Source organism: Hypanus sabinus, chromosome 3 (assembly GCF_030144855.1).
Source record: "Hypanus sabinus isolate sHypSab1 chromosome 3, sHypSab1.hap1, whole genome shotgun sequence".
Classification (NCBI taxonomy): Eukaryota; Metazoa; Chordata; class Chondrichthyes; order Myliobatiformes; family Dasyatidae; genus Hypanus; species Hypanus sabinus.
The window spans coordinates 105,290,478-105,434,656 of NC_082708.1; the positions used below are offsets into that span (position 1 = coordinate 105,290,478).

A 144,179-nucleotide genomic window follows, 5' to 3' on the forward strand; every position below is an offset into this window, starting at 1 on the left:
GAACCCCGTTGCCAAAGCTCAGGCAATGACTAGCAGAAACTCTCAACAAAAAGCAAAAATATCCAGAAAGGTTTCTGGGTGCTATTTCATGGACCCAGCTTAATACAACACATGTAACCTTCAAGCAGTTTGAAATCATGATGAAAAACAATTCCTTTACATCCTTGTAACCTGTATATCAAGAACAACCAAGATGTTAATTGGAGATCAACAGTATCTTCATTCTATTCCTATGTCATTCTATTCAAAAGCAGTTTGAGTAATTGACTTGACTTTTCAATAGAGCTAGGTAGAAAGCTGAGAAGCAGGACCTCCAGGTTAGTAATTTCTAGATTGCTTCCTGTGCCACACGCCAGTGGAGGTAGAAACAGGATGATTTGGCAGATAAGTGCCTGGCTGAGAAGCTGGTGCAGGGGGCAGGGCTTCAGGTTCTTGGATCATTGGGATCTCTTCTGTTCAAAAGTGATGGGTTGAACCTGAACCCAAGGGGGACCAATATCCCCGTGGGCAGGTTTGTTAGAGCTGTTGGGGAGGGTTTAAACTAATTTGGCAAGGGAGAGAGAACTGGAGTGAAGGGACTCAGGAAAGGATGGATGGTAAAAAAATAAACATAGTGCGCATTGAGACTGTTAGGAAGGGCAGGCAGGTGATAGGACTTAGTTGCAGCCAACAGGCTGAGTATTAAAGCATGAGGGATGCAGAATCAGAAAGGTCAGCAAATACGGTACTCAAGGTGTTGTATCTAAATGCACGCAGTACAAGAAATAAAGTGGATGATCTTGTTCCACTATTACAGATTGCCAGGTATGATGTTGTGGCCATCACTGAATCGTGGCTGAAAGATGGTTGTAGTTGGGAGCTGGATGTCCAAGGTTACCTGTTATATCAGAGGATAGGAAGGAAGGCAGAGGGGGTGGTGTGGCTCTACTGGTAAAGAATGGCATCAAATCAGTAGAAAGATGTGACATAAGATCAGAAGGTGTTGAGTCCCTGTGGGTTGAGTTAAGAAACTGCAAGGGTAAAAGGCAGTTATATACAGGCCTCCCAACAGTGGCTGGGAGGTGGACCACAGGTTAAAACTGGAAATAGAAAAGGCAAGACAAAAGGGCAACGTTATGGTAGTTATGGGAGATTTAAACATGCAGGTTGATTGGGAAAAAGGATCTGAAGAGAGTGAATATGTTAGAATGCCTTTGAGATGGCTTTTTTGAGCAGTTTGTCATTGAGCCTACTAGGGGATCAGCTATACTGGATTGTATGTTATGTAATGAACCAAAGGTGATTAGGGAGCTTAAGGTAAAAGAACCAGTGATCACAATATTCAGATTTAGTTTATTGTCATTTAGAAACCACCAATGTAATGCAGTTAAAAAATGAGACAATGTTCCTCCAGAATGATATCACAAAAGCATATGACAAAACAGACTACACCAGAAAATCCACATGATGTTTGGTAATCCCCAATCCAGAGTCCAGAGAAGCTGCTGCGTATTAATATCACCCTACCGTCTTAGCGCATTTCCCGGAAAGGAGCTCCAAATCCACTAGACAAACAAGACCAAGAACTAAAGCTACAAGACCTGCACAAAACCACATAGTTACAACAGTGCAAACAATAGCATAATTGATTAAAAAAAAACAGACCATGGGCAGTAAAAATAGTCCAAAGATGTTAAAGGACTATAAGTTCAAAAGAAATCACCACACAGTTTCCATAAGTCCCCACAATATGATAGTGTTCAACTTGAAATTTGATAGGGAGAAAGCACTATTTCAGTGGAGTAAGGGAATTTAAAGTGGTATGAGAGAGGTGTTGGTCAAAGTAAATTAGAAGGAGCTGCTGGCAGGGATGTTGGTAGAGCAGCAATGGTGTGTGTTTCTGGGAAAAGTGAGGAAGGTGCAGGACATATATATTCCAAAAAAGTAGAAATAATCAACTCGTAAAATAGTACAACCATGCCTGATAAAGGGAAGTCAAAGCTATTATAAAAGCTAAAGAAAGGGCATACAACAAAGCAAAAAATTATGGGAAGTTTTTAAAAACCTACAGAGAGCAACTAAAATAATTATTAGAAGGGATGATGAAAAATATGAAAGCAAGCTAGTAAATAATATCAAATTGGATAGTAAAGTAAAAGTATGTTAAAAATTAAAAAATGAGAGTGGATATAGGACCGGCAGGAGAAATAATAACGGGGGACAAGGAGATGGCTGATGAATTAGATGAGTACCGTACTTTGCATCAGTCTTCACTGTGGAAGACACTAGCAGTATACCTGATGTTGTCATGTGTAAAGGAAGAGAAGTGGGTACAGTTACTATTTACAAGAGAGAAGGTGCTCAAAAAGCTGAAAGACCTAAAGATACAGTGCCTAAGTCACCTGGAACAGATGAACTTCACCCTAGGGTTCTGAAAGAGGTAGCGTTAGATGTTGTGGTGGTATTAGAAATGATCTTTCAAAAATCACTGGACTCTGGCATGATGCCAGAGGACTGGAAAATTACACTCTTTAAGAAGGGAGGGAGGCAACAGAAAAGAAATTATAGACCAATTAGCCTGACCTCAGTGGTTGGGAAGATGTTGGAGTCAGTTGTTAAGGACGACGTGATGGAGTACCTGGTGATGCAGGGCAAGATAGTAGAAAGTCAGCATGGTTACCTTCAGGGAAAATCCTGCCTGATGAACTTCTTGGAATTCTTTGAGGAGGTACAAGTAGGATAGATAAATGGGATGCAGTGGATGTTGTATATTTGAACTTTCAGAAGGCCTTTGACAAGGTGCCACAAATCAGGCTGCTTACCAAGATAAGAGCCCATGGTATTACAGGAAATTACTCACATGGTTAGAGCATTGGCTGATTGGTAGAAAGCAGTGAGTGGGAATAAAAGGATCCTTTTCTGGTTGGCTGCCAGTGACTAGTGGTGTTCCGCAGGGGTGGGTTTTGGGCCCATTTCTTTTTATGATGTACATAAATGATTTTGATTGTGTTGCCTTTAAGGCATTTGTTTAGTTTATTATATTTTCGCTTTAGTAATTCATTTGTAATCGTTTTCTAGTTAAAGTTAAGGTTGTTTAAAGTAAATTCGTTGTCTGTGATATATTGCGGTATGCGATGACATCACACCCGGTTTCGCCGCGTCTTGTGGGAAAATACCAGTTTGGAGAATTGTGTGCAGGATCAGCGTGAGAAAAGTTTTCTTTTTACGCACTAGAAACATCAGTGAAGCAACGCCGTAAGTTCATGAGATAATCGATGTGTTGAATTAAAAATGTTAACGCTGATTCTGTTAAAAGTAATGACGGTTGATAAAGTTTATGTTTTTTGTTATTTAAAGAGTTGCAGATAGTTTGTGTTGAAGTGTATTTAAAGCCAGTCGATGGCTTGGGTAGATTCTGACTGTATGTTGCACTTTAATGTAATATAGTTGTTGTAGTTTTACCTTTGCAAGTATTTATGGTCAAGAAGGAAACAAATACTGTATATATTTTGTATTTTTTATCAATAGTTTTCACCCTACGTTAATGTGGAAGAGTGAACAGTAAACGGTTAATCTTACTGCGATCCTGTCTTCATTGACTGGTTTATGCTTGGTGTTTAGTTCAGAGTTCTTTTACACCTGTGCGAGAACATTACATTGATGATCGAATAGATAGCTTTGCTGCCAAGTTTTCAGATGATACGAAGATTGTGGAGGGGCAGGTAGTGTTGAGGAAACATGTAGGCTGCAGGAGGATTTAGACAGATTAGGAGAATGGATAAGAAAGTGGCAAATGAAATACAATGTTGGAAAATGCATGGTCATGCACTTTGATAGTAGAAATAAATATGCAGACTACTTTCTAAATGGAGAGAAAATCCAAAAATCTGAGATGCAAAGGGATTTGGAATTCCTTGTGCAGAACACCCTAAAGGTTAACTTGCAGGTTGAGTTGGTGGTGAGGAAGGCAAATGCCATGTTAGCATTCATTTCAAGAGGTCCCAAATACAAGAGTAAGGCTGTGATACTGAGGCTTTATAAGGCACTAGTGAGGCCTCACCTTGAGTATTGTGAACAGTTTTGGGCCCCTCATCTTAGAAAAAATGTGCTGGCATTGGAGAGGGTCCAGAAGAGGTTCACAAGGAAGATTCCAGGAATGAAAGAGTTATCATATGAGAAACGTTTGTTAGCTCTGGGTCTGTACACGCTGGAATTTAGAAGGATGGGGGGGGGGGAGGATCTCATTGAAACGTTTCAAATGTTGAAAGGTCTAGTAGAAGTGGAAAGGATGTTTCCTATGGTGGGAGAGTCTAGGACAAGAGGGCATAGCCTCAGGATAGAGAGACGTTCTTTCAAAACAGAGATGTGGAGAAATTTCTTTAGCCAAAGGGTGGTGAATTTGTTGCCACGTGCAGCTGTGGAGGCCAGGTTGTTGGGTGTATTTAAGGCAGAAATTGATAAGTTCTTGATTGGACATGGCAACAAAGGTTACGGGGAGAAGTCCAGGAACTGGGGTTGAGGAGGAGAAAATAAAAGGATCAGCCACGATTAAATGGCAGAACAGGTTTGAAGTGCCAGCTGGCCATATTCTGCTCTAGTGTCTTATGGTCTATAAATTTCTCTCTATTGTAACATTGCAATGTAAAAGGCTTGATTCTTCATTCATTGCCATAAATAGCAGTACAGTAGTGACTGGGATCAAATGAGACTTGTGTCTTAGCTGTCTATACAACCTAGGGCAGTACGATGTGGAGGGCAAGCGGTTAACCATGCAGCAGGCTCCCTCTCTACACTCTGCTGATGAATCCAAAGGAACGGCAGAGACCAAAGCTATTTGGCAGCAGCGGCATCGCAAGAGTTGACAGTCAGCATTGAACAGTGTAGGACTATGTTAGGGACTCCAGCTCTGGACTTTTCCTCAGAGATTACTCCCAAAACCTTCTCCATAAGTGGGTTTGGCTGCAAGACAGTGGGAATTTTCCTTCCCTTGGATGAGCTGCCAGCCACGACTGATGAGCCACATTCGTCTGAACCTACTGGTTTTAAGAAGCCAGTAACCCACCTTTCCCCCTCCTACCTTCTGTAGAAATGATTCCACTGGCTTAGGAGCTCAGCCACATGTGAAGGACAGGAGCTGGGCTTGGTTGTCATAAATACAAGAAAATTTTCAGATGCTGGAAATCCAAGTAACACACAAGATGCTGGAGAAGCTCAGCAGGTCAGGCAGCACCTATGGAAAAGAGTAAACAGTCAACGTTTTGGACCGTGACCCTTCATCGGGACTGGAAAGAAAGATGAGAAGTCAGAGTAAGAACGTGGGGGGAGGGGAAGAAGTAATACAAAATGGTAGGCGATATCTGAAACTGGGAGAGTGCATGTTTTGTGTGTGTTGTCAAAGGCTATTTGAGACACACAACACTGGGAGCATTTAATAGGAGCTTATCCTCACACTTACCCCAGTCCATGACAACCTTAAGGAACTGTTCCAAATATAAGTGTGCTAATATGTCCGCATGGCATATTGAAAAACACAGAATAGCCAAATGCAATGTTGAATTTTATTTTTCTAACAGTCATCACTTTGAAAGCACTTGTTAGTGAGCATTTAAAAGTTAATATGTATAAAACAAATGTAGAATTTACTTTAGTATAAATATAGACTGAAATAATTGCAAGGAGCAGTCAAGATGCATTAGTTGTGAATGTCAGTGGCTGCCGATCATGCCCTTTGGTTGCAGATATCTCACAGTGCAATCTGTGCAATACATGTTTTCCATTCTGACTTGCCTTTTGTTTCATTACCTTCGTCTAATTAGGGGAGACGGAAACTTTTGCGGTTGTCAAAGAAAATCTGAATTAATATGTGGAAGGTTAATATTACTAAACATTTTCTTCTATATTTAGAATTTGGAGCACATGTCATCTGTTATTTACCCGCACTCTCAACAGACAACTGAAGGCTTAATTTGGAATTCTGCTTTGCCTTCGGTGCAACCGAGCATGGATAATACGTATTAGGCGTGCGCTGCCATCTGCTTATTTGGATTTCTGCACTAAGGATCACTTCCAAAGATCCCTCGGATGCCTGAAGACCCTTGGCACTCACTTCTGACAATGATTTGGTCTCGAGCTTCCTTCTAATTTGCTTTAGCTCATGAATATATCAAACTGAGCAGGGAATTAATTCTAGTTATGGTCTCCACTGTTATTTTGCAAATTGATATTCATTGGAACCAATATTAGCTGCGAGTGAGAAGGTTCACAATTTGCATTTTATTTTCCTAACCAACTAGGCATATTAAACAACAAAGCAGATTGAAAGTCTCCTTTCAGTCTTAATCCTCCTTGGTATGTTTCTTTCCTCTTTGCAAGAAACTCGATGGCTACATTTATAATGAAAGTCGGAAAACTGTAAAATTTATATGATTATAAACAGCTTTAAAGGTCTAAAGGAGGAATGTTTTTGCTTCCAATGTAAAAATTTGCAATCTCATCAGATCAACAGAGGACTGTTGGGAAGAAAGGCTGAAACAAAGAGGCTAAGTTTAAAATACTGAGAGAGTCATACCATAAGCTGTGCAAATACATCCGCTACTTAGCAAATGCCAGGAACAGAAATATTTTCATAGATAGAGGGCAGCTGTGGGGAAATTCATATATTCAGGCCAAGTGTGAACAAATTCATTGAAAGTTTTGAAGTTGTAATCTGTGAGGATAAAGGTATTTAACATTATTGTTTTATCTCAGGGTGAAAGCCTAAACTAAGTTTATGGCAAATTCATGACTTTTCTTAATTGAGGCTTTCAGGTGCAGCAATAATGCCATTTAGAGCTTAACTTATAAGTCTGACGAGAAGAAGGCAAACCTTTTGCCAGCAGAACATGATCACGATGAACACTGCTGCAGTGTACGTTCTACCCAATTTTAGCATAAGGAATATGGTCTAACGTCTGTTTTAGTGTTGGCAATTACTATTCTAATTACGTACTCATTTCATGCAGACAAATAGAAGTAACTTTTCTTAACCATATTGGCACCAGGTTGAGTTATTTACTCATACATCAGGTCAAGCTTTACATATTGTCATTTCTAGACCTTGCACAGGAGCTGGGTATACCTGACGCATTGGAATAACGTAACAAACCAGCCTTTGGCACGTAGGGAGAAAATGTTGAAGACATGTGGGTTGGTTGGTTAATTGACCAATAGAAATAGCCCTGAGTGTGGAGGTGAGCGGAGGAACCTGGGGAAGCTGATGAGAATGTGGGAATAATTAGCAAAAAGGAATTAATGCAGGACCAGTTCAAATGGGTAGTTGATGCATGTCACAGATTCCAGCCTATCTCTGTGACAATATGAGGTCAGGCAGCTTCCGTGCAAAGGGGGATCGAGTTAATGTGTCATGTCCTTCATCAGGACGGGGAAAAGAGAAAACAGATTAGCTCACAGTTGCAGAGAGGGCGATTAGGGACATTCAGAACATATAATGTCAGTATTTATTACAACATCATGTTCCTGACACCTTCCCAGATCTTTCAGTAATCAAGTTCTGACAAAAGGTGAACAGGTTGAAATGTTAATCTGATCTCATTAATTTGGACACCTGAATATTTTCATGTTTGCCTTGCTTTATTTCCATAAGACCATTAGACGTAGAAGAAGAATGAGGCCATTTGGCCCATCAAATTCACAGCAGCACCATTCAATCATGGCTGATTCATATTCCTCTCAACCCCATTGCCCCATTAATCATTGATGGATTAATAAAGACCTATCAACCTCCACTTTAAATACTACTAACAACGACTTCTTTTCTTGCATCTTCGGAAACAGTTCTATTTCTATCTTTGATATCGCTTTTTTAAAAATCACCTGGGAGCACTCACGTCAACAGTGATGAAGTGCTTTGAGAGGTTGGTTATGACTGTACTGAACTCCTGCCTCAGCAAGGGCCTGGACCCATTGCGATTTGCCTGTTGCCACAATAGGTCAATGACAGACACAATCTCCATGGCTCTTCACACGGTTTTAGACCACCTAGACAACACAAACACCTAAGAGCTGATTGTGGACTTCAGGAAGGGTAAGACAAAGGAACACATACCAATTCTCATAGAGGGATCAGTAGTGGAGAGCATGAGCAGCTTCAAGTTCCTCGGTGTCAAGATCTCTGGGGATCTATCCTGGTTCTAACACATTGATATAGTTATAAAGAAGGCAAGACAGCAGCTATACTTAATTAGGAATTTGAAGAGATTTGGCATGTCAACAAATACTCTCAAAAACTTCTAGTTGTACTGTGAAAAGCATTTTGACAGGCTGCATCACTGTCTGGTATGGAGGGTCTACTGCACAGGACCGAAAGAAGCTGCAGAAAGTTGTAAATCTAGTCAGCTCCATCTTAGGAACTAGCCTACAACGTACCCAGGACATCTTCAGGGAGCAGTGTCTCAGAAAGGCAGTGTCCATTATTAAGGACCTCCAGCACCCAGAGCATGCCCTTTTCTCACTGTTACCATCAGGGAGGAGGTACAGAAGCCTGAAGACACACACTCAGCGATTCAGGAACAGCTTCTTCCCCTCTGCCATCCGCTTCCTAAATGGACTTTGAAGCTTTGGACACTAACTCACTTTTTTTAATATATAGAATTTTTCTTTTTGCATGTTTTTAATTTATTCAATATATGTAATTGATTTACTTGTTTATTTTTTTTCCCTCTATGAACTGCTGCTGCTAAGTTAACAAATTTCACATCACATGCCGGTGATAATAAACCTGATTCTGATTCTGGTTCTTCTGCCGACCCTGACCTGGAGTTACACACTGACTTTGTTTCTTTGCAGAAATGGGACCTGCTCTCAGGGCCTCACAACCAGCCGCTTTTCGATATGCCAAGGAGGTGGCCTGGAAGAGCAGTGCACGTTCAGGGTGCCAGATTTTCGCGGCTCGGAAGGTGGGCAGTTTCGAGGCCAGATGTGTCGAGGGAGATGGAAGATCATATGCAGTGAACTGGCTGTTTGCTGTGTGCCCAGGGACACAAGTTCTTTGGGCACAGAGCTCCAAAAAAGCAATGCAACAGACTTTTAACACCATAAATCAGCGAGTTGCTTTGTTATATTTCCCCTCTCGCTGTGAAATGGGGACATCACTTTTTCCCTTATTAGGGAGGGAGAGAGAGTGAGCCTGTGGTATGTCAAATACTGGGTGAACAAATATTCTTTGGGGTACTGCAAGTCTGTGTCTTTATTGATGCTTTGCTACATGCTGGAGTGCTTATTGGGGATTGCCAATGCTTTGTCGGTGGTGGAGGAGGGTGATCATTGATTGAGAGGGGGTAGCTGGGGGGGGGGGGGCGTTACTTTGGGGTTCTAACATTTAACTGTCATTCATTCTTTGGGGCATTTCTCTTTTTTTGTGGATGTTTGTGAAGAAAAAGAATTTCAGGATGTATACTGTACATATTTCTCTGACATTAAATGTACCTATTGAAATATACCCAATGACATGGCCTCCTCAGTCGCCTGTAGCAATAAATTCCATGGATTCACCATTGTTGTGTTTTGTGGCTTCCAAACATTAAACTAATTCAAAGGAAGACACAGGAGTCTGAAATGCAGGTTTGAGTTTCCTTTAAGCAAGGTGTGCACTTATGTGGTAAAGTGATGACGTATGCAATTCACATATTTTTACATGTAACTAATGAATTATTTAATGAACAATTCACAACACTCCACCTTGCTTAGCTACAAACTCCAACTCAACAGAAAGCATCTCAACTATATACACAGTATATTATATAATGCAATTACTATATGCAGACAACCACAGCATGATACATTTTAAACTGTCCTATTCAGGCTTAAAGAGTTAATCAGATGGAGCAGATTCGATGGGCCAAACAGCCTAATTCTACTCCTGTGTCTTACGGTCTTAATTCTGGAGCAAAACAGGCCAAGCAAGATCTTCAGAGGGAAGTGAAGTCAAAGTTTCTGAAGAAGTGTCTCCACCCAAAATGTTGACTGCTTATTCATATTATAAGAATAGGCTCTATGCCCGAAAATTTAATGAGACTGGATTTCTTTCCCCAGAAAGATACATCATTCGCACCAAATACCAGCTCTCCTTTACAGCCCAGTACACTGGTCTGCCTAGAAGTTTAACTCCAGCCAGTGGCACAACATGTCTACCTATTGCATGACCAGCTCCATTGTGAAGTTCCATCCAAAGCAATGGTATCAGATTGTGGAAATGGCAGCGAGAGTCCAACATCGACCAGTTGTGGATAAACTTTTCCAGTCAATTTCCCATTTTAAATGAAGAAGTTCAACTCCTGTGTGGTGTGGCCAAACATAACTGATAATTTAATCAATTAATTTCAGGTACTTAGAATTTTGGTTCTTAAGCTGAATTCCACTGTTTGTGCTTATGTATAATTCAGTTGGATAAACATTTTAGTGTAACTCCGAAATGATATGATAGAAATATGAATTGTTATGATAGCATTACATCCAAAGGATTTAAGCGGAACAGGAGATCATAGAGTGTGTTGGAGACTGTTCCTTTTGGACTTTACGTGCCAGTCATTGAAAAGCAAGTGGAGCCGTCAGGACTTGTCTGCAGAGTGGGAGTTCACAGAACGATTCCTTCTTCACAGTCAGGTCCCCAAATGTTCTCAAAAGTCTTCCTCAGCCATCTCTTTCATAATCGTGTCACTTCAACCCCACATAGAACCACAAACATTAAAATTCCCTGACCATTAGCTAACAAACTTCTAACATTGCATGGCAGGATTTGAAAAAGAGAGAAAAAAAAACAAGAAAAAGGAAAAAAATAGAAAACATTAATAATCCTTCTTTGAAGTCTGAAGGTTATTGTAAGGCACAATAAATAGCTTATGGAGTTAAGTCTTTTATCACTATATGATTTTCTACAGCTTTTAACGTAATTTTATTTTTTTCTGTCCTACTTTTAGTTTGTGCTGTACAATTTGCAACATCTTACATGAAAATAAAAAAATTTAGTTTGTCAACAATCAAAAAATCTTTTGTTATAAAATCATGCACTTTACACACTGACTGTATTCTGGGTATTAATGGGTCCCATCGACACAAGTTCTGGCATTGAAAACATCTCAAAGGAGGCAACATATAGACTTGAACCATATAGCATATAGCCCAACTCAACTTGATCTGGCAACTTTTTTTTCCCATCAAATTTAATCGACAGAAAGAAGCTATCTGTTCTCACTCCACCACAGAACCCGTCCAAGTGTTTATTGTCTACAACTTTTCCCCATGACTAGGTTATTTTTGGTCAATGGATATATCTAGAGGTACTCCTGTGATTGCTCCCCAAAGCCACCATCATTCAATGTAATTTTTTTGTGTTAGCACCTTCCTGCTACAGCTTTTAACCCTAAAGCTTTCACACATGGCTTACTATCATTACAAAACACTAAGAGTGCTTCATCTCTTACAGGGCTTGTGCCTACAATAGCTCCTAACACTTTTTTCAGATCAGTTAATCTAATCAGATTGATATCAGAAACAGGTGCAGATTCAAAACTCAGCAACACCTTAAACTCTTCCTTACTTATTTTTTTTAAATCCTATTTACCGCTTTCATCACCAGACGATAAGCCACTGCAATCCTCAATCAGCTGCCTGTTTTTACATTTCCCAGAAACTTGTCATTCACCTTCCTCCACATAGCTGCTATGACCCAATACCATCTCCGGTATGCTGCTTTTGTCATTGTCATCACTTCCTGATATCTATACTCTACAATCCTTCAAGCTCAACACAGTTCCTTGTGGACCTTATGCACCAGGGTTAAAAAGGAGGCAGGGCCTGTCAGAACTTGGTTGCGGTGTGGGAGATTGGGGAGTGAGCTCAAGAAAGTTCCTTTTGGACTTTACACACCTGTTTTAGAAAGTGAGCCAGGCCTGTCAGAACTTGTCTACAGTGTTGGAGATTGCTTGGGTTAATAGGAACCAGGGTTAATTAGAAAGAGCTAATAAAACAGAAGTGGGGTTTGAGCAGATTGTATGAATGGACAGTGTTGGAATGATCAAGCTTTGGCTTGAGTAAGAAAAAGCACAGGCTGGAACTAAAGTTTGGGAAGTCAGAAGCATAACAGGTACAGACAGGTTGGGAGTTCAGTCAGTGGAATGCTCCTCCTGTGGGATGTAGGATTTTGGGGTACCTAACAGTTTCCCTGATGACTACACCTGCAGCAAGTGCACCCACCATCAGCTCCTGACCGATAAGGTCAAGGAACTGGAGCTGGGGCTGGATGCACTCAGGATCATCCGGAAGGTTGAAACGTCACAGATGAGACTTCTACTGAGCTGGTCACACCCAGAGAGCAGGCTTCAGACAGCAGATGAGTTACCCCCAGAGGTAAGGGCAGTAAGCAGCCAATGCAGGGTTCCCAGTGGATGTCCCCCTCAGCTACAAGTATACTCCTTTGGATACCTCTGGGAAGATGACCTATCAAGGACACTGGTCAACTCTGAAGCTCTGCAGGGAGGGTAAAGTCAGGCAGAGTGAACGTGATGGAGACTCACTAGTTAGGGGGACAGACAGCAGATTCTATGGCAGTGAAAGAGAAGCCAGGATGGTGTGTTGCCTCCAGGTGCTGTGGTCCAGGATGTCTCAGAGCCGCAGCAGAATATTCTCAAGAGGGAGGGAGAGATGAATCTCAAAGTTGTATAACATAAACCTACTTTGATAATAAACTTACTTTGAACATTGAGCAGCCAGAGGTCCTGGTACACACTGGCACCAATGAGATAGGGAGAAAGGGGAATGAGGTCCTGCACAGCAGGTATAGGGAGGTTACCAAAAGGCTGAAGAACAGGACCTCCAAGGTAGTAATTACTGATTAACTTCCAGAGGCATGTGCTAGTCAGGACAGGAATAGGTTGATTGTACAGAAGAAAGTGTGGCTGAGAATTGGATCCACAGCAATCTAGAGGGGGAGAGTGAGTAGCCAGAGGTTATTGGTACTAATTACATAGGTAGGAAAAGGGAGGTCGTCCTGAAGAGAGTTAGATAGAAAGCTGAAAAGCAGGACCTCCAGGGTAGTAACGTCTGTGCCACGTGCCAGTGAAGGTATTTTTGGCAGATGAATGTATGGCTGAGGGAGTGGTACAGAGGGCAGGGTTTCAGATTTCTGGATCGTTGGGATCTCATCTGGGGAAGGTACAACCTGCACAAAAAGGATGCGATAACCTGAAACAGCGACGGACCAATATCTTTGAGGGCAGGTTTGCTGGAGCTTTTGGGAAAGTTTAAAATAGGTTTGCATGGGGATGGGAACTGAAGTGATCGAGCCGAGGATGAGGCAGTTGGTATACAAGTTGATGCAGTGTGTAGTGAAATGAGGGTAGACAGGCAGAAAATAGGGCAAAATAGCAGTCAGTGGGATGAGGTGAAGTGTAACATGGGGGTAAAATCAAATAGAGGTAATGAATATAGGATTGAAGATCCCCCCCCCCACACCCCGTGGAAATGTTCATGTTTTATTGTATTCAACATTGATTCACAGTGGATTTAATTTGAATTCTTTTGAAAATGATCGAGAGAAAAAGACTCCTTGGTGTCAAAGTGAACACAGATCTCTACAAAGTGATCTAAATTAATTTCAAGTATAAAACACAAAATAATTTACTGCATAAGTATTCAATCCCCTTGAATATGAGACCAAACCATCACTGGTGCAGCCACTTTGTTTTAGAAGTCAGATAGAAGTCTTTGGGGACCTGCGTACAGTCAAGGTGTTACAACTGATTGTATTCAAAATACACCTGTCTCTGGCAGGTCCAATTGCTGCTGAGTCAGAATCTTGGCAAAAACTACACCATGAAGACGAGAACACTAGCAATATCCAAGTTACTGAATACTCCTTGCTATACAGTTAACTCAATCATTAAGAAAAGCAAAGAATATAGTACAGCTGTAAGCCTGCCCAGAGCAGGCCGTTCTCAAAAATTGAGTGACTGTGCAAGAAGGGGAGTAGTCAGGGAGGCCACCAAGAGACCTATGACAATTCTGAAGGAGTTACAAGCTTCAGTGGCCGAGATGGAAGAGAATGCATGTACAACGATTGTTGCCCGGGTGCTTCACCAGTTGCAACTTTATGGAAGAGCTGCAAAGAGAAAGCCACTGTTGAAAAAACTCACATGAAATCTCAGCTACATTTTGCCAGAAGGCATGAGGGAGACACTGAAGTAGGTTCTATAGGCTCATGAAGGCAAAATTGATCTTTATGGCCATCAGACTAAACGTTATGTTTGGAGTAAGCCAAACATCGCACATCAAAAATAGACTATCCCAACTGTGAAGCACGGTGGTGACTGCATTATGCTGTGGGGATGCTTCACTGCAGCAGGTCCTGGGAGGCTTGTGAAGGTAGAGGGTAAAATTAATGCAGCAAAATACAGGGAAATCCTGGAAGAAAATCTGATGCAGTCTGTATGAGAATTGTAACTTAAGAGAAGATTTGTCTTCTAGCAAGACAATGATCCCAAGCATAAAGCCAAAGCAACACAGCAATGGCTTAAAAACAACAAAGTTAATGTCCTGGAGTGGCCGTCAGAGTCCAGACCTCAATCCAATTGAGAATTTGTGGCAGGACTTAAAAAGGGCTGTTCACTCATAGTCCACATGCAATCTGACAGAGCTGGAGCAGTTTTGTAAAGGATAATGGGGAAATTTGCAGTGTCCAGATGTGCAAAGCTGATAAAGACCTATCCACACAGACTCTAGGCTGTAATTGCTGCCAAAGGTGCATCTACTAAATACTGACTTGAAGAGGGTGAATACCTATGCAATCAATTATTTTGTGTTTTTTTATTTGTAATTAAGTTAGATCACTTTATAGAGATCTGTTTCACTTTGAGTCTTTTTCTGTTGACGCGTCAAAAAAGCCAAGTTAAATCCCCTCTGATTCAATGTTGTAAAACAATAAAACATGAACATGTTCCAAGGACAGTGAAAACTTTTTACAGGCACTGTATTTTGAATGCAGCAAGTATATGGAATAAGGTATATAATCTTGTAGCTCTATTAGAAATTGGTAGATATGACGTGGGCATCACTGAAACATGGATGAAAGAAGATCATAGTTGGGAACTTAACATCCAAGCATACACATTCTATCAAAGGACGGTCAAGTAGGCAGAGGGGGTGGTGTGCCTGTGGTAGTAAAAAAAAATCAAATCCTGAGAATAAAGCAACATAGGATTTATTAACTCTACCTGTGGGTAGAGTTAAGAAATTACAATGTGAAGACCACCCTGTTGGGAGTTACTTACGGGCCTCCAAACAGTAGCCAGGATGTGGGATATAAATGGCAACAGGAAATGGAAAAGGCATGTGAATAAGAGCAATGTTAAGAAAGTCATGGGGGATATCAATATGCAGGTAGATTGGGAAAATCTGGTTGGTGCTGGATCCCAAGGGAGGAAATTTGTAGAATGCCTACAAGTTGGTTTTCTTAGCAGCTTGCATTTGAGCCATAAGGGGAAAGGCAATTCTGGATTGGGTGAATTCTATCTCATCTGTTGTAAAGGGATATCCTTCATTCTGTCATCCAAATCATTGACAATAAACATGAAAAGGGGTTGTCCCAACACCTACCCCTGAGAAATCACCTGCAGCCAACCAGAAAAAAAAACTTATTAGAACATCTGTGGTTGAATCCACAAGGGTAAGGCAATTCTGAATCGGGTTTTGTGCAATGAACCAGATCCGATTAGGGAGCTTAAGGTAAAGGAACACTGAGGAGCCAATAATCATAATATGATTGAATTCACCCTACAATTTACCAGACAGAAAAATTCAGAAGAATCAGCAATATTCTGGAACAAGGGGAATTACAGAGGTGTTAGAGAGAAGTGGCTAAAATTGATTGCAAGGGGACACTAGCAGGGATGATGACAGAGCAGCAATGGCTGAAGTTGCTGGGGGCAATACGTAAGGTGCAGGATATATACTTCCCAATGATGAAGTATTATAAGAGAGAAGGAGGTAGCCATGGGTGACAAGGTAAGCATAAAAGACAGCATAAAAGACAGCATAAAAGCAAAAAAGATGGCATATAGTAGAGCAAACTTTAAAAAACACAACAGAAAGAACCATAAGGTGAGACAAACTGAAATATGGAAGCTAGCCAAAGATGTCAGTAATTACCATTTTTTTCATACACACACACACACACACACACACAAACAAAGAGTAAAAGAGAGGCAAAAGTGGAGATTCAACTCCTGGTAAATGATGCTGGAGTAGTAGTAATAGGGGAGAAAGAAATGGCAGAATGAATTTAATTAGTATTTTGCATCAGTCCTCACAGTAGAAGGCACCATCAGTATGCCAGAAATTTGAGTGTTGGGGGCAGAAGTGAATGTAGTTGCCATTACTAAAGAGAAGGAGATTAGGAAGCTGAAAGGCATGAAGGCAGATAAGGCACCTGGACAAGATGGACTATACCAGAAGGTTCTGAAGGAGGTAGCTGAAGAGGCATTAGTGATGACCTTTCAAGAATCATGAAATTCTGGAATGGTTCCCAAGGAGAAAAACTTGTAAACGTCTCAAATCTTTAAAAAGGGAGGCCGAAGGAAGGAAATTATAGGCTAGTTAGCCTGACTTCAGTGGTTGGGAAGGTGTTGGAGTCTATTATTAAGGATGAAGTTTTAGGGTAATTGGAGGGGCATGCTAAAGAAGACTACAGTCAGCATCATTTCCTTAAGGGAAGTATTGTCTGACAAATCCGTTGGAACTCTCTGGGGAAAATAACAGACAGGATAGACAAAAGAAAAACAATGGAAGTCATTTACTTTTTATCCCAGAAGACCTTTGACAAGGTGCCACACACGTGGCTGCTTAACACGATAAGAACCCATGGTATTACAGGAAAGATACTAGCATGAAATGAAGGTTGGCTGTAGTAGGGAGTAGTAACTGGAATTTAGAAGAATGGGTAAGGAGATAAGGTAAGGTAAGGTAAGGTAAGGAGATCTCATTGAAATCAATCAAATATTGAAAGGTCTCAACAGAGTGAATGTGGAAAGGATGTTTCCCATTGTAGGTAAGTTAGGACCAGAGATGATTCATTCATTTAGAACAGAGATGAGAGGGAATTTCTTCAGCCAGAGAGTTCTGAATTTGTGGAATTCATTGCTATAGAAGGCTGTGGGGGGCAAGATATTGAGTATATTTAAAACAGGGATTGCCAACTTATTGGTTAGTCAAGGTGTCAAAGATTACGGGGAGAAGGTAGGAGAATGGGGTTAAGACGGACAATAATTCAGACATGATGGTACAGCGGAGCAGACTCATTGGGCTGAATGGGCTAATTCCTCACCTAGGTCTTGTGGTTTTATAGAGTCAAGATAAAACTAGAAAAAATTAGGGCAGCATGTCAATATAAAGTGAAGTAGACAGAGGAACAGCACAGTAGCACAATGCCTTATAGCTTGTGATTAAGGTTCAATCATGGCCTCATAGGAATTGGCTCAGTTTAGAGCTTGTAAATTCTTCCTGTGACATTATTTTCCCCTGGGTGTCCCAGTTCTCCTCCATATGCCAAAAATATGTTGGTTGGTAGGTTAATTGGTCACTGCAAGTTGTCCCTAACATGCACCTAATAGGTAGAATCCAGGGTAGCTGTTGGGAGTGCAAAAAGGGTTAGGGTAGGATAAAACTGAGAGCTTGACGGTTGGCATGTATGTAGGGCACAGCCAAGCCAGCTTTCCTGCTGTATCTCTGTACCTTCATTTATCTGGAGTGCAATTACAATTCATTAGGATCATTTTAACAGCCATTGGTAAAGTATTAAATTACAGTAGTGCTAGAAAGTTTGTGAAGCCTCTAGAATTCTGACCACATTTTAGGTCATACTTTTGCAGAAAGTGAAAACCCTACTGGGTTCACAAACTTCCTAGCACCACTGTAAATAGTAACACATTTGATTGGTTAATGAAATTCAAAAATAATTTTTCATTCAAAACTGTCTATTGAAAAGCTGGATACTGCTGAGGCAGTATGGTAGTGTACTGGCTTGCACTACACATTCCATACAGGCAACACAGACCCAGACCTCATGGTAGTGTTAACGGTTCCCACTATGCTTTACAGTACAGGTGACCCAGGCCCAATTCCCACTGTAGTGTAATAGTTCGCACTATGCTTTGTGGTACAGGCGATCCAAGCTCAATCCCTGCTACTGCCTGTAAGGAGTTTGTACATTCTTCTTGTGACTTTCCTCCGGGTACTCCAGTTTCCTTCCAGTTCCAAGATGTACCGGTTAGTACGATAATTGGTCATTGTAAATCGCCCTGCGATTAGGCTAGTATTAAATCGGGGGATTACTGTGTGGCGTGGTTCGAGGGGCCAATTCTGTGCTGTATATCAATAAATAATAAAAAGTCAACTCTCCAACAATCACATTAGTTTCTGCAACATCTGTTTCCACTATATCGTTTCTACCATCCGCCCATGAATGCTATTCCTACTTAACGAAACACAAATATTCACTCCATTTCTATTATCAACAGCGTCGATAAATTCAGTCCGTAGTACCGAGTTTCTATTGTCCCAGGAAGCCAGTGAGAATGCTACAAGTCTTACAGTTTTAGTTAATAGTGTTACTGCAGTTACTGTTACATTTTATTCTGGATTGTTAATGTTTATCTTGTTCTATTTCAATGCATCATGTAATGATTTGATATGTATGAATAACATGCAAGGCAAGCTTTTTTCACTATCTTGTTACATGTGACAATAATACACTAATCCCAAGTACAAGGATTGCAGCACAACAGAATCTCACTGGTGAAGCCGTATGTTGTGGCTTTTTACACAGAACTATGAAAACAACTTCTTAAAGCAACAGAGCACATCTTAAAACACAGCTAACTTCAAAAGGAAATCTCCACATTGCTATTATTAGACTAACATTTAACGAGTCTCCAAGATGAATTATAAACAGTAGGTGCACTGCACAGTAATTTTTTTAATCTTGTATTTTTCAAAGTTATGTTAGATCTTCATGGCTGCACAATTATTGTGAGAAGTTCTGTTCTTATGTTGTCATCTCCACCCTTGTTGGTTGCGCCACAGACACTGAGCAAACAAAAACAGAGGTAATGCCAAAATTCACCCAACAATTTAAATATATTCGTCTTTGTGTGATCCTTTAATCAGAATGAAACAACTCTAAATTAGAAGATTAATTTGTTGACATTGATGATTAAAGGTCAGGGAATTAATGAATAAGAGCAAATCCAAAGACACAGAAATGCAAAGCTAGTAAGATCACTCACTCTTCTCTGTTGCTGTTTACAATCTTGTTTTCCATTACCAAATGTATTAATCCAATTATTAGGCAATTAAATGACTAAAGGAAATGAGTGCTCAACAGGTTTTGACCTGCAAAATCTTAAAACTGATGACGTTTACTAAAGCAAAACGCAAGTGATGCCAGATTTGTTTGGATCTAGCAAAGTTTTCAATTGTCCCAGAGGGTTTCTTCTATCTAGTAATGTTTTCATTTGAACAGGATATTCCATCAGTTATTTTAGTATATAACAAAATTCCCCCTTTATCCTTGAGATAAAAGTTCATTACTCGCTTTTGCTCCAGTTTATTAAGTGCAGTCACTTTTCTCAAGTAGCACTGCAAGTAAATTCTTGTAGGAAGCCACCCTTGATTTTCCACCTGCAGCTATAACTGCCTATTACAAGACCTTTTCAAAATATTACCTGCCAAATTTGTTTAATATCAGATAAATTGTTTTGCTAAGTATCTGCAGATTCTTCCGGAATTAAAGTGTTAAACCGCCTTCAACAGGTTTGGAGATGGCAAGAGAAGCAATTGGTTCAGTTCGTTTTAATTGAGTTTCATATGTGCTACATTCTAAACATTCACTTAACTTGCTATTAGTTCTCACCTTCAAGATGACAAATATTGCAGCAGCAGTGGTGACAACCAATAAAGTACAGCCAAGAGAGGTGGAGGAATGCTGAGTTGGTGGGCTGACAATATTCAGCGATTATCTTTGAATCTGAATGGATACGATGCAGTTCATTCCAAGGCTGAGTGGAGAGGCAATGAGATGGCATCACTATTGTGGCAATAGGCAAATTGCATCTGGAGGTATGGCCACCTTTGGGGTCTGCCCCTCATTCCCACGTATCAGACTGTTGGCCACTGATGCAAAATTACACATTTTGCCGCATGTTTTGGTGCACATTTGACAAATAAAGCTAACCTAATCTTTATCTTTAAATCTTACGTAGTTCAACGTTAAATATTAATGCATTCAATCACCACTCATGCATATGATGCCGGAGTTCGCGAAGCTGCAATGCATGAACCATAAAATTGTAGTAAAACTAAACTATCCGTCTCAGTAAGGATCCATTTTTAGTTTGGAAATGGTCAAAATTTGTAAAGATATCAGACATTTTGTGCACGAAAATATACTTTGAAGAGACCTGACAATGACGATTGGATGATACTCATCGGAGTTATCTGGACACAGCCGAGGGCCAGTTAAAAAGGTAGGTGCATTTTTGGCTAAGCTTGCTGTGCAAGAATAGGATATTTAGACACCTGGCACACAAGTGCACAACTTGTACAAAGGTTTTGCCACATTATCGGTCTATACCCAGGTTTGTGCAGCACCAAAAGTGCAAATTCAGAGAAAATTCAAGGCACTCACGCAAATCCTGGAATTCGATAAATAACTGGTAGAGAAAATTGTTGGGTAATTTTCTATGATCAATTCCAGAGGTTAAAAAAAAACTGAGGGTAAATTATACTATCTGGACCCTAGGAATTATCCATACATTTATGGTTCAATAACCTATTGGTTAAAATCTGACTTCAGACAAAACAAAGTAATTCCTGGACAGCAATGTAAAAATGTTCCAAATTAACTGGCAACAATAGTATTTTTCTACTGAGAGGGATTATTATTAATATATATATAAAAAAATGAAGCAACAGATTCAAAAGTACAATTTACTTTATAATATCCTTGAAGGAATATTTAATTAACCTTCTAATTAAAAGAAGAGAACTACTACACACCCATTTAAAAATATTTATTGTTTGTTTCAGCAACAGCAGTTCACACATTGTAATTTAGGAAACAACCAACGAGTTCTAGTTGAGAGGATGCTTTGTCTGTGCTTAACATACTTGGATATACAGTGTTAAATAACTGGAGCAGCAAGTTACATCATTTTAGCTGTTTCAATTACTTCTTCCAAAATCATCACAGCATAAAATAGGAATTTTTTTTTCTGTAAGTAACATGTTTAGGAGCGAGTTTCTTAATCTGAAAATAACAGGAATGGCAAATAATTTTTAAGTCACCATCTCCTGTAGTTAGCAGGTTAAATGTTAAATATCGTTTCTCAAAGCTGCCGTGCCTTTATTTATTTACAATGAACGATTTATCAATAAGACCACAGTATCAAAAAATACAAGTAAAAATATCTGTAAAATTACCCCATAACAGGTTTATATAAATATTCTTGTGGAACCCAAATTCTGCTGTGTGCATATGACACCCCACAAACTGCTTTAATTTTTAAATTACAACTGTTCAAACTGCTTAGCTTAATTTGCTCTAACACAAATAACCATCGCTCTCATATTTCAGGTGTTTCAACTTTAGCAAGAATGAGGAGGGAATGGAATATCATTAACGCGGTACAGAGATCAATCTGACAGGCAACAATGGTTGGAAAGAGAGCCACACAAGCAAATGAGCTTGGCAGAACACCCATCTAATCCTACTGTGGTTTGAGAAAGAATCAACAGTCCACAAAATTTTCAGTGACTTAAAATAGAAAAGAAGCATGAAAACTAAAAGTTAAAGAAAGAAGTCTAAAACGTTCCTAGATGCCAAGTGACAAATAGTGGTAGATGTTCCAGATTGACACATTTGGTATACTCAATTACAAAGTGCAAAGAAAATGCACTTTGAAATATCAGTACTTTTGCACAAATGAAATAGCTGAATCTGTGGATGCATTTTGTACGAAATTTCTCTGCCCTTTACTTTAGATATTTTTTCAGCAATATAAAAAGGCAAAATAATTTCATACAGGTATTACACACAGCCCAATATTAATTTTCAGGATGGAAATCTATATGAGAAATTACATTGAAAGAAGTGTTTTAATCTTTTAGGAATATCTGATCACCTCTAAAATGCAATACCTTATTGTCCTTCGACAAATCACCATTTCTCTTAAGTAGAACTATGCTGTTCAAATGGTAGTTCTTAAGAGGCCATACAATATATAACCAATACCCTTAAAAAATACATGTGTTTCAAAGTGGGTATTTCTAAAGGCAGAATATTACATTTTAGTGGGCAGAGACTCTATGGTCTAGAATTTGCTAGCAATTTTCAGTGCAGAACCATTTGATTCCGATTAATACATAAAATTAAGATTTTAAAATCATTAATCTTTCCTTGAAGCTTTTGGTTGTTCTAGCTGGCCTTCAGAAAACCTTCTGATTCAAGACTAATTGAGTTAACCCTTTAAGCTCCTTTCATACCTCAGTTGTCAGTTTTAAAAAAATCAGATCGCAAAGCACCAATACTGAAATCTAACAGTTCAATATGCAACCTCTCACACAATACCACTTTCTCATTTGCTCGGTGGCATTTAAAACTTCCAAAGATGATCTCAATGAGGTATTGGAAGCTCAATGGGTTAACCCAACCTAATGAGTACAGGCTGTCATTTTGAAGCACTCGAAACATGTCACCGTGCCACATGACTCATCCCCTGAGCTGTAAGTTTACGCCACTCGGTTCTAGGCGGCCTTCAGTGTTTTCCTGGTGCTGCTGCTCAGGTAAGCCCCATGGAAAAATTGGCAGAAAAGCACGAAGTAGCTGAGGTACATGAGGGAGGACCAGACAATGTTGTGCATGTGAGATGGGCACTGGCCCTGCTGCATCCACTCGTACACCAAATAGTTAACAATGCAGCCCAACAGCATCTGGGTAATCTGTGTCATTGTGATGAACATGGCAAATTTGCGCGAGACTCGGAAACCTGCAGCTCGTAAAGCGTAGTAGGAGTACATGACAGCATGCACGCCGTAATTCATGGTCATAAACCACCCTCCTCCGGCCACCATGTCTTTGTAGGAGTACCAGGAGTAAAGGAGGACTGTGATGTGATGGTACCAGTGCAGGAAGATGAGCTTCTGTTTCCGTAGTATAATAAAAATCGTGTCTCCTATAAAGATAAAGAGAAATACTTCAGTAATAAAAGATATAGGTTACTTCATTGTGCAAAATTTTAAAATACTTAAATAACATCAGATCTAATTTTTAAATAACACAAGTTCTTACATGAGATCTCCATTCACTCTGAATAGATTGCAGCCTCTGATCAACCACGACTAGTCAATCAAGAGTTGAAGTATGAGGCAAGTTTATGAACTGATCTCTAAATGTATATCATGCAGTTATGACCCAAAGCCATCAGACACGGGAGAAGAACCAGACCATTCAGTCTATTGAGTCTGCTCCACCATCTTATCATGGCTGATTTAGTGACCCTCACAACCCCATTCTCCTGCCTTTTCTAAACAATCTTTGATGCCCTTATTAATCAAGAAGGTATCAACCTTTGCTTTAAATATAACCAGGCTTTAAAACCTTTGCTTTAAATATGAGGCTGACAAGTCAAAGATGGCATAAAAGCAAGAGAGGGCATATGATATAGCAAAAAATACAGGGAAGTTAAGAGCGTTGAGAAGCTCTTAAAAGCCAGAGGGCAAGTAAAGGAGAGAAAAGATGAAATATGAAGGTAAGCTAGCCAATAATATATTAAAAAAGGACACCAAAAGCCTTCTTTTTCCTCCAGATGTATAAAGAATCTGAAAGGCAAGAGTAGATATCAGATTGCTGGAAAATGATGCTGGACAGATAGTAATGGGGTCGAAGAAATGGAGGACGAACTTACTAAGTATTTTGTTAGTCTTCATGGTGGAAGACAATAGCAGCATGCCAGAAATTCGAAAGTGTCAAGAGGCAGAATTGAGTGTAGTTGTTATTACTCAGGAGAAGATGGTGCTTTGGAAGCTGAAAGGTCTGAAGGTAGACAAGTCACCTGGACCAGAGGAGCATCCCAGGGTTCTAAACGAGGTAGTCAAAGAGATTGTGGAGGCATTAGTAATTATCTTTCAAGATTCACTAGATCTTGGAATGATCTTGAGGACTGGAAAATTACTCATGTCACTCCACTCTTTAAGAAAGGAGGGAGGCAAAATAAAGGAAATTTCAGGCCACTTAGCCTGACTTCAGTGTTTGGGAAGATGTTGGAGTCCAGCATTAAGGATGAGATTTCAAGGGTACTTTGAAGCATGTGATAAAACAGGCCAAAGTCAGCATGGTCTCTTAAAGGGAAATCTTGCCTGACAAAACTGCTGGAAATTATTACGGAAATAACAGGCAGGATAGACAAAGGAGAGTCAGTGGATGTTGTTTACTTCAGTTTTCAGCAGGCCTTTGACAAGGAGCTGCACATGTAGCTTAATAAGGTTTTACAAAAAGGTGCTAACATGGATAGAAGGTGGGCAGGCTGGCTGGCAGGACACAAAGCGTGAGGATGAAGGGACCTGTTCTGGTGACAAGCAGTGCTCTGCTGGGATTAGTATTGCTTCTTTTCACGCTATATATCAATAATTTGGATGAGGAAATGGCTTTCTGGCCTTGTTTGCAGACCATATGAAGATAGGTGAAGGGGAAGATGGTGTTGACAAACCAGGGAGGCTGCAGAAGGACTTGGGTAGATTGGATGAATGGGCAAAGAAGAGGCAGATGGAATATTGTGTAGAGAAGTGTATGGTCCATGCACTTTGGTAGAAGGAATAAAGGTGTGGACTATTTTCTAAATGGGGAGAAAATTTAAAAAAATCAGAGGTGTAAAGGGACTTTGGAGTCCTTGTGCAGGATTCCCTAGAGCAGGGGTCAGCAACCTTTACCACTGAAAGAGCCACTTGGACCCGTTTCCCACAGAAAAGAAAACACTGGGAGCCGCAAAACCCGTTTGACATTTAAAATGAAATAACACAGCATACAACATTTTTTTGCCTTTATGCTATGTATAAACAAACTATAATGTGTTGCATTTATGAAATTGATGAACTCCTGCAGAGAAAACGAAATTACATTTCTGCATGCAACAAAAACATTTTGAACTCCGAAAAAAAGACGTTGGGTTGAAGGTTACTTTTAAGTAAAATACTCAACGTCTATTTGAGTCCTTCTTGTATTTATGAAAAACGCCAAACTTAAATTTGCCGCCAGCAGCAAACCAAAAATAACATCAGCCAGCTGTCAGCCTGAAAAATAAAAGGACTATTTCACTGAACAATGAAAAAATATGAATATACATAAAATAATAGGCAATTAAAATATTTATCACACTTGGTTAATGGGATTTCTGCTCCTGGACCTCAGCGCACAGCGTCTGCACATCAGGGCTGTATGACGTCACCTTCATCTTTACACAGGATCGCAAGCTGTCATCTGTGAGGCGTGCGCGATGTTTGTTTTTAATAAAGTTCATGTTGGAGAACACCTGCTCACATACATATGTGGATCCAAAGATCGACAGGACTCCAAGCGCATACTTTTTCATATTTACATAAATGTCGGGCATAGCATTCCATGTTTCGAACACAAGTTTGTCCGGTTTTAGAAGGTTTTCAATATCACTCCATTTGTGATTCTGAGCAAGAACGGCCTTCTGACGGGCAACATCTTCAAGGTCTGCTGTCAAGCGTCTAAACTTGGACACCCATATGTCTTTGTCGGCTATGTCGGCCAGTTCCATCTCAAGATCAGGTTGACTCACACCTGCCAATGCAGTCGTATTCAGTAGGGAAGGATCGATGCTTAAGGGAGTGACCGGGAAGGATAATGTGTTTTTTTCCTCTCTGAACTCACAGAAGCGTTTCCCAAACGATGTTTGCATTGCGATGATTGCAGAATGTAAATACTCCGAAATTATCATGTCGTGACCTTGTTTGAACTCTCTCAAATTGGGGAAGTGAGACAAAGTGCCTTTCTGTAAATCTCTGGCAAGCACTGTCAACTTGCGCTCGAATGCCAAAACATCCTCCAACATGTGCAGGGCTGTGCGTCCTTTCCCCTGAAGAGCTGTGTTCAGCGTGTTCAGGTGCGCTGTCATGTCTACCATGAAGTGTAGCTTTTCCAGCCACTCTGGCTGTTCCAGCTCAGGAAAGGTGAGCCCTTTGCTGCCCAGGAAAGTTTTCACTTCTTCCAGACACGCGACAAAGCGTTTCAGCACCTCCCCTTTGGACAGCCACCGGACTTTGTTGTGCAGCAGGAGATCAGAATATGCGCTTTCCATCTCGTCCAGTAACAAACGGAATTGACAGTGATTTAAACTTTTTGCCATTATTTTATTGACAATCTGAATGACAACATCCATTACTTCTGTGCATTCCGGAGGAAATGTTTGAGCGCACAGTGCCTCTTGGTGCAAGATGCAGTGAAAAGTCAGCAGCTTTCTGTCCAGCGACTTCTGCAGTAAAGCCACAAATCCCTTGTGCGTTCCCGTCATATTCGGAGCCCCATCAGTAGCTACTGACACCAGATGGGTGGTCTTTATTCCTTTGGCTCTTAAACAATTCAAGACAGCCTCACAGATGTCCTCCCCCCGTGTTTGGTCTTTTAGAGGTATCAACTCAATCAGTTCTTCCTGTGGCCCGGCAGAGTTTACATACCGGCAGAACAACGCTATTTGTTCAATATCACCTTTGTCTTTAGACTCGTCACAGGCAATCGAGTAGGCCACAGCTGAATTGATGTATTTAATTTGCTGTCTTGTGATGTCTTCTGCCATTTTTATGGTTCTGTCTTTGACAGTCTTTGCAGAGAGGGGCATATCCCTGATTTTCTGCACAATTTCACTCTTGTTTTTAAAGTCCGTGAATAGATGTTCTGAAATCTTAATGAAAGATTCTTTTATATATTCACCATCTGTAAACTGCTTCCCGTGCCTGACTATTTCCTGAGCGGCAATATAACTGGCGTATGTCGTTGATTTTCCAGACTTCATCCATTTCTGGAAATGATTTTTGCTCAGATCAACCTTCCGCATCAGTTCCGAAACGGCTTTTTTTCTCTCATCTCCATCCGGATATTTTTGAGCAAAGGCTGCGTGTTTACTCTGGAAATGCCTTGCGACATTTGACTTTTTGTTGTTTGCTAGTTTCTCATTGCATATTAAGCATACCGGTAAACCAGTCTCGTCAACAGTGAAAGCAAACGAATCTGTCCACGTATCATTAAACGTTCTGTTTTCTTCAGTCACTTTTCTTTTTTTAGAATTCTCCATAGTTGGCTTACTTTGGATCGAAAAATTAAAGAAATCGCGCACTGGCGGGTGTCAGGTATTGGCAGTGGTGACGTATATTAATAGCGATAAAAACACGTTGTAGCGGTGTGCTCACGCAGTCAGTAAACTGCAGTCGAATAACTTTATTCGAACTAAACAGCCTTGCTTTTAAGCCTCCCTCAACCCAGCCCCCATGGACGCAGATGCTGCAAAAGACGCGTACTCACAAACCCCCGTAGGCTATCTCCCTTAGCCGGAATGCTGGCTAATTGTGAGGAAATGTGTCGCCACACTTAGATTGTACAAGATCACCATAATCTTCAAATTTAGAATTACATTTCAAAAGCTAACAAACTAACATAAAATACATTTTAATTAAATACTGGCCAATTATTTCCCAAAGCCACAGGGAGCCGCAGCACAGAGGTGAAAGAGCCACAAATGGCTCGGGAGCCGCAGGTTGCCGACCCCCGCCCTAGAGGTTAACATGCAATTGAGTCGCAGTAAGGAAGGCAAATGCAATGTTGATATTTGTGTTGAGAGGAGTAGAATATAAGAGCAAAGATGTAATGCACTGGTCAGACTGCACATGGGAGTATTGCGAGATGTCTGGGCCCCTTATCTAAGAAAAAATGAGCTGTTAATGGGGAGGGTCCGGAGAAGGTGCAAGAGAATAATTCTGAGAAAGAAAGGGTTAATGTTTGAGGAGTGATTGATGGCTCTGGGCCTGTACCCGCTGGCGTTTAGAAGAATTAGTGGGAAATCTCATTGGACTGTTTTGAATATTGCAAGGCCTAGACTGATTGATTGCGGGGAGAGGATGTTTCCTAAAGGGTAGGAGTAGAGAACCAGAGGGCATAGCCTCAGAATAGAGGGATGTCCATTTACAACAGGGAACAGGAGGAATTTCTTTACCAGAGGGTAGTGAATCTGTGGAATTCATTGTCAAAGTCAGCTGAGGAGCTGAAGTCTTTGCATATATTTAAAGCTGAGGTTGATAGGTTCATGATTAGTCAAGTGTCAAAGACTACAGGGAGAAGGCAGGGTATGGTGTTGAAAGGGATAATAAATCAGCTACAACTGAATGGTGGAGAAAACTCGATGGGCTGAGGGGCCTGACGATGCTACGATGTCTTATATCTTCTATCTAAAGATGCTCCCTTTGCCTCCTGCCAGTCAGCCAATCTTCTATCTATGCTCGTGTCTTTGCTGTAGTACCATGGTTTCTTATCTTGTTTAGCAGCCTCCTGTGCGGCATCTTGTCAAAAGCCTTCTGGAAATCCAAGTACACAACATCCACTGACTCTCCTTTGTCTATCATGCCTGTTATTTCTTCAAAAGAATTTTAACAGATTTTTCAGGCAAGACTTCCCCTTAAGGAAATCATGCTGACTTTGGCCTACTATATCATGTGCCTCCACTTAATAATTCCCAACCACTGAAGTCAGGCTAAGTGGCCTACAATTTCCTGTCTTCTGCCTTCCTCCCTTAGAGAGTGCAGTGATATTGCAATTTTTCAATCCTCAGGAAGTTTAAAACTTTCTGTTCAGGTTTGCAATCGCGAGAATATCTCCCTGAAAGGAGCAGTATACCTATATTCAATTTACAGTAATTAAAATACAACTAAATTTAAGTAGAATTTTAAACTGATATGATGGTTTCCATCAGGAACATCCCATCACATAAAAGTGTGAGAAAAGTAATTGAAGGGAAAAGTTATCAGGAGTGAAATGATGATAGAAATATTTAAACATACTTATTAAAAAATACTACATTCAATTATTGAATTGTTGCACACCACGTAATATTATACAACATCTTGATTCCTCTCTGTTGACGAGACCTGACGTAGACTGGGAGACCATTTTACTGAGCATCTTCGCTCTGTCCACCACAAGCAGCAGCCCAGTGGTCACCCATTTCAATTCTATTTCCCATTCCGACATGTCAGTCCATGGCCTCCTCTACTGTCACGATGAGGCCACACTCAGGTTGGAGGAACAACACCTTATATTCTGTCTGGGTAGCCTCCAACCTGATGGCATCAATATCGATTTCTCCAACTTCCGGTAATTGCCCACTCACTTCCTCCTTCACAGTTCCCGTTTCCCTCTCTCACCTCATCTCCTTACCTGCCCATCATCTCCCTCTGGTGCTCCTCCCCCTTTTCTTCCATGGTATTCTACTCTGTCCTATCAGATTCCCCCTTCATTCACTATCTCTTTCACCAACTTCCCAGCTCTTTACTTCACACCATCCCTCTCTCCTGGTTTCACCAATAACCTACAACTTTGTACTTCTTCCTCCCCTCTTCCTATCTTCTTATTCTGACTTCTCCCCTTCCTTTCCAATCCTGAAGAGTCTCAGTCCGAAACATCGACTGTTTACTCTTTTCCTAGACGCTGCCTGACTTGCTGAGTTCCTCCAGCAATTTTTGTGAATTTCCAGCAGCGACAGAGTTTCTCATGTTCAAATGGTTCGACCCCATTCTATTCTTTCTCTGTGACTTTGTAAATTACCCTCTATTGACTATCCAATTTTCTTTTGAACATGTTGAATGACACCTCTTCCATCCCCCTCTTACCATCAGTGTTACAGAGCACCACAACCCTATGTAATGAGGACTTCTCTTGCATCCTGTGCCTTCTTCCCTTCAAATCTTTTTTCCATCCTTGAAACATATATTAGTAAGAACAAGTTCTCCAAATTTACCAGTCTCATCACGACCTTGTGCAGCTCCATAAAATCAGCTATCAAACTTCTTTTCTACAATGAGCACAGGCCTTGTTTATCCGGTTCAGCTTACAGCTGAAACTCCTCGGGCCTGGTGCTATCCTGATAAAACTGACGTATCCTCTGACACAGTACAACTTCTTATTGAGTACACAGAGTGGTGGAAGGCTGGTGTGCAGGCTTGGGGGTGGTGGTAGAGGCAGATATACTTGAGAAAGGTGTGGACTGGCACATGAATGTGAGGAAAATGGAAGGATATGGATATTGTGTTGGCCGAGATGATCAGTCGGCCATTTGATTACTAATTTAGGGCCTGTTCCTGCGCTGTACTGTTCTATGTGCACTCAACATCTGCCATTCCAATGATGGATGCACATACGGCTTTGAGCCCCTTGCCCCTGAGCACCCTTTACAACTGTGCCTCTAAACCTATGTGGCTTCTCTTTTGCCCCTCCACTCTGCCAAAATGTAACTTTTTCCTGTGTTAACTTTCAAGAGGCACGGGGTCTGAGATGCGAAGTGAGTGCAGACATTGCTGGTAACTGGCACCAGCTTCTCCATGTGCTCACTAACTGCCTCATACTTACCATCTTCCCCCACCTCCCTCTGAGGGAAGATTAAGTGTGCTGGGGGAGTCAATGTACAGGAAGAAAGCATCTCCCATCACATCCAGCAGGAGAGAGCGACAGGTACCGTAGGATCGGGGTGGTTGGTGAAAGCACACAGCAGATGCCAGTAATGATACTGCCACCATGCTCAGCACAAATCTCTCTGAGCAGAAAGAAACTTCCCAGTCTGGAAAGACAGTGAAACTAAAAGAGGAGTGACTAGCCCAAGCTATACGGCAGGTTTTAGATTGTTCTATTAAATGACATGCTAGAATTATATTGTGCCTTAAAATAGGCTTAAAGCAGAATCTGGAATAGAGTCAAATTTTACCGAAGGTATACACCCTTTTGTTTCTATTGTTCTATCAGAAACACACATCCATTTCAAACATTTAGAATAAAGGAACGTCAGTGGCAGAGCCTCATTATTTTCACAAACTAGAATTTTCACTATTACTAGCTCGTAGCATTCAGCAAAAAGTCAATCATCTTCCTCACTTACCCAGCTCAGGCGCTTTGCTCAACACAAATGCGTAGGCCCAGAATTTGCTGATGGGCCCATTGTAGAAACCTTGATCACACACCGACTGCTTCAGGCCGCTAGTTGTCAGGATATACACCATGTAAGCTCCAGTACGCACAGCTCCGATAATACTTCAAGGAGAAAAAGAAAGACACCGAAATAATGAGGTACAGTGTAACCAGAACAGAAATGAAGCTATTCTGAGTAATGATCTTATTTTCTGAATGCTTTGCAATGCAGGAAAACAAAGAGACCAAAATCCACTGCATAGAAATTGGAGCCATGAACACTTCCTTTCATGCTTAACGTGCATATAGACCACAAACATAGGAGCAAAATTAGGCCATTTGGCCCATCAAGTCTGCCCCATTTCATCATGGCTGATCCATTTCCCTCTCAGTTCCAATCGCCTCCCTTCTCCCTGTATCCCTTCTTGCCCTGACTAATCAAGAATTAGGGTTGCCAACTTCCTCACTCCCAAATAAGGGACAAAAGTAGCAGTCAAATACGGGACACTTGTGTTTACCCCGAGAAAGACTACCATGACCATGAAGCCTTGCGCGGGCACCTGTGTGCGCGTGCGTGCCGATTTTTTATCCTACAAATTGGCTTTGGCTTAACATTCCCAATTCTGGTAAGTGAAACTACACTGTACATACACTATTTCTACTTTATACAGGCTATTTATCATATAATTCCTGATAATGTTATTTTAGTTTTATGTGTTATTTGGTATGATTTGGTAGGTTATTTTTGGGTCTGGGAACACTCAAAAATTTTTTCCATATAAATTAATGGTAACTGCTTCTTCGCTTTACATCATTTCGGCTTACAAACGGTTTCACAGGAACGCTCGACCTTAGCTGGGGAAATACGGGACAAGGACGGTCCCATATGGGACAAACCAATTTAGCCCAATATACGGGATGTCCCGGCTAATACGGAACAATTGGCAACCCTACCAAAAATATACAAAAGGCTTTTGCACCCATTTTTACCAACCTAATGCTAAAAGCCTGTCACAATAATTAGGACTCGTCACTTATTATAGTGATACACTTTAAAATAAGTTTCCCTCCCCGACTCTAGGAAAAATACTGTGACCTCTACACCAATTTTAAGACTTTGATTAACTTCATGCTTTAATTACTTTCATAGATTAATAGAGTCATGCAGAACAGAGAACAGGCCTAACTCATCTATGCTGACTATGATGCCTATTTCAGCTAACCCATTTACTTTCACTTGGTATATATCCTATGCATGGACTGTACCTTCCAAATGTCCTTTGAACAATGCCACTGTTTCCATCTTTATCCCCTCCACTGGCAATTTAAAGAGTCATATCTTAGGCATTGTACAAATTTCCTCTCTTGGGATCCAGCACCAACCAGATTTCCCCAATGTACCCACATTTTGAAATCCTCCATGACTATTGTGACATTGCTTTTTCTATCTCCTGTTGTAATTTGTTGACCCCATTCTGGTCGTCTTCTGGAGGGCTGTACATAACACCCATCAGGGTCTTTTTACCCCTGCAGTTTCTTAGGTTTGCCCATAAAGATTCTACACCTTCCAATCCTTTGTCATCTCTTTGTAAGGACTGAACAAATTCTTCTTACCATCAGAGCCACCCCTCCCCTCTGCTTAGCTGTCTTGTCTTCCGACACAACGTGTATCCTTCGACCTTAAGCTCCCAACTATGAGCGCCTTTCTGCTATGACTCCAAGATGCCCACAACATCATATCTGCCAATCTCCAATTCTGCACACTGTGTGTATTCAAATACAACACCTTTAGTCCGGTATCAGTCACCTTTTCTGATTTTGGCCACCTATATACTTTAACTCTTCCCACTAACTGCTTTTTGCCTTTTCATCTGCACGTCCTTCCTCACAGTCTCACTGCATCTGGTTGTAAACCAACTGCCCACCCTCAGCTCTATCAGTCTGGTTCCCATGCCCTTGCCAAATTAGTTTAAATCCTCCCAAAGCTCTAGCAAACCTGCCCACAACACAATTGCATCTTTCCCCCGTAACCTCCCCTTTTTGTACAGGTCACACATTCCCCAGAAGACGAGGGCAATGATCCCGAAATCTGAAACCCCACCCCCAGAACCAGCTCGTGAACCACGCATTCCCCTGCCAAATCATCCTATTCTTACCCTCACTGCCACACAGCACAGGCAGCGATCCAGAGATTACTACCCAGGAGGTCCTGCTTTTCAGCTTTCTGCCTAACTCCTTATATTCTCTCTTCAAGACCACCTCCCTTTTCCAACCCATGTCACTAACTCCAATATGTACCATGACCTCCGGCTGGTCTCCCTTTAGAATGCTGTGCACTCAATCTGAGACACCCCTGACCCTGGCACCTGGGATGCAACAAACCATCTGGGTGTATCTTTCACACCCACAGAATCTGTTTTCCATCACTCCAGTCATGGAATCCCCTATCACTGCCCGGAGACTGACAGAATCTAACTTCGGCAAGTGCACAGTTAAGATGCACACAATGAACTGGGAAGTGTTGCTGAACACTGAGACCTTGGGGTACAGTTGCATAAAAGTGATAATGGGGGTAGACGGAGGGAGTGGTGAAGAAGAAGGGCAAAGATAAGCTTGCCCTCACCAGCCGAGGCACTGGGTACAGGAGTTGGGACTTAACGTTACAGAATGCAAACGGTTAAGCCGCACTTGGAATAGCGTGTAGTCCCGGTCGCAGGTTAGACCAGAGAAGGTGCAGAAAAGGTTGCTGCCTGGACCGGAGGGTTTAGGTTAAAAGGAAAAATTTGATAGGATTACAATTTATGAGGAGTTTAAATAGGGCAGATTGTCAGTATCCAGAGTAGGGGAGTCTAAAACTAGAGGGCGTAGGTTAAACGTGAGAGGAACAATTATAGTGGAATCTGAGGGGGCAGGGTTTTTTAAAATTTCTTTAGCCAGAGAATGGTGAATCCGTGGAATTCATTGCCACACAGACGGCTGCACATGTCACTGGGTACGCTTAAGTCAGAGGTTTGATAGGTTCTTGATTAATCAGGGTGTCAAAGGTTATAGGGAGAAGGCTGGAAAATAAGATGACGGATGATACATCAGCCATGATGAAATGGCAGAGCAGACTCGAAGGGCCAAATTTCCCTAGTTCTGCTCCTATATCCTACGGTCTTTATCCCAGGCAGTTTGCCCACCTTCGCTTCTCAGATTGTAAAACTGTTGGAGTGGAGCAAACCCCATCTCTGATGCAACCTCAGGGACGGCACAATTTCACACTCTATTTCCAAACTTTAGATTCAGTCCTAGTGTAATGTGCCACACAAGTGAGTGTGCAAAGTACACTTGAAGTTCTATTTTTAGACATTTTTTAAGCAGGTGAAAAATATACATGAAACTAACATCAATGCATGTGGTCTGTCTGGCTTGCCTGTTGGGACGATCAGACTATTACAGTGGTGCTGGAGAGTTTGTGAACCCTGTAAAAGTTTCTGTTTCTGCATAAATACGACCTTAAATGTGAGTAGATCTTCATGCAAGTCCTAACAATAGATAAAGAGAACCCAATTAAAATCAATAATAAAAAATATTATACTTGTTCAGTTACTTATTGAGAAAAATTATCTAGTATAACATGTATTTGTTAGAAAAAGTATGTGAACCTTTGCTTTCAGGTAGGAATCTTTGGAGGTTACCTGGTCGGCACAACTTCATGGGCTATCGGGCCTGAAGTGTGCTGTAGATTTCTATGTTCAGTAACTGGTCTGACCTCCTTGTACAGCATTAACTTCAACTGAACGTTTCCGGTAACTATTGATCAGTCCTGCAAAACAGCTTGGAGGAATTTTAGCCCATTCCTCCTTACAAAGCAGGTTCAACTCTGGGATGTTGGCAGACTTCCTTGCATGAACCAATTGCTTCAGGTCCTTCTACAACATTTCTATAGGATTGAAGTTAGGACTTTGACTCAGCCATTCCAAAACACAGTAACCTGACTTTGTGTGTGTGTTTTTTTATTATTATATATAGGGCAGGGCACCTCTACAACCCACACCTCCAATCTCATCTCATTGATTAGGACACCTGACTCCAAATAGCTTTTGTAGGAGGCATCACCACAGAGGTTCACATACATCTTCCAACAAAAACATGCAATATTGCATCATTTTTCTCAATAAATAAATGGACAAGTATAATGTTTTTGTGGTTTATTATTTGGTTTATCTTCATCTAGTTTTAGGACTCACATGAAGATCTGATCACATTTTAGATCATATTTATGCAGAAATTGAGAAAATTCTACAGGTTTCACAAACTTTCTAGCACCACTGTATATTTTCTCCCCTATTTTTTTCTTGAAAATGTACAGACTCAAGACCTGCTTGAGCCACAAGGAATGAACTGCTTACATGTCAACCATATGCTTGGGTTTCCCATCTCGGGAAAGAAAGATTTTGCTGCCTTATATCCTAGATTGCTGAAATTAATTTTAGCAGAAGCCTGACATTACAAAGTTCCCTGTAACATTCCAAATCACGCTGATTTTCAGAGTGCTGAATCGAGTGCAAATCTGCAATTAGGAGTGCAGTTTTGTTTCACCATTGGGAAATGCACAAAATCCATCAACAGTGTTAAACTGAATGCTAACAGTGAGTAAACACAAGAAAGAGGTTTAGCAGATGCTGGAAATCTTGAACAACACACACAATATGCTGGAGGAACTCAGCAAGTCAGGTAGCACGAACAGTTGCGTTTCAGCCTGAAGGGTCTCAGTCTGAAATGTTGACTATTCCCCTCTGAAGATGCTGCCTGAGTTGCTGAGTTCCTCCAATAATTTTTGTGTGTTCCTGACACTGAGTAAATCCTTTGTCTTCCATATGCACACAGTTAAGCATGAAAGCTTGGAAATTTCTGCCATCAATTCAACTGCTCCAATCCTCAACAGTAGATTTGACATTACAAAGAGTGCTCTGCTACTTAGTGTAACTGCTCACTAGTACTGTACTTCTGAAAAAGTTAGGAGAGATTAATTCCAAATTAGCACTGAGAGCTTAAATAACTTAGTAATGCCATAAGCATTGGGAATTCAGAAGGAATAATTTTACCTGTGTCAAGCCTCGTCTCCTACAGCAATTAGCATTTACATTTTAGAAATATTTAAAAATAAATAGAATTAACAGCTGAGAAGCAAACAGGTTAATACTAAGAACAGCTTAGTTCTCAGCACATGCAACATCATCAACAAATCCAGAGGCAGTGAAATCCAATGATGCCTAAGTCACTTTGGCAAACTCTGAACAAAATCTGTGTTCTTAAGCCACAGGAAACTTCACTACTCGCATCCAAAAGTGGAATAATGCAGATTCTCCAAGCCTGAACTGAAGCAGGAAAAAAAACAACCCTGGGAAGACTCAGCAAGTCAGGCAGCGTCTGTGGAGAGCGAATGACAAATTAGAGCCTAATGAAAGAGTTACCTTATGCACTAACTTGGCTTCTCTCTCCCTACGATGCTGGGTTACTGAGCAACTGATATCTCCAAGTCTGACCTTCCCCTGTTAAACCATAGACTCATCATTTACTTCCATCTTTACAGTGCATTGCCTCCGAAAGACTAGCAGTATCATCAAGGATGCCTGCCCCTTTAGCCATTTCCTTTTCTCTCTTCTACCCCCAGGTGAAGATATAGGAGTTTGAAGCAGTCCAGACCTGTGGACAACATCCTCCCCACTGCTATCAGACCCCTGAACCCACGATGTCTTTCACACTCCCCTCCTGGTGGGGCTGCCACATCCTCTCATTTCTGACAGCTCTTGTACCCTCTTACAACTCCACCTCTCTTTGGTTATTTCATTTTTGTCATTTCAACATTCCTGTTGTGCACTACAACCTTTACACCATTCTGCTGCTTTGTCGATTCACAGTTATAAACTGCATTCATCATACACTGTTTTCTCTGTGAGCTTCATGCAAACTAGAATTCCCTGCACTCCAGTGTATGTGATAACAAACTAGTGCAAGTGACAATTTAAAAAAAACTAGAATGCAGCCATACATGGGAGAAGATACATACACTGAAACCAGAGTTAAACTTCAGGGGACAAAGCATGCGCCAGTGAGATACTGTTCCGTAGAGCTCCCCAACACTGATAAGCCAATGCAATCAGCACCCACAGAGTACCTCCTTTCATTTTGCTTTGGTAGCCTTGCTAGGAAGTATCTTCTTATTAAGAAAGATTTAATGCAGTTCAATAATAGGCAACGCTGGTTATCCAAGCATTGTGAGCACCGTGAGTAAAGAGTGTATAGGCAGCCAATTAATTATAAAACTAGATGCACAATTCATATTCTTGACTTGGACTTTATTCCTATTGCATCTAGAAATTTAGTATCCAGACCCGGTGGGAGAAATCTGGTCCAAGAAGCAGCTAGAAGAGAACCAAACTATTGCTTAAGGCTCCATAGTAATGAAAACATATATAGAGGTTAGGAAGTTTTAAACTCTGTCAAAAATTGGCCATCTATGGCAATTGAAGCGGAGGTCAGGCTGATGCATCAGGTGGTCCCTTCTCGATTGCTTCTGCACATTTGTCATAAAAGATGTGTTCTCAGTTAATAGGTATCCAAGAAAGACAGAAAACATACTGCCATACTAGACACTGCACACTCAGAAGATGCGGAGATATTACTTGGAGCTTCTTCAGCAGTGCTACCTACAGTTTCACACACTACTAGAGAGAAGCAAGTACTATTACTATGCCAAGGAAAAGCTACTATAGGAGCCAAGGCAATAACCTACAATTAGTGAAAAAGTATCAAATCATATTTTTTATTTTCAGATAATTACTTCTACCTCTAGGCTACTAAAACAAAGTTTAAGGGAGATAATGGTAAGCTCAAAACATGCATTAAGTGGTAACTACGATTTACTTTTTAGCTAAAGTATTTATAACATCAAAATGAACTGCTTACCCCAGCAGTCTGTTTTGTGAAGTACATCAAACTGGGACTCTAGGAGCAAGGCAACAGTATATTACTGCACAGTGATTTCCCTGCAATACAACTAACTTATATCCAAAATTCTTGGCAAAATTGGACTGGAAATATCACAATGTTGTTATCCACCATGCCGATAAAACACTGTTATCCAGGTAATTGACAAATGCATTACAACAAAAATAAATTGTACCTGCTAGAAAATTCAGATCAACTTCAGTCATTTCATGCGTAGTTCGTTTCATTTCAGAAGGGCTATGAATTGTAAAGTTAAGGCTTGACAGAGGACGCAAAAGATGTATGAAAAAAAAAGCCAAGTTCTACAGATGTACAATGGAGAGCCTTCTGACTGGCTACATCACAGGCTGGCATTGTGGTGGGGGGGGGGGGGGGGCGGGTGCTACTACACACAACTGAAGTAAGCTGTAGAGAGTGGTAAAATACGTCAATTCCAGCATGGCTACTGGCCTCTGTAGTATCCCAGGTATCTTCAAGGAGCAGTGTCTCAGAAAGGCAGTGTCCATTATTAAGAACCTCCAACACCCAGGGCATGCCCTTTTCTCACTGTTACCATCAGGTAGGAGGTACAGAAGCCTGAAGGCACACACTCAGTGATTCAGGAACAGCTGCTTCCCCTCTGCCATCCAATTCTTAAATGGACAATGAAGGCGTGAACTAATTTTTGTGTTTTTTTTCCACTACTTATCTTAACTTCATATACATAAATATACTTACTGAAATTCAGATACTTTATCATTGTACTTGTGCCACAATGTTAACAAATTTCATGACTTATGTCGATTAAACCTGATACTGAAGTATACCCAAACAAGGGAAACAGCTAGATCTTGATAAATCATCATGCAATTCCTATATTTCTATGGGCAAATGTGATTTCACTGTCGTGCAGGTTGAAACAAAGTGTGTCATGTTTATTGTAACTGTCGGCCCTGGCAATTACGTCAGTGCTGCATGATTGAGAACGGATCCACCCTTCAATTAAAATGCAAAATCTGATCAGTCACTTCTTGGCACAAGTTGCTCTTGTGTGTCTAATGCAATTTCTGTGTCATATTACATCACTCCCAGGCCACACCTGGGATGGAATGCCAGTGAGGAAATCAAACAGCACGTTCCGAGGAGCGATCACCATGGTAACAAGCACTACTCAGGATTGGGACACTACTGAATATCGTGAGTTACTTTTAAGTTCCCATGTCTCTGAACTTTTCCCACTCCCACACCGCCCCCCCACTCCCCCCACCCCCCCAAGGAGTGTACTGTCACCACTTCAATTGCCACTGGCCCTGGTCCCAGGCTGCATATTTCTGCTGACACTCTCTTACCCCACCCATCAAATTATGACTTCTCACAGCTCACCATTCCACCCCACCTCGGCTTGCGTGGATGTTTTTTTTAGTTAATCAGGCCTATATACAAGCAACTTCTCCCGTGCTGTATATGACAAATAAGGCACTATGGTCACCTTTCCTTCTGCAGTTGATTAACTGGGTTTCAAACCATTTAATATCTCTGCTACAAAACACACAGTAAAGATGACAATCATTTACTTTCATGGAGCTCTTAGCCTGAATTCTAAAGCACATCTTTACCTCATTTGTTAAAGGAGCAAACACGACTTATAAGCAATTAACACTAGTTGCAAAGTAACAAATACACGTACAACACAGTTCAAATGATGAATTTGAAGATTTAGTTGTGATGTTCTAAGTTTAAAGTATTCAAGCTAATAAACAGACTCTCATTTAATACTTAAATGAAAATAGATGCACAAAATCAGAGCATCAGGAACACAAATAAAGATACAAAGGGATTATTTGCTAAAATATCCCAGAGAAGAATCAAGTTAATTCTAATAAGGTTGAAAGCTTTCTTACACTAAAAAATCATGAGGGTTATCGATAGGGTAAATGCAAGCAGGCTTTTTCCACTGAGATTCAGACAACAGAGGTCATGGGTTAAGGGCGAAAGGTGAAAAATTTATGGGGAACATGAGGGGTAACTTTTTCACTCAGAGGGTTGTGGGAGTGTGGAATGAGCTGTCAGCACAAGTGACAAATGAGCTGCATGCGAGCTCGAAAGAAGTTTGGATGGGTACATGGTTGGTAGGGGTGTGGAGGGCTATGGTCCTGGTGCAGGTCGATGGAAGCAGGTAGTTTAAATGGTTCAGCACTGACTAGATGGGCCGAAGGGCCTGTTTCTATTCTGTACTTCTCTATGACTCCTATGATTTCCTTCAGTGGGATTAAGTATGTTGGTTAAGATCTAAAGCAGATGTGTTATTGAAAAAAAAAGTGCTTAATTAATGGAGAATGCCCACAAATTCCTTCTCTATAGAAAACAAGAAATTGAAATCACCAAACAACCACCTTTCATCTGGCAATCAAACAGAATACTTTATGCTTGGCTACCTCTCAAACGGGTATAGCAGAAAGACAACAATACATATCGTCATACAAATGATTCAGGCAAAACCTGATTTAAACAAGCAACTGCACAGGTTCCAGATTTATGCAGTTTCACTGGTAAAGTGCCAACAATTACTTCTAATTACGCATACAATTTCATTAACTATGCAGGCACAATTACTGATCATTTAATGGTTTTTAGCTTTAAGGACTAGGTAAGAAGGGAATTACTGACAGACTCAAACACTGCAGGAGGATGTTAGTCTTCTTGATGTTCGATTAGTTTTGTACTTAATTCATACAAAGCGATTTGGTTTAGAAGGCATTGACTAAATGCAGGGATAAGCTGCTTAGCCCAAACATTCTATGCTGAGGCTTACTTCACAAGACCGGTCGCTCTAAAGCGTACATGTCTGCTCTACCTCCACACTTAACCTCTTCTAAAATGCTAGTATGGCATCTCCTTCAATTATTAACTCCAGTAATCCACTGCACAGCCTTAAAAGCGTCTGGAAAAAAAAAACTCTGGTGCTTCTACATTCCAAATCATTCACACTTAAACCTTGGCTTGGAGCTGAATCAGAAAGTCACATCAAGAGACCCAGGCACATAATCTGCATCTAGAGGTGTGAAGTGCTGAACTTGCTTGCACAATGATGAATGCCTCAGCCATTCATCAGTAAAATCTGATTACTTGATGGTGTCTTGGCAGTTTCACACATTATAACACTTCCTTTTCCTCTCTAGGGTCCCACATTACATGTAACATTAATAGGAGCATGACTCAATGTGATCAATCCACTGCCTGTTAATTGCTTTAAGAGTTCCCCCAAAAATTGGTGTTGACACCATATCTGAAGATCCAGGCCCAAATCCCCTCAGTTGCACCAACTTGCTGTCACGATCCTGCCCGATCTGCAATCCCATCTCATCCTTCTCGACACTTAGCATTTTTACAAAGTAAAACTCTTTTTCCTCTTGGGTATCGACAGTGTCAAACTCAACAGTTCTTGGATACCAGCATTCCCCAGATACTGTGCAGCCATCACTTCCCCTCTGAGCCTTTTCTTTTCCCGACTCCACCTCTTGCGTGATTCCCAACAGCTTTCGGAGCTCCTCCTTTCTGTCCTCAGCAGAGGATACAGCTCATGTCCTGAATTAAGATTAATTTTTCCACCAGAGAATGGACCCCCTGGTCCTGTCGTCAGAAACCATGATCCACCTGCGCTGCTCCATTCGGCCTCCTTCCATCACCAGATCTGCTTGGCATAACCCGTTAGTTATGAAAATCACCTCAATGTTTTCATTCCGCCAACCCACACTTTGAAAAGCTGCTCACTCAGGACCAATGCCAGTGTTGTCAAGCTGCTGGCAGAGGTAGCCCTGCTGCCATAAAAGTAGAATATACCTCTGTGGAAAGAGAAACAGGATTATCATTTCAGGCCAAAGACATGCTCAGGCTTGGAAACAAGTGATGCACTTCAGTGATTACTATTTAGCAGTCCATTAGAATCCCTGTCATTACAGCCCACAAACCAAGCCAGAAACCTTGGCGTTGTGATGGACTCCAACTTTACTTGCCACATTAAGACAATTACAAAGTCAGCCTATTAACATCTAAAAAAAATATAGCGGGAGTTAAAGGATTCATGTCTCAGCAAGACCTTGAAAAACTGGTCCATGCGTTTATTTTTTAGTATGCTTGACTACTGTAACGGCGTTTTCGCAGGTCTCTGTAAAAAAATCCCTCAGACAGCTGCAGCTCATTCAGAACTCTGCTGCTGGAGTCCTCACTGAGACCAAGAAAGTAGAACACATCACTCCAGTTCTCCCATCACTACACTGGCTTCCTGTCCATCAGGGACTTTACAATATTACTACTGGTTATAAAGTACTGAAAGTAGAACACATCACTCCAGTTCTCACATCACTACGCTGGCTTCCTGTCTATCAGAGGATTGGCATTAAAATATTACTACTGGTTTATAAAGCACTGAATTGTCTAGGGACCAAATACATCTCCGATCTCTTGCTGCATTATAAACCTCACACCATCTGGGGTGGATCTGCTTATTGTCTCCAGGGTCAAAACTAAACTTGGTGAAGCAGCTTTTAGTTACTCTGCTCCACAGATCTGGAATAACCTTCCAGAGGACCTGAATTCTGCCCCAAATTTTAAGCTCTTTTAAATCAAGGCTTAAAACTTTTCACTGTAGCTTTTAATTAGAATCTGCTGCTCTGTAACTTCTATTTAACACATCTATTTTTGTGTGATTTTATTCTCATATATTGTCTGAAATTTGACATTTGATTTTTTATACCTTTTTTGTAATGCACTTTGAACTGCCTTGTGTTTGAAAAGTGCTAACATAGAAACCAGGCAGCACAATACAGGCCCTTCAGCCCACTAAGCTGTGCCAAACATGTCCTTACCTTAGAAATTACCTAAAGTTACCCATAGCCCTCTTTTTCTGAGCTCCATGTACTCATCCAAGAGTCTTTGAAAAGACCCTACCGTATCTGCCTCCACCACTGTTGCCGGCAGCCCATTCCATGCACTCACCACTCTCTGCATAAAAAAACTTACCCGTGACATCTCCTCTGTACCTACTCCCAAGCAACTTAAAACTGCCCTCTAATGCTAGCCATTTCAGCCCCAGGAAAATGCCTCTGACTATCCACACAATCAATGCCTCTCATCATCTTATTTTATTGCTACACAAATGAACTTACTTGCTTTGAGCATTTGTCATTATTTAAAAATACTTTATTTTCTAATATTTTTGTTCCTAAATCTTTCCCTTCCCAACAACTCAATGCACCACAAACATCTCAATCTAAAAGTTGTTTAATAGACAGAAGCTGTTTTGGAAGGCACAGGAAGTATTAATTTTGTTTGGCACACTCATCTCTGCTGAGAATCAGTTCTCCGATGTCATGGTGTACCTCCCTTCAGACCATGTACTGACAACCAAACATCAGATGTCCCCACTTTCCTCCAACCTCATGAAGTTCAAACTAAATTTTATTATCAAATTACATGTGTGTCACCTATACGTCCCTACAATTCATTTTCTTGTGGGTACACTCAACAAACCCATAGAATATTAATGATAACAGGATCGATGTAAGATGGCCTAACTGGAATGCAGAAGATGACAAACTGTGCAAATGTAAATATAAATAAATAGCAATAAATAATGAGAACATGAGACAAAAGAGTCATTTGAAGGGAGTCCATTAGTTGTAGGAACACTTCGATGATGAGACAAGTGATGCTCAGTGAAGTTATCCCCTTTTGCTCAAGAGCCTGCTAGTTGAGGGGTAGCAATTGTTCTTGAACACACACTCAGTGATACGGGAACAGCTTCTTCTCCTCATAATGCAACTTTTTTCTCTATATTTATCATGTATTTTATTGTACTGCTGCCATCAAATTAATTTCATGACATATGCTGGTGATATTAAATTTGATTCTGATTTTACCCTGGTGGCTCAAGTCCTGAGGCTCTTGTACCTCCTACCTGATGGCAGCAGTGAGAAGAGAGCATGGCCTGGGTGGTGAGGATCCCTGATGGTGGATGCTGCTATGACAGCATTTCATATAGATGTTCTCAAAGGTTGGGAGGCCTTTACTTGTGATGTACTGCGCAAAATCTACTACTTTTTGTTGGATGTTCCATTCAAGGACATTGGTGTTTCCATGCCAGGCTGTCATGTAGCAGGTCAGTATACTCTCCAGTACACATCTGCAGAACTTTGTCAAAGTTTCAGATGTCATACTGAATCTCCACAAACTCCCAAGGAAGTAAAGGGTTTGCCGTGCTTTCTCCATCATTGCACTTGTGGGCTGAGCCAGTACAGGCCCTCAGAGATAACAATACCCAGGAATTTAAAGTTGCCAACCCTCTCTACCCCTGATCCTCCGATGAGGACTGGCTCATGGACTTCTGGTTTCCCTTTCCTGATACCACCTAGAGAACATAAATAAAATTCAAACCGTCTTCCTGGATTGATATCCAAGGTCCCTAGATACCACTCCAGGGACTTAACCATCATATTCACCAATATGGCAGTCCTTCCTGAGAGCTGATCAGCTCCTAAATCTGGGTTCTGTTCAACGAATCAATGTTATTCAACAATAAGACCATTGGCCTGCCATTTTCCAGTACCCTACACTGCTGGCCAACCTGGACAGTTACAGCCCCTCAGATAATGGGTGCTGTTGCCTGTCAGAGGAGTTTGACTCCAAAAGTAGAACCATGGTGGGTTGTACATGATTTGCTTTAAAAAATATTTTGTATTATAGATATGGATTACATCATGTATTTCACAGAAAAAAAATCCTCAAAACACCAACACTATTTCAGTGAGACTACAAGGGAATCATTGCATACCGTAGTACAGAATTCATGGATGCCAAACAAAACACACATGAACTTTTTGCCACTTTAAACTTCAGGGGAGGGATATAAAAATAATTTACGCCAAAATACAAATTCTCCATGTACAAATCAAATAACTATTGAGATTTGTGCTTTGCCGTAGAGGCATCGCTGGAAGCTGAAATGCTGTGGAGTTTAACCTTCTCACAGCATTTAATGACATCCAGATACGACTGGAAGGAAAATAATGGAATCCTGAATGCAATTACATTATAGAAATAGGAAGAAACACCATAAATCTCAAGAGCACAGCTGAAGCTCCTCACAACTGCATAACTGAAATCACCAGGAGAATCCAGTAATTTTATAACCTATTTGTTGAAAATATAGGCATAGTATTTGAAAATTAAATTTAAAAAGTGACAAAATCTTCATAATAATATTTATAGTAAATTCAGAAAGTTATCTCCATAAATATTTGATCATGTTGAATTATTCAACCATGGATGATGACATTATTGACAATGCCAGCATTTAATGCCAATTCACAGTACCCCAGGGGAGCAAGTTCAAAGATTAGACCAAATGTGCATGACGGAACAATGATATTTTTTTTTAGAAGTCAGGGCAGTGTACGATTCGAAGGAAACTGTGGGTGGTGTTGTCCGTAACCTGTCCTGCTTTGCCCTTAGTGTTAAAGGTCACAGGTTATATCTTTAATAAGGATGAATGTACAATCTGTGACCGTAGTGCAATGGCAGAGGAAGAATTGACATTTAATGTAGTGAAGTCTGGTCAGTGGCGACCTCTTGACCTCTAGATGTTCCTGTTGCTGGTGATGTAATGCCTTTGAAAACTAAGGGCAAGAAGTCATCGTTGGTTGATGCTATTGTTGTGCAGATGATGCTCACCACGTTAGCCCATGTCTGAAAGTTGCCTAGGGTTGAGCTGGTCTTCAGGAGTTTAGAGCTAGGGAAATATGGGTAGTTGCAACTGGAGCCTTCTGCGGCATCAGTGGTGGAGGCAGGCAGGGGCAGCCACTTCTGTTGCATCTCATTTTGACCCTGATTGAGCAATAATCGACATCCCTGGACATTCAGGTCTAATCTCCCTTGGACACTGATGGATTAGTTAGTGGTCATTTCAATTTCTCCCTGCTCCGTAACCCACCCGCCCCACGGCTAGCAGTTGAGCAGCATACAGTGACGAGCAATTGTGGCCACGCACAGCCGACGGTTCCTACAGCCTGCGGTCTCTGAATAGCTATGCATACCTTTGGATCGATGCTGCTGGTCACCTACTATCCAAAAGACATACAAGCCATGACTGCAGAAGCTCAGCTCCTGAAACAACCTCTGCCCACAGGTTACAGCTGTCAAAGCTGGGGAGGGGGCAGATCACCTGGAGTCTTGTCAGCTTTGAAAGCTAGAAATCATTTCAATAAACTAAATTGTCTGAGATTTATTAAGTAACAAGGTGATCAGAATCAGACTGTCAGGTTTAATATCACCGGCATATGTTGAGAAATTTGTTGTTTTGCAGCAGCAATACAAAGCATTACATAATAATAAAAAATGAATCACAAAATATATAGAAAATATATTTAAAATTAAATTAAATAAGCAGTTTAAAATAAAAATTAAAAAGTATTGATTTGTGTTCCTGGGTTCAATGTCCATTCAGAAATCTGATGGCAGAGGGGAAGAAACTGTTCCTGAATCACTGAGTGTGTGCCTTCAGGCTTCTGTATCTCCTACCTGATGGTAACAGTGAGAGGAGGGCAAACCCTGGGTGATGTGGGTCCTAAATGATGGATGTCTCCTTTTTGAGGGATCGCTCCTTGTTCTTAATATAAATAGAAACAAGTAAATACAAAACTAAAACCCAATAGCTAAAATAAACTATCATTTCCCCTTTTGGTGAAGCTGAGTTAATGACATCTCAGGAGCTGCTGCAATGCCATGATTTGAAACAATCACAGGAATAGACATATTGCAAATACGGAAACATTAATGTTCTATATTGAAATTTTATTTATTTATTTAGAGATACAATAGGCCCTTCGAACCACACCACCCAACAATTTCAATTCTAGCCTAATCACAGGACAATTTACAACAGCCAATTAATCTACCAACCGATACACCTTTGGACCGTGGGGGGAAACTGGAGCACCCGGAGGAAACCCATGCAGTTACGGGGTGAACGTACAAATTCCTGTCAGGCAGCGGCAGGAATTGAACCTGGGTTGCTGGTACTGTAAAGTGTTGTGCCAACCACAACACTACCCTGAGTAACACTTGAGTTTTGTTGTATATACATTGCTTAAGCATTATTGTTTGTTTAAATAATTATGGGTTATGTATAAAAATTGTGTTGGGACGTGGCCAAATGGTTAAGGCGTTGGGTCTAGTGATCTGAAGGTCGCTACTCGAGCCTCAGCTGAGGCAGCGTGTGTCCTTGAGCAAGGCACTCGACCACACATTGCTCTGCGATGACACCAGTGCCAAGCTGTATCGGCCCTTGCCTTTCCCCTGGACAACATCGGTGGTGTGGAGAGGGGAGACTTGCAGCTTGGGCAACTGCCGGTCTCCCATAGAACCCTGCCCAGGCCTGCTCCCTGGAAACTTTCCAACGTGCAAATCCATGGTCTCTTGAGACTAACGGATGCCTATTATGTATAAAAATACATTAATTGCTTATGTTATCACGCTATCACATGATATGTGCACGCCTCACTTAAAGTAAACCCATAGTTAGAATCACATTTCAGACTCCTGTGTCTACATTTTAATTAGTTTATCGTTATCACGTTACAAAACATTAAAATAATATTTTGGTACAAATTGTTACCTTGAACATTTTTGACTGTATTTAATGGATGCCAAGCTACACACAAATCTAGCAGGAAGGAGAAATTTCCTTGATAATCACAAAGATACCAAAAGTGAATCCATCAGGCAAGGCCACCCACTCTCACTTGATGTGGTGTCGAGCTCTTGTGCCCATGTCATTCCTAATGGATTTGGCAAGAGAGGGGTGACACTGCCTCTGTGGAACTGCACCAAGGTACACAGACACCAAGTGTCAGTATGTGTTGAGGTTCTATCCGTCACCAGTGGTGTGAAAGACGTCCTTGGCCACGGAACCACACAATCTTCCACTCACTTGGACCTTGCTTCCTTATACTTCCTGCACAGAGAATCACCTTACTAATCCACTTGCCAGAGTGTCTCAACCGCCAGAACTCGCCAACGAGCTGGCTAGTGGTGACTGATCCCTCCCCTCCCATCCCGCATCTCATCCTTCCCTCAAAGCCAGAGTCTCACTCCTACCACACGGCAACCTTGAGATAGCTGTGGGAAGAACAAAATAATTATGTGCCTCTTAATTGCCAAGGTGCAGAAAAGTGTACAATGGTCTTTGCCTCTGAACAGTTGTGTAACAGAAAAACCTGTTTTACAGGCTGGTCCGGGAACTCATACTGAGACAAACATCAACTACTGGAAGATCAATTCCGAGACAGACACAGTTTGGTCTGCTCCAAACTTGTTAGCATTCTGCAAGAAAATGAAAAGTCGCAAGGTGCAGGAATTGCAGGGAAGGAGTCCCTTCCACCACTGGACATTAAGCAATGAGGCCCTGTGTAATTGCCTCTCAAACACTTCACAGGTGCATTTTTTCAATGAGAATACCCGAATAGTATTAGTGAGTTGTAAAACCATGATTAGTCAAGTCACTTTTATTGTCATTTCGACCATAACTGCTGGTACATTACATAGTAAAAATGAGATATTTTCAGGACCACGGCGTTACATGACAGTACAAAAACTAGACTGAATTACGTAAAAAACAACACAGTAAAAAAACTACACCAGATTACAGACCTACCCAGGACTGTATAAAGTGCACAAAACAGTGCAGGCATTACAATAAATAATAAACAACAGGGCAGTAAGGTGTCAGTCCAGGCTCTGGGTATTGAAGAGTCTGATAGCTTGGGGGAAGAAACTATTATATAGTCTGGTCGTGAGAACCCAAATGCTTTGGTGCCTTTTCCCAGACGGCAGGAGGGAGAAGAGTTTGTATGAGGGGCGTGTGGGGTCCTTCATAATGCTGTTTCCTTTGCAGATGCAGCGTGTAGTGTAAATGTCTGTGATGGCGGGAAGAGAGACCCCGATGATCTTCTCAGCTGACCTCACTATCCCTTGCAGGGTCTTGAGATCCCAGATGGTGCAATTTCCAAACCAGGCAGTGGTGCAGCTGCTCAGGATGCTCTCAATACAACCCCTGTAGAGTGTGATAAGGGGGTGGGAAATGGACTTTCTTCAGCCTTCACAGGAAGTAGAGACGCTGCTGGGCTTTCTTTGCTATGGAGCTGGTGTTGATGGAACAGGAGAGATTCTCCGTCAGGTGAACACCAAGAAATTTGGTGCTCTTAACAATCTCTATCGAGGAGTCGTCGATGTTCAGCGGGGAGTGGTCACTCCGTGCCCTCCTGATGTCAACAACCATCTCTTCTGTTTAGTTCACATTCAGACAGGTTGTTGGCACCTCCTCTATGTAAGCTGACTCATCGTTCTTGCTGATGAGACCCACCATGGTCGTGTCATCGGTGAACTTGGTGATGTGGTTCAAGCTGTGTGTTGCAGCACAGTCGTGGGTCAGCAGAGTGAACAGCAGTGGAATGAGCACACAGTCCTGGGGGTGGGGGGGGGGGCCATGCTCGGTGTGATGGTGTTGGAGATGCTGCTTCTGATCCGGACTGAAGGCGAACAACCAAAGAAGGAATTCAACTAAATACTTCATTAATAAGACTTCTTCTGTAAAAAAAAATTACAGTAAATGATCACTGCACACAATGAAGAGGTGAGGCTGAGTCGAGGGTCGAAGTGTGAGGGAGCGAGGGGAGGTCGAGGCAAAGCCAGGGTGGGTGGAGCCAGATGAAGTCAGAGCACATGAGACGCAGATTGGCAGCCCGCCCAGCGAAACTCAGGCTTGATCGATCTCACACCGGGCCGATTTGGAAATGTGGCAGCCAAACGCTGGCCCAGAGAGTATCGACGTGACAGGGCTCGAGTCCTACAGCAAGGCACAATCTGATGTCTGATGGATTGGGTCAGATGGATTGAAGAGACGGGGTGCCAGGACCAGAGGTGAGGGTTGGTCCGGTTCCACTCACAGCTCTGTGATGTTTAATCCGCTCTGTGAGGCCAAGGCCTCTGGCTGCTCTGAGCTTCATGCCTGTAGACTCACTTTCATTCTAAATGCTACTTGCTTACTTTAATTGTTTGCATGATTTGGTTTTTCTTTCGTACATTGGGTGTTTTGTCAATTTTCCTTAATGAGTTCTTATGGGTTTCTTTGTTTTGTGGCTGCCTGTAAGGAGATGAATCTCAAGGTTGTATAACTTACACATACTTTGATAATTAATGTATTTTGTAGTTATGAACAAAAGCATAATTTGGAAATGAAAAATGGATTTACATGGAAGCATACAGTAGAAAGCTGTGGAACCAGTAGTAGTGTTATCACTTAGTGCCTGCATAGAACCAATGGGACCGTTACGATACTTCCCTCGTACAAAGACCTAGAATCTCCACTGACATCCATGGGATCTCAGATTCTCTGATGCACTGCTCAGCAACAGATGCAGGGCTGTTATTCTGCAAGTCCAAAATCCACTCATAATCCATGGGCATGTAACTCTATACTTACAGTCATCCTCTGCAGCTAGTTCTGACCGGCCCGTTGTATTCTCATTGCAAAACAATGGGATTTAATTTCAATTTAGTGGTTTTACACTTTACTAACTCCAAGGCAGCACCCGCTTCCTTGGGTATGGAGACCTGGACTAATGTGGTCTCAAAGGCCCTGTACGTTCCCAGAAATGCATCCCTACTTGGGCACTGCAAGGTGAAGATGCCATTTTCCTACAAATAACTTGCTGTAACAGAATATTTCCTCTTTTGCACTGCCTGAACTAGTAGATCCCAATCCTTCTGAATAATAGCTAGCAGGGCAGTATGACAGTGTAGAGCTTGGTACGATCACTTTACAGTGCCCAGTAATCACACCAGAAGCATGGCACACTTGTCAGCTGTTCCCCGCACATTCCTCAGACTGTGTTGGCCATTAACACAAAATGACACATCTCACTCTATGTTTTTATGTTTTGATACAAATGTGACAAAGAAAGCTAATCGCTGTTCTTCACCATTTAAAATAATCTTTTTCTATTCTCTCTATCCAAGTACATTACCTCCCATCCTTCCATATTGCTTTTTAAACTTGCATGCCAAAGCAGATTTTCTCAAAAACCACAACAGAACAATAACATTTATGTGATCTGATAGAACATCCACATCAGCATGACTGCTCTAAGTGCATATTAATCTAGGGATGTTTTGTTAGTCAGACTATTGCTATTACCAGCTATAACAATTACAAGTATCCTGTCCCACTAAACTTACGTTCAACTACTGTCAAAGTAGTTCTGTTGCTAATAATAAGACAACTAAGATAACTGGGCCAGAACACACGCACTCTTATGCCTCATGCATTCCTTTTATTTTACTTATGCACAAGGAGAACAGTATGGGCCCGTCACCCACAGTACTCTGGTCTGAACCGAAAACTATTTTTTTAATATTCAAAATTGGCTTATCAGTTGCAGATACTGTTCAGTAAAAATCATATTTGCTTGAATTCCTTCCTCGCAAGATCAATCGCTATTCATGATAGAGGTGTTAAAGTCAATCGAAACTTCAAGCAGACAGCTGATGACATCTTGAAGTTAGTAAGGACAGTAGAGTCTAAATTCTGTGGTATATTACACAACCTTCTGTTAACTCGTCTGTCTCCGGCACCCCCTAGTGTGTAAAGGCCACTAGTTTTGGGAAGGCCTTTCTGGAAAAAGTCTCACTACAGAGGCTTCAGTTGCTTCGCTTGAGTATACAGTACACTGCCTCAATCAACCCGGCCCATCCCATCTGTAGTAAGCAGAAGCATCTCCAGCAGTCTCACTTGGACTACAACGGCCCCAGGCTATCCTCACTTTACTTCCACATTGAGTTTTCAAAAGAAAAGTAACAGCACAGTGAGGTTCAAGGGCAGGATTATAACTCTGGTGTCAACTCTAAAACTCCAAACTTTGAAACTCATATTTAACCAGTAACACAGCCCGTTCTTACCTTAAGTATCACCGTGCTTCAGCTAAACAGGCAAAATCCAACATCACCTCGACTCCAGGTGTCCCTGAACTGAAGTAAAATACACCAATGTTCCTCCTCTACGCTTGTAGCGCGTTGCAAACCACTGAAAATCTAATTTCTTGGATCAGGGGCAAGGGCATGATCTAAAAGCAGAGCCTTTCAAACTTGATTTTCCCTCATTTTTGTTCAGTTAAACTAGAGGATTCAATCCTCGAATGATGTTCTATTTCAAATATAGGATAATAATATAGATCATTAGAAAATGATACCCGAATAATGAAGAGCTGCTTTGTAACCAGAGTAAAGAGAGTAAATTGAAATGCCAATGTCAAATTGATATCTTTATAATTATACTATGCTTTCAAACAAGTATAGCTCAAGTTTCAACTTTTGAACATCAGAATCTCTGCGGTAAACACAGCTCTGTTTTTCCTAAGAGATGGAAATTATATGCCAGAGGCTTGCACAGCCTGTCCTTATATTCAGTAACTAACTTCCTTTTTGCCCCCAAAACTTAGAATGCTCATTTACAAATATACTTCAACATCAAAAATGTGGAAAAATGATGCATTTTGCCTAGTGCATAAATACAGAAAATTACCTTAACTGGTAATAATGATTACTGTGTTACAGTGCAAGTTCTTAGCATTTATTGTGCTTGTAGTCTATTTAACAACATCAACATGGGAAGTGTCATTATTGTGCTATTATGTTGTATGTTTTAACAGCAATGTTTGGGAGCTGCCACAACCTTTCAAATCACTTTGGGTGCTCTGGTATAGAAATTTAGATCACATAGGTTCTATTATATGAAGGGAGAATTTACTGAAAGACTCTAATGTCATTTCATATTAACTTTCTAGCATTAGATAACATTAGACTATTGACATTAACATTTAGTGTTTCCAAAGTCTTATGTCACAGTAGGCTAGAACTTGCTCCTTGACTGCTGACTCAATGCTGACCCAGCGCTGTTGCTGCTGAACTTTCCCTCTGCTTCCTAAAACTTTGCTCCACTGAAGTTACAGCAGTTAAAGCTTGATTCAGACAGGAGGACTAAATGCTAGGTTGTGAAATTACCAGAAGCAACTAAGGAAGCGATTTATCCCAAGTACCTGTGAAATCTATAAAAGCCATTGACGACACATTGAAATAATCCAAAACAGTTTTTTTCTCTATCCCTCATATTCTGCCAGCTAGCCATCCAGAAATAAATGATAATCACAATGCTGAAGTAGGAATAGCTAGGTAAAATCATTAAAGACAGCTTAGAAAGTTAACCAAGTTAACCCTGTAAGCACTAATAATATAAAGCAAATATATTTTTTATTAACTCAAGGCTAAACAAATTTAGGAGAGCAGAGGATTATTGAACTGCACAAAATTACCATGCAAATCAAACCCGATTAATATTCACCTGTCAATGTACACCACGGAAACAAATGGCCTGTTTATTATGTTGTTATTTGTGGAACTTTGTCCTGCAAATGTTGGCTGCCGTGTTCCACTTTACCATGGAGGCCACATTTCAAAAGTACTAAGTTAACGGTTACATGGTTTGTGACATCTTGAAAGCGATGTGAAAGGTACAACACATTTAAATTAAAGCAGATGTTTTAATGATACTAATGGCAAGATAAATAATGATCACTTTTTCAGTCACTCATTTGAGTTCAAGGATGTTGCCTGGATTGGGGAGCATGCCTTGTGAGAATAGGTTGAGTGAACTCAGCCTTTTCTCCTTATAGAGGTAGAGGATGAGTGGTGACCTGATAGAGGTGTATAAGATAATGAGAGACATTGATCGTGTGGATAGTCAGAGGCTTTTTCCCAGGGTTGAAATGGTTGCCACAAGAGGACACAGGTTTAAGGTGCTTGGAAGTAGGTACAGAGGAGATGTTGGGTAAGTTCTTTTACAGAGAGTGGTGAGTGCGCGGAATGGGCTTCCAGTGGAGGCGGAAACAATAAGGTCTTTTACGAGACTCCTGGACAAGGTACATGGAGTAAAATTAGAGGGCTATGGATAACCCTAGGTAATTTCTAAGGTAAGGACATGTTCGGCTCAGCTTTGTGGACTGAAGGGCCTGTATTGTGCTGTAGGTTTTCTATGTTTCTGAAGTTTTATTTAGTATTATAATTTAAAGATTCAAAATGGTTTTTCTCTCAAGTTGCTGCTTTCCATGCCTTGTGGTGCATCAGGTGGAAACCTTGGCATTTCTTTAACATTTTTTGCAAGGCCAAGTTGCCTGCTCATTGTTCAACCTAGCAGAGATAGAAAGTGTATAAGGAGATGGCCAGATTCAAATCCCTGACCACTCGCCTCGAAATCTGCTGCAGACGCCACTACACCACCGGCTGGCTAATTTCTCCTCTCCCAAGTAGATATATTACATTTGTGGAAAACTTCCTTGACTTTGGTTACAGGTAGAGAATTTAATGTGACTAAAATCAATTTCATGATTTAAAAAATTCATATCTTGTAAAGACACTTCCGATTAAGATCTATCTGGAGCATTACAATGCAAAGTTTGACTGCAATTTTTAACACAGAACTTTAAAATGAGGCATTTGCAGCTACTGACATATTTCACCATTTTTAACCTCGATAAGGTGGTAACAACTGACAATCCTACAGTTCATGAACTGAAAGATTGGTTTAATTGTCTGCAGTGTTTATAAGTATCACCATACAGGGGGAGAATAATACTCACCTAAAGAGAGCAAGGCTCAATGACCAGAGAACCAAGGGCTTCCGCAGCTCAAACTTTGCTCGTTGTTTCATCATGTGCCGACCACCAAATATCAAGGCAGCATAAAGGGCAGAATACAAGAAAGACTTCTTCCTGAAAATAAGTGGGAAGAAAGAACTGCTCCATTAATGCAACAAAGGTCTGAGATGCAACAGCAGCATTTATTTATGTCTGCAAATACTGATATTTTTGTCAATCCAAAGCAAATAAACTATACACTCCAGATAATTCAACACCTTTTTGTGTTAAATTTATCCAATAATCCGATCTCAAACTGTCCTGAGCAGAGTGCAATTCCAATGCTTGGGGAATACTAAACTGAAAAGCTGAATGGATAATTAACCCATCTACACTTCCAAGGTATCACACACACACAAAGTGCTGGAAGAACTCAGCAGGTCAGGCAGCTTCTATGGTAAAGAATCCACATTTTGAGCTGAGATCCTTCTTCAGAAATCTACCACTGTTTTTCTCCCCCCTCTCATTTTTGCACTACTTATTCAATTTAATTTTCTTTTTTATATAAACTTCTTATTGTAATTTCTACTTCACAGGACAACTTACAATGACCAATCAACCTACTGTGGGAGGAAACCGGAGCATCTGAAGAAAACCCACGCTGCCACTGGGAGAACATACAAACTCCTTACAGGCAGTGGCGGTAATTGAACCTAGGTTGCCTGTACAGTAAAGTGTTGTGCTAACCACTACACTACCATGCCACCCAAATTATTATGTATTACAATATACTGCAGCCTAGTATAAACTTCACGACTAGTAAACCCGATTCTGAAAACACAGCCGATCACAATGAGCTGAATGAAGAGCATGTTCAGACAATGCAATTGCTTTTTTAAAAAAAATGGTTGACATTTGAAAACTATGAAACTTAAGTAATCCAATGAAAAATAAGATTATTGAAATGCTTAAAGTTTTAAATTAAGGAAATAATCAAGGAGTAAAGCATTATAATTTGGACAGCACGACAGCGTAACACTGCAGGATTCGGTGAAATGAAGGGGTGGCAAGGTGAATCTGCAACGTTGCAAAGCACGCTCGTGGAAGTTTGGCCTGTACTTCAATTTGAATTAAACCCTTGTTGGCTCCATACAGAACTGACAAACACACATTGTTTGTTACGCTGAGTGTGTGCACTTTAATGTCTTCCCCCGGTATATTCTTACAATGGGTCGGTGTTCCCACCATACACAACAGAGTATTCCATCCTTTAGTAAATGCTATCTGCATACAGTATTTAAGGTAGATCTGATTATTTTGTAATATGATTTAACTACATCGTGGAGTGCATCACAGTCTAATTCATGTGTAGTTTTAAGTTGATTTTGTAGGTTATTAGAGATGGTATCTCTTGGTGCATAATAATTAAGGCAGCTCACTCTCAGTGAGGGTGGGGGGGTTGGAGGGGAGAGGGGGAGAGACAGATAGAAAGAGGTTGCCTGTTCATGCTGGACAAAATTAGTATGGAGCTGTTACTGTGTTTTCTGGTAGATATCGTTTTGTAAATATTGGCAGTTTTCTTTTTGCTAGTTTTTGTAAGTTTGACTTTAAATAAACACCCTTGCACTAAAATACTAAGCGATTCCAACAATTTCTTTCCCTTCGGTCATAACCAATGTATCTAACAAATGCGTATTAAAAGGTGTTGTAAATCAGGATTAATTCATGGCACAGCAGTGAAGTAATCATCAAACAAACAGGGAAAATATGGTGGCTTGAAGTAACAGATCATCTACCACATTAATTCCATGGGATGCCAAAGCATGCACACATTGCATTCAATAAAATCACTAATCAATTCAGTTAATAAGGTAATGTCTGCTAGGCAGCATGCTACACAAGCTTGAAGAATAGCAGTAAATTTGCATTGGAAATCTGTTCATGAGTCTTTGCCATAAAACCAAGAGATTTTGTAATTCCAGAAAAAAGGTGGATGTAGAGCTTACTATTAAAATTTTTGTCAGAAAATAAATTGTTTTTTTCTCCCAGTTAACTAAAAAAAACAGAAAACACACTTAAACTGGCATCTGTCCACAAGGACTAAAGCCCTATGATTAATTCATTATTAAAGCTTCCAAAATCAAAACATTTTTAACTTTTATCATTTATGCTGTGTTGTAGCCTGATCTTCCTTTGCATGCTGTACTCACTGATATCAATTGAATTTGAGATAGCAGTAATAAACGTGGTCAATAAAATCCAAGCTAGGGGCAGTAATCGCTCAACATCTTCCAGTTACAGAATCAGAGTTTACTGTAAGAACTACTTCTCCAAATAGGATAGTGGAAGAATGAAAGGCAAGTAATCAATAATGTAATTGAAACAATATATCATTACAAAACAGGAAAATTATGTCATAACTCAAGAACTTTCAAGCAATCTATTATCTTTTTATTAACAACAAATTTAACGTGGGAAGGGAGAAGACATATGAATGGTACATTAGGCTGGTGATAAATGCAAGATTGCTTTCTGACCCACATTATGTTACAATATTTGTGAAGTGTATAAAAAAAATCTTTCCTACCAAATACAATAAGCATATACAACAGTTCATCTCTGTGCGACAGGAGAACACACATCACAGTACAATAGTTTCTGCTTTACTTCGTACATTATTGCACATTGGTAAATTATAACTGTATATTATTCTGTATTTTATTACTTATTATATTTATTATTATTGCTAAGCATGTTTTTAAATGTTGATGCTGTAACAAAATTTCCCACTCAGGATCAATTAAGTAGTTACTATAATACAAAACGTTTTGATTACCATCTGTCACCTGTCTGAGGCTGTATAGAGAGTATCTGAAGAATTTACAAGTTTCTGTGTGCTGCATTCCAGTACAAATCTTTCATAACTATGGAAGCAAATTCTTGCAGAGATTAAATTTATGTGCAGAATTATGAACACTGCAGGTAATGTGGCTTACTTCACATATCTGTAGTATTCAAATTTTAAAAGAAAATTCAGTTCTGCCCTGCACAGGATGATATATTTTACATTGGACAACGTGCAATAAGTTACTGGTCATCGTGCTTCAAGAACAGTACATTTTGCTTTAAAACTTCACGCGTTAGGAAATGATATGATTATAATACATTCATTATATGCACAAGCTATATGCATACATTATGGAAGTTTGGGATTCTTGTGTCTGGGAGACGAAGGGAAATAGGAGGAGAAAATACAAAAGGTCAATTAATGGTACATGAGCTCACTGCATGCAGAAGGGTCCGAACAACAGCAGAGAAGCTTGCCACACTAATAGCTTTCCTAGATTAATTACAAGGGGCAGCTATAGTTCGGCAGATCCGGGGGTCTGGGATGGAGGGCAAGAGACAGAAGAAAGAGAGCTGTGAGGTGAAGGATTTCACCAAAATTCCCAAAGTTCATAAGATCAAAGTTACAGAGAAATGGACATTTTAATATTTCAGTGCCACTTCACTTTTCCGAGTGACTTTTCAATGCCTAGATGTGGATGTGATTACTGATGGAGAAGTGTGCGTACCGCACATCTCAGTGTCTAATCCCATCCTCTACCGCACCAGTAATGTGGTTTTGAAGAATTATTTCAGACACCTGGCTGACTGACTCATTCCAGCTCTCGTTTCAAGCTATGACTTGAAATGCTAGCGTAAAGATGCCTGCCGGTTTCACAGGTAGGAAGGTAGCAAAAGGTGAGGGCAAGAAGAGGCCAACAATAATGAAAAAGGAACTTTCGATGAAAGCTGGGCTGGGAAGATATGGAAGAAGGGAGCTAAAAGTCAGCGTGAGAGGGGAGTAGAGGGAACAAATTCTGGGAGAAACCATTTTCAGAGGCTTCAGAACAATGTCACAGTGAGAAAGGGAGCATTTATCTTGTTCTAGCATAGTCTGGATAAATGAGGCAGTATTTACTGTAGCAAAGAGTGGAAATAGCAAAATGGAAAAAGTATGGATTGAAAGTATTACAAGATTAACTGCCATTCACAATAGAGGTGTTAAAGTCAATCGAAACTTCAAGCAGACAGCCAATGATATTCTGAAGTTAGTAATGACAATTGTACCTTAATAGTTCGGTAGGTTTCACATCCTTCTGTTAACTCGCCTGTCTCTGGCACCCCTATTGTGTACAGGGACGCTGTGTTTTCAGTACAGCTTTCTCAGAAAGTCTCACTACAGAGGATTCACTCATCCGGCTTGAGTACACAGTCACCCCAACCTACCTCGTCTGTAGTGGGCACAGGTATCCGCAGTGGTCTCACTTGACTACAACCTACCTCGTCTGCAGTGGGCACAGGTATCCGCAGTGGTCTCACTTGACTACAACCTACCTCGTCTGTAGTGGGCACAGGTATCCGCAGTGGTCTCACTTGACTACAACCTACCTCGTCTGTAGTGGGCACAGATATCCGCAGTGGTCTCACTTGACTACAACCTACCTCGTCTGTAGTGGGCACAGGTATCCGCAGTGGTCTCACTTGACTACAACCTACCTCGTCTGTAGTGGGCACAGGTATCCGCAGTGGTCTCACTTGACTACAACTGCATCAGGCCATCCTTGTGAACGTTGCCTTTAACCCTTGCCTTACTGCAACTTCCACAGTATCCTTGATGGCATGTTTTAAAACCTTTTGCATCTTTTTGGTTGGGTACAATTAAGATGCAATACTTTCCTAGTGTTGGGGAGGTGCTGACATATCTTCACTAGCTCCCCACCATCCACAATACTGAACTCTGACTGCCCAGATATAAAGAATTAGTAAAGTCCAAAGAATATACTGTATAAATCAGCCTCACAGTAATCCATTAACATCTTACATTAAATATCCAGGCCAAGCTTGAAACATCAAACAAATGGGCTCAAGATGATGGAAATGTGGCTCGAGGATACACCCCTGAAGCTGCTATCTAGTTAGATGGTTCTCTCCCTTTTCAGACCAACAGAAATCCTGTGACCTCTGGTAAGATCCGGGGAAGGTGTGTGTGCACTTACATTAGTGAGAACTGGTGTGTGAATGCTTCAATAGTGACGGCCCACTGTTCACCTCTAGTAGATTCTTATCGGTGAAGTGCAGGCCATTTTCCGAGGGAGTTCTCTGCCATAGTGATCATGGCTCTATATATTAACCACCTCCCCCCTGTGCTGTTGTATGAGGTCTATGGTGTCCATAGTAACCTTCAAGCCAAACAATGACAGTTATCGTTGCTGGCAACTTCAACCATGCTAACTTAAAAACAGTCCTGACTAAATTCTACCAGCATGTTGACTTTGCTACCAGAAAAGGGAACATATAAGACCTGGTTTATACCAACATCACTGCCGCATATCAACCAAGCTGCTCTTCACCGCATACTTACCTGCTATGCTAATTCCTGCATACAGATCACTGACTGAGTCAGATGTTCAGTTCTGACACCTCGATACTATAGAGAGAGTGCGGAGGAGATTTACAAGGATGTTGCCTGGATTGGGAGCATGCCTAATGAGAATAGGTCGAGTGATCTTGGCCTTTTCTCCTTGGAGCGACGGAGGATGAGAGGTGACCTGATAGAGGTGTATAAGATGATGAGAAACATTGATCGTGTGGATAGCCAGAGGCTTTTACCCGGGGCTGAAATGGCTAACACGAGGAGGCATGGTTTTAAGGTGCTTGGAAGTAGATACAAGAGGACTATCAGAGGGAAGTTTTTACACAGAGAGTGGTGGGTGTGTGGAATGCACTGCCAGCGAAGATGGTAAAGGTGGATACAATAGGGTCTTTTAAGCGACTCTTAAGATAGGTACATGGAGCTCAGAAAAATAGAGGGCTATGCGGTAGGGAAATTCTAGGCAGTTTCTATAGTAGGTTACACGGTCAGCACAACATTGTGGGCCGAAGGGCCTGTAAAGTGCTAAAGATGTCTATGTTTCTATGAGTCAAACCTGTTGAAAAAGAGATTACAACCTGGCCAGAAGCAGCTCAGCTCAGCATTGTGGATCTGTTTTGGAAACACAGGGAGATGGCTACCTACAACTATCACATTAACATCAATGCATCTGCGGGATCTGTGGCTGGCTTCATAGACAAGGCAGTTATTAAACACATCTCTGTGAGGGCAAACCAGAAGCCATGTTGACAGCACAGGTCCAAGCACTGCTGAGAGATCAGGATGTTATCTTCAAATAAGATGGGTCTCCTGCCAGCAAGAGCTGCACTCTCCTGTCTCATCAAGGTGGCAAAACAGGATTACTCGCAGAGAATATACAGCCGTTCCTGTGACACTGGAGACATATTCAGACCTTAGTGGATCATGGGTCCAACCTGCACATCAATGACAGCGACGCCTTACTTCCAGATAGGCTGAATGTCTTCTACGCATGTTTGATGCGCAAAACAATGCGCCATTGAGGAAGGACCACCCGAGGAACAGTGGGTGTGAGGAAGACCCTAGCCAGGGTCAAACCATGTCAAACTGCAGGGCTTGATAACACACTTGGTCAGGCCAATAAATATTTCAACGTTTCTCTGGAGGAGTGCACTTTCCCAAGCAGGATCCAAGGCAGCCAGCATCATCCCAGTGCCCAAGGTGGTGACAGTCACCTTCTGTCCAGTGGCACTGACCTCAACAATGAAGTGCTTTGAGCTCTGGTTATGGATCAAATTAAATCCCATCTTCCTGCTGCTTTGGACCCTTTCCAGTTTCTTCATCTTTCAAATCGCTCTGCTAATGATGGCAAAACCTCTGCACTCCTCTCTGTCCCATCCCACCTGGAAAATGGTGCCTCATAAGCAGGATGCTGTTTATTGACTTCAACTTCAGTGTTTTAACACAATCATCCCTCGGAAGCTGGAGGGTAAACTGTCCTCACTGTGTTTCAAATCCCCTCTCTGCAACTAGATGTTGGACTTCTTGACAGAAAGGCCAGTCAGTCTGCGTTGGCAGGAACATCTCTAGCTCCATCACACTGAGTACCGGTGACCCCTTCCCCCTCACCCCTGGACTGAGTTCTCAGCCCACAACAATGCTGCTCGACTGTACTGCTAGATCCAGTTCAAACCTAATCACCAGGTTCGCCGATGACACAACAGTGGCTGTCCTCCAACAATGACAATGAGACGCCATACAGAAAAGAGGTGGAGCAGTTGGTAGAATAGCACAACAACTTGAATCTCAATGTGGACATGACTAAAGAGATGATCGTGGATTTTAGGATGGTGCACTCCTCACTGCACACACACGGTTCCTCCACAGAGAGTTAGGAGCACCAGGTTTCGGGGAGTGCACTTAACAGAAGAACTCAACTCGTCCCTCAAAACCACCTGTTTAGTCACAAAAGCTCAGCAGAGTCTCCACTTGCTGAGGAAAGTGAGACTTCCCATTCTAACTGGGATCACCAGTGAGAGTGCCCTGACCAACTGGTAGGAGAACTGCAAGGTCCTACAAACAATTCTAAGGACTGCCAACAGGATCATCAGGGTCTCTCCTCCACCCATTGAAGAGATTTATCAGGAATACTGCATACACAAAGCCCTTGGCATTGCCAATGATTCCCCCCCCCCCCCCCCCAATTATTAGACAGGAGGTACTGTAGCATTATGACAGGACTGGTAGGAAGTGAAATAACTTTCTCCCTCCGGGACATGAGACTATGAGCTCCTTCCACCTGCCAGGTCTCATCATGTACTGCATTGTGCACCTTGGTCTGAACGTCACCCGTCTCGTCACCCGTCTTCACTACCCTGAAGAAGGCAATGGCAAACCACTTCTGTAGAAAAAATCTGCCAAGAACAATCATGCTTATGAGAGCATAATCGCCCACGTCATATGACTTGGCACGTAATGATGTCATACAACGCAGCAGATGATGATATCCACTTAATCTCATGTTCAGTTTGATTTGTGTACTTGATATGAGCAACTAATGCAAAACATCTTGCTCTGATCTGAAATACAAACTTGCTGAATCGGGATCTTATGTTTCCTTAAAATGTAGAAGTGTTGTTGATTCTCTGACAATGCTCAGTGGTTTCCATTCTCTCACCTGTTTCCCTCTAGTCTATTTTCTGTCAGAAATCAGAATTTCTTTTAAAATCACTGACCTGTGACGTGAAATTTTTTTGTTTTGTGGCAGCAATGTAGTGGAAAGGTATATTAAAAAAAGTCTATAAATTACAAAAGTAAGTAATACAAAGAAAAGGAGTAATGAGGTACTGACATGGGCTCCTGCACCATTCAGAAATCTGACGGCAGAGGAGAAGAGGCTGTTCCTAAAACATTGAGTGTGGCTCTTCAGGTGGTGAGGGTCCATAATAATGGATGCTGCCCTGTCGAGGGACTGCCTCGTGAGGATGGAGAGGGTTGTGGAACTGGCTGAGTCCTCAACCCTCCTGTGATCTTGTGCATTTGGGGGGGGGGGGGGGGGGTGGCGCTTACTAGGCTGTGATGCACCGTCAGAATGCACTCCACTGTACATTTATAGGAATTCGTAAGGGTCATAGGTGACAAACCAAATCTCCTATAACTCCTAATGAAGTAGAGCCGCTGGTGTGCTTTCATCACTATTACATCAGCCTGTTGAGCCCGGGATAGATCCTCTGAGATGTCCACACCCAGGGACTTGAAGCTGCTCACTCTTTCTACCACTGACCCCCAGCTACCCCTTTCTGAAGTCCTCATCAGTTCCTTGGTTTTGCTGCCATTGAGTGCGAGTTTGTTGTGACACCACTCCTCCAGCTGGTCTGTCTCACTCTTATACGCCCCATAACCATGATTGTTCTTGGCAAATATTTTCTGCAGAAGTGATTTGCCATTGCCTTCATCAGGCCAGTGTCTTTACAAGATGGGTGACCAAGCCATTATCAATAGACTTCAGTGATTTTCTGCCTGGTGTCTGAGGCACACAACAAGGACTTATGATATGAACCAGCTTCTCATACAACCATCCACCACCTGCTCCCACGGCTTCACATGACCCTGATCGGGGGGCTGAGCAGGTGCTACACCTTGCCGAAGGGCTACTTGCAGTCTAGCGGAGAGAAGGAGTGCCTTACACCTCCTTTGATAGGGACTTGCTCCCCCCCCACCCCCCTTAAGTGGATTTTAGTTACCTTACTAAAAGGTTTTATTTTTGTATGTGAGTACGATTCTGAAGCTGGTTTCATGCCCTATTTTTGGATGTAACTCCAATTCAAACTACACTAATTTTAAAACTTGCAACAAATTTGTTTCAACACCTGACCATGTACCAAACCACTCAGGCTACCCTGGTCAGTATGACAGAAGCTAATGTCTGAATGTACATGTCTATGATGAGACTTAACCTTTAAAACATGGAACAAACAATATTAGAGTTTACTCAATTCCATTACACATTCCAGTATATAGTACTTTACACTTCAATAATGTTTCACTCTCTGCCTGCACTTTCTGTAAAACCTCGTTTGGCACTGTTACTGTTTTCACAATGCACTGCTGTACAGAAATGATCTTTATGGATGGCATGCAAAACAAAAACTGAACATGTGATCATTTACTCATTAAGTTGAAACTGTTCCAAAACAACCAACTAATCATTAAAGTGTAACAAAATTCTTAATTCCAATCATTTCATTACCAAGCTTGAGTATTAATTTCTTACTTTAATTCTGCTCTCTCTTCTATCATCTATCACCTTCTAGTTACCCTCTTTCCCCTGCCCTGTCTTTTTATTCTGGTATCTTCCCCCTTCTTTTTCAGTCCCCCTCCTGTTAGATTGTTTGAGAAAACCCATTTCTTTTTAAAAATTTTTTTAACTTCTCTTCTAATATTTGTAATGCTACTGTGACACTATCTTCCTTTGGGATCAATAAAGTATCTATCTATCTGGATGTCATGCTGAATCTCCACACACTCCCAACGGAGTAAATGCGTTGCCGTCAACACACACAAAATGCTGGAGGAACTCAGCAGGCCTGGCAAGCGTCTGTGGAAAAAGAGTACTATCGAGGTTTCAGGGCGAAACCCCTCGGTGCGACTGGAGAAACAAACAGGTGAAGAATATATTTAAAAGGTGGGGGGAGGTGAGAGAGAAACACAAGGTAATAGATGAAACTGGGAAGAGGAGGGATGAAGTGAAGAGATTGGAAGTTGACAGGTGAAAGAGATACAGGGCAGGCGAAGGGAGAGTGATAGAAAAGTGCAGAAGGCCATGGACGAAAGAAAAAGGTGGGAGGAGCACTAGGAGGGTGAAAGGCAGGCAAAAAGATAATGGTGAGTGGGGGAAAAGTGGATTAGGGATGTTCTTACCCATAGGTGATGGACTGGTCAACAAAAACAAGTGCCTGACTTGAATAAATCATCTTTTTTTAAGAGCTTTATGATAATCAAAACTTAAGATTTCTATTATTTGTTAATTACAGTTCAAAATACTTTTGTTGTCATAAAGAATAATAAGATTATGAAAGTGTTATATAAAGGATATGAGTTTACTTTTCTTCAGACACCACCTTAAACTATTTTGGATGGCAGTGATCTATTGTGGTGGATTAAAATCAAGATGCCTAACATTCCAAGAATAACTAGCGGTGTGGATCATTTCAAATAACCAAAATAATGATTAAAAATTAGAAACACATTTAGAGACAACAGGATAACATATCCCCCGCATCTATGAATCACTGATTAAAAATACTTGAAGTATAAACTTGAGAATCAAATAAATTGGTTTAAAGGCAAAAAAAAAAATCAGGCTCCTGAACCAGAGTAACTTCATTCACCACCACTCTACAACTTACAAACTCACTTTAAAGGTTCTTTACAACTCATGCTCTCAGTATCATTTTATTTACACTGTTTTCCCATTTTGTTGTCAGTCTTTATGTACTGTACAGTTTTTCTGTAAAATTATATTGTATTTCTTACTTCTGTAAATGCTGCAAGATAGTGATTGCCAGGGTAGTGTACGGTTGTGTATACATACAATTGATAATAAATTTACAATGAACATTTAAATTTGGGAAGTTGTGGGGATGGGACAAGACAAAGTGCTACACACTAACACCAGATTTGGGCAAAGACTTGAAGAGTTTGTGTAACACTCACAGATACAGTGATCTACCCGAATTCTGTATAATTGCTGACATCGTTCTTTAACTTACTACTTCTTACATTGCTTGAAGGAAGACCAGAGTTGTTAAACAGCCGGAGCCCCTCATGCTTATCCTGGGTATCACCTTCATACCCTACATCTGGGCATGGTGTAACCTGTGGCACTCAACACTGAATTCAGAAACATCAAGCACCAATGCAGGAATTCCGCAGGCCAGGCAGCATCACCAGAAAAGAGTAAGTGGGAGTACAGTCCTGAGGAAAGGTCTCAGCCTGAAACGTCGACTGCTTATTGATTTCCATAGATGCTGCCTGGCCTGCTGAGTTCCTCCAGCAGTTTGTGTGCGTTGCATTATAATTCCAGCATCTACAGAATCTCGTGTTTGCATTACGCATGAATGCTGTTTACCCTCTCTATGAGGATGTAACTATACATTTGTTTCCATTTGCACATTTTCTTATTTGCCTCAATTATTTTTTTAAAGTAACTGTCACCTTGACAACATTGGTCTCCCCACCTATGGCAAAGGTTCCCTGTTTTCCCTACCTCTCCTGTCTGCATTGTAAAACTAATGTTTTTCTAACATTAGCCCAAGAAAATCTGCAGATACTGGAAATCTAAAGCAACACTCACACACAAAATGCTGGAGGGACTCCTCAGGAGTGACAGCATCCATATAAATGAGTCAATGTTTTCAGCTGAGACCCTTCATCAGGACTGAAATGTTCTCTAACACTTCCAGTTTACCAATGAAGTACTGAAGTATTATTTTAGATTATATGGAAGTACCCATCAGGGTTGTCTCCTCAGTCCTTTATTATTTAATTTGGCTTTAGAACCACTTGCTATTGCTCTTAGGGATTCTAATTCTGTGCAGGGTATTAGGAGTGGGGATAAGTTACAGAATTAGGTTTATTATCACCGGCATGTGATGTGAAATTTGTTAACTTAGCAGCAGCAGTTCAATGCAATACATAACCTAACAGAAAAAAAATAAACAAGTAAATCAATTACATATATTGAATAGATTAAAAACATGCAAAAACAGAAATACTGTAATTTAAAAAAAGTGAGGTAATGTTCAAAGATTCAATGTCCATTCAGGAATTGGATGGCAGAGGGGAAGAAGCTGTTCCTGAATCTGAGTGTGTGTTCCTTCAGTCTTCTGTACCTCCTACCTGATGGTAACAGTGAGAAATGGGCATGCCCTGGGTGCTGGAGGTTCGTAATAATGGACACTGCCTTTCTGAGACACCGCTCCCTGAAGATGTCCCGAGTACTTTGTAGGCTAGTACCCATGATGGAGCCAACTAAATTTACAACCTTCTGCAGCTTCTTTTGGTCCTGTGCAGTAGCCCCTCCATACCATACAGTGATGCAGCCTGTCAGAATGCTCTCCACGGTACATCTATAGAACTATAGTAATTGCAGATTTGCAAGATCTCGGACAGTGTGGAATAATTTGATTGCTTTGGTTTGTGCATACATTAGCACAATGGGGTTGTGTGTGAAACATCAATCTGGATGAAGAATGTAGGGTGTGCACCATTATAAACATCGATATAATCTGTGGCTACATGTTCAGATATGGCTCCACTGCAAAGTCAAGGCAGAATTTGCTGAGTCTGCTCTGAGTGTCACCGTAACAAGAGGTTTAGGTGAGGACGACAAGGACCCACGTGCTGGAGTATACAAGACTAGAATTGAGACACCATTTCGAGACTGAGGCAAGAACAGGGTTCTTAACTAGATGAGAACTTGATGAGATGAGAATCACAATGAGAGAGCAACCACATACTGAACCAAAGCTCAGCTGATAATTGAGCCCCCAACGCAAGCACTTTAAATATCCAAATCTGGGTGGCAAAACATGGCAACCAATTAGCAGAGCAGGCCAGAATCATTAGAGGGACAGTGCCAGCTATCCGTACTCTAGAGAATCGGAGCATCTAAACCCCGGAAGCTGGCACAGTCTCAACAATCACAAAGTTGTGTCATTTGGTTCCAACAAATTTGCATCCAAATACCACATCAGAGCCGAAAGCAGTTAAGGTCACCAGAATGCACTTTAATTACTTCCAAAGAAAAGCGTTAGTAGCAAACCTAGAAGCAAACCTATTTGTGCCTGTCCATTTTGTGCAAAGCATTTTGAGGATGCTTTGAAAGTGTCTGCACCCATTCCCTGTTGAAATTCTGCTCTTCAGGAAACTGGATTGGCTATATCCTCGTGTTATTTGTTTCAACACAGGCAGTCTTTCCCTGTGCAATTTCCCCACACATGGCAGTGACATCAAATTCTGGCCATTAATTAACCGAGGAATTTCTCCAGCCAGAGGATCTACGGAACCTGTTGCCACAGATGAGTGTGGAGGCCAAGCCACTGTGTTTATGTGCGTAATGATACAGTGTAGGCCCCTTGGCCCTTCAAGCCATGGTACCCCAAAATCCCCTGACAACCCTGATTAACTCTAATCTAATGAGGGGTCAATTTACAATAACCAATTAATCTACCCATTACGTTTTTGGACTGTGGGAGGAAACCAGAGCACCAGGGAAAACCTGCTCATTCCACTGGCGGGTTGCACAGAGGATCCTTACAAATGACACTGGAATTGAACTCTGAACTCCCATGCCCCTGGCTGCAACAGCATTGTGCTAACCGCTACACAAGCGGGGTGCCCGATGCAGCTGTCACCAGCTACACAATTAGTAAGGATGTCAAAGGTCATGCAGAGAAGACAGGACAACAGGGTTGAGAGGGAAAAATAAATCAGCCATGATTCCATGGCGGACTCCAGCCGGAGTTATCTCACAGTACGCTGGAGGAACTCGGTGGTACAGGCAGCGTCTGTTGGAGGGAAATGGATAGCAATCGCTTCAGATCGGGACCCTTCGTGCAGACTGAGAGATAGAGGGGAGATAGCCCATTTCAACAGCATAAAATGGTGGAGCACAGAGGTAGAGCAAGAACTCGGAAGCAATAAGCAGGCGCAGGTAAGATGGGGGGGTGGGGGTGGTGATAGGCAGATGACTGAGGGGAGAATGGGAATGGTATCAGAAGCTGGGCGATAAAAGTGACAGGGAATAACGGAATCTGATAGGAGAGGAAGGTGGAACATGAAGTAAGGGGGGAGACAGTGGTGGGGGCCAAACTGATCAAGATGAGAGTTTAAAGAGCAAAGGGTCAGGGCGGGGGTGGAGCAGTTAATGGGAGCTGGAAACTTCAATGTTCATTCTGCCAGATTGTGGGCTACCCCGGTGGAAGGTGAGGTGCTGCCCCTCCAGTTGGTGTTTAACCTCTACTTGGTAGTGGAGGCTGCCAAGTGCCAACAGCAAGGGGATGTGACTAGTCTGCCCCACGTGTCTCGGGTGGGATTAGTCTCCCACACTCCCCGTCCCGCCACCTTGATTTTAGAGCACAATGCTCTGTCATCTTCCACACTGCCAGCCTGCCAAACCCACCCTCTCCACTAGGCCCCATCTGTAACCGTCTGGCAGAGGAAGAAGAAGAAAAGGGAAAGAGTAGAAGGTCAAGGTCTAAAGTGTATGGCAATTAATGGGAATAAATTTAAACTCATGTTCGGACTCCATAATGATCAGTATGCGACAAAGAAAAGAAAATGCACGAGCAGTCCAGGTTCATGCCCATCAAAAGGACTTTCATTCCATCAGCATGGATTTGTTGGAAACTAATGTGTAAATATTCTGCCACCTTGTGTTTTCTAGGAATTGCCATCCACACTTTGGCCACCTCAAATTTCGTCTATTCCACTCAGTTCCACATTCTCCTACCTCCATGAACAAAGTTCCAAGGGCATTTATTATCAAAGTATGCACATGTTATACAACCTTGAGATTTGTCTCCTTACAAGCAGCCACAAATCAAAGAAACCAAAAAAAAACACCCACTTAAAAACTGTCAAATTCCCAATGTAAAATTGTGCAAGCAATGAAAGTAAGCAAATAGCATTCAGAACAATAGTGAGTCCATAGACACAAAGCCCAGAGCAGCCGGAGCAGGCCACGCCCTCAGCCTCAACTCAGTGCAGAGCAGAGCGGCAAGCAGAACTGCCCGACAGTATTCTAACACATTGTGTATGCCCTTTTATCCGACATCTCACTCTGCTGTCCTGCAAATGCTCTTTCAATCCAACATCAGGTCAATTTTAAATGTTGCTGCATTTACACATCCTTTAGGTTTACAACTTAACCCTCGACAGATTTAGGTTCACCTTCCTAATGTCTCAGTTCTTGGATTGGTGCCAGTTTTTGGCTGGTTATTTGCCTGTGAGCCTCGAGGTCTTCAATTTAATTTTAAATCCACTCCTGGGAAGTGTCACAATGCTTCCACAGTCCAGTTCTACTGTCATTTAAGGACAAATCACCTTCTTTTCATCATAAGCAATAATAGTCAGTACAGGACTAGCTAGTCATGGTTACGCATGCCTGAACTAATCTGTTGCTCAGAGCATTCCCATGAGTTTAGACTGGACTGTATATCTTGGCAAACTTGTTCTGGTGTTTTGTATGAAAAGTAAACTACCTGGCTGACTGCCACATTTCAATGCAAATTGCTTGAAACTGGGGTAAAAGTGAACTAGTTTCCCAGATGGCCCGGCAATAAATTCTACACAATCCTTTGCTAAAGGGCCAGGCTTAATACTTGGGGCGTACTCGGCCCACTCAATACCTGGCGCATTTGCTGTAAGAGTGCACATGTTGAATATCTTGTTGGGCAGCTGTCTTTTCTCAACGCCTGCTCTACCCAAGACACCAGTAACTCAGTTTGCACACCAATCCACTTCACAAACATTTACAATAAAGATGGCATAGAGCAGAGCCCTTGACTATTGATCAAGTCAGTAACCCCAGAATTTGGTGCTAGGGAGACCAACGTACCTCTGGAAAATCCTCTTCAAACTGCCCCACAGTCCATTAACCCATTTTTCTGCTACAACACACCTGTCTTGTGTTACGTACTCGTGACACATGACAGTGGTACCCTTGTCACATGACTGGGGTTGAAGCTATACTGGACTTGAGGTAATGGTCTTGTGATGGTGGAGTGACGTCATTTTCCCGCCAGTAGAGATCATGTGACAGTTTTTTTTTAAACAGGTTATAAAAGGAAGGGGCAGTTCGTGGCTGGATTTGCCAAGTTGACTTCATGCCACTGTGTGATTTAATGTGATGACGCAGTTTAGTTGAAAGATGAAGTTTTATCTAATGCCTAAAGTTTAAAAGGTCATTGCCAGCAGGTTCTTTACAATACTGCTAGTTTGAGAATCAGTGGAGAGTGAAGATCGGAGTTCGGGAGCTAAAGATCGAGGAGGATCGATTTACGACGGTGAAACAGGTTCGACCTTATTTAATCCTTATTTGGAAAGGAATTCGTGGACTGTTCTCGTGTTAATCTCTGCGGGATAGCAGAATATTGAGGACAGTGTGATAAAGGAAAGGTCAGTGCCTTTAAGCCGTTTCATTACGTTTCGTAAATTCTTCGTGGGAAGTTCAACGCCAGGGATCGAAGCAAAACGAAGTGAAAGAGAATTTAAATCGTCTTATAAAGTCTTTCCTTTTAAATGGACCGTGAGCATTTCTGAACTTTTGGCAATACTACTTTACAGAACTGTTTTTGCAACATCGCTTTAAGAACTGTTTAAGCTGCCGCACAGCAGCTGGTTTCCGGTTTACGTTAGTGTCTGTACTTTTGGGGGGTTTGTTTTCAGTGTTTAATAAAAGTGTTATTTGTTATATGAACCCTTGCCTAACTCATATATTCATTGTTGCCTGAATACGTAACACTTAGCACAGCTTCACACCCATTCAACAACTACTTTAATAAGCATGTTCTCAGGTGGGCAAGATACCTAAATTTTGCTCCTAGGAAAAGGCATGTTGCCACTGTGGTTAAAAACTTCCTCCCACCGATAAGCAACTACCATTATTTCCAGAATTATACAATTATGCTCACAATTCCTCAAGTTCCCTAACCAACTCTTGCAGAGCCCTAAATTGTTTGCCTTGATCTTTCAGGTCTTCTTTGGCATTTTGCTTTGGTTGGGCAAAGTTCTTTAAGTCTACTCTTTTCCCAAGGGCAATTTCCTTCCAGCTGATCAGTGAGGTCTTGTGTAGTGCAAGGACTTTCAATCACATCTGAATTGCTTTTGAACCTGGTCAACCACAGCCCATGCTAACCAACTGTCAAAACTGCATTAGACTGTCAAAGTCACGCCAAAAAATTAAAAATACAATTAAAATTTCAAAGTTTCTTTAGAAGTATTTAAAAGCAGATTTAAATAACTTTAATAACTAATATACCTGATTAACATAAAAAGTTTCTCTCTCCAGCTGATTTTCGCCATTAAAATGATTGAACTGACTGGACTTGGTATTGATTAAGCTCAGTTAGAATCTTCCTCGCCTATATGCTAGAGAACTGTACAGGTTTGCATCACCCTGTTAGACTCCTACTAAGAGTTTAAGAGGGTACTGCAGTTTTTCTATCAGCACTAACTGGCTGGGTAGGTTTCAAGATCTATTCAACCTTTCCCTGTAACTCAAGTCCTTAAGTTCCAGCAACATCATCATAAATATTCTCCATACTCTTTCAATCTTATTGATATTTCACATTGGTAGGTGACCTCAGAACTGCATACAATACTCCAAATTAGGCCTCAGCAACATCTTGTACAACTTCAACATAACATCTCATCTCCTGTACTCAGTATTCTGTTTAACGAAGGCTAACGTGCTAAAGGACATCTACATGTGATGCCATTTCAAGGTATTCCTAACATCCTTTGTTTTGCTGCACATCTCAGAACACAGCCATTCACTGTGTCTTACCCGAGTTTACCCCCTCACAATGCAACACCTCTCACCTGTCTGCTTTAAACTCCATCTGCCATTGTCCAGCTCATCTCCCCGGCTGGTACAGAGCATGCTGCGAGCTTTGATGGTCTCCTCAACGCACATTACGCCCCCAAACAAATTTCAAAATGCATTATCGAAGTATGCATACCAAATGCAATTGTGAGATTCTTTCCCCCTGCAGGTAGTCAAAGAAATACCAAGGAACGCACTCAAAGAAAACATCAAACTCCCAAAGTGCAAGAAAAAGAACAAATTGCAAACACCGACCGAACAACACGCAGAATATCAAACATCAAGAGTCCAGGGGTATTCAGTTTGGTTCCATTCAACGACATGCTGCTGGCTGACTGTAGGCCTCAGTGCCTGTCTTTGCCAAAGCACCTCAGTCTGCATTGGTCAAACCGCTCAAAAGAATAGCAAAAAAGAGACGAAGGGTCTTGGACCAAAACGTCAACCGTTTACTCTTTTCCATAGATGCCGAGTTCTTCCAGAGTTTTGAGGGTGTTACTTGGATTTCCAGCATCTCTGGTTTGGGAAAAATAATGTAACCAGAATCCAGAAACACCTGCAACATGAACCTCAAAGGCCCCCTGAAATGGGTCTACAGCCATGAGCCTCACTAGACAGTCCTTGCAACATGGATTCCAAGAGTCCTGCACTTTCCTCCAACAGGGGCTAACAAGAGGGAGGAAGTATGGTCAAACACAGGCAGACAGCGTCAAACACCCTCCCCCATCCTCCACTCACATCTTCGTTGACTTCAACCTTGCTAGATGCCTCAATCGGATGGAAGCAATGGAGTCGATCACGGGCACATGCCCCATGTCCAGCCCTCTAGCCCTCCAGGCTGCACACTACATTCCCAACCTCTTCTGCCTCGGAAGCAGTGAAGCCCAAATATCGCTCAATTGGCCTAAAACCATCGAGATGTAAATCACAGATTCCAATCGTGCACAGCATCGTAGTAGAAGTGTACCTGAAAGAAGAAGTAGGAGTAAACGTAGCTCCGTGAACTGTCGGCAGGGCGTTGCCGTTGGCCACCTTGTTTGCTGGTGCCGTCTTGAACTTCGATCGTACCTTGGCGTCACCTGCACCTATATATTGCAGATAATACAAATGCACAGGCAAGGTGCTGTGATCCAAGTACAGCTTCTATTCTGTTGGTCTGTTCCATCTCTTCACCAGGGACAGAGTTCTATGTGTACATTTCTTTGATTGTACAATGAAAATTTAAGTTTTAAATGGCAGTCTTTCCAGCAACAGAACTCAAAACCCTCATTCCCACTGCGCAAGTTTTCAGCCTGATCAATTGTACCAGATAATGGACACCACATTCAGACCAGGTTTCCCCACCCCCCACGAAGAGAGTGAAGCACTTGATTCTTATTATAGGAAGACAAAACAGTGTAGGTGTAGGCAGGAATGCAAGCAGACATAAAATGCCTTCTTTTTACAAGTCGATCACAATAGGGTAACTGAAAATAAAGAAACTTAATGCAAAGCACATCCTCACAAGTAAACACAAAGTTAGCCAGAGGCCAAAGAGGCCAATTTATCACCAGATTATATCACCTGCCCAAAAATTAAACATTCAACTCAAATGAGCTAGCAAATTGCCTCAAAGTAAATACAGGAGCAGCCTGTTTGTCGGGTGTAATTTCTATTTAACAATGCAAAATTAAATTCAATTAAATCCTGGGTGCATCTCAACTACTTTCTTCCCATGCTTTCTACAAGACATTGGACATGCACCAGCTTCACAGGTGAGCGATGGCTTGCATTAATCTTTGGGTTGGACATCTGCCTAACCTAGGGGTGGGCAAACTTTTTGACTTGTGGGCCACAAAGGGTTCTAAAATTTGACAGGGGGGCCGGACCAGGAGCAGATGGACAGAGTGTTTAGGTAATATACCTCATAAGAGAAAATAAAATATCATGGGATATGCAGAAAACATGTGCTTTAATTTCAATTGAAAATGAACACATGCATTACAACAAAATATCTGTCTTTGAAGTCCCATGGTATTTAGCTATTTATTGAAATGACTTTTAAAACACTGAAAATTAAATGAATAAAATACAGCTTTTTTTAATAGTAACAGTTATTATTTTAAAGCACTGAAAATTCTGTTATCCTTCAAGATATTATCATCATCACTCTCCTCCTGACTGTCTTTATTTCAAAAACGGTAGGAGATGCAGGTCTACTTGTCCTGCTCCTTCTTGTTCAATTGTCCCCTGTGCCAAAACTCAATAACGACCAGCACAAAGACAGAACAGTGACAGCGCGCCAGTATGCAGAGTGCGTTATTTGATCTGGAGCGCATTTTTTATTTTGAGAACGTATGTGCACCTGCGCACTACTCATGTCCATCACTTAACAGAAATGACATGTAACATGTAAGGCTTATTGAAAAAAATATTTTCAAATGCATTTTTTACATAACACAACGAAGAAACTTATTTTTAATTTCAGTGGGAACAGTGTTGTTGGTCTCCCTTTTTAGCCAGCGCATCAAAGTCTGGATTTAGTTTTGTTGTGGTGATTCTCAGGACGGATCTGAGGTGTTGGTCAGTTAACTTGGATCTGTGGCTGGCTTTGTTGATGTTCATGACGCTGAACGCCTGTTCACACAAATAGGTCGAGCTGAACAAAGAGTAAAGTGCAACTGTGGAGTAATACGCTGCACCTCAACAAAGGTCAATGTATATAGAGTGCGTCATCTATTGGGAAAATGCCAGAATTGCGGGGAAAAAATGTTAACAAGGTTTATCAATATAATTTCATCAAGTTCTGCGGGCCGGATTAAAAAGCTTAACGGGCCGCATATGGGCCGTAGTTTGCCCATGCCTGGCCTAACCCCATGCTCTAACATAAAGAACATTCTTAAGGGCAAGACCATGTATTCCACACAGGGACAAGGGCTGGCCCTTTGCAGGGCTCCCTCAAAGTTTCAGAAGCATTACATGGAAGCAAAACCACTGACAGAAGGGTAGCCTGAAACGTCAACAGTGCTTCTCCTTATAGATGCTGCCTGGCCTGCTGTGTTCCACCAGCATTTTGTGTGTGTTGACAGAAGCAGTACCTCAGTTTCCAGCTGAGCTGATGAACAGACCAAAGCATCAAAAGGTAAACATCAGAGTAACGTCAAAATGATGCAAGAACCCCAGTCACTAGCCATTCTCAATTAAAGAGCTTGACTGGTAGGAAGGAACTTGTAAAACAAAATCATGGCAGGCAAGGACAGAATCCCGACATCAATTTACAAGCAGAACAGAGGAAATGTTTTAATCTCCCAATTTGAAACTTCCAATCTCAGAATCAAGTTTAATATCACCAACGTATGTTGTGAAACTTGTTGACTTTGCGGCCACAGTACAATACACAACAAATAAAGAAAACTGTCTGTGCCACCGAGGCTCCATGAAACGCCCGAGTTGTCTCAAGGATGCTTCACCATCTTGCTGGTCACGTTGCAGCCTTCAGGAATTGATTCAATAATCTAACATGTTAGTAACATGTTTTCTTTCTATCCATAACCATTTCTGCCTTTCATCAATTTTAGCTTTTTTAAAAAAAAATCAGCATTGTTTGATATTCTAGGCTTGCCCCACAGCCTCATAATTAACAAAGGGATACTGCAACTACCCCCCCCCCCCCCCCACCGTCTCGGATATTCTTTATTCTAATCAACTTCCTTCTCCTTCATCTCTCCTGCACACTAACTTGCTATCCTCTTTCCGAGATCACATGAAGGGTGTCGGGTCTGAAACAACTCTTTCCGCAGATGCTGCCCAGCCTGCTGAGTACTTTCATTTCAGATTTCCAGCTTCCACATTTCACTTATTTATTCAACTTCCATTTGCTTCATTGCCCACCATGTGCAATACAATGATGTTCTTTCCAAATGATGACTAAGTGATCTTAAATACAGCAGGCATCGTCGATATTTAAAACTAAATGTAAATTGCGCATTTTATTAAAAAAGTATTCACTCCCATTGCAAATCTTCTAATCAATAATGTTGCATAATATTTTGAGTCATTTTTTGACTGTATCGACCACAAAGGCACACCCCATCATCAACACTGAACTGAAGAAATGACAAAGCACATTTTACATTACAAAAGTACTAAGGTAAAGGATAAAATTCAATGGAAATTCCTGAGTAACTTTTCACAACATCAGGCTGATTTTACCTTTCAAATACACTCTCCATTTGTGGAAAAAAAAAGTAAAACACAAATTAGGGTAAAAACAGATGAAACTACCAGAGAAAAGCTTTTAAGAATAGTGTAAATAAAAGCATAAAATACTTTAAGAATCGCTCAGCAGATCATGCATCAACAGTGGAATGGGAAACTAAGCTCACCTTTCAGGCCAAGCTTCACTACCATCGGGAAGAAGGTACAGAAGCCTGAAGGCACACACTCAACGAATCAGGAAAATCTTCATCCCCTCTGCCATGAGATTTCTAAATGGACATTGACACTACAGCACTACTTTTGTATTTCAGTTTTTTGCACCGATTTAACTATTTAATATATATGCGTATCTCTCTCTCTCTACAGGCAGTCCCCGGGTTATGCACGAGTTACACTCCTGAGTTCATTTTTAAGTCAGATTTGTACGCAAATCGGAACAAGTACATCTGGTATTATTTAGCGTCAGTTAGTCAAACGTTTGTCTTAGTATGTAGTATATATTTTACCTTTCTATACATATAAAACAATTAAGAAATGTATGTATTCCAATAATTAAACAATTGCCTTGCTTAGTAATAATTGTAGCTTTCATCGGGGCAGGGCCTTTCATGTGCTCCATTATTCTCACTTTACCCTTTAAAATTGTTCCGATCTTTGACCAACTGTAGCCTAATGCTTTTCCAATGACTGAAGGCATTTCACATCGTTCCAAGCGCTTTATTATTTCCACTTTATTTTCAACCGTGATCACTTCCCGTCAATGGAACCAAAACACTGCAGGCGGTGGGTCCCGAGCTCTGCCGGCTCCCGAGGTCCGCTGGGTCCTAAGGACCACCGCACTGAGAAAGGCTACATGGGACAAGTGGGGGCTGTGCTGGGTTTGGGTATTTGATCATCCATAATATTCTGAGTGGGAATTTAAACTGTGTTGGCAGTGTTTTTTTTTTACAATGTCAAGTTGCAAACTCCACATCAACCCGGCATGGGAGTGATCTGACACTGGATCGAACTCGGAAACCTCCATTCTCAAACCCGACACTGACCTCACTGCGCCACCAGCCGACCGGAACTGGTGGGGGCGGGATCAGGGTGAATCTTACAAAGAAAAATTTAAGTCAAATATAAAGTTAAACACTCAACACTGTGTCAATGGCAACGACTTAAAATGGCAGACGGCACTCTCCTTCCTCAGTTTGTAAGTACGAGTTGTCTGTAAGTCGGATGTTCGTAACTTGGAGACTACCTGTACTGTAATTCTCTGTATTGCACTCTACTGTTTATACAGTTATTCAGCGTGTCTCCTAGTGGTTGCACTTTTATCATTCTGGAAAGCCTGGAACAGAATGTTTCTTATCTATAAACCGAGCTCACCACAAAGCAGCAACACCTTTCTTTCTGTTTCTCTCACCCCTCACTGTACCATTGTCCATTTGTCTATTCCCTTTCTTCCACTAGCACATAATAAAATGATCATGACACAAGAAATTTTGTGCCTCTTGCCTGACTGCTCAAGGAATCTTGGGAATTATTAAGGACCATTATTAAGCGTCCATTATTGAGGACCTCCAGCACCCTGGGCATGCCCTTTTCTCACTGTTACCTCAGGTAGGAGGTACAGAAGCCTGAAGGCACACACTCAGTGATTCAGGAACAGCTTCTTCCCCTCTGCCATCCGATTCCTGAATGGACATTGAACCCTTGGACCCTCACTTATTTTTTTTTAAATATAAAGTATTTGTTTTCTTTGCACATTTTTTAGTACTCAGATTACTTGTTTATTATTTTTAAAAATTTTATTTTTTTCACTATGCATTGCATTGAACTGCTGCTGCTGCCAAGTTAAATTTCACATCACATGCCGGTGATAATAAACCTGATTCTGATTAAAGGCATCAGAAACCAACAACCCCAATCCAGCTCAGATGGCTAGCCACATCCCTACTGGTTACTGCTGACAGGGTCATCCCTGGGAGACCCAAGGAATGGATAACATTGGGAAAAAAATAAGCACATTGTGGACTTTGGAAGGTAGCCAAACACCTCCGAGTCAGTTCCAGACAGATTTCCTTGCACGAGCATTACATCCCAGAGTGAGTCAAGACGCAAACCAGCACAACGTGCTCCTTGCTCTTTTGTCTGTTAAGATGGGGAGCTTTCAGCTCTAACTTTCAAGTTCTGTGGTTGGAAATGGACTTTATGCAAATATTGACATCAGGTACATGCCTAATGCCAGAACAAAAGTCAAGAATACCAACAAAGATCATAGATGGAAAAACCTAGTCTTTGCGGCACCAGAAAAGCTCACGGGTGCCATCTACTCCGTGCAAAATCAAATGCTGCACTTTCAGTGACTAATTAATATCCATTATGCAATTGCGCTTCAAGGCTTTGTCCCTTTCGTTGGTGTGTAAGAGGACAGCCAGTGGTTGATAATGCTGATTTATTCTACTAAAGGGCCCTTTCGATGCTCTGCATTACCAGGACCAGATCGGATGAACGGAGTGTTTCCCAGTATACCGGAGAGGAAGGTTAATTATACAGTTATTATGATGGGAAATTCAATACAAGAGTAGTGATGTCATGTTGCAGGGAAATTCAATAATTTTGATACAGAGTACTTGCTTAGTGTCAGTTCACATTAATAACCATTGTATACCATTGATCAGTTGCTGGTGTACTACATAGTCTGGGGCTTATGATGCTGTAGCAGTTGTGATGTCAACATGTGTTTAACCTGAAGCTTTTCACTTCTTAGCAACACTTTGTACTGCAGTGGAGCTCCCCCCAAGTGTCATACAGCACAAAAACAGGCCGTGACACAAATAGTCCAGGCCATCCATCGTGCCGTCCTCAGCTGGTCCTATGTGCCTGCAATTGGCCCACATCCCACCCTTCCTGTCCAGGAGCCTATCTAAACTGTACATAATATTCCTGATGCAGTCTTACCAATATCCGACAGTTGTATCATGACGTCATCGCTCTTGTATTCAGAGCCCTTTACAATGAGGCAACACCAGGGAACTAGATACTTGTACCCTGGGGTTTCTCTATTCTACAACAATCCACGATGCCCTCTCAATTACTGCGCAAATCCCATCCTGGCTTAGCGTTCCAAAATGGATCAACAGGAGGGAGATGTTGACCAGAAAAATCAGTGAACAGGAATAGAGGAAGCTATTTTGCGAAACTGTCCTTGCAGACCCTCTCCGCACCCCCACCCCCCATTTTGTGAACTGTTTGATGAACTGATTCTTGCTCTGGCATAACAATCAGAGAAATTGAATGTGGACACAAGGAGGGTCAGCTAATGACCTGCTAAACCTGAGACCATTCTCAGCCAAGTATCTACTAATTATGTAAAGCGGCATGATCTCAGGAGAAGCAATCTGTGATTTCATTAAGACTCAGTGTCTGGGTCTCCTGGTTTGAACCAGTCAGTTGAAAAGAACAAAGGCACAAGGGCAGAGACCAGGGTTGTAGCCTTGGTCCAGAGCCAGTAAGGTGACCTCGAACCAACAGGATAGAAATGCATCATTTGAACTGATGAGAATTAGGTGCTATGAATTCAAAGTAGGGTCAACTCTCCAGAGACCAACCATTACAGGTGTGGAGGAGCCCACGGACACATGGAGATCAGAGCAGAACAACGAGCACCTCTTCTCTTCATTGACCATTCGTGGAAGATCAGGGAATCCCAGTGGGCGTGCACAGACAGTTAGTTTGCAAACCCACGAACTTTTCTGTAGAAACATTAAAGGTTACTTGTTGGTAAATACAGAGTCTCTCTCATCATTATTATTAAGGGGTAATAAGGGGTAAATTTTGACTCCAACCTGCTGTTGCCTTAGAAAATATTCTTCACTATCCACCACACCAATAATTTTGGTGCCATCTTCAAATTACAACCATACAACCTTCACTCACAGCCAAAATAGATAAAATACATGTCAATTCCAGATCTAATGCTCTTCAGCAATGATCACAACACACTTTGGTTTCACACCGATAATTATTTTTCTGAAGTAAATGTCCTAACCTCAGGTTCCCTATTCCAAAAATTTCCAAAGGGAAACCAGTGAGTTTCTAGTACCAGGATTGTGCTGTCAGAAAATTGCAGTGTGTTAATAAATGAGTTTGGATTGGTGTAGGAGACCAACAAACATCTGGGCAATATTTTTGAACCAGCAATCATTAATCTAATTGTTGCAAGCACTGCTATATTCCATCATTTAATTGCTTAGATGGATTCTAAAAGACCTCCAACAGTAGAATTAGGCACTCGATTAGAAGATTTAAATAGGTTCATCTGGGATACAAATGAATTCCGACTGTCACATCTTCAGCTGGAAGTGCCGAGTTCATGATTCATCTCCTCTGAGGTCCCTGGTATCACAGCAGCCAGTCTTAAGTCAATTCATTTACTCTGCGCGACTCTGAAGCAACAGTCAGAGGCACTTCCTGGAGCAAACATCATGGGATCAAACACCACCCCAATTGTGAAGATGGCTGGCATGTCAAAGCTTGCTCTGACTTTAGACAACCTGTTCCAGTCTAATCGCTGTGCTGGGATAAGACACAGGATTACTGAAGGCTTATGATACAAATACCGTGACCCTGTCTATTCTTTCATCATGAGTTGTAGTATGTAGTCAAGAGTCCTATGAGCTCAACAACTTACTCATCAGTGCTCAGTCGAGTCTGTGCCCTAATCACTTGCTTGAGGACCTCATTACAGACTTGATCTAGACATAGGTAACAGAACAAATTTGGTGAAGGAAGAATTAGCATCATTGACATCAAGGGTAATGAGCCTGGTAATAAATTCCCTAGTAACATCAAAACCAATCGATACAAAGGGAAAGCTCTCTACAAAGCAAAATGATTATGATTTATCAGAATCATAACCACTGATGTTAGGTGGGACTATAACCAGAGGTCATGGATTAAGGGTAAAAGGCGAAAAATTTAAGGGGAACATGAGGGGAAACATCTTCGCTCAGAGGGCCGCTAGAGTGTGGAATAAGCTGTCAGCGCAAGCAAGGCATGCAAGCTCGATTTCAACACTGAAGAGAAGTTTGGATAGGTACATGGATAGTGAGGCTATGGAGGACTTATGGTCCTGGTGCAGGTCCATAGGTGGGCAGTTTAAATGGGTAGCATGGATTAGATGAGCTGAAGGACCTGTTTCTGTGCTGTACTTCTCTATGACTATGAAGTCAACCATTTTAATCTCAGGATACTAATGCACATATTCTTCAAAGTAGTAAGCTACTCTCCAACTGAAGGACAGAAATGGGAATGTTTACTGACAAATGTGGGTAGTCCAGTAGAGATGCAGCCTTACGGCTACAATAACCTCTTACTGTTGTCTGTGTGGAGTTTGTACATTTGCCCTGTGATGACATGGGGTTAAACACAGAATACAGCACAGGAACAGGCCCTCTGAAGCACAATAACCAAGTTCCCTTCTGTTCTGGGTCTCCTGTAAACAGCCCTCAGTACTTAGGCACATGGTAGCATCTGAGTGGAGCTGATGGAAATGTGGTCAAAATAGATTACAGTGAAAATTACCAAGGAAATGAGATTGCTCCGATTACTGACACAGACTCGATGGGTCAAAATGGCCTCCTATATTGTAAAGCAAAGAAATTACACAATGATCAGTTCCATTTGAAGCTCCTCAAAAAATAAAAAGTGAAGCAAACTCTCAAGCAGATAGAGAATCAGTTCATGAAATACAATTACATATGGATGATTAAAGGCCGGTTTCCCTATGCTCCATAACGAACAGAACCACAAACTCAAAGCGCACCTATTGAAGAGATTAGCTGTACCAGTTGCTGAGAATTTTTCATACAGATCAGTTAATAAAGAGCTTTCCTGACAGCTTGAATGGCTAACTAAACTGTTTCAAAGGTAACACCTGTACGGCCATTGGAGCCCCACTAACACAGGCAAAAAAACCTCCACAGCTAGCAATGGCCCTGTGCCCAATAACATCAGGGCCACTGCTGCCAGAGAAGCCACTACTAGAATTTACAACACGCACTCTGTGGGTAAATTAAAGGAAACCACTTACGGTTTCAGAAAATTATTTCAGTACAACTGCATAAACAAGACTTCTATTTTTCATGTGGTACTTCCTCTCAGAAGATAGGTTTTAATCATCCAGAACAAAAAAGGAGTGGAATACTTCTCAAATGCTTTTCAAGTTATGACTGAGCTTGCTGGTAGTCATTTTGAGATTTAAAAAAAAAATCAAAAATTATGTGGCTCACGAGTATAGAATCCACTTCAGGAACTAATAGTTTTAAGTAATAGCATAGATTAAGAGCACCACTTATAAATTAAATATTTAATAACATGTCCAATCTGTCTTTCTAATTTCATGCTGCCACATGAGTAGACTTGGTCTTTTGAAAAACAGCGCCCAGCCATCAAGTCCTTCAACATATTCAACTAATGTTCTTAATTTTTCTCCTAGACTTTCAAGTCCTGCTTTGTGGTGGGGTAGAGTTCTTTGATCATTTAGTAACCTCCAGTACAAACAGCAACACACACAAAATGCTGGTGGAACACAGCAGGCCTGGCAGCATCTATAGGAAGAGGCACAGTTGACGTTTTGAGCCGAGACCCTTCGACAGGACCAACTGAAAGAAAAGATAGTAAGAGATTTGAAAGCATTCTGTCGAAGGCTTGGAATGGAGTGAATCAGGAAACAGTCTTTTTTAGATCATTATCTGCCCATTTTTGAGCGTGAGGCAGGATTTCTTCGTGTTGCCGTCTTCCCCATAACAAGTTGAAGGAGAGAAGGATTCTTATACTTATCAGTCCTTGCCATCAAGGTAGGGCTACAATGCCCTTGAATTCCTGGATCTAGGACAGTAATGATAAAGGCACAGAGAAACATTTCCGGACCTGAATGTTATACAACTTGGAAGGCAGCCTACACATGGTGACATTTCCATGCGGCTGCTGAACTCGTCCTTCTTGGTGGTAAAGGTCAGATGCTGAGAGTCACCAATGCAAGTGCAGGGTATTTAGCAGACGTTGCACATTGCAGCCACTGTATGTCAGTACTAAGTGATTAGAGTGGTGAACAGGTTGCCAACCAAGCAGGCTACTGGTAATCTTCTTGAGTTTTCTGTGGTACAGGCTGCATCACGTCCTGGTATGGAAGCACCAATGCCCAGCAACGGAAAAGGCTGCAGAAAGTGGTGGACACAGCCCCGTCCATCACAGGCAAAGTCCTCCCCACCACTGTGCATATCTACAACAAACGCTGCCACAACAAAGCAACATCTGTCGTCAAGGACCACCATCATCCAGGCCACGATCTCTTCTCACTGCTACTATCAGCTCAGGAGCTTTGGATCCCACACCACCAGGATCACGAACAGTTACAACCTTTAACCCATTAGGCTCCTGAACTTCACTCAGCTCAACTCTGAACTGAACTGACACCACAACCCATGCAATCCCTTTCAACGACTCTGCCACTCACGTTCTCAACATTATTGTTCTATCTTTGCAGAGATGACCTTTTTTGCATATTGTGTAACTTTTTAATTGATTCTACTGTATTTATTTGTTCCACTGTAAATGCCTGCAAGATAATGAATATGGTGACATTACAATAATGAATTTACTTTGAACTTTAAAGCAGACGTCATCAAAGCGCATGAGGAGCATTCCATAAACCCTCCTTACTTACCAGTGCTTATGGATGGTGTGAAGTCATTGGGGTCTCAGGATGTGATTTTTCTACCACAGAAAATCCAGCCTTTCACCTGCTGTTGTAGCCATGCCTTTATGAGGTTCATTCAGCTCAGCATCTGGTCAGTGGTTAAGGATGTCAGTAGGGGAATTGACAATGGTAATGGTATTGAACATCCAGGTCAGTTGCTTGGACTTTGTTGAAGGCCTTTTCTGGTGCCAATGTTACTTGTTTGCTACTTATCAGCCTATGTCTGTGTGCTGTCTCGATCTTGTTGTACGCAGGCATGAACTGCTTCATTTGTTAAACATCTGAATGGAATTGAACACCATAAGACAAAGGAGCAGAATTAGGCCATTCAGCCCATCAAGCCTGCTGCACCATTCCATCATGGCTGATTTATAATCCCTTTCAATCCCATTTTCCTGCCCTCACCTTGTAACTTTTGACATTGTTTTAAATGTACCCAATGATTTGGCCTCCATAGCCGTCTGTGGCAAGCAATACCACAGATTCACCACCCTCTGCTTAAAGAAGTTTCTCCTCATCTCTGTTCCAAATGGGTGTCTCTCTATTCGGAGGCTGTGCCTCTGATGATCAACCAAGGCAGGTCTGGGCTGATGGGTGACATTTGTGTGACACCAATGCCAGGCAATAATGATCTCACACTTATTCTGGTTAACGATCATCACAGACAATAACCCACAACTTCCCTTGGGACACAGAGGCAGAATCGAGGCAAGGCAGTAAGCCTGTTGCCCAGAGTGAGGAAGTCCCGAGGTTTGATCTATTTAAGCACAGGGCCGAACCGGAAGGTCAGGTACAGGCTGAACTGAGGCAGCGGGGTCCAGGCCAGAGCGTATCGTGGCGACTGCACGCGATGTCTGGTCGATGATTTAGGCACCGGGCCAGCCTGAAAAGATCCAGGTGTCAGGACCCAAGGCAAGAGTTGGGCCGGTTCAGTTCACTGATCCTCTCCGCGCTGAACTGAGGGTCTGTGGAATTCAGTTCAAAATGCGGTTTACTTGCATTTTATTGTTTTTTCACCTGGACTTTGAGTGTCTGACGTTCTTTTTATTAAACATTTCTTTTCCTTTTGTTTCATGGCTGATTGTTAGAAGACGAGTCTCAAGATTGTATAACGTATACACAGTTAGATAATAAATGTACTTTGCACCTCTGATCAAACAAAGGAAATTGCAGCCATCTCCTCCTGACATAGTATCACTTTCACAGAATCACTACCAATACTCTCGGAGGGGAGGGGGGTGTTGCACTACTAGAATTACAATTGAATTGGAGTAGCCTCATATACAAATGTGACTACCAAGTACAGGTAAGAGGTTAGGACTCCTGCAGCAAGTATTTCAGTTCTTAGCTCTCCAAAGCCTGTTCACCATCTGCAAGGCTCAGGTCTGAACCTAACGGAATTCCCTCCAACTTCATCAACATTTAAGCAGCTTAACACCATTCACGGCGTGGCAGCCCACGACATCCACTCACTCAGCCTACCACCGATGCTCAATAGCCGTAGAGTGTACCATCGACAGGGTGCCCCTGCAACAGCTCACCGTCCAAACCCACTACCTCTACTAGCTCAAAAGGCTAGGCAGGAAAAGCAGGGGAAAGCACCACCATCAGACAGTTGTCCTCCTAGCCACATGGTCTTTCCTCGCCAGCCCGCTCCAGCAACTCCAGCCCGTCCAGCCCCAGCTAGGCTCGAGTCAGACCGCGAGAAAACTCCCGATCGTACAGGTGACTCAGCTCAATTGCAACAGGAAAGCTACAGGCTACTGCTTGTAGTGATTGCTCATTGGGGGGGGGGGGGGGGGGAGAGAAGTGTCGCTTTCTTTGTTTCACTGACTACCAGCAAGCGGTCATAAACCAGTAAATAACGCCACCTTAAACTGGAAGTTTACAATTATTGGTGAAGGAGCTGAAGTTGAAGGGGACAAAGACACAGCCCTCAGAAACTCATTCCTCACCAACAATCAAAACATCTTCCTTCGTGTAAGATTTGACTCCCCATGCACCTGAGTGTTTGCCCTAGGTCAGCCAAATCAGGTCCTATGCTGCCCTCACATCATGGGTGCCAACTCACCCCTGGAAATCAGCTTTCTTGCTCATGTTTGAATCACTGCTATGATTGGATTTGAAGCAGATACCCCAAATGGGCATTAATTAGCAATTTTTTTTGGAGAGTAAATGGTTGCCTGACAGCACTGTCAAGGACCATAATCCCCTCACTTTTCAGCTGACTGAGAATCAGCTCATGGGATGATGAATAATGGGATTGAATTTGTCCTGCTTTTAGTGAACAGAACACAACTGGGCAGCATTTCCACATTATCAACCAGTACCATTATAACCAGTGCCACAGCTTGGGTACAAGCACAGACATTACTGAGCACAAGTGTTTTGTGCCATAACTGTGGGTCCTCCTGGAGGGTTTCAACCTGAAACATCGACCGTTTACTCTTTTCCATAGATGCTGCTTGACCTGCTGAGTTCCTCCAGCATTTTGTGGGTGTTGCTTGCATTTCCAGCATCTGCAGATTTTCTCTTGTGGGCCCCAGAGACTTTGATACTCTCAGCCAGTTCTGCACCACCCCCCCCCACCCCCTGACTTTATATAGGATATATTAAACTGGCTTAAGATTGATTTCTGTGATCAAGGGAATCTCAAAGACAGTGCTCAGGTCGACCATCCACATTTCTGATTGAAAGTGGATGCATTAGGCACCATGACTAACTCTAATCCTGACCTCATCCTGTATCCCCACCCTTATAATTTCCAACAGGATCACAGACACCCCACTGTGTAGAATGCCACAGGCGAATCGGGTGCCCCTACTAAGTTTGGCAAATCACACAGGCTTCACGTGGAAGCTGGAAGTCTACTCAATTGGCTTGGAACCAATTTCAACAGCAAAGTTATAATAGTAAATTTACCCCTTGTAAATCAGAAACTGCCTGTAAAACATACGATGAGTCAGGCAGCATCTATTACAAGACCTTTAAAAATTAACTTTAATTGAAGCTCTTTAGTAGAACTAAACACTGAAAGAAGAATAAGACTATTCTTTCAAATTTGCCCTCGAGGATATTGAAAGGGAGCAGCATACCAAAACAACTCCTCTCTCCAGATCAGGTGGATTGAAAAGGCCGGGTGTTAGGGACCAGAGTCGAGGATTGGAATGATTCAGCTCTGCTCTTTGCTGCACCATGGTCGAGCCTGAGGCCTGCTCTGGGCTCTGTGTTTTACTCCACTATGTGATGAACTGAGGTGAGGCCTGCTCTGGGCTCTGTGTCTGATTTACTCATTATGTGATGAACTGAGGCCAAGCCTGAGGCCTGCTCTGAGCTTTGTGTCTGTTTTACCCATTATGTGATGAGCTGAGGCCTGTTCTGGGCTCTGTGTCTGGTTTACTCATTATGTGATGAACTGAGGTGAGGCCTGCTCTGGGCTCTGTGTCTGTTTCACTCATTATGCGATGAACTGAGGCCAAGCCTGAGGCCTGCTCTGAGCTTTGTGTCTGTTTTACCCATTATGTGATGAACTGAGGCCTGTTCTGGGCTCTGTGTCTGGTTTACTCATTATGTGATGAACTGAGGTGAGGCCTGCTCTGGGCTCTGTGTCTGTTTCACTCATTATGCGATGAACTGAGGCTGAGCCTGAGGCCTGCTCTGGGCTCTGTGTCTGGTTCACTCATTATGTGATGAACTGAGGTGAGGCCTGCTCTGGGCTCTGTGTCTGTTTTACCCATTATGTGATGAACTGAGGCTGAAGGCCTGCTCTAGCTGCTGTGAGCTCTGTGTCTGAGGACTCACTTTCGTTCTAAATGCTATTTGCTTACTTTTATCGTTTGCAAGACCTCGCTCTCTCTTCCCCCCCCCCCCCCCCCCCCCCCAACATTGGGTGTTAAGTCATTTATTTTTTTAAAAGGGGTTCTTCTGTGTTTCTTGTTTGGTGGCTGCCTGTAAGGGGATAAATCCCAAGGTTGTGTAACGTATACATACTTTGATAATAAATATACTTTTAATCACTTTGGCAGAGGTGGGTTGGGCAAGGCAAAAGGGCACAGGAACTGAGGATTGGAGCAATAAGTTTACATCTGAGTGCAATGCTAGAGTTTTATGAGGGTCTTTGATCTTCTCTGCTTTTCACCATATTGGTAGAAGTTTTTCCACCCTCACTCCATCGTTGTAAACTGGCAACAATGCTAACTGTATGCTGTGTGCAAATGATAAACTGGGCTGAGACAGCCAGCCACACTGTATGCCATATGGGTATTAAATCCGTCAATTATTTGTAACAGGCAAAGAGTGAGTGGCCTCAATAACAGACAGACATGACGAAGATGTACTTTGTAATAAGTTACTGTATACACATTGCTGCACCCCACCTGCCCCAATCACCAAGGTCAAGGTTAGTGTCAAACTGAACAGAGTCTATTGTACTTGATCACAAATGTAACACAAGGTAATCATACTGGAGACAAGAAGCAATGCAACAGAGAAGTTACAAAGCTTTCAAGATAACGTGTGACGCAAATCCATAGAAGCAGCTGCAGTTCCTTTTGCTGGTGCTCATTCTGAAGAGATGGAGAGAAGGAACATGAATGAGAAAATGTGTGAAACAGAGAAGAAATGCGAGAAAGAAAAGGGATCGAAGTAGATCCAGAGAGAGAGAAAAGGAGAAAGCTGTCCAGCGCTGTCAGAATGACTTTCTATAGTCTCAGAGCCAACTCCCACAACCACCATAGACGAGGCCTCAGGTTCCTAGAATCACCAAAGCTAGCACGTGGGCCCAGACTGGTTTTGGTCTGGTAAATGCATTCATCAACAGTGCTCGTCAGCATGTATTAGCTTCAGAATTACAATTATCCAAGTAACAAAGTTCATGATTACTCCATGCTTTTCAACGCAGGTGGCAAGTATTAAATTAAATACAGCAGGAACTCTCTGGATGGCTTGATCTCTCAACAATGTTGTAAGGTCTTAAAACAGGCATCATCTTGCGGCTTTGCAAGTTGAAGGGCAACTCAAAGACTATAAAGTCATAAAATGAAATAATCTACCCACACCCATTCCAGTCATGGTGTATCGAAGTCACGACATGGCATGACCAACCTTGCAGGAGCACAAGGCTTTTTTTCCTCAAAAAGATACCATACAAAACAAATATTGCAACTGATATCAAGGAGTAAGTTAAAGGCTGTAATCTGTTCTCTAGATCCAATCACCTTATACAAACAAACCCTATGGAACAGTAAAGTGCTGCAGGAAATGACTCCTCCCCAAGGATCACAGTTTGACCTACTTCAATTGATTTTACACACCTGTTTTTCCACTAAACCCAATAAATCTGTGCACAACAACATGACTCAAGCCTAAGAAAGTGCTGTTCACCCACCCTGCCTATTCTAACCAAGGTTAATTTCTGCTTCACCTCGTATACACCCACTAATGGTTAACAGAAAGTAATGTGGACAAGCGTTGGGTTACTGCTTCTGCAGTTTCTTCTGCTAGCTTGCCATGCAGCCATTCTTCCTTGGATATACAGAAAAGTCACTAGTCTGAAGAACAGAGAGAAGTCCAGTTAGGAACTCATCTCGCCAAAAAATCCATGAAGGTGCTTTTGCAGGGGTGCCGACATGCAGCATTGGGGCCTGTCACATGTTTTCGTCTTAAGGCTTTATAAAGCACTGGTGAGGCCTCACTTGAGTACTGAGAGTAGTTTTGGACCCCTTGTCTAAGAAAGGATGTGCTGACATTGCAGAGGGTTCAAAGGAGCTTCGTGAAAACGATTCCGGGATTGAACAGCTTGTCATATGAGGACCACTTGATGGCTCTGGGCGTACACTCACTGGAATTCAGAAGAATGAGGGGTGACCCCATTGAAACCAATCAAATGTTGAAAGGTCACAATCGAGTGGATGTGGTGGGGGGAGTCCAAGTCCAGAGGGATGTCCTTTTAGAACGGAGATGAGAAGGAGTTTTTTTTAAGCTAGAGTGGTGAATCTGTCTCAGACAGATGTGGGAGCTAAGTCATTGAGTACATTTAAAGCAGAGGTTCATAGATTCTTGATATGCACTCTCATATGTTTTTCAAATCAGTTACTTTGTTCCTAAAATCAGATATTAAGTGGAAGAATCTAGTGGGAAACAATGCCCAACAGATGCCATTGCAGCCAATTTTCCAAACGAGGCAAAACTATAAACCGAGCAGAAGATGAGTTTTGCACAGATTGACAGTCTGCAAACACTGCCTGCTAATAAAGGACAGGAAAGAAAGGAGACCAATTCTTAATGACTGGGAATTGCGAAATACAAAACTACACTGAAAACTATAAACTATTTTGATCAAATGTCAGTATCCTCCAAAGCACAAAGTTATCAACTTAACTGCCTCTTGTTGCAAACACACTCTACCCATTCCATTTTTTCCCCAAGCTGGGTGATGACATAGATATTAAAATCTCAAATTTGTGATCCAGTTATTTTAATTAACACAGACAATTATACAAGGAATGGGAGGCAGCTGCCTTTATGTTGCTCACCAGCGAACAGCATAGGGATGCCTTAATAAATTTGAGTGCCATTTTCTGATCATTTATATAAACTAAGGGTCACATCAGGCCTACCAGGGCAACAACTCTCCAAATCACAGAGTGACTATATTACAGGCAGTCATGTCAGGCCTGTCTGAGAGCATTTCGGATTGTGCCTCACCTTCATCCTTCCCCATAACACTGCAATATTTCTCCAAGTTCCATATATACTGCTGAGCAGTTACACTGCCCACTGTCACTCGATCTTTGAAAGAGAACACACACCTCAATTATACGTCCTCTCAGATTTACATTCACCACCCTTTAAGGTAGTGCAGTTTGGCACACCTACATAAAAGTTATCCAGTCCTTCTCCCCTCTAAATATCTTTAGGTCCCTCCAACCTCCAAGGATACCCCTCACAGTGAAAGGAATGGAGGGATGTTCCTTTATTTATTGAGGTACAGCGTGGAATAAGGCCTTGCAGGCCTTTGAACCGCACCTGCCAGAAATCCCAATTCATCCCTAGCCTAATTATGGAACAATTTACAAGGACAAGTTGCTGTGGGAGGAAACTGGAGCACCCGGAGGAAACCCACACGGTCACAGGGAGAATGTACAAACTCCTTACAGGCAGTGGTGGGAATTGAACCCAGGTTACCTGCACTGTAAAGTGTTGTGCAAACCACTAAGCTACCGTGCCCATAGATCAGAGATGAGAAGGAATTTCTTTACTAGAGGGCGAGACAGCTGTGGAGGCCAAATCATTGGATACGATTAAAGCGGAGGTCAACAGGTTCTCGATTAGTGAGGGCGTCAAGGAAGAAGGCAGGAGAATGGGGGTTGAAAGAGAAAATTATATCAGCCATGACAGATTGTCGGGGCAGACTCGATGGGCCAAATGGCCCAATTTTGCTCCTATGTCTTATGGTTTAAAATCTGTCCTTGCTGCTCAGAGACTCACTTCCACCCCCCCCCCCCACTCCATATTGTCCTCATCACCCCATTCCCAATGGAAGTTAATGGCATCTGCTCTGGAAAAGGCCACATCACTGAAAGTACTAGAAAGCTTCTAGATTATGTTGAGATGGCAGGAGGCATTCCTAGCAATCATTGGGTGTAACTGCTTCTTGCTGCTTACCAGTCCAAGCCTCCTGCAGTCAGGTCGGAGTGCTCCATCACATCATTGCATTGAGTGCACCAAACACAAGTTGGCAGAGAATATCCCAACTGTTCACCTGATGACAATCACTCAGGGGGCAGGTAAAGATAGGGACACGTGAAGCTAGACAGTGGAATGTGATGTTAAAAAAAAAGGAACTGCTAGAACTAAAAGGGGTGCTTGACCTCGAGTCGGGATCCTACATCTGGACTGCAAAGTATAGTGTAGAAGGAATGATAGACAGCACATAGAAGAGGAAGGGGTGAGACAGGGATTGGTAGGTGATACACAGAAGTGAATCTAGATGAGGAAAGCACGATGGACAGATGAAACCAAGTAGGTGTGAGGATGTGAACGGTAAACCAGGGGGAAAAAATCCCAGTCAGCTGAAGATTAGTAGGCTCCTCTGTGATGACAGAAGCCACTGAACAGTGCAAATGACTTTCCTTTTGTCCTAATGCTCTTTTTGCCATTTGCACAGTTTTTCTTTTGTGCGTGGGGGAGGGAGGTTGAGGTTCTTGTTGCTGTTTGACAATTTTTTTTTGCAATTTAATGTTTTTCTTTGAATGGCTTCCATGGTTTTCTTTGCTTCGTGACTGTCTGGGGAAGACGAATTTCAGGGTTGTATACTGTATACGCACTTTGATAATAAATGTACCTTGAACCGATTCCCAATGACATTCAATTGCACTAGAATTCCTAATATCACACTCATGCTGAATGCTGCCTTGGTGCCCCGGGTAGCTGATGAATCCTCTGGAAATTAACACTTACATTGTTTGAATTACACCACGACGTGCAGCCCCGCAAAAACTGAACATTAGTTAAACAGGTTACTGATCAGAAGCCATACTGAGAGCCAAATTTATTTTCTAATTGAAGCAATTATGCAGGATATCACAAGTTCAGAGTTTAGTCAATTTTGTGATAACTAAACATAGACAGCCTTTCTGCCCACGATGCTGTACCGAACTAAATTAGCAATCACATGCTCATTTAAACTAATCCCTTCTGCCTACCCAACCTCCATATCCTTCTCTTCCTACACGTTAATATGCTTATCTAAGAGCCTCTACCATCACCCTGACAGTACATTCCGGGCACCCACCACTCTGTGTGAAAGGCTTTCCCCTTTGTTACCCCTCTCACGTTAAATGCATATAGTCCGTCTATTCGCTCTCTAACCCTCTCATAACCATATAAAGGCTCATCAGGTCTTCCCTCAGCCTCCAGCAAAAGCAACCCCAGTGTGTCTAACCTCTCTTCACTAATGATCACTGATCTCGACAGCACCCTGGTAAACCTCATCTGCACCAGCTCCAAAGCCTCCACGCCCTTCCTACAATGGGGCGACAGGAAATTAATGCAATACCCCAGAGTTTCATAAAGCAGGAAGTCATGCTGCAGCTTTATGAACTTACTGCCTCCACTAATAAAGGCAAGCCAGTCATAAGCTTTCATATCACCCTAAAAAAATGCACAGCCATTTTCAGGGGGCTGTGAACTTGGACCCCATAAGGGTCTTGCCATTGACAGTGTGTATGCGTTTATGCGTTTATGTGTTTATGTATCTATCTATATATATATATATCCCAAAGTGCAAAACTTCACATTTGGCTAGGTTAGACGCCATCTGCCATTTTTCCACTCATAAATGCAAGTGATTATATCCCATTGCATCCTCCGACAGTCGTCGACACTACCACTCTTTGTATTGTCTGCAAACCTACTAACCCACTTATGTACGTGTTCATCCAGATCATTTATATACCGTATAGGTCCCTGTAGAACAACACTAATCACGGGCCCCCACCTTAGCAACTCTCATTAACCGCTACCGTCTCCTATAGACTAGCCAATTCCGATTGCAAATGACCAGTTCAGTATGGATCCCCTGCCAAGTTCACTGTGAAGCAACCCAGGGGCGGATCCAAACAAAAAGCAGCCTGAGCAGCCAGTGAAAAGTTGCCTTTATTCACTTCCCAAATTTGCTCTATCTTTAAAATGCCACTACTCACAAGATTTCTAAAAAAAAAGTTTTGCTAATCACATTCCTTGCTTGTAGATGAAGGAAATGGTGCTGTATGTCTTCACCTTCAAAATATCAAAGCTTGTAAGGTAGTCTGCAAAACTACTTGCTCTAGCTCACCAAGTACCAGTCATAACACTATGTGGAAGTTGCATAAGGCATTGGTGAGGGCTAATTTGGAATACTGTGTGCAGTTTTCGTGTCACTTACCTACAGTAAAGTTGTGAATAAGGTTGAAAGAGTACAGAGAAAAGTTTCATAGATGTTGTTGGGTCTGGAAGACCTGCATTATAAGGAAACATATTCTTGCATTATCAGGACTTTATTGCTTGGAATATAGAAGACTGTGAGAAGATTTGATAGAGGTATACAAAATTATGAGGGGTATAGAGAGGGTAAATCAGGCATGAGCAAACTACGGCCCGCGGGCCATATGCAGCCCGTTAAGCTTTTTAATCCGGCCCGCAGAACTTGATGAAATTATATTAATAAACCTTGTTAACGTTTTTTCCCCGCAATTCTGGAGTTTTCCCAACAGATGACGCACTCTATATACATTGACCTTTGTTGAGGTGCAGCGTATTACTCCACATTTGCGCTTTACTTTGTGACCTTGTGGCAACCCATTTCCTGGCACATCCGAACCGGCTCACAATTAGCCAGCGTTCCGGCTAAGAGAGATCGCCTGCGGGGATTTGCGAGCACAGAGCTCCGCATACCGGCGCGCTCTCCCTGCTTTGTCATTGTGCGGGTCGTTGTTGAGTTTTGGCACAGGGGACAATTGAATAAGAAGGAGCAGGACAAGTAGACCTGCATCTCCTACCGTTTTTGAAATAAAGACAGTCAGGAGGAGAGTGATGATGATAATATCTTGAAGGATAACAGAATTTTCAGTGCTTTAAAATAATAACTGTTACTATTAAAAAAAGCTGTATTTTATTCATTTAATTTTCAGTGTTTTAAAAGTCATTTCAATAAATAGCTAAATACCATGGGACTTCAAAGACAGATATTTTGTTGTAATGCATTTGTTCATTTTCAATTGAAATTAAAGCACATGTTTTCTACATATCCCATGATATTTTATTTTCTCTTATGAGGTGTATTACCAAAACACTCCGTCCATCTGCTCCTGGTCCGGCCCCCCTGTCAAATTTTAGAACCCTTTGTGGCCCTCAAGTCAAAAAGTTTGCCCACCCCTGGGGTAAATGCAAGGAGGCTTTTTCCACTGAGGGTGGTAGGGCTACAACTAGAGGATAAGAGTGAAAGGTGAAAAGTTTAAGGCAACACGAGGTGAAACCCCTACATGAAAGTGCAGAACTAGCTGCCAGCATAAGCGGTGCATGTGAGCTTGATTTCAATGTTTAAGAGAAATTTAGATAAGTACACGGATGGTAGGGGTATGGAGAGCTATGGTCTCTGTGAAGGTCAACGGAAGTAGGCAGCTTACATGGTTTGGCACAGACTAGATGGGCCGAAGGGCTCGATTCTATGCTGTACTCATCTATGATTCTATAAATTAAACTTTGAAGTGGTTGCTTCCACATCTTGCAGACACCTTGGAAACCGGACCAGGTACTTCCTGATGCATTTGCCTTAGCGACAGAGATTAGACTAAAACATTGCTTTTCTACTCAGGGAACAAAAGGCAACAAACTACAAAAGAAACTGAAAGCACAGTATGTGGTGAACTACATATACCTGTCTGGACACACCCCTGCTGACTGCTCCTGTGGCTCCTCCCACAGACCCCAATATAAAGGCGATTGAGGTCTCTGTCTCCAGGATGTAGTATGGCGGTCTACCACTGCTCGTTCCTTCTTCCAGTCAATAAAAGCCGATATCTCGCCTTTACGTCTCAGAGAGAGTTATTGATGGTGCATCACAGTACGATTTACTGACCCTCCTCACGTATTGTTGTCATAAGAATACAGTTGCCTCCACCTCCATTCATTTATAACTGTTGTCCCTTTTGCTACACCCTAAATGAACTATAGACAGTCCCCGAGTTTCAAACTTCCAACTTACGAACTCATACTTATGAGTGAAGGGAGGAGAACGCCGTCCGCCATTTTAAGTCAGATCACAACAATGTCCGCCATTTTAAGTTGGATCACGATGCCGTCCACCATTTTAAGTCAAGATTCACCCTGACCCCCACTTTTCCAGTCAGCACCACCCCTACCTGTCCCATTTAACATGGCTCAGTGCAAGTGGAGCTTAGGACCCAGGGGAGCAGAGGACCTGCTGCCCACGGCTGCTGCTGAATCTGCAGTTTTCTGTTCCCTTGACAGAAAACGATCTTGATTGAAAATAAAGTGGAAATAATAAAGCGATCAGAAAGGGGTGAAACACCATCAGTCATTGGAAAATCGTTAGGCTACAGGTGATCAACAATCGGAACAATTTTAAAGGATACAGGTAAAGGATAAAGTGAGAATACTGGAGCATGTGAAAGGCCCTGCCCCGATTAAAGCTATAATTATTAATAAGCAACACAGTGGTTTAATTATTAAAATGCATTTGTTTCATAAGTGTTTTATATGCATAGAAAGGTAAAATATATACTAAGACAAACGTTTGACTAATTGACGCTAAATAATACCAGATGTACCTTTTCCGACTTGCATACAAATCCGACTTAAAGATGGACTCAGGAACGGAACTCGTCCGTAACCAGGGGACTGCCTGTACTCCAGACCACAGATTGGTTTAGCCCTCCCTCCCCATCTCTACAACAACCTGCACCACAAAGGGATCACACAGCCGAGTCGCCTCATGGGATGGCAGCTGTAAACTCGGCAAAGCAGATGAACACAATTTAGTTTCCGTCACTTTCAGTAAAAGCCTTTAATACTGATTTTGAAAACCAGCATTGCCCCAATTTTGCTTCCTCTGGCAAACCTCAACCTGGTTGTGCTGTCTTTACGACAGTTATTTAGTTTATAATATTTTCGCTTAGTAATTCATTCAATAGTATTTTCTAGTTAGAATTAGAAGTGTTTAAAGTATATTCATTGCATGTAAAATATATCGGCATGCGATGACGTCACATCCGGTTTCGCCGCGTCTTGTGGGAAAACACCGGTTTGAAATTAGCGCGAGGGTGGGGGCTTTCCACGAGGCTCACCTGAGCAGAAGTAGTTTGCAGGCATGAGAAATCACAGTGAGAGCAACGCTGTAAGTTAATAGATAATCGATATATTGAACTAAGATGTTAATGCCGATCCTGTTAGAAGTAACGACGGTAGATAATGTTTATGCTTTCGTTAGTTAAAGAGTCGCGGATAGTTTGCATGGAAGTGTATTTAAAGTAGTCAATGGAGCAGGTAAACTCTCCCTGTATACTGCACCTTAGTGTAATGTAGTTATAGTCACCTTTGCAAGTATTTACACTTGAAATGTGATATTAAGGAAGGAACAAATACTGTATCAATCTTGTATTGTTTTATCAACAGTTTTCACCATATGTTAATGTGAAGAGTGAACAGTAAATGGTTAATCTTACTGCGACCTGGTTCTTATTAACTGTGGTTTATCCGGACGTTAAATTCGGCGTTCGTTACACCCGAAGGAGAACGTTACACTGGTATTTAAGGCATAAAACAGCACCTTCAGCACAGCAAAAATGGGGAAAGCCCATGTCTAGGGCACTGCTATTGTTAAACACTCCAGAATTAGCAGAGCAGAGCAAAGACAAAAACAATGAGAAGTTTCCCCTAACCAAATGCTCTAACACTTGAACCACAGACATTTTCACTTCCCGAATCCTTATTGCTGAATTGGGAAGGGAATCACCTGCAGTTCTTGCACATGGACATTAAATGAATGTCTTGGCTACCTACCGTACACTTGAGGAACCACACCTTCAGTAAGGCACACTGAGTGGCCACTTTATTAGGTACACCTGTACTCCTGCTCATTAATGCAGATATCTAATCAGCCAATTATATGACAGCAACTCAATGCATACAGACAGACATGGTCGAGGTGCAGTTGTTGTTCAAACCGAACCTCAGAATGGGGGAAGAAAGATGACCTGAGTGACTCTGACTGCAGAATGATTGTTGGTGCCAGACAGGGTGATCAGAAACGGTTGATCTCCTGGGAATTTCAGGCACAACAGTCCAAGTTTTCAGTGAACGGTGCAAAAAACAAAGAAAACACATCCAGTGAGCGGTAGTTGTGTGGGTGAAAATGTCTTGTTAATGAGAGGGCTCAAAGGAAAACGGCCAGACTGGTTCAAGCTGACAGGAAGGCGACAGTAGCTTAAATAACCACTTGTTACACAGTGGTGTGCAGAACAGCATCTCTGAACACACAGTATGTTGAACCTTGAAGCTGATGTGCTACGGCAGCAGCAGACCACGAACAGACATCCAGTGGCCACTTCATTAGGTACAGAAGGTACCAAATAAAAGTGCTACTGAGTGCACATTACAGAACACAAAACATATTGCCCCATCTGTCATGTCATGGAGTTTGAGATCTTGCCAACAAAAGGGTTCCAGTGAAATATCGCAGTACGTTGCATGGCACTGCTCAAGGATAACTGGCATGGAGAATCATTGCTTCTCTTAAACATTACTTGCCCAACAGCATTACTTCGTTGTTTTTTTTAAAAAAGTCTTACAGCTACCTCTTTAACAGGCCAGGTAATGAGAAAAAATGAAGAACTATTCATCCCATCAGTGCAAACAATGACTGGACAAAGAACATATTAAAAAAAGAGGACAGACAATTTCAGGGCTTAGAATCACCTCAACAGAAGAATGATTGCCAATGAAGAAAATAAGAGCACTCGAAAGGGGAAAAAAAAAGAGGAGGCTGTAGCGTTAATGTGACTTGACACCGCAGTATTAAACACACACATTTATTCACCAGACTTCCATTTTACAAAAACCCCGCGTTCTGATGTCATACGCACTCTGACCTACGAATACTCACATACCAATACATTACATAGGCCAGATATCTTAGGAGGCAGTAAAAAATTAAAAAGGGAGCCCATGGAAGGATTTTTAAAAAAAAAAAAGATTTTAGCAATTAAGATACTGCTGAAAACTAATGTCGATCAGACGTGGCCTCAGGAAGAATGTGATTATTGCACAGAATGCTGACTGCATCTGCCACAGCAGCAGGAACCAAGTTCATCTCCTCTGCACTCTTCAATTTGAATTACTGAACCCAAATTCAAGCTTGCAGCAAAGTTTAATTCATTAACATCTGTAGTAATAAACATGGTTCATGGTATGCCAGATAACAGCTGATTTCCTGTAATTTAAGAATCCACGGAGCTTGAGATGTTAACACTGCCATGAGACTGCTCAAGGATATGGATTGAGACTGTTCTTAAACATTAATTACCTGCACCAGGCAGATAACCGTTTATTAAGGTCTTTTTACCTCCCAAGGACTGTACTTTCTCCATCATGACAGCAATGTCGCCAGACTTATAACTGAGTGCCTGCTAGATAATTACATTTTTAGTGCTGGGGGTGGGGGTTGGGGTCCTGTTAAGATCTAACATGCAGAGACCATCATACATGTCTCTTAACTTCCTTCCTCGGCTACAGCACCAGTCTCTCTTCCTCCCTCTTTCTTTCATATTGTTCTTCCCCCTCACCCATTTACTCTGCGTGTCTAACCTGAGGAGTTCCAGTTATTGTGTCCCCCAACCCTCAGTGCTTTTTCCTTAACTTCACTTTCTGACGTTGAGGAATAGGCATTCAGCATCAGTTGTGGGCAACACAGTACCGTAGTGGTAACGTAATGTGCTGCTCACCAATCAGGCTGCCTGTGAGCAGTCTGTACGTTCTCCCCACACCCATGTGGGTTTCCTCTGGATTCTCCGGTTTCCCCCCCAATTCCAAAAACCTACAATTAGGGTTTGTGAGTTGCGGGTTTACTGTCTAAGCTCCGGAAGTGTGGGCGGCCCAGCGCAATTCTCACTGATTTCATTTGAGGCAAACGACGCACTTCACCGTCAGCTTCAGTGACAAATAAAGTACATCTCTTTTTCTTTTCAAATCTTTTTATTATTATTATTCAAAAATAGTACAAGTACAAAGTAACAACACTTACAATGCCTCAAAAAAGAAATTATCTTAAGGATTGAAAATTTTTGTGAATAAAAAACCCTACTAAGCAAGAAAAATGAGGGGAAAAAAAAACCCATTGGAGGTACAACCCCGGAGCCATGCGGCATACAAAAAGCTTCTAAAAATAAACATCAAACCGCACATCTCTTTCTTGTCACAGCCACGGACTCTACTGTGGCGGGGTCCGGGCGCCCTCGCAAGCAGGCTGCAGAACAGGGTCAGCAATCACCTCGTGACTATGTTCCAACCATTGTTTCATTAGGGAGATATTTAACTCTCTTCTCATTTCAGTCACAGCACATCGACGCTCCCAGCTTACCTTGGTCCTGGTTTAAACTAACTTGGCGGCTGGGTGAGAACCGGAGTGAAGGAACTCAGGAAAGGGCAGATGGTAAAAAGATAGCGTGCAGTCAGACTGTCAGGAAAGGCAGGCAGGTTATGGGACTTAGATGCAGCCAACAGGCCGAGTATCAAAACATTACGGATGCAGAGTCAGAAAGGACAGCAAATACAGTACTCAAGGTGTTGTATCTAAATGCACGCAGTACAAGAAATAACTTGTTGCAATATTACAGATTGCCAGGTATGACGTTGTGGCCATCAGTGAATCGTGGCTGAAGGATGGTTGTAGTTGGGAGCCGAATGTCCACAGTTAAGAGTCAGAGGATAGGAAGGTAGGCAGAGGGGGTGGTGTGGCTCTACTGGTAAAGAATGGCATCAAATCAGTAGAAAGGTGTAACATTGGATCAGAAGATGTTGAGTTCCTGTGGGTTGAGTTAAGAAACTGCAAGGGTAAAAGGACGTTGATGACAGTTATATACAGGCCTCCCAACAGTAGCTGGGAGGTGGACCACAGGTTACAACAGGAAATAGAAAAGGCGAGTCAAATGGGCAATGGGAGATTTAGACATGCAGGTCAATCTGGAAAAATCAGGTTGGTAATGGATCTCAAGAGAGTGAGTTTGTTGAATGCCTTTGAGATGGCTTTTTGGAGCAGTTTGTCATTGAGCCTACTAGGGGATAAGCTATACTGGATTAGGTGTTATGTAATGAACCAGAGGTGATTAGGGAGCTTAAGATAAAAGAGCCAGTGATCACATTATGATTGAGTTCAACTTGAAATTTGATAGAGGGAAAGTAAGGTCTGATGTAGCAGTATTTCAGTGGAGTAAAGGAAATTACAGTGGTATGAGAGAGGAGTTGGCCAAAGTAAACTGGAAGGAACTGCTGGCAGGGGTGTAGGCAGACAGCAATGGCATGCGCTTCTGGGAAAAATGAGGAAGATGCAGGTCATATGTACTCCAAAAAAAAACTCAAATGGTAAAATAGTACAACTGTGGCCGACAAGGGAAATCAAAGCTACTGTAAAAGCAAAGACATACAACAAAGCAAAAATTAGTGGGAAATTAGGGGATTGGGAAGTTTTTAAAAACCAGAGTAACTAAAAACCAACAGAAAGGAAAAGATGAAAAATATGAAAGCAAGTTAGCAAATAATATCAAAGTGGATAGTAGAAGTTTTTTCAAATATGTTAAAAATAAAAGAAGTGAGAGTGGATATAGGACCACTAGAAGACGAGGCAGGAGAAATAATAACGGACAAAGAGATGGTTAATGAACTAAATGAGTATTTTGCATCAGTCTTCACTGTGGAAGACACCAGCAGTATACCTGATGTTGTAATACGTGAAGAAAGAGAAGTGGGTGCAGTTATGGTTACAAGGGAGAAGGTGCACAAAAAGCTAAAAGCCCTAAAGGTACATAAGTCACCTGGACCAAATGAACTGCATCCTGAGGTTCTGAAAGAGGTAGTGTTAAAAATTGTGGTGGCACTAGAAATGCTCTTTCAAAAATTATTGGACTCCGGCATGGTGCCAGAGGACTGGAAAATTGCAAATGTTACTCCACACTTTAAGAAAGGAGGGGGGCAGCAGAAAGGAAAATATAGACCAGTTAGCCTGATCTCAGCAGTTGGGAAGATGTTGGAATCAATTGTCAAGGATCAGGTGATGGAGTACTTGGTGACACAGGACAAGATAGTAAAAAGCCAGCATGGTTTCCTATAGGGAAAATCCTGCCTGACAAACCTGTTGGAATTTTTTGAGAATACAGGTAGGATAGATAGCAGATGCAGAGGATGTTATATATCTGAACTTTCAGAAGGCCTTTGACAAGGTGCCACACGAGGCTGCACACCAAGTTAAGAACCCATGGTATTAAAGGACAGTTACTAACATGGTTAGAGCATTGGCTGATTGGTAGGAGACAGTGAGTGGGAATAAAAGGATCCTTTTCTGGTTGGCCGCCAGTGACTAGTGGTGTTCCACAGGGGTCAGTGTTGGGACCATTTCTTTTTATGATGTATATAAATGATTTAGATGATCGAATAGATGGCTTTGTTGCCAAGTTTGCAGATGATACAAAGATTGGTGGAGGGGCAGGTAGTGTTAAGGAAACAGGCAGGATGCAGAAGGACTTAGACAGATTAGGAGAATGGGCAAGAAAGTGGCAAATGAATTACAATGTTGGAAAATGCATGATTATGCACTTTGGAATTAGAAATACCTATGCAGACTATTTTCTAAACGGACAGAAAAATCCAAAAATCTGAGATGCAAAGGGACTTGAGCGTCCTTATGCAGAACCCCTGAAGGTTAACTTGCAGGTTGAGTTGGTGGTGAGGAAGGCAAATGCCATGTTAGCATTCATTTCAAGTCATCTAAAATACAACAGCAGGGATGTGATGTTGAGGCTTTATAAGACACTGGTGAGGCCTCAGCTTGAGTATTGTGAACAGTTTTGGGTCCCTCATCTTAGAAAAGATGTGCTGGCATTGGAGAGGGTTGGAAGGAGGTTCACAAGGATGATTCCAGGAATGAAAGGGTTATCATATGAGGAATATTTGGTGACTCTGGGTCTGTACTCCTGGAATTCAGAAGGATGAGGAAGAATTTCATTGAAACCTTTCAAAAGTTGAAAGGCCAAGACAGAGTAGATGTGGAAAGGATGTTTCCCATGGTGGGAGAGTCTGGGACAAGAAGGCACAGCCTCAGGATAGAGGGGTGCCCTTTCAAAACAGAGATGCGGAGAAATTTCTTTAGCCAGAGTGGTGAATTTGTTGCCATACGCAGCTGCAGAGGCCAGGTCGTTGGGCGTATTTAAGGCAGAGATTGATAGATTCTCAATTGGACATGGCACCAAAGGTTACGGGGAGAAGGCTGGGAGCTGGGGTTGAGGAGGAGATAGAAAAGGATTAGCCATGATTGAATGGTGGAGCAGACTTGCTGAGCCAGATGGACTAATTCTGCTCCCATGTCTCATGGACTTGTTCAGAAAGAAGGAAGACTACTATTTAGATTTATGTCCTGAGTGGTAGCAATCCCTGATGATCGATGCTGCTTCCCTGCGACAATGCTTCGCGTAGATGTGCTCAACAGTGAGGAGGGCTTTACCTGTGATGCACTGAGCTGTGTCCACTACTTTCTGTAGGATTTTCCATCTAAGGAAAATGATGTTTCTATACCAGGCTGTAATGCAGACAGTCAATATACTCTCCATTTCAGGCCAAATCTTTGCAAACTCCTAAGGAAGTAGTCGCATTGCCTTGTTTTTTTCCCCATAATGCACATACACGCTGGGCCCAGGTCCTCCAAAATAACAACACAGAGGAATTTAAAGTTGCTAACCCTATCCACCTCTGATCTTCCAATGAGAACTGGCTTACAGACATGCTTAAGTCAATAATCAAGATCCTTGGTCTTGCTGGTATTGAGTGACAGGTTGCTGTTTATGACACCACTCAGGCACATTTTTAATCCCCTTCCTATATACGCTGATTCATCGCATGACAGTGGTGTCATCAGCAAACCTGAATATGGCACTGGAGCTGTGCTTAGCCTCACAGCCATATGTGTAAATCGAGTAGAGCAGGGGTCTATACACACCGAGCCCTGTGCTGATGGGAGAGTGTGGAAGAGTTGTTGCCACCAATCTGAACTGACTGGGGTCTGCAAGTGAGAAAATTGAGGATCTAATTGCACAAGGAGTTATTGAATGCCGAGCTGCAGCCAATAATCAGCATTCTGATGTTTGCACCTCTGCTGTCCAGAATTTCAAGGATTGAGTGAAGAGCCAATGAGATGGCATCTGCTCTGGACCTGTTGCTCCAGTAGGCAGATTGGAGCAGAACCAAGTTGCTTCGCAGACAAGTGTTGATACGTTCCATCACGAACCTCCCAACGCATTTCATCACTATGAATCCAAGTGTCACCAGACAACAGTCCTCAAGGCAGGTTACCACATCCTTAGTTACCGGTATAATTGAAGCCTGCTGGACGCAGGTGGAACCTCAGACTGCCAAAGTACGAGGTTAAAGATCTCAGCGAGCACTCCAGTCATTTCCTTCTTGTAAAAGTCAGAGATCAGGCGATATTGGACCCAGATTTCAGAACAATATCCTACCAACTGCGATACAAACTCACTAACCATTGAAGCAGGAGAGGTTTATACCACTGGGAGGGAAGAAAAAGCACCACGAGAAAAGGCAGCAAAGTTAATGATGAGAAACTTCTGTGGCTTTGAGGAAGAGATTTAGGATGCAAGTTTATTTGCAACTGGTAAGGACATCGTGACAAACATAAGTAACCACATGTAGTTGTTGCAGCAGAGGAAGATTGATAACAATACTGAAAGATTTGTCAGAATGACGTACCCAAGCCCACAAGGCATGTGATAAGCAGTTGACCAATCAGTACAAAAAAAGTTTCATTTTAAAATCCTGAAACCAAATACTGTGCACGTCAAAAATTGAAATTGAGACTGAATACTGAAATAACTCATCTAGCACCGTCTGTAGACAGGAAAACAAAAATGTATGTTTTAGATAATTGAACTTACAGAACTGGGAAAGGTTAAGAAATATAAATTGGAGCAGGCGAATGGAGACAAAGAAATAGTAGCAATGCTGGTAGATGGAGGGTGGTAAACTACACCCAGAAAAGATACAAGTACTTCGAGCGAATGAAGCTGGTAACATCCGAGAGAGATAAAAGGAATGCAAACGCTGGAATTGCAGAATTAGAAAAGCTGATGATCTGAAACTAGTAAACTCAAAGCTGGTGGATTCTATGTGCTGAACAAGTTGATGATGCTCTACAAGGGCCAAATCAGAACGTGAGAATCTACAGCTCAATCTTACAGTGAGCTTTGGAGACACAGGAGAGCGCACATGATGGTATCTGAGCAAAAGTGACAACTAATAGAGAAACTCAGGAGGTCAAGCAGCACCTTGTGGAGGCAAATGAACGGTTAACATTTCAGGAGACCCCACATCAGGGCCAAGTCTTGATTATTTCAGCCTTGAAGCAGGATTAAGCTTAAGTGCCAGCCATATCTTTGCCTCCACAGATGCTGCTTGAGATGCTAAGATCCTTCAGCAGTTTGCTTATTGTTCTTAAGTTGTGCTTTGTTGGAACAGTCTAGGAGGCCAAAGGCAGAGATCATAGTGGGAGAAAACAGGAAAATATTCAAACTGACAAGCAACAGGGCACTCTGCACCATTCTTGCAAGCTGAAGTGTTGTGCACGTAAAAGGGAGTGAGACGCAAGAACAGACCAGAGCATGATGAAGAAAACATTCTGTGATTTGAAAAGGAATGAGGGGGGGACAATGCATATGGACACAACAACATCAAGTTGGATTTACAAACTCCTTAACAGAGACTGTGATACAATTAGTTAATTCAATGCTCTGAAAACATTCCTCTGAAACAACAGGAAATGGAGGCTAGGCCGGCACTTATGACACATCTCTAATTACATTTAGGATGGTAGAGGTGGTGAAGAAATTCTCCTTTAAATATCTGCTCTCCAAACAGTGCCGGAATTTCCACAATCCTATTTGGCAGGGACTTCAAGAACTTTAAATCCTGCGGTAATAAAGAAATGGCAGTGGTGTTTTCACTTCAGGATCGTGTAGGCCTCTGAAAACTATGAAAACAAAGATGACTTTTTTTGAACTAAAAAAACTTTTTAAAAATTTGTCACAAACAGTGAATGCTTCAACAGCAACACAGTCCAAGGATTGTGCTGGGAACAGCCCACATGATACCGATGCCAAACAACTTACCAACTCCAATCTTACAGCTTTGGGAAGTGGGAAGAAACCTGAGCACATGGAGGGAACTGCATCTTAGGGAGAACATACAAATTTCTTATAGACACCTCAGGACTCAAAACCCAGTCAGAAATGGTGTTGTAAAGTAATTGTACTAACTGCTACGCTACCCTGCAACCACGGACTCTGCTGCAGGGTTTACGTGTCCCCACAGGTGGGCTGCGCAGCAGACTCGGCAATTGCACTCATGAATGTGCACGTGTCAGCTAATTATTATTTCATTGTGCTGGTACTTAACTGCCCTCTTTTTTGTTGCAGTGCTTGCCGAGACTTCAGCAAAGTGCAGCAATATTACGCTGCCTGCTTGCCTGAGAAAGCGGACTACCGAGTTAACCAGCGCTGGAGACAAGCGGTATTCATTTTATGTTTAGGTATTCTTTCAGCCACGGTGACGGCATTTAGTTTTCCGTTTGAGAGTTTTAGTCAACAGCCCCGTTTGTCTGACTCTCTCTCCCCCTGCCCCAGACTTGGGCCATACCCGAATAGCTTGCCACACAGGCCTGCTGCTCTTGCCCTTGAGCTTTGGGTATGCTGTCAAAGAGGACCTGGCAAACTGTGTGTAGCACGCAGACATCAGTCAGAATGCATCAGAGATGGAGAAAATTAATGCCCCGACTACCTTTGTCCTCACAATATTAAGTTGAATAAATATCACAATGTTAGATGCCCTTTCAAAATTCTTCTCAAAATAGTAACAAATAAAAATTTTTAACTCTTGATAGTTCTCAATCTAAATTACAGTGAAGTTTGTCAACCAACATCCAAAATACATAGTTTTCACCATTAGAAGACAGAAATCTTCAGTGTAGTAGAACAAAGGGATCTGGGATACAAGTCCCTAATTCAATGGAAGTGATGTCTCAGGGAGATAGATTTTTAAAGAGCGAAAGGATCGTAAGAGTGCGGAATGAGCTGACAACACAACTGGTGCATGCGAGCTCAATTTCAACCTGTAAGAGAAGTTTAGTTAGGTAAATGCTTGGCAGGGATATGGAGGGCTATGGACGATGCAAGTTGATGGGAATAGGCAGTTTAAATGGTTCAGCACAGACTAGATGGGATGAAGGGCTGTTTCTGTGCTGTACTTTTCTATGACTCAATGTGCCCATTCTAATCTCTGTCAACACGATTTTCCAGGCAGTTCTTTGTGCCATTCCGTGTACAAGCTCTTATAATGATGGAAATACTGACTGATACTGTGCTTGCATCATGTTGCTTAGTACAGCCGTAAGGATTGTGATGTGAGACCAGGTACTGCTTTGAATGTACAGTGTCAGTACAGCAGCTTCCGGAAAGTCTGGTCGTCTCTTCACAAAGGCTATTCTACAGAATCTTACTTCTCAGAGTTCAACGCCTTTCACATACTTCTGCTAGGTTATGAAACTGGAGGGGAGTTATAAATTTATGAAGTGAATGTTACATTTTTCCAAGGAGCCTCTGAAACAAGTACAACATCCCCAAAGATTGAGTCTAGTTAACATGCAGAAGGGGCCCTCTAGATAGCACAGAGAATGAGAATCAGGTTTAATATCACCAGCGTATGTGGTGAAATTTGCTGTTACGTAGCAACAGTGCAATGCAGAGCATAATCAAACTGTGTGACCTGCTAGAAGACCTCAGACAGCAGGCAGGAGAGGTGGGTGAAGCAGAGCCAGGGGATCAGACCCCTCCTATTATGATACCATGTGAATCTGGGCCAAGGATTCCATACTGTGTGCTTTAATTGACACAGTAGTCATGAAACAAATAAACATTTGAGTTAAGAAGATTATGTAAGGAAAAAGTTTACTCACTGCTTTCAGCTAACTATAAAATAAGCTAGAATCAGACAATAGAACAGGATATGCACTAAGAATATTATAAACACATTCCAACAAGCCTAGAAATGAAACTTTACTAATTCTTCACCTCCTACCAAGAAGAGAAAGCCAGTCCGAAGTGCACAAGATAGATTGTGTTCCGGATCAGACCCTGACTGTCCCTGCACTAAGTATGGGCTGAAGGTCAATTCTACAGAAGGAGACTTGTTAAAGTGAAGGCACCAGAGAAATCTTATCTCAGGATTAACTTGCATTGTGCTCCTAAAGCAAGTCGTTCTGGCACCATTGCTACTAAGCGGCATTGAGTTACATGCCGAGATACAAAATCGCACTGAAGCCAAGTGGGAGGAAACCAATAAAGGTCAAGATTCACCATGTGAATTTTGTAGAATAAAGTCACTTTTACTAAAGTGGTACACTACAGGAGAAGGAACTGTACGAGGTAACAGAATCATAACAACAGCTTCAATGCAAGCCACTTCAGCTGTCGAACTCAATAAAGAAATGTAGATGCTGTTCAGAAGTGGAAAGAGATACAGAAGATGTTAGGAAGTGACTGAAAACGAAAACATACTCAGATATGCTTAAGCTTGTCAACTTTGAGGTGTTGGAGATACTGATGCCAGATGTGGTTATTGTTTGAACACTCCACACCCTATCCCACCCTGTCTCATGTCAAGAACAGCTTGCTCACCCAAGTATTTGGCAGAACTTACAGCACAGTACATCACACTGAGATGATAGAGTTATTCCATATTCTTTTTCCCCTCTTATTACAGGGGCATTTAACAAATATTAGTAACATTTCAAAAAATTTATGTGAAACTCTTTCTCCATGGTGTAACATGTTTCAGTGTAGAAGCTTCAAAAATGTCTCCATATACAAGACAGCTATAAGAAAATCTAATGAAATTCTAATTGTAATTGCTACCCATCCTGAGTGGCAAATACTGAGACAGATACAACCAGAACATTAACTTTTTTTAAAAAAACCTTTAAATATGCTGCCCCACAGTGAGAAGCTCAAGTGGTCAACAAATAATTCCAAATAAAATGACTGGAACCTCGGTCTGCAGGGAACAACTGGGCAATATATGAAGTGCAACAGACATCATACTGGAATGTAAAGGTACCCCCACTATAAAAATCATTAAACAGCTACAGTTCCTTTAAGCTCAAAATAAAACTTACAGAATGTAGCCGCTCAGGAATGTGACCTTCACCCCCTCTCTTCCCCAACCCCCTACCGCCCCGCAACCCCCAGATGTGCCTTCATACTAAATGTATATCCTGCCTCTTCATGCGTTGGTCTAAATGTCTCTTACACATTGCTATCATATCTACGTCCTCCACCTTCCCTGGTGGCATTGTTGTTATTTCTGTAACACTTACTATAAGTTTACAATAAGTTAACTTATAATAAATTATGTGGTAAAGTTTGCACTGTGGCAATTTCTTTGGACCATTTACCCGAGTGAGGAACAAGATTCAAAGTGAACACTCTGATCGCCTCTTTATAAGCCTATATCAAAATGGCTTCAATCTACCATCAAGGAAGGCCTTCCCATAATTTTCAACAGCTGGCAGCAAGGAGAGAAGCTCCTACCTACCTCTGCCAAACAGGTATCCTTCACTGCCCTTCCACCACAAGGATATGTTAACCATTGCAATAATGACAGCTAATAATTACTCACAAACGAGAGAAAATCTGCAGATGCTGGAAATCTGAGCAGCACACACAAAATGCCGGAGGAACTCAGCAGGCCAGGCAGCATCTATGGAAAAGAGGACAGTCGACGTTTTGGGCCGAGACCCTTCATCAGGATTTCCAGCCAAGCTGGAATTTGCTCAGCTTGAACCCTACTACAGGAACTCACAGTAGTTGATAATGCTCAAGTTTTGTGCAAGTGGGGTGTTTAAACAATTAATTTTAGATTCACACTCAACCAGCAAATTCCCTAAATGCAGGACTTAAGAAAAAATCCCTCATTTCTACTTTACACCACAAGATTGCACTGTAGATATATTACTTCATTTGTATTCAGAAATTTGTCTTCAGTTGATTTGGTAGTCAAAGAGTTAATTTAGAGACAGTAAAACTGGGGCGAGAGTATGCAAAGTTTACTGAACACAGACTGATGACATTTATATATATATATAAAAATCAGACTAGCCTCCAGTGATGTAACCACATGCAGATGAGCTGAAGCAGGCAGAGCAGGCCTCCTGTCTTTTGATTGGCCAGTTTTCTGTCAGAAGACATCATAAGATGATCAGTATTGGTCAGTCGATCTATATTAAACAGGGCAACACCAATTTCCTAAGCACATGGCTCTGACAGCTTAAAGCCAACCAGCAGCAAAACTCAGTAACCAAAAGCTTTACTTTCATGTCGATTTTTTTTCCATCTATCTAGCTGCATTTATTTTTAATTCAGATAGTTTATATAGTACTCATATTTCACCACAAAACCCAGGCTAAAAATACACAAATAAATATATTCAAGAATTAAAATTTATTTTAGTCCTTCAAGTTATTTAAAATACTGCATTACATTTACTGAATTAAGTTTATAGGTGTTTTAAGCTTTAGCAGCTCTATGCTGTAGGTGTGAATAACCATCCTGTAGCTGGTCTTTTAAAATTATTATACCTTTTATTACAAATCTTCACTAAATTCCAATAATAGAATATGTGAAAGCACAAAAAGTATTCTTTGCTATACGACACCCAGTCAAGTGTTCACTATACATGGTAAGTGGAAAACAATAGTTTAAAGGAAAAAAGCTTACTTCAATTATGATAACCTACATTTTAAAAAACTTTCGACACAGTAAAATACTCCAAATATGACAAATGCAATATTTGACACAGAGCCAAAGTTAAAAACAATAGGGAGGGTGACAAAAGTGTGCCAGTCAAATATAGTTATCAAGAAGTATCTGAAAACAATGATGTGAAAGTCATTGATGCTTTCACCTAACCGCAGTTGTCACAGGTGGGGCAAAATAAGACAGGGACATATGAGGGCTCTTGGACAACTGCACAGCAGAACGAGTTGAAAGATGGTGAGGGGCAAGTCATGGAGACATTAACAAGGTTGAGGATTTCAGCTCCTACAAGCTAACATGGACCAGTGAGTGGCATTTGCACGGCCTCAAGTGTGATTGCTAATCTCACAAGAACACTCAGATATCAATATTTTTTTAAGTTGAAGATATTAATTTCTTCCAAAAGACGAAGCCTACTTCTACAGCACTCCAGCAATGGTAACTGGCTCACAACTCAAATGCAGCCTGTGTGCAAAGGCAAGGTACTTACCCAAAAGAATTTCCTAAAATTCATCCCAGCTCATTTTAAGCACAACAGGTTTGGATCACACAATCCAATAGCCTAGGAAGTGGTGTATACTTCATTCAGGAAACTTGATAGCTTCATTATCTTTTAGGGTAACACTACATCACACACACACAAATAACTTCAACAGTTCTACTTAGCAGTAACAATGGTCACAGAATAGCATCTGGCTGCAAAGCAAAAATCAGAGGTTTCTGTTTGGACTTAGTTTATAATTCTGATTCGACATCTCGGTTTGAGCTGAACCTATTGTCACAGGGTCCAAGCAGAGTAATCCCGCAGGTCAATTCCCCTTCGTATTTCTATGCATCCCCAAAACATTGTCTTACATGCTTATAAACTCCCCTATGAATGTGTTTACTTCATTACCCACATGGAGGGATTACTTTTACAGTGGCCAGTTGGTCTTACAGCCATCTGTGGAGATGGGAGGAAACCCAAGCACAGGGAAGGAATGCAGAGGGAAAGGGAGAAGGTACAAACACCACGCAGGTCCCTGAAGCGAGGAGGCAGCAGCAAATGTTATCATTGGTATGTCAGTTAGTTCTCTCCCATGACTTCATATCAAATCCCTTTAAGAAATGGAACCACAGACTCTGTGGACAGAATAGAGTTGAACAGTACAACACACAGGCCCTTCAGCCCATCCAGTCCATGCCAAACCACTTACACTGCCTACTCCCTTTCAGCTGCACCAGGACCATAGTCCTCTATACCCTTACCATCCAGCGACATAACTAAACTTCCCTGGAACAGTGAAATCCAGCTTGCATGCACCAATTGCACTAGCAGCTGATTCCACACTCTCAGGACCCTCTGAGTGAAGAAGACCCCCTCATGTTCCCCTTAAACTTTCACCTTTCACCCTTAACCTCAGTGGAAGTGTTTGCATTTACCCTATCTATAGCCCTCATAATATTGAGCCCCTCTTTCAAATCTCCTCTCAATCTTTTACACTCCAAGGAATAATGTCCCAACCTATTTAATCTTTCCTTGTAGCTCAGGTCCTCCAGACCCAGCAGCATCTTCCGAGCTCCACCCTACCTTATATTAATACAATTTAAATCCTTTCTCTGCTTTGGCAACAACAGGCTCTTACATGCACCAGAAACACTGGAAAGTACAACGTAATAAAATGTTATTTGCAAATCAAATTACTTCTTGCCGTGAGTTCTGATTTTTGCATTTGTTCAACTACAAGGTGGCACAATGCAAATGATTGATGTAGATTATTATATAGTTTTGTACAACTATAACACTAACGGAGCAGTTGCACAGAATTCCAGAGCTATTTTATATTTTTTAAAAACAAATCGGTATCTGGGCGTGGTGCGTGCATCTCTCTAAATGCTTCCTCTTTATTCTCATCTCAGCAAGCACTACCCCTTTAAACTATGCCGCTTAAAACACTTCTGCACCTGTAAGATGTTGGAGCATACAAGAGTCCTCGAATTCTGGTGAAAAGGTGCAGTAATAGTTTAGTTTGAAAGGTAAATGTTGTCAATCATATTTATATCCACTTACACAAAATGTAGTGTAATAGTCACTTCAGTGGAAACAGGGTGAATGAAGCGGCAGCTTTTCTGAAACTAGAATTCAAAGGGAAGGGGGGGGGGTTACCCAAAGCCTCAAACACGGCAACTCTCATGGAGCAACGTGAAATTTTGCATCGGCATAACTGCCTCGGCTTGTGCAGCGTTCGCGGAGGGTCGGAGCCGGTCTAAATCGCGGCGAGGAAACGGGGATGAGGAGGAAGAACCCACACGTCATCGGTGGCTGGGCTGCCTGCCATCCCCTCACACAGACACAGTCCGGGAACTCCTTCCTTCGCAGACACACTTAGAGCGAGCACGCGTTTGCTCAGAAAATGGGCAGGTAGCGGCGGGCTGTCCGCACGTGTTCCAGTCTCCCCAAAATAATCGCACTGTAAGAGAACTGGGCTGGAGCACACAATAAACGCTCATATTCAACCCGAGATCGCCTCTATTACCGCCCGGCGTACGACCGACAGCGCGGTCGGATGTTGTTTGGTGGAGCTGGGCACGGAAAATGAGAAGCGATCCAGAAGGGAATTAAACTGATGAAAGCCGGAGGGGGAAGTGGCCTCCAGCAGCCTCCAGAAGTAGGTGGGCCCTTTTATAACACAAAGATAGAGGGAACTTTAAATTTGCAGTAGCTGAACCATTGTTAAAACCTACCAGTTTACACAAAGTAAAAAAACACACACACAAATGGGATGTTATCTGAAAATACCATAGTGGGGGGGGGGGGTTGTTGGAGCCGGGTGGGATGCCAGCCCATCTGTCTGCAAGCAAGACTTGTACAAAACATCGCTCACCAGTTTTCCTGCATCCATTGAATGGCTTCTCGCTCGTTGAACTGCCTCTCGAATTCATATGCCTGCAGCGCCAGCACTGACATGCTTGAGGCTCGGTCGCGTTTCTGGTTCTGGCTGTGAGCAACTTATCCCCGGGTCTCCTGCTCCCGCTGCCGCCGTGATTGATTGACAGCGCTAGAGCGGCGCCGCGCCTCGCCGCCCCGCACTCACTTCCTCCTCTTCCCACTCCACTCACTCACTCACTCACTAGGAGCGCCCGCCCACCGCGGCGTGAGCTTTTCCCCACTCCCTCCCTCCGCTGCATTTCTCTCTTTTTTTTAATTTCTCCAGCCAATTACGAACATAAACCCGACTCTGTTCTGTTGTCAATGTTTGAATTACTATTGAATTATTTAAACCTGAGCTTATAGATGGAAGTTAAAGATCCAAGGTGTTGATATTGCCCCCAAATATCAGTTCAAAACACTACCTCCTTCCAAATGTCTGAGCCTAGCAATACTAATATGTTTGCTACCTCTTTGTCAATGAGAAGCTCTTAGATTTATGAACACCTCTCACAGCATCAGAGAAGTTCCAAAGTGCTGTACAGTGAAATATTTTGAAAATATAAACATCATAACGAAAGATTCAAAACACCTAACTTGAGCACATGGTGACTGGAATGCACATCCCTTCTCTTCATTGAACATAGAACAGTACAAAACAGGAACAGGCCCTGCGGCCTACAATGTTGTGCTGAACCAGTTAAAAAGTAAATCAAAAACTAATCCCTGCTCCTCACAGATCCCTTAATCTTCCTCACATTCATGTTCCCATCTAAACTCTCTTAAACGTCTCTAACATATTTGCCTCTATCACCTTACCAGGCATCTGCCACTCTGAGTAAAAAAACTTACCCCTCACATCCCATTTCAACTTACTCCCTCTCCCCTTCAATGCATGCCCTCCGGTATTAGGCATTTCTACCCAAGAAAAAAGATACTGTCTGACTACGCCTCTCATAAATCTCCCCTCAACCTTGGCTGCTCTAAAGAAAACTAAACGAGTTTTTCCAGCCTCTCGTGACCCTTCTACATTTTCATCTGGGTTATTTGTAGGCAATATGAATGTAAACAGACTCAGTTCTGTTATCAATGTTTAAATTACAATTGAAATATTTAAACCAGAATTATAGATTGAAGTTAAAGATTCAGGGTGTTGATATTGCCCCCAAATATAACAGTTCAAAACACTACCTGCTTCCAACTGTCTGCAGCTAGCAATACTAATCAATATTTTTGTTACCTCTTTGTCAATGAGAAGCTTTTGCACTGTCAGAGAGGTTCCAAAGGTCCTTACAGTCAGTGAAATATTTTGAAAGTATGATCATTATAACGAAAGAATCACAACACTTAGCTTGGGTACAATATGACCGGAATGCACAGCCCTTCTCTTTCTAGAAATAATCGCCCAAAAATTAAAGGCAGAATCTCAACTTAACATTTTATCTGCAGTGCTACACCTCTTACAGCACAGGAGTCTAGGACTGGAAGATTGGCAGGTGATTTTCATGCATCGTGTTTCCTTTCCAATACACCATTTTACCCAGACAGCCTTCATTGTAAAAAAAATTCAGCCAATCAAATGGCCTACTGTCTCAAACAACTTTCTCATCCACTCAAGTGAATTGCCTTCATGCTCTATGGCATTTTGGAAATTCCGGATGATTTTTCTACAAAGGCACATGTGTGATTTACCTTTCCCGTCCCCCATTTTCCGCAGGGATCACTCCCTCCGTGATTCTCTTCCCCACTGATCTCCCTCCTGGCACTTACCCCTGCAAGCAGAAGGTGTGCCACACCTTCCCATCCACCTCCATTCAAGGCCCCCAACAGTGCTTCCAAGTCAGGCAACCCTTCACCTTTGAATCTTTTGGGGTGTTGAATATATCTGAGGCGGCCTCCTCTACCTTGGTGAGACCTGATGTAGATAGGGGATTTACTTTTTTGAAGACATTCATTCCATCCACAATTTCCTGGTGGTCAACCGTTTCAATTCTAATCCCCATTCCCATCCCAACATGACACAATACAATGATGTAGCCACTCCCAGGGTGAAGGAACAGCACCCCATATTCCAAAATGCTGGAAGAACTCTGCAGGGCAGGTAGCATCTACGGAAAGGGTAAACAGTCAAAATTTCGGGCCGAGGCTCTCCTTCAGAATTTGATTAAGGGTCTCAGCCTGAAACAACGATTGTTTATTCATTTTTGTAGATGCTGCCTGACCTACTGAGTTCCTCCAGCATTGCGTGTGTGTTGCTCTGGATTTCCAGCATCTGCAGAAACTCAAGATTAGATGCTGGTTTATTTTTCACACAACATCAGAATATTCTGAGAAGTACATCACTTACAAAAACAACCAACACTGCCAGGGATGTGCTGAGGCAGCCCACAAGTGTTGTCACACATTCTGTTGCCAACATTGCATACCCACTACGTTCAGCAGGACATCCTAGACAGCTGTACAGGACCCTGGTCAGACCCCACTTGGAGGACTGTGCTCAGTTCTGGTCACCTCCCTACAGGAAGGATGTGGAAACCATAGAAAGGGTGCAGAGGAGATTTTCGAGGATGTTGCCTGGATTGGGGAGCATGCCTTATGAGAATAGGTTGAGTGAACTTGGCCTTGGAGTGATGGAGGATGAGAGGTAACCTGATAGAGGTGTACAAGATGATGAGAGGCATTGATCGTGTGGATAGTCAGAGGCTTTATTCCCGGGGCTGAAATGGCTAACATGAGAGGGTGCAGTTTTAAGGTGCTTGGAAGTAGGTACAGACGAGATGTCGGGTAATTTTTTTTATTTTTAAATTTTTTTTATTAAACGCAGAGCATGGTGAGAGCATGGAACGGGTTGCCGGCGATGGTGGTGGAGGCGGGTACAATAAGGTCTTTTAAGAGATTCCTGGGTAGGTACATGGAGCTTAGAGAAACAGAGGGCGATGGATAACCCTAGGTAATTCTAAAGTAAGTACATGTTTGGCACAGCATCACGGGCCAAAGGGCCTGTATTGTGCTGTAGGTTTTCTATGTTCTTTGTTTTAACAACGTCAGCAAAAACATACAAGACAGGACAACAACAGCAAAACAAGCTTCTCTCACATACACAGACAGGCCTCATACCTAGGACAGACCACCCCTGGGCTCCAGTTCTTGGCCCCTTATTCTTATATTTCCAGAGATCGGGCCTGCAAACTCCAGTCCCTGGATTGGACTTGTAAACTCACGGACATCAGCCCTCCAACCAAGCCAGCTGAGGGACTTTGACATTTGAGCCTGTACCTCTGGACTTGCCGACTTTGGTTTTCGATCCTCAGGCCTCACCAAACCGACTTTGCCCTCTAGTCTTCGCCAACGTCCGGGTATCAACCTCAGGACCCACCGATCATGGGTTTGACCCACTTTTAATTGCAAAAAACCATAGAAAGAAATCATAGAATGATAAAAATCAACTGAGTCTTTGCTAGTGATTGAATGTATACTTTCAAGTTCAATCAAAGCAGGGTTCTTTTAAAAAGAAATTAGGAAATCAGAAACAGGGCAGAAATTATCCTTGATTGGTACTGAAGTTTGAGGCAAATCTTAAAAGCATTTTATAATATTATTCAGGGCAAGTAGATGAGCAGAGTAAGGGTAGGACTCATTAGGAGCACAAATGGCAATCTCTCCATGGTACCAGACTTAAATAACAGCTTCTCATCAGTATTCACTAATAAAGACACAATAATTGGAAGTTTCAGTGGGTGGGGCAGTGAAATTGAAGAACCTGGCATCATTGAAAAAGAAAATACTAGATATTGAAATTTGGGAAGCCTGATGAGATGCACTCAAGGCTGCTATGGGAGAAAAATTGCTGAGAATCAGAATCAGGTTGAACATCATTGGCATACTCTGTGAAATTTGTTGTTTTGCAGAAGCAGTGCATTGCAATACATAATAATAAAAATACTATTAAAACAGTAAGAAAAATATAAATATTAAATAAGGCAAAAAGACAGGAAGATAGGGGAAAAAACAGGTAGTGTTCATGGGTTTATTGATCATTCAGAAATCTGATGGTGAAGGGGAAGAGATGGTTCCTGAAATGTTGAGTGTCTCCAGGTTCCTGCACGTCCTCCTTGATGGTAGCAATGAGAAGAGGGCAGACTCTGGGTGATGGGGATCTTTACTAGCCAAAGGTGAAGAGTAGATGACTGGAGGACAACCAATATGGTACCCTTTATGGAAGGGCAACAGAGACAAGCCTGGCAATTACAGATTTGAGAGTCTATTGCCAATAAATAGGAAGTTATTAGCAAACATAATGAGTGACAGGAATATCCTGCATTTGGAAAGGCTGGGGTTTTTTAAAGATAGCATGGTTTTGTTAGTGGAAGTTGAAGAGGTAACAAAATGTTTTTGATGAAGTCAATGTGATTAATGTAGTTGCATGATATTCTGTGAGGATTTAGAAGAGGTCCAACAGGAAAGAGTGGTCCAAAAGGTTTGGTCCATGGGCAAGTTGGGCAAAATGGATCCAAAGTTATCTTGGCTATAGATGGCAGAGAGCAATGGTAGAAAGTTGCTTTTGTAATTGGAAAATTGAAACCAGCAGAGTATCACAGGGACCAGTACTGGGATCTTTATTGTTATATACAGTAGCGGTTTGGATAATTTTTATGTTTATTTAGAGATACAACACAGAACAGGCTTTTCTGGCTCAACAAGCCATGCTGCCCAGCATCCCATCTAATCCTAGTTTAATCATCATAGGACTATTTACGATGACCAATTAACCTTCTACCTGGTGCATATTTGCACTGTGGGAGGAAACTGGAGCACCCGGAGGAAACCCATGAGGCCATGGGGAGAACACGCAGATGGAACTGGATTGGTCCCTGAGTCCTGAGCTGTAATGCACCACCATGGTTCCCAGTTTTTTTACATAATGTAAAAGGTACACTTAATAAGTTTGCAAATGATATGGAAATCATAATATTTTTGATACTAAGCAGGATAGTTAGAGACTACAGGATGATATTGATCATTTAGTATTGCATTTTACTGCTGCCACAAAGTTAACAAATTTCACGACATCTGCCAGCGATATTAAACCTGATTCTGATGGGCAGAGCAATGGCAGTTAAAATTTAATTTTCATAAAAACAAGATGATGCTGTTTGGGATGATTACTAAATGTAGGAAATACACAGTACAGGGGTCTGAAGGCACACACTCAATGATTCAGGAACTGCTTCTCCCCCTCTGCCATCCAATTTCTGAACAGACATTGAACCCATGAACACTACCTCAATAACAAGAGAAAACCTGCAGATGCTGGAAGTAATTCTGAGCAAGACACACAAAATGCTGGAGGAACTCAGCAGGCCAGGCAGCATCTATGGAAAAAAGTACAGTTGGCATTTTGGCCAAGACCCTTCAGCAGGACTCTACCTCACTAATTTTTTATTTCTATTTTTGCACTACTTGTTTAATCTAACTATATATTTACTGTAATTCACAGTTTTTTTCTCTATTAATATATATGGCTTTGTACTGCCACCACAAAGTTAACAAATTTCATGACATCTGCCAGTGATATTAAACCTGATTCTGATGGGCAGAGCAAAGTCAGAAGAAAAATAATTCTTACAAGCACAAGGTGATGCAGTTTAGGAGGATTGCTAAAGGTAGAATGTAGACAGTGTATGATTTGGCCTTCGGAGTCATTGAGGAAGAGAGGAACCTGTGTGTACAAGTCCACAGATCCCTCAAGGTGGCAGCATCGGTAGAAAAGTTGGTGACGTTGGCATGGGGTGGACACACTCAAAATGCTGAAGAAACTCAGCAAATCAGGAAGCATCTATGCAGGGAAACAAACCATCTGGTTTTGGGACTCTTCATCTGGACTGCAAAGGAAAAGGGCAAAAGCCAGAATAAAAAGGAGTGGGGAGGGGATGGAGTACAAGCTCACAGGTGATAGGTGAGGCCAGGTGAGGGAAGGTCCCACCACCTACTACCCCCACCTGATCTCATCCATCACAGCCACCTCCCCCTTCTCTGCCTTCTTCTGCCCTTCTTACTCCATCGCCCATCCCCACCCACCCGCCTTCCCCTTCATCTGGACACTGATAAAGTATTCTGACAGCTTTGATTGGTACACGAGACTGGAGTGACGAGAGGAAGGATGTAACTTAGGAGAGATTCTCCTGGGATGTTATGTGGAAAGACTAGCAAAGCAGGGGTTGTTTTTGTTGGGATGGTGGAGGCTGAGAGGAATGTAGGGAGGGTGGAAAACTACTAGATTTATGTAAAGAAGTACAAGTACGGTAGATGGTAGGAAACCTTTCTCCCTAGTAGAGTTTTCTAGAACTGATTTAGAAGTAAGAGGTTTGACAGGGGTCTGAGGAGAACTCTGTTTCACAAGAAGGTGATTGCAATCTGGACCAGTCTGGTCCAGTGGCTGAGGAAGCTCTTACAACTTCAGTTTCTTGTCAGATACCTGCTTTGCAAGAGAAGAGAATGCTGTCTAAGGACAGGTCCAAATGCACAGAGCTCCACTACTCATCAAATGCACAGAAAAGGGTGGCACCCTTGTCTTCTGACAGACTAACTTCTGCCCAGCAGGCAGCTTTCAGATACCTTTTCTTACTCAAACATAACCCCATCAACAAACACTAGGCCATTGCCTTCTGCACATTCACAGATCTCCTCGTTGGGAGATAACCCCATGGCCTCTACTTCCAACTTCTAGTTGTGACCCAGGAGTCACAATAGGACTATCCTGATTGGCCCATTGTTTCTGCCTGCTCTTGCCACATTGAACTCATTTCCTCATGCCGTCCACCATCGGGACAAATTCCAGTTTCTTGGCCTTAATATTCACTATGAGCGCCCAGCCTTCATCCTCTTCCACACCACATGAAGGGAGTCTTAAGGCCAGGAGGGAGATCAGTGGGGAGGGATGGATGGACAAGGGAGTCACTTAGGGAGCAATCCCTATGGAAAGCAGGAAGTGGGAGGGAAAGGTGTTCTTGGTGGTGGATCCCGTTGGAGATGGTGGAAGTTATGGAGAATTATGTGCTGGACACAGAGGCTGGGGTAGGGGAGGACAAGAGGAATCCTAGCTCTGGTAGGGTGGTGCGATGATTGGGTAAGAGCAGACGCGAATCAAATGGAAGAGATGCGGGTGAGAGCAGCATTGATGGTGGAGGAAGGGAAGCCCCTTTCTTGAAAAATAAAAGGACATCTCTTTCATTCTGGAATGAAAAGCCTCATCCTGAAAGCAGATGTGGCAGAGACGGAGGAATTGAGAGAAGAGGGTGGCGTTTTTACAAGTAAAATGGTGGGAAGAGGAAAAGTCCAGGGAGCTGTGAGAGTCCATGTGTTTACAATAGACATCAGTAGATAAGCTGTCTCCAGAGACAGTGATATCAAGAAAGGAGAGGGAGGTGTCAGAACTGGACCAGGTAAATTTGAGGGCAGGGTGAAAATTGGAGATGAAGTCAACAAGCTCTGCGTGGGTGCAGGAAGCAGCACCAATGCAGTTGTCGATATATTCATGTTTTATTGTCTTACAACATTGAATCATAGCAGATTTAGTTTGGTTTATTCTAACATTGATTAACAGAAAGACTCTTTAGTGTCAAAGTGAATACAGAGCTCTACAAAGTGATCTAAATTACTTACAAATAATTGAATGCAGAATTGTTCACACCTTCCAAGTAAGTATTTAGTAGATGCACCTTTGGCAGCAGTTACAGCCTTGAGTCTGTGTGACAGGTCTCTATCAGCTTTGCACATCTAGACACAGCAATTTATCCCCATTCTTCTTTACAAAACTAATCAAGCTCTGTCAGATTTCTTGAGGATCGTGAGTGAACAGCCCTTTTCAAGTCCAGCCACAAATTCTCAATTGGATTGGGTCCTGAACTCTGACTTGGCCACACCAGGACATTAACTTTGTTGTTTGTAAGCTATTCCTGTGTAGCTTTGGCTTTATGCTTGGGGGTACTGTCTTGTTGGAAAACAAATCTTCTCCCAAGTCATAGTTCTCCTGCAGACCGCATCAGGTTTTCCTCCAGGATTTCCCTGTATTTTGCTGCATTCATTTTACCCTCTACCTTCACAAGCCTTCCAGGGCCTGCTGCAGTGAAGCAACCCCACAGCATGATGCAGACACCACCGTGCTTCACAGCAGGTGTGGTGTGTTTTTGATGATGTGCAGTTTTTGGCCATAAAACTCAAGTTTTGTCTTCATCAGACCATAGAGCTTTCTTCCAGCTGACTTCAGAGTCTCTCACATGCCTTCTAGCAAAGTCTAGTTGAGATTTCATATGATTTTTTTCCCTGACAGTGGCTTTCTCTTTATCACTCTCTCATAAAGCTGTGACTGTTGAGGCACCCAGGCAACAGCTGTATGGGCAATCTCTCCCATCTCAACCACTGATGATTGTAACTCCTCAGGAGTTGACAAAGGTCTTTGGTGACCTCCCTCTCTAGTCCTCTTCTTGCGCAGTCACTCAGTTTTTGAGGACAGCCTGCTCGAGGCAGATTTACAGCCATATTCTTTCAATTTCTTGACAATTGACTTAATCATACTCCAAAGGATATTCAGTGACTTGGAAATTTTCTTGTATCCATCTTCTGAATTGTGCTTTTCACTAACCTTTTCATATTTGCTTGGAATGTTCTTTTGTATTCATGGTGTAGTTTTTGCCAGGATACTGACTCAGCAGCAGTTGAACAAGGGTATTTTTCCTACAATAAATTACAGCACCTTGACTGCACACAGGTGATCTGCATTTAACTATTTATGTGACTTCTGAAACCAATTGGCTGCAGTGATGAGTTGGAGTCATATTCAAGGGGTGAATACTTAGATAATCAATTATTTTGTGTTTTATATTTGTAATTAATTTAGATCACCTTGTAGAGATCTGTTTTCACTTTAACATGAAAGTCTTTTTCTGTTGATCAGTGTCAAAAAAAGCCAAATTAAATCTACTGCTGTAAAACATGAAAAATTCCTGGATGGGTGAATACTCTTTATAGGCACTGTGGATGCTGCTCGAATAGCTAAGATTCTCCAATGGGTTACCATTTTGCTCCAGATTCCAGCATCTGCAGCAGTTGTGTCTTCAGATATTTTTTGGTAAATGGGTTCTACTCTGAGGCAAGCAGGTAACATTCAAGATCAAAGGATTTATCCAGGTCAATTGGGAACAACATACTCATGAGGATGTTCACAGGATGAGGTGGTTTAAACAAAATTTTCAAGGGACAACCAACTTTAAGTGCACCAAAGACAGGGAGTGTTGAGTAGCAGTGGAGTAAAATGAGATACAAATTAGCAGATCACACACTGAGTAAAATCACAAGAAAAACATAGACTATTTTATAATTCATGTGTGTAGGCACACAGTGTGATCAATAAGTCTGGTGACCTGAAAGTACAAATGTGAGATTATGAGAGCAAATAAAAGGACAGAACTGGAAATTTAAGATTATTGTATTTGCAGGGTGTTTGGAAAATATAGCAAAGGGAGTGAAGAGGTAATTAATTATTTAAGGAATATATATTGCTGGAAAGATAAGATACTTCTGAGGGAGCAAGACCAAAGTTACCTCAAAGCATTTTCATTTTTCTTTTTTTTTTCTTTAACTGCTTTCAATAATGTATCATTAAGCATAAGAATCACTTCACTAAGCCTGACCTCACCCTAGAGAAATATTAATCTTTGTTATTCCTCCCACCATCACCCTTCCTGCAACTTAACACAACTTGTTTTCTCGTTTCTCCAGTTTTAGTGAAGAATCTACAATCTGCACCTTGGAATCTGTTTGCAGTCAGACCCACTGAGTGATACTGGCATTATCTGTTTGTAATACAAGCTGTTTTTTCTTCGGTTAAGAACCAAGAAGAATCATTAGCAGAGGTATCCTAAGGGTCCAAACTAAAAAAGTAAATTAGAAAATGATACGTGGAGTGGTGGAAACTTCGCAGAATGATTATATTGATGTGAATTCACTTACTGTGAGTTCAGTGTTGATTGGTATAAATGTCACTGTATTAGGCAAAGAGGGTTAAGGAAGGAAGAAATTTCTAAAATGGGTTTGAGGAAGCTTCCTTGATCAGTATGTTCTCAGGCTAATGAGGAAAGAGGCTTTGCAGAATCTTATGTTGGATAATGAGGTGGTCCAAGTGTCGGTAGAAAATTTGAAAAGCATAAGATAGTTTTGAAAGATGAAAAGGAGTGGGAAGCAGACTAGACAAGAAGGGCGGCACAGTAGTGTAGTGCTTAGCAGTGTCACTACAGTATCAGCGACCCAGGTTCAATTTCCACCGCTGCCAGTAAGGAGTTTGTACATTCTGCCCGAGACTGTGTGGGTTTCCTCCAGGTTTCCAGTTTTCTCCCACAGTCCAAGGACATATGGGTTTGGTAGGTTAATTGGTCATTGTATAATGTCCTGTGACTAGGTTAAATCAGGGGTTGCTGGGTGGTGCACCTCAAAGGGCTGAAAGGCCTCCTCAGCACTGAATCTCAAAAAAATTAAAGGACATCTTATTTAAAGGAACACACGCAATGTACTGGAGGAGCTCAGCAGGTCAGGCAGGATCCACAGATGGGAGTAAGCAGATGACGTTTCAAGCTGAGAACCTTCATCAGGACCAGAAAGGAAGGGGGAAGAGGTCAGAATAAGAAGGTGGGGAGGAGAGGAAGAAGAAGGACTAGGTAGCAGGTGATAGGTGAAATGTGAAACTGGGAAACATGAAAAAGGATGGTAGTTAACATAAAAGTCAATCCAAAGGTGTTCCATAGACATAAGCAGGTAGCATGAAGTGTGCTGGGATCAGTAAGGAATTATGAGGGTAATTCTAGAGCATAGACTGGAATATTTATTTAGCACTTTGTGTAGCTGTTTCACCAGGAAGAAGATGCTGCCATTACTTCCATGCAAGTGGTGTTGGGAGAAATAACTGATGTAGTGAAAATTGATAAGGAATATTTATTAGAAAGCTTTGCTGTATGTAAAGTAAGGAACTCACTTGATCTGGATTGAAGCTTTCTTGGTTGCGAAGGGAAGTGGGGGTGGAAATTACAGAATATTTGCCACAATCTTCCAATTTTCTATAGATGCAGAGGATCAGAGAATTGGAGATTGGAAAATAATTCAAAAATGTAACCTCAGATGTTAGGGAAGCAATATTTGGGGATAATTGAATAGACATTTGGGAAAACTGGAGTTAAAGTTGCCATGGTAACGGACCATCTAGCCTGATGCTATTACAGTACAGCTTGGGGTGTCGAAGTTCAGAGTTCATTTCAGGCATCCTCTGTAAGAAAATATGTTCATTCTTGGTGTGTGCACTTTGGTTTCCTGCCGGAGTTCAAAGATGTACTGGTTAGTAAGTGAATTGGTCATTGTAAATCGTCCTGTGATTAGCCTAGAGTTAAATAAGTGGTTTGCTGGGTGGCATGCCTCACTGAGATGGAAGGGCCTGTTCTGCGCTGTATCTCCAAATAAATAAAATGATTAATAAAAAAATGGAAAGCTAGCAAGAGCTTGATCAAGATGAATCATGTTTGATCAGAATTATTTTTGCTGAGGTAATAGAGAAGACCGGCGTAGGAGTGAAAAGGTGGTCTGAATGGATTTTCATTTGTAACAGGTGTAGCTTATACATTTGAAAAGCAGAAAACTACAGATGCTGGACACTTGACCATTGCTCTTGCTTACTCCCATATTCCAAAGACATACGGTTTAGTCGGCACTGGCTCATTGGGCTGGAAGGACCTATTACCATGCTGTGTCTCTAAAAATTAATGTAAAATTAAAGATGCTGAAAATACTCCTCACAACAGACAGCATATGTGCAGAGTGAAATGGTCAGGTCAATGGCCTTTCATCAGATCTGTTCTGTTCTGCAGAGTAATTTCAGCATTTCCTTCTTTATTTGCATATATGTACCATTTAAAAATGTATGCACTAACTAACCACTCCCTATCTTTTGTGCTATATGCGTTTCAGAGTCAGAAAGAGAGGAAATCAGCAAAGACAATAGCATAAAACAGCCCCTTCTATCCATTTAGACCATTCCAGCCTGGTTTTCTGTCTGGTCCCCCCTATCTACACTTGGACTATAGCCATTAAACTTCTTTCATCTATCTAGCCTTCTCTTAAATATAATAATTGAACCTGTTTCTACCGTTTTTGCTGGCAGCTCACTCCATACTCTTCACCACCCTCTGAATGAAGTAGTTCTCCTTCAGACTCCCCTTCAATATTCCACCTTTTACCCTAAACATACTGTATGTCCTTTGGCTGTAGTCTCACTCAACCTGAAGGAAAAAAGCCTGCATACATTCACCCTATCTACACCCCTCTTAATTTTGTATTTCTCAAAAGATCCCCTACATTTCCAGGAAAAAAGTCAACATATTCAAACTTTCTCTGTGACTCAGGGCCTCAAGTCCTAGCAACATTGGTGTAAATTTTCTCTGCATTCTTTCAAGCTCATTGATGTCTTCCCAGTAGGTCAGTGTTCAGAACTTCACACATTACTCAATGCATGGGCTCACCAACATTTTACATAACTTCAGCATAGTATCCCAACTCCTGTACTCATTGCTCTGATTGACGAAGGCCAATGTGCCAAAATGCTGTCTTTATGACCCTATCTGTCTGCAATGCCACTTTCAAAGAATGATGGCTCTGCATTTCCAGGTCTCTTTGCTCCACCCAACACCTCATTGCCCTACCATCCATTGTAGGACTGGGCAGAATTGGCTGCCTCTCTGGAAGGAGATCACATTAGATGCATTTCTCATTGTTAACTTTTCTGTGTCGTTAATTTGAATCACTGATGATTTCCTAGTATCGTTTGAAATATTTCAAGGCAGTATATCAATTTTTGCTCTCAAATTATTACTAGGGACATACTAAATATTTGATGGCAACATTGAAGCCCATGGAATTTTGATGTGTACGGAAATAAGTAGCTGCAAGTATAAGGGAAAATGGTTCAAGTCAGAAAGCATGAGAGTTGTTGTAGTACAGTTCTTCACTTATGTAGCGTAATTGAAACCTGGACTTCTTCAATGGAGGCATGAGGTACAAAACAGGGCAGGATCATGAAGAGTCACGAAGACAACAGGCTTTTCAGGCCAACTCATTTATGCCAACCAAAGATCTCATTTAAGCTATTCCCTTTTATCCCTGTTTGGCTCAGTTGAATTGTGGAATATGCAAAAACAAATTGTTCATTTTAGAAACAAGGTGAAACTACAGGAGATTATACAGCAGAAGTTTACAAGAGTGCTGTACAGTATTTTGCTTCAGGTCTTCAGGTCTTTAGAGTGTTTCAACCTCTCCTTTATTCTCTCTATTTCTTAATCAGTGGTCTGTCCCTGATGTACTTGTTTCGAACACCACAATTTATGAACACGTCCTTGGTGGACTTCTTGGTTTGTCCCTGGTTATCTTCTATTTCAAATAGAACCTTGCAGTTTAAATTAGTGCTCTGATTACCACAATTTGCTAATTATTAACATAACTTTGTTCCAAGAATTCTTTGTAGTTGGTATCTGTTCTGACTGTGAGCAAAGTCACCAGGGAAGATTGAAACTGGTGGATATAAAAGTCACTAATCAGCAGAACAAGTAGGCATCAGGCTGGAGACACTCTTAGAAGTGTCCTCCTGACCCAATATTACATGACATTTTTATCTGCTAAAGATCAAGGGTAATGACAGGTTAATTCTATAGTTACAATGTATCCAGAGTGCTTAATTTGAATTACATATAATTTTCAAACACCTAGATATTCACACCAACATGCCAGACACGCAAACTGAATGTTAATCACCACTGACTCTGGGCTGCATTCATGCAAATGCAGACTTCTCAGGTCATGGTGTGTTTCTTGGTTTGCGATAGACCCCGATCTGCAGCTCCAATAACACTATTGTTCAGAGCTGCATTTTAAACCATCTACAATCCACATTCAGATTTGAAGTCTGGTTACTGTTGAAATTAATATTTTCTATATACCATAACTTCAGAGTACATCCTAACAATATTTTCAAAATTTCAACCATTATAATTTTATTCTCAATTTAATGCTATGTTAATACATATTGTATTTGCTTTAACAATTGTTGCAATAGTTTTCTGGTACAACAATATTATCAAAATAGGAACCCTTCACAAATTAACTTATACATTTAAACATTCTATTATTTCTTTAAGCCACCTGACACAATGACTGCAATGAAATAGATAGCCAATTTAATTGTGTATGTGATGTCACTTGCATTTTAAATATTAGACAGGGTATAGAAACTTAGACCATTCAGTTCTTCTAACCAGTTTCACTGCTGAATATCTTTAATTATGAGAAATATATTTACTTCAAATATGAAAATGGTGGTTAATTCCAAGAAAACTCCAACATTCTTTTTCAAATAAACAGGTCGAGTGAAAGAGGAAAATGGTGTTTTGGTTTGAAATTGCCACTGAAGGACCATCTCACTGCCTTGATCCTGAGCTGTCAACATAGACTGTGGACAGTGCTCAGGAGCATCACCTGAATCCATTTGTATTCTATTTATGCTGCTTAACATTTTGTACATCTCTTTCAAGTCACCTCTCATTCTTCTTCATTCCAAAGAGAAAATTCCTAGCTCGCTCAACCTATTCTCATGAGATATGCTCTCTAACCCAGGCAGCATGTTGGTAAATCTCCTCTGCTTCCAAATCCTTCCTATAATGAAGATACTAGCACTAAACACAATACTACAAATGTAGTCCAACTAGAATTTTATAGAGCTGCAACATTACCTTGTGGCTCATGATCACAATCCCCCAACTATGAAGGGCAAAACGCATCATCCATTAACCTTCCTAAACATCCCATCAATTTATGTGACAACATTGAGGGATCTACAGATGTAGACCCCAAGATCCCTGTTACTCCACACTCCTAAGAATCCTGCCATTAACCTTATAGTCCACCTTCAAGTTTGACCTTAGAAGGTGTATCACTTCTCACTTCTCCAGACCAAACTCCATCTGCCACTTCTCAGTGATTACTTCTCCGCAGTCTCAAGCTCCGTGAAAAACCTCCACATTGCTGAAGAAATAATTTATTTAAATGTAATTTCTATTCCAGAAACTTCACTTTAAAAAAAAACTGGTGCAATTAGAAGATAGAATGTAAAATGCAGAACACAGCACAGGAACAGGCCCCTTAGCCTATAATGTCTGTGCTGACCCATAATACCAATTCAATTGTGATAATGAAAGCCTGAAACACTGCTTTTTCTTTCACAGATGCTGTCTGACATACTGAAGGTTTCTAATATATTTTATTGATGCTACCATTAGGGTCAGGAGAGTAACACACTACTCTGGCAACCCACGTTCAATCCTGGCCTTGGGTGTTGTCTCTATAGAGTCTGCATGAGGATTTTCCAGGGGCTGCCATTTCCTTCAATAAATTAAAGGTGTGTAAAGTGGTGGGTTTATTGGCCAGTATAAATTGCCCTGAGCATCTACATGAGCAGTCAAATCTGAAGGGAGCAAGGAAACATGGGAAGAATAAATTGTTGACTATAAATGCTCTTTGATATTCAGTGCAGATGTTATGAGCAAAAGTGCCTGTGTCTGTGCTACCTAGCTCTGACTTAATTTGGTTTAGTTCTTAATAATTGCACATGTTGGAAAAATCATGGATCCTAATACTATTTCAAGACAATACTGTTCTTTTGAAAACACTGTCATTTGGAAATGTTTCTGATATTAAACTGCTGATGCATGGAAACTTGTCTTTTCTGGATTTGCTGGCACTTGGCTTCCAATCAAGCTCCTTGTGTAACTGTGTGTGTGTGTGTGTGTGTGTGTGTGTGTGTGTGTGTGTCTATGTGTGTATGTCTGTGTGCGCACGCGCGTGTGTCTGTGTGTGTGCATGCGTGAAGTGTGTCTGTGTGTGCATGTGTGCGTGTGTGTGTGTCTCTGTGTGTGCATGTGTGTACATGCATGAAGTGTGTGTGTGTGTGCGCGTGCGTGTGTGTGTATCTGTGTGCGCGCGCATGTGTGTGTGTGTCTGTGTGTGCATGTGTGAAGTGTGTCTGTGTGTGCATGTGTGTGTGCGCGTGTGCATGTGTGTGTGTCTCTGTGTGTGCATGTGTGTGCATGCATGAAGTGTGTGTGTGTCTGTGTGTCTGTGTGTGTGTGTGTGTCTGTGTGTGTGTGTGTGTGTGTGTGCGTGTGTGTGTCTATGTGTGTATGTCTGTGTGCGCACGCGCGTGTGTCTGTGTGTGTGCATGTGTGAAGTGTGTCTGTGTGTCTGTGTGTGCATGTGTGTACATGCATGAAGTGTGTGTGTGTGTGCGCGTGCGTGTGTGTGTATCTGTGTGCGCGCATGTGTGTGTGTGTCTGTGTGTGCATGTGTGAAGTGTGTCTGTGTGTGCATGTGTGTGTGCGCGTGTGCATGTGTGTGTGTCTCTGTGTGTGCATGTGTGTGCATGCATGAAGTGTGTATGTGTCTGTGTGTGTGTGTGTCTGTGTGTGTGTGTGTGTGTGTGTGTGTGTGTGTGTGTGTGTGTGTGTGTGTGTGCGTGTGTGTGTGTGCGTGTGTGTGTGTCTGTGTGTGTGTGTGTCTGTGTGTGTGTGTGTGTGTGTGTGTGTGTGTGTGTGTGTGTGTGTGCGTGTGTGTGTGTGCGTGTGTGTGTATGATTTTATTGCTCAGTACTTTGTTTTCTTCCTGACTCTACAGTGTGGACTTGTTATCAATACAACATTTGTACCAGTGTTATACAGTGACAAATCTGTCCCCCATCCACATTGTTCTGTGGGTTCTGAGGTGATTGATGAGGCCAATGTGGGAATTGCGAAGTCATCCACAGTAAGGACAGGGTGTGCCTGATGAAATGGGCAGGTAGGTTATTGCTGAGGTGGTAAATTCCTTCAGCTATTTATGACCTTATTTTGCAGCTTATCCCAAAGGAGACATTGGCCTCACCCTAATAAAGATTTTCACTTTGTCCTATCTCTTCCTCTCCAAACCCCCACCCTGCATCTTGCTACAAACTTAATGTCACTCATTTCTATTTTATATGAAATGTCATTAGTCTGACTCTTCAACCTTGTTTCTCTCCATGCATGTTACTTGACCTGCTAAGTGTTTTTAACAGATTTGTTTTAATTTTTTTAGTTTAAGGGGTCATTTTAGTACAAACTCTGGAATATGTGTTGTACTTCCAAAAATCATGAAATCCACATTTGGAAAATCACGGTATTGGTTTTGAAAAACCTTTCAGTATTTCGGTATGTTTTCAAGGTTAATCTTTAAAAGTGAGCAAATCTTATTCTGATTCACCAAATGTATCTAGATGGCTTTGAAATGTTGCTAATGTGTCCTCATTTCTGGCAGCTCATTCCAAACGCACCCAGAGCAAAGGGGCTTCTCCTAAAGACATAGCTGGGCTATGTTCATAATTTTACTGGTAAATGGACGTACGGAGTTTGGGAAATAGTATTATGCAATATAAAAGAATTTGGGCTCCTTTTGTATATGCATTTAAGAAGTAAATGAATCCCTAAAGGAGCTGTGAGACCAGTTATGAACAACAATGAGAATCTTTCTGCAAACACTAAGGATATGAATTCTGTGCAAATATTGAGGGCAAGAATAGACATTTCAAAAGGATATAAACAGGGTTTATGAGTGATACATGGCAAGTGAAGTCAGATTGGGATAAGTGTGAAACTTTATGTTAGAGGAAACATCTAGGAAAACGCAAAAAAATCTGAATGTATGTATGGAAAATATTGAAGATAATGAACACTAGTGATTTTAAAAAATAGAAGAAATAGGATTTCCACCATCTCAAATGGCAGAGGCCTGTTTGACCCAATATTACATGACAGGTTATATGCTAAAGATCAAAGGACAATTCTATATTTACAATGTATCTACAATGCTTCCTTCAAATTACATATAACCTGCACACTTCCTTCTTCACACTCACACTCCCGACATCTAAAATGAATGTTAATCAGCATTGTGTGATTTTTCAATTAACTGCTGTTCACAGCTCTAGTAACCTATTGGCCAGGGCTGAATTTCAAATTTAATCTACAGTCCTCATTCAGGTCTAAAGATTGGTTGCTGAATTTAATATTTTGCTATATAACCTAACTCCAGAATATGCCCCAACAGTGTGCAATTCCGAGTACATGAGTAATTCTCTACCATGGAGGACAAGTTGTTCAATTTATTTATGAAGGAATAAATAGATTTGTTGGCATGAAAGGCATTTAGGAGTATGAGATTAGAGCAAGGATATTGTAATGTGACAGTGGATAGGCGGCTGTATTAAATAACAGAACAGGCTTGATGGATCAAATGTCCCACTCGTGCCCCTATTTTTTATGTTTCCATGTAGTTATGAATGGAATGAAACATATGCGGAAGGTATGCCAATTTATTCCAGAAACTAGAGAATCTCCAATTATTCCTTCTTTCTCATTTCCTTTCACATTGTTGCTTTGCTTCAGTAACAGCGAAAAGCAATTGAACAAAACCATGGAGTATTTGCCTGTGTTATTGCATTATTAATAATTTTATTGTTTTAGAGAAAAGCAAATTGGTCTTCCTCTCCAGTGGGCATAAAATGTCCAAAGAGGAGCAGAGGAGTTCCTGTGATGTCCTGTTGATAGTTGCACCTTAACCAAAATCTGAAGCACTTTGCAACAAGTCAAAACAAATTCATTTCACCGTCTGTACCTCTATCCCAGTGCATGCTGGTGAGGGCTGGAGTTGGAAGGCTTCTATCACTGACCCTCTGCACTCAAAGGATGGTACAATTTTGAGTCCTCTCAAATCTGGTTATGTCTCTGAAGCATAAAAAGCAAAGAAAATAAAATCAGTAACTTTTTTTCCACCTAATTTTCAGGCATGGAAGCCCATTCAAATTAATGGGGATGCCCAGTATAGCTGGTATAGGTTGAACAAGACTGATTCCCCTGTGTAGGGATTCCAGCAAGACTGTGTTCTGTTGATGGAATCGTGGACAGGTGTGCTAGCATCCACTTCTGGGTTGATCCTGGCCTGGCAGCCAGTCTCAGTCTGAGTTTCATTTAGCTGGAATGCCAGCGTTACCTCATTTATCTGCAGCCTGCTTGATTTGGGCCATGATCTGTGAGGCCATCGATTGGCCTGTGGATATTGTGTCCTAGCTGTCTATGTGACATACAAGCCAGGGCGGTATGATATGAAGAGCAAGCTTTGCAGTCTTGCAGCAGGCTCCCCTCTTCGTGCGGCTGATGAATACAAAAGGGTGGCAGAGATTGTACAGTTCGGCACTGGCAGTATTGCAGGAGTTGCCAGTCAGCGTTGAACTCAACATTGGACTGCCTTAGCTACAGATTCTTCCTCGGGGTTTATTCTTGAAGCCTTCCCCATGAGTGTGTTGGCATGTGGCCTAGTGGATAAGGCATCGGTCTAGTGATCTTAAGGTCACTGGTCTGAGCCTCAGCTGAGGCAACGTGTTGTATCCTTGAGCAAGGAACTTAACAACACATTGCTCCGATACCAAGCTGCTTGGGTCCTAATGCCCTTCCCTTGGACAACATCAGTGGCGTAAAGAGGGGAAGGCTTGTAGCATGGGCAACTGCTGGTCTCCCATACAACCCTGCCCAGGCCTGCCCTGGAAACCTTCCAAGGTGCAAACCCAGGTTCTCCCGGGACTAACAGATGCCTATTTATCTCTATTTATTCCCTATGAGTGGGTGTAGCCACAAGGCAGTTTGAGATCAGGGTTTTCCTTCTAGCAGCCAAACATGGCTGATGAGCCCCATCTACACAAAGCAACTGATTTTAAGGTGCCAGAAACCCGATTTGCCCATTCTCCTGTCAGTAGAAATGGTCCTGCCAAGCTTAGTAGTTAAACCACACATGACGGCTAGGAGCTGGACTTGGTTGTCAGAGGCTGTTTGAGAGACATGCCTTTGGGAGCATTTCATAGGTAATGGGAGCTTCTCCCCACTACTTCTCCCAGCCACGACAACCTTAATGAACCAGGCCATGCTCTACGCAGTTAATCAACTGCTGTCTTAAGAACATTCTTGCCAGTATGCTGTTCATCAAAACAGGAGAACTAACAGTATCTACACTTCAACAATATTGTGTTGAGACTTTGAAAGGTGTTATAGAGGTCAAGGATTTTTAAAGGTTAGTACTTTGATAAACAGAGAACTAAAATGCTAGAGACTGAGGTTATTTCTTTCCCCACTGCACAATATTGGAAATAAACATAAAAGTAAAGACATGTTTTGTTCATGCAATTGAAGATGTTTCTTTGTCTCTTGACCTTTTTGAACAGTACTTGAGAGAGTAACTGAACGTAAATGCCAAGAAAGAGCAGGGCTGCTCTTTAATAGCATACAAACTTGTGCCGCCTATCACAACAGTAAAATAAATTATTTAAAGCAAATCAAAACTGCAGGTGCTGGATACCTGAAACAGGAACAGTGAATGTCAGAAACACTTCATAGAGTCAGGCAAGAGTTATAGAGAGAGAAACAAACTCAAGATCTTGAGATCAACTTGCCAGTGTTCTCAAAGGGTCATTAATTTCAATTACTGTTTTTGTTTTTCACCTGACAGATGCTTCCTGACCTGCTGAGTATTTCTGACACTTTCTGTTTTCCTGATAAAACACACTAATTATATTTTACGGGTATGTCTTAAGGAATTTGAGAAGGGGGTAATAGACTATAGCAACTGTGTAGTGCTTGCCTTATCTTGTTTGACTGGTTGCCACACTCATTATGAGAAAATCAAATTACATAGTACTATACTACATGATCATAAGTTCCAGGCATCGGAAGGAGGCAGTGAATAGAAAACACACACTTCTGGAGGTAAGTTTTGCTTATAAAAGATAGTGATATATACAAAATATTTACATGAAAAAGAACAATTCAAAATTCCAACATTCTGTATTAGGTTCCAAATTTCAGATATCAAACAAAAACCAAATTCCTGTTTAGTTAGAATCAGTGAGATTCATTAGAAGAACCTTTATTACTCCAATTTCTCTAACTAATTAGATGTAGTGTTATTCCCTATTTAATGGTTTACAGACTAACATTTTCCTTTCTATTTATTCCTATTTAGTTAAGAAACTAATTGAATTCCTATTTTAGGTATTATGGTTAACTTCAGTTTCAGTTCCAGGTCAACATGTCTACAAATTCAAATTCAACACAAAAATATGTACATAGAGCTTAACTCCTTTCATGATGAATTCTCCAACAAAGTAAATCTCATTCAGTAAATTAACAACGTCTTTGCAAAAATAATCAGTTCTTCCAGAAATCAAATTCAGATCTTTCAAGTGAAAAATGAACTTGTACATCCAACCCTATTAAATCCTCTACATCGCGAAACGTTTTGTTCCCATGCTGGTTCTTCAATCTTGGGTGGCTCACCATCTTCTTTCTTGGTTCGTTGGATGAAGTAGTGGGTTATCCACAGACAGTCAATTCACAAAACTTACACAAAAAACCTGACCAAATCCCTTGGTATAATTTAACAGATCTAATTCCTAGTGACATGGTAGAGTTCTTGGACACTTGTCTCTACTGGTATTGTCTCATTGTAGCTTTGTTATAGCCACAGCTTCAAGAAATCTTTTAGCGATATTGTCTTTACTCCAAAGGTTTTTCAAGTAGTGCAGAGATACTCACTACTAATTCAAATTTTAACAGTTTATATCTTTAGTTTCTAATAGTATGCTGCGTTTCTGTCACTTGTCTGTGCCTGTGTCAGCCATGCTTTTTTTTCCAGGTTTTCTTTTATTTATATCAGTCAACCTTATTTTCATCCCTTCACAGGTGGAGTTTGTGTTTAATTAACCTGAGTTATACCCTTCCCCTTTGAAATTATGCAAGTCCTTTTGCATATGGCTACATATGTGTATTCTTGTTGAATCTCAGACCCATCTGGGATTGACAAAATTCCATGGGGTGGGAAACACTGATTATGCATTTCTTTATTTGTCGTTTCTTCCACAGGGTTTTCTTTAGTCTGAGAGGTGAGTTTCTTTCTGGAGTGGGTTCCTCTACATCCAGTAAGTAACTTGCATTCCTTTGGGGCTCCTGCAGCTGGGAGTGGTTGTAAATGGTTGGTTTGGACTTGGGTTGGAGCCCACAATTATGTATCTGTCCACAGGTTTCTTAACTCTTTATAGATTCATCTACCATGTCAAGTTTTGGTCTGAGATAATAAACCTCCTCCTCATCAAAGTCAATTTGATTTTCTTCTTCGACTGAGTGTTCATTCTTAGTACTGTTGTGTACTTGCGAGAAGGGACTGGAGATTGTTTTTCATTCTCTTCAGAAGGAAGAAATCCACAAGGGAGCAATAAATCCCAATGTAATGTTCATATGGGCCCAGACTGGTTCTCGGGATGTACCTTGTAGAATGGCTTGGCTCACCACTGCATGGACTATTTCTTCCCATTTATCTGTTTTTACCTCGTAGGTGCACGTTCTTTACTCGCACTTGGTATCCTTCTTTCAAATCTGAAGCTGTCATATTTATCATATCTGGATTTGTTTCAGTGTGCCATTTTCCATGAGTTCCCCATTCCTATTTTGAAACTTTCCTCAAGATGAGATTTAGAATTGTGTACATAGTGAATGTATGATGTACCATGTTTGTGTTTCAAGAGTAGTCCAGAAGCTAAGTCAACTAGGAGTCTGGGTTGTCGTCTGAACATCAGTTCATACGGACTAAAGCCAGTCGTCTCGTTCCTAGCATGGACTAGGGGTTTCACGAATTCTCACCAGCGACTTTTGTCTTTCATCTCCAGGGCTCCTGACATACTTAAGAGGATCCTGCCAAGCCTCTCAACAGGTTTCCTCTGGGATGATATGGTGTAGCTCTGAGTTTTTGAATTATAACTATCTCTTACAATCCTTTAATCAAGTGGGAGGCCTCTAATCACTGTGTAGGTGCTTAGGATAACCATAATGTGAGATGAAATGCTCCAATAGGCACTTTGCAACCATCTTTGCTTTTTGGCTGGGTGTAGGGATAGCCAAAGCATATTTAGTGAAATGTTCAGTTATTACTACCACATCTTTTGTGTTACTTTGATTAGGTTCTAATGTAAGAAAGTCCATGCAGACCACCTGCAAGATTTGAGTACTCACAATATTCACTAACAGAGCAGCTTTCTCAAGCAAGGTCTTTCTTCTTACACATCAACCACATGTTTTAACCTTGTGTTCTACATCAGCAGCCATTTTGGGAGAATAGAAACAGCTTCTGACTAAAGCCATGGTACAATCAGTTACCAAGTGACCAATGTCATCATGAAGACTCTCAAGTACATCAGATTGAAACTTTTAAGGTAAAACAAGCTGGTATGTTGTTTTATCGCTGGTTAATTTTTTTCCTGTAGAGAATTCCATCTTTGAGCTCCAGACAATCCCATTCTCTGAGAAGGTAGGGGAGTCTGGGGACTTCATTTCTCACTGAAGGGAATGGTTTTTCTCCCGTTTCCATCTGCCTGATGACTTCCCTAATACAAGGATCTGCTAACTGAGTCTGCAATCTCAGCATCAGAGAGATGAGAAATGATTGGTAATCCCCCACACTGATCTTGTGTGTAACTGTCACAAATAGCACTTGAATGCATTATTATGTTACACAAGCAAGGTGGCAGACAAACCCAAGTGCAGGACACAGGCACAGAGGCAGAGGCAGAGTCAGGAGGCATTCTAGACATAGCGAGTGTGAAATCAATATCCAGGACTAGACTTAGAACTGGCCATCCTAAGAACCATGGAACAAGGCTCCTCACACCAGAGTTGGCCAATGAACTGGCAGCTCCTCATTGTGATCACAGGGTTTTTATACTGCGTTTGCTGATGGAAAGCAGGTGTTTGTAGTTAGGGAATGATTGGAAACTAAACGAGGGAATTGAGGCCCAATTCCTGAGGTAAATAGCCAAGTGAGGGTTTGCCAGAAGGGACCATGACAAATTAAGGATTGAGCATATGCAATGGCAGCATCTACAGCAGGTTCTGTTTGTTGGACAAGATGACCTTCATATATATAGCTTGCACAATGTCAGCGGTAAATTCACCTTCTTCACCCAAGTTCACCAGGTGACTTTCAGTAAACTTTCAAAATGTGTTCCTGCTCTTTCTGGGATGTGAGATCATCAGATAGTCCTCCATGTGGTCGTCGGGACAGCCCATCAGCATCATTGTTCAGCTTCCCGGGCATATATTTCAGCTTGACAGAGCAGCTAGCCATCTATTTTGAATCTATTTTGGCAATGGAAAGGACACAAATCTGAAGGTTACTGTCTGTACTGCAGTAAGTAGCCTACCATAAAGTTGATCATGAAATTTTTCATTGACTGCCCATTTTAGGGCTAGGAACTTTAATTTAGGCAGGGTACCTTAATTTGCTTTGGGGCAGTCCCCTACTAGCATAGATGATGACCCTAAGGTGCCAGTCCTGTTCTTGGTAGAGGGTGGCATCTAAACCAGTAGTGCTGGCATCTGTATGTAAAATGTATGTCAGCTGAGGGTTAGCAATCGCCAACGCTGGAGCAGATGTAAGTTCCTTTATGATTCAGTTGAATGCTTCTCAATATGAGGCAGTCCACCTGCCTCCAAATGGGTCCTTTGAAGTGTCATGCTGGCTATCATTCCTCACCCTGTAGTTCTTTCTGCTAAGTGGGTACAACAATGTCAAATCACTGAGTGACTCAACTTTTTGAGAAAAGTCCTTGATGATATCCAATAAATCCAAAGAAGGACTTCCAACTCCTTCAGATGTCTGGGGATTGGTCAGGTTTTGACTGCAGCTATCTCGTCAGAGTCAGTTTCAACTCCTTGATGAGTCACCACACTTGCAAGATATGTGACTGAGGTCTGTGCAAAAGCACACTTTTCTGGAGACTGCTTAAGTCTGTACTCTCTGGATCAAGTCAGTACACTCATAACCCTTTCCTCATGCTCATCCAAATCTTTAGAGAACACAGTGATGTTGCTGATGAATATAATGAATTTGCTCAGGTTTATATCAGTCAAGCATTTCCCCATGAATCGCTGAAGCGTCCTTGTCATTCCCTGTGGCATCCTGTTGCATTCATGGAATCCAAGAGGACACACAAAGGTGATTTTAGGTTTGTTGGCTTCTTCAACCTCTACTAACCAGACTTTAGGTCGAGGACCGAAAACCATTTGGAACTGGGCAAAGCCATAGAAGTATCTTCGAGTTTCGGGGGAGCACAGGCATCTTTAATTGTCTGTTGGTTTAACTTCCAATAATCCACACACAAACAGACATCCCCATTCTTTTTTCTCACCCCAACAAATGGAGAAGAAAAAGGAACTTCAGACTCCCTGATCACTCCTGTTTTTAGCAGATCTTGGAGATGCTTTTGAACAGCTTCTCTGTCTTTCAGGTGTATAGGTCGAAGTCAGTGTTTGAACAGTGTTTTATCAATAAGGTTGATTCGATGTTTCACTTTGTTGGTACATTGGAAATCTAAGTGACGATGTGAGAAAGCCTCAGGGATGCTTTGTAATTTCTGGGTAAGGCTTGTCTTCCACTCAGTGGGGATAGGAGAATCACCAAAGTTAAACTCTGGGCTTGATGCTAGAGAGGACTCTGACTCACTGGGAGTTTCAATTGGTGGTTCTTTCGGAAGTATAGCTTGTACTGAATTTAGTTCAGCTATAATGCATATGGGAGGAATTGTGACACCATGTGCTGTTATATTGGAGATCAGTACAGGTAAGTGACACTGTTGCTTGTTTTCCAAAGAAACTAGGCAAGTCTTTACCATAAGTCCTCCAGGCAAGGGAGAAGAAAATGGATGCTCCATGGTAGTCCATTTGTCAGGATGCAGCAATCTGAAAGTGACTGATCCACACAAGACTAGAGACTGCCCAGCTGGCATTTTCTATGGCCCTTGCTGGGTACTCTCACCAACCCAACATTTCCCTCTGTAATCTGTCTTTGTTGCATTTGGAAGACTTCCAGGACTTGCTTGTAGCCAAAATTGGGAGAGAATTTATCGCTACTTTGCAGTTTGGAGTAGTCTATATACAGCTCAAGTCCTTGGAGCGCTTCCACATAAGCTGCCTTCAGCGCATCCTGGAAATTACCTGGTCTGAGGCCATGATCACCCTGTGTCAGCTTCAGTGGCTGGGGCACGTGATAAGGATGCCCCCATGTCGGCTACCCCACAGAGTGTTATATGGCCAGCTACATCATGGTCGACGCTCAGCTGGAGGGCGGGAGAAGTGCTATAAGGATCAGATGAAGAATGCTTTAAGGAAGTGCAAGATCAGACCCGAGGACCTGGAGGATGTTGCTGCTGACCGTATCACTTGGCGATAGCTGTGTAGGGACAGGGTTCATATTCTGGAGATGGAATGAACAACCAGAAGAGAGCCAGGAGAAATGTAGCCATGGTTGCCATCGCTACCACCATTCCCACATATACATGTCCCACCTGCAATAGAACTTGTGGGTGCAGGATAGGATTGTATAGTCATCAAAGATCTCACCGTTAAAGGAGTGGATGTTGTCATCGGATTCCGATGGACAACCGAAGAAGAAGAGAAGATATACAGCTCATCAAGTGTACTCAATAAACCCCACAGTCTGTGAAAGTAATGAGACATCTGGAACAACCAATGCCAGGGTGGGCACTTCCACATCCACTCTGATAAAGTATTTTGGAAAAGGAATATTGATTTCTACATGTCCCCCATATGGGACAGCTTGTCTGTTAGCACCCTCAACTTCCAAAAAGTTGGTGAGAGAATGAACTGGTAGGTCTGGCAAGTTGTGAATGAACTGGTAGTTCTGACCAATTGTGAATGAACTGGTGAATCTGACAGGTTGTGAATGAACTGGTAGTTCTGACCAGTTGTGAATGAACTGGTAGGTCTGACAAATTGTGATCATAGAAGGATTTAGAGGTGGTAGTGAACTGTGACCCGGTATCTAGTAAACAATTGCATTTTCTTCTTGCTAGTCCTGATGAAGGGTCTTGGCCCGAAACATCGACAGTGCTTCTTCCTATAGATGCTGCTTGGCCTGCTGTGTTCCACCAGCATTTTGTGTGTGTTGTTTGAATTTCCAGCATCTGCAGATTTCCTCGTGTTTGTTCTTCTTGCTAGGCATATTTGAGCAGAGCACTTTGTGCCAACTAATCCCTTAGGTAGGTTAACAGTCTATCTTCCAGACTTTGTTTCACCAAGCCAGATCTTGGAGCTTTAGGTACACATATTGCCAACATTCATCCCTGTTTGTCCTGCAACAGGATCCACTTCTAATCTAATGAGGCTTAGGAGTACCGTAATGTGATGCCCATTCACTCTGTCTCTCTTCAAGCTGACTTCTCTCTTATGCTACTAATACAGGGTTGGGTTTATAACTGCAGGTGCTGGCTATGTACCCATCTTCACCACATTTAAAATAGTACCAAGGTTTTGGTTCTACACTTGGCTGTTTGTCAGTGGTTGTGGACTGTCGTTTATCTTCGTGTCAGCCTTTCCTTTTGGTGGTGTATCACTGTTGCCTCAGAGCTGACTTTTACTTTCTACTGTTTTGTAGCTTGTCGATCAGCTAGTTGACTTTGAAGCTCAGCAATTTGTTTAATCAGTTGAGAAGTAACTGAAATTAGCTATGCTACATCATCTTCTCTACAGGGGCCTGCGCTCTGAGACTGCCTGACGGCATGTTGCTCAACTGCTCCTGAATGCTGTTACATGTGTGCAGTTTTGGAATCATGTTCGTCTTCCTCTGTGCATAGAAATGTCAATAGCTCAGTAAACGATGGCGGGTTTTGATTTTTCTATTCCAGTTGCAGTTCTAAGATCGGAGACTGGTCCCAACACCCCCTACAAAACTATTTTGAGATATGCTTGTTAGCCTCAGTCTCAGGAACTCCACCTCGCTTTACAGTTAGTGTCAATGCTGCTTGTAGCCACTGTAGGTAGGCAGGCAGTTTTTCACCCATGTTCTATATGGCGTTCATGAATTTGGCAAATAATTCATCACCGTCAAATAATTCATCAGCTGAATCTAGCAGCTGGTCGTAAGCAGTGGGTGAAGCTCCAGGGCTTATTGACTTAACAATGTCAGAAGCTGGTGGAAAAATACTTTCACGTATTTTCTGTGGTCTATGAAGATCAGACACATTTGGGTCTTGCAAGAGCAGTTCAACACTAGCACACCAGGACTCATTGTCCACTCACTGGGTGGACGAGGGGTTCTACTCGAGAAAGTTTGGAGCCTTACTGGTGGATTGCCATGAGCCATCATTAGTACTGCACGCAATGTGCTCAATCACGACCCTTTGAATATCTGGAAGGTTTAGATCATTGGGAGAGATGGGTGAGTACACTGAAACTCCATTAGTTTGTAATACAGGGACCGAGTTATACTGCATAGCAGCTACAGCCGCTTTTGGCTGGTTAGTATCAGGGGAGTCTGCTCTGAGACGAACAGTTGTGGTCTTGTTACATACATCTCCAGCAGGTCCAACAGTGACTGTTTCCTACTCTCGATGGTAAGGGTTTCACTGATCTGGGTAAAATTCTCTCAAGGTTTCTTCATAATCTTTCCTACTGCACTTTGCTAAGATTTGCAGCTCACCAAGGTAAACTTGTGTTGTGTCTTTTCCAACTTCCTGAGTGTAAACACTGGCTAAAGTAACGACATGGTAGGAAACTATTGGTCACCCTTGTCTGTTGAGTGCACAGTTGCAAGGGCTGGTGATCTTGCAAAGCAGAGCCAAAATAGTACTCTAATTGAGGGGTTTAGAGACTCAGCACTGGGGTCAGTTGGAGGAATAACTCTGGCAAATGAACCATTTTCTTTACAAATGTGGAAAGTCTGGTATTTCCTCATCTTGTTCTGTTCCTGTTATGCCACTGACTAAAACAGCATTTGGGATTTTGACTCCCTTCCCCTCTATGACTTCCATTTTTTTCACTGTTGGTCTTAATTAAAAAAGTGAGTTTGAACAATAAGATTCTTTAGTGCGTTGTATAGTAATCAGTGTGTTAGCGTTTATCTAATAAATTGGCTCCTGGGTGGCTCACCAAACACCTGTGTAGTGCTTGACTTATCTCACGTGACTGGTCGCCACACTCTTTATGAGAAAATCAAATTACATAGTACTACACTAGGTGCTAGTAGGCCATTAGGACCTCTAGAGATTGGAAGGAGGCAGTGAATATAAAACACACACTTCTGAAGGTAAGTTTTGTTTACAATATACAAATGGCCCCCTACGAATGACCAGGTGCTGTGTCTCACCGTGGCCGACGTGAAAAGAACCCTGTGCAGGGTCAACCCACGGAAGGCTGCTGGACCGGATAACATCCCTGGTAGAGTGCTCAGAGGATGTGCAGACCAGCTAGCAGATGTTCTCACTGACATCTTCAACATCTCCCTGAGCAGCGCCACCATTCCAACGTGCTTCAAGGCCGCCACCATTGTCCCTGTGCCGAAGAAGTCTTCAGTGTCCTGCCTAAATGACCACCGTTCCGTTGCACTTACATCCATCATCATGAAGTGTTTCGAGAGGCTCGTCATGAGGCATATCAAGACCCTGCTGCCCCCCTCACTGGACCCCCTGTAGTTGGCGTACAGTCCCAACTATCCAACAGATGACG

The 144,179-nt window shown here is 41.9% G+C and overlaps 1 protein-coding gene and 1 long non-coding RNA gene across 5 annotated transcripts; one reads left to right on the forward strand and one right to left on the reverse strand.

Annotated features, from left to right (window-relative positions):
* Window positions 1-21,080: 21,080 nt before the first annotated feature.
* Window positions 21,081-114,670, reverse strand: elovl6 (ELOVL fatty acid elongase 6). Of its 4 annotated transcripts, XM_059964895.1 has the most exons (5): window positions 114,428-114,660; window positions 110,908-110,982; window positions 54,982-55,113; window positions 31,236-31,387; window positions 21,081-23,255 (listed from the first exon to the last, which is right to left on the reverse strand). In XM_059964895.1, the coding sequence occupies exons 2-5, from the start codon at window positions 110,925-110,927 to the stop codon at window positions 22,828-22,830; spliced, it is 732 nt and encodes a 243-aa protein (XP_059820878.1). In that variant the 5' UTR covers window positions 110,928-110,982; window positions 114,428-114,660; the 3' UTR covers window positions 21,081-22,827. The 4 variants fall into 4 exon arrangements, with proteins under 4 accessions (XP_059820878.1, XP_059820877.1, XP_059820881.1 ...); XM_059964894.1 differs by lacking the exon at window positions 110,908-110,982 and having other exon boundaries at window positions 114,428-114,670; XM_059964898.1 differs by lacking the exons at window positions 110,908-110,982; window positions 114,428-114,660 and adding an exon at window positions 73,948-74,279.
* LOC132391557 (uncharacterized) lies at window positions 38,266-56,988 on the forward strand. Its single transcript, XR_009511264.1, has 3 exons — window positions 38,266-39,436; window positions 48,522-48,728; window positions 55,575-56,988. It is a non-coding gene; the product is annotated as an uncharacterized LOC132391557 (long non-coding RNA).
* Window positions 114,671-144,179: the final 29,509 nt, after the last annotated feature.

Coding starts and splice junctions, on each gene's coding strand:
- elovl6 (XM_059964894.1), bottom strand. CDS start 114,510: ATGTCAGTGCTGGCGCTGCAGGCATATGAATTCGAGAGGCAGTTCAAC. Junction 31,388..54,981: donor TTGAGCCTTGCTCTCTTTAG/GTGAGTATTATT, acceptor TTCTCCTTGAAG/TATTATCGGAGCTGTGCGTA. Junction 23,256..31,235: donor GAGCAAAGCGCCTGAGCTGG/GTAAGTGAGGAA, acceptor TTATCTTTATAG/GAGACACGATTTTTATTATA.